Here is a 142,329-nt window from a genome sequence, read left to right as displayed (position 1 = left end):
TGAGATATAGACTGGTCCTCCTGCAGAAACAATCTGTGAATTATTTGTGTATCTTATTGATGTCAAACAGAGCAAACAGAAGATTTAGTTTTGAAACGATAACTGTTAAGTGATTTTAATTAAACTTTATTCATATTTTTCAAGAAAACAATATGTAGAGATGGCCTAGATAAAAATGTATCTAAGTATTTTTTGCGTAAATAATGATTCAAGCACCAACACTATGTGTGTTTAACATATATTGTAGATAATAAATAACTACAAAATAGATATATTTATGTTAGATTTTTAACACAAAATTTTAATTTAATATCCCAACTATACTTGTCTTGGTATTTGACTGTGGCTACTAACTGCAAGGTTTCTGCAGAAGATTTAAAGCTATGGCTGCCTCATGTTTTCATAAGCCCCCCATCTGATGCCCTGATATCATTATGTCTTAGTGTTAAACCCTTTATGTGCCTGTAAGACATTTGTAGAAGTGAGATTAGGCAAATTAACATACATATGTATCACTGGTTCAACCATGTTGACCTTATAGGGACGCACAATGGTTTCCTCATCCCTAATTCGCCCAGGGCTGCCCTGCAAGCATGTGGATTATCACCCGACTTCAATGGCTTGAGATGGATCATTTTAGTATTTTTCTGACATGAATAATACATCAATATCATCTCTTTGAGGATATTTTCTCATATTTGTTTGCAGAAGCCTGCTCATTGCTCACCTGGTTGTCATAGCATGTGTGTGCTGCGTGCAAACGCTGGGAGATATACAGCCAGTGCTGGCTTCTCAGTGAGGAACCTCAAAGAGTCTTGATCACTGACTTCTCCATCTCATTTTAGGCAAATCAAAGTGTGAAAAGTCTCTCCTGAAGCAATATCTCCATCATCAGGTTGGGTCAAGAATGTTTATGAAGGCTGTGTGCCATATTACCTGTAATCTCCAGAGTGTGAAGTGCTGTAGTTCTTATTTCTCTATGCTCCCAGGAGGGGGAAAAATACCAAAATTATCTTGCATTGCACCTTTTCCGCACCCGCTCAACTTGGCAAATCAAAGCCTCAAAACCGTGCATGTCACTGTGCCCAAGGTCACCAAGAGAAATGAGAAATCTCTGTGTACTGTACAGTCCATCCTCCCCTATAAACATGCCACACAGCCTCTGAAGTCTGACTCTGCTCTTAAGAAGTCCAAGTTTGTTTAATAGTACATAATGCAATAAGTCGAAGGACCCCTGCTGGAGTTCAGAGAGGGAATGCTTGAATTAGGTTCGGGGGCAGGTGGGTGGAGGCAGGTGGGTGGTTGATAGGTTGGGGGGTAGTTGAGCTAATCGTGAGTTTGCAGGTGAGACGAGTGAACTGCCCCCTCGTAGTTGTCTACCAGATTGTCTGTCTGGCATTAACGCATCCAAGAACCTTGGCAGCAATATCTTAATCCTGCTCATCTTTATAACTGTGTTTTAAATGCCTTTAAGGATACTTCTTATATCAGTAGAAATATTTTCTTTAATTTTTACAACCTGATCTTAGCTGATGAAATCATCCTCCTTGTGTGGAAACATACCGGCCTCATTGCTGACTATTTAGCGAGCATTGCAGATGATTTTACCCCTATTGTTCTGTTTGGGCTGTCGGAGAACCCTGGCCATTCATAACAGATCAACAAAACATACATAACATTGCTTTATCAGGTCAATTAATCATATATTTTTTTCCTAATTTATTGAGAATTGCTTTTTGAGGTGACATGTTCCAGGAGTCTGCTTCAGAAAATGACATGTTAGGTCTCTCTGGGGTCTCAGCTGTAAAACATGGTTAAGTAAAATCCTTTCACACGCTCTCCCCCTTCCAAATCCAATATAAGTGTGTTCACAAACACACTTGTCAGCGGTCTATTTGTATTTCTGTTTCTGTTAAGTTTCATGAAGAGGTCTCACAGGGAGTTAAACCTCTCTGGCATCTTTAACCTCCAATATAAGTAACGTTAACGGATAAGTTAGTGCTAATTTCTGTCTTTAATTTCTGTCTTTTAAATACAAAAGGAATATGTACTTGCTCATACATTACCCACATAACATATAAAACATGAATATTGCATTGTTTTGTTTAAGGTATTTTCTTTTAATTGAAAATTTGAATAAGCTCAGAAGACAAAAAACTAACAAATTGAATTTAACACAAAAAAATGTTCATTGCAATCTTTAACATTTTTGTTGCACATGAGATTTGTGGAACCCAAAACAACAATGAAGTTAAGTCAGTGTCAAAACACAAGAGTGAGAATTAACAATGTATGTCGATTCCCCCAAAATCAGAGGAATTTCTGATAGAGATTTTAATTTATTTCTTCTGGATAGTCTGTAGTCTTTCAGCACACATAAGAGGGAAACGATTTAGAGTTGTGCTATAAAGACAGATATGAGGTTGTTTATCCCAGTCAGATAAAACGGAAGGAAATGTGATAAGTGAGAAACAGACTCTAAAGCTCCCACTGCTGTCTAAAGGAACTCACTGCACTAATAACTTTATATTCATATTTAGTATTGTAAGAAGGAGCAATATTTTACAAGCCATGTTTAGATATTACAAAGGCTGGTTTGGAAATATACTATTTAGGGTGAGCATGATATATACAAGCACATGTAAAACAAGTACAGATGATGTTGGTGACACAATTGAATTTTTGACACGATTAGACTTTTTCAAAAGATCTTATAGCTGCTAGGTAACCACTGAAATCCTTAAGTTAATAACCCAAAACATGAGGCATAAGATAATTCTATGAATCCATCAATAAATTAGAATAATGTCATTGAGCAGCCTTAAAAAATGTTCTTTAAACTGACATGACATTTTTTGTTCCATTTCCAAATGACCGCTGGCAGAGATTGCTGGCTCTCGTATTAATTCTCAGGTTTTTCAAGGGAAAATATATCTCTCATAAGTAGAAATAATGAAGTTGAAGAGCTGATGCCCCGAGGAGCAGTCACAAAGAATTATATCTTTCTATAACACAGGACACAGGCAAGAGATAAGTACCTGTCAGTTGGCATACTTTCTGCTACATGTGCCTATCAATAAAAGAGATTATTTTCTCCAGTTATTACAACAAAGATCTGGGGGGCTCGAAGATTGCACCTTTAATGAGAAGAAATGATTTCCTCCTGCACACTCACAACCACACTTGAAGTAAGTGAGCTGAAATGCCATCAGTTTCTTCCCTCTCTCTCAACGTCAAGAACTTATTAAAATGAAATATTGCCAACATTAATTCACAGGGATTATTTATTACATTTTTAACAGGATTATGGTGTGCAAAGCTTGATTTGGGATTCACACCCTGTATTGTGATATCGTGGTTTAGCAGTCAAATTGTGCAGTCTTCTTGTAATTAACGGCGGCAAAATAGATCATTGCCAAATGATATGTCGCTCCATAGCTAATCTTTGTGTGGTGAAACGTTGAAATGCTGAAGACTGCTTCCAGTGGATGGAAACTTGGATTTTATCTCCATCAGTAGAGGGCGGCTCTCCATTCTGTGTGCATTACTTTTCTGTTAAGGAGACTCCGGTTTAAATCGCAGGTGATTTTGTCGTGGCTGTGTTTGTTATTGAATTATAAAACCTCAGGTGTTGTGATGTCTAATAGAGCTGACATTGATCTCATGTTTTTTTCTGCTCTTCCTCACACACATATTCTTGCAGTCATGGTGTGTAATGCACTGAAACAACCATATAGATTCCTCAGTAATGACGACATAAAGAATGCAAGTGCATGTATACCTCAATGACAGCGGAGCAATAACTCGTACAGGCACCTTATCACATTCAGCAGAAAATCCAACACTTGAAGGAACCATCTTTAATCTCAAAACATGGCTGGTTCATGAAATGTGCCATTAGCTATACTGATGAAGGAGCATGACTTCATACCTTAATTGTGAAGTAATGTGAAGGTCTTCAGAACAAATCTATTATGAATGGTTCTTCCAGACATCACATGCAGGGGTCCCTCAGACATCCCATACTCTTTAGCCACATCATCACACTGTGCCTGGTCATATTATGTTGTGGAAATGTTCCATGTTCTTTGTTACAACAGAATGGGTTACTTTGAAGGTAATGGCTTTTGAACATTGTATTTATACTTGCTTTGTTTGCTCGTGTGTGGGGATAAAATGGATCTATAAAAGGATGTGAAACAGGGAAAGCAATCAACAGTCTGGCCTTCACTCTCACTGTGCTGCTAAGAAAAATGTTACAAGGCTAGGAGCTGCTGAAGCTGCATCTCTGTCTCTCTTTTTCTTGCCACTGAGAGGTTTAACTCTCTAAATGTTTTCTTCATTATTCCACAGATTCATGGTTGTATTTAGCCTCTTCTCCTGCAAAGTAAATAGATGTCCACGTAACCAACAACAATTAAAAGTATGGTATAGATAATAAGAGCAGGAGCACATAACATTGAAATATTGCTCCCGATCAATAGAAAATACTAGAACTTTCAGCATTTTAATTCAAGCACGCTGAAGTTGTTTGTATGAAAAACAAAAATGGGTCAAGTGGAACAGTGCCCCTTGACAGTCCTTTTAAAAAATGGAAAAGAGATGGCTCACATACAAACTCTTACAGGAGACACAAATGAACATGAATATCTAAAAGCAGACCTCTACACTTTGATATTAGTGCAGACAGGTGTAAAAATATACATAGCTAACACAGAGCAATAATAAGAGATTTATGTATGTAGGGCGCAAAGGAAATGCCGATCTGTTGCCTGGTGCTGTCAGGTTCATTTTCCTGTTGCGTCATTCACTATGCCAGCGCACAGTGAAGCCAAATATGGCAGAATCCTCTATTTCTCCTACCACGTGCATCTCTTGTCAGGCAAACAGATGTCTGTGCTCCATGGCTTGTTGGATGTTTGTAAAAGAAATGAGTAAACAAGTTGAAATATTTCCCTCTTTAATTTGATGTACAATGCATCCTGACAGCTAATTCAATTCATGCAGATTTAAGATCCAGTGGCACATGTCGGGCCCTTTCTGCTTAGATAAATAAGTTAGCTTAGTGGCTGTCGGCTAATAACCCCGTATCACTATTCAACATTGGGAATCAGGCGTTTCTATTTGTCCTGTAATATTATCACCTCATTCCGACCCTGTCTAACCTTTTACCTGTACAGTCAATACACTCAGAGGTGGTAAAAGACCACGAGTGAATGGGGTGTGTGTAATGTTGCAGCCGGCAGCGATTACAGAGGTAACACGAACACTTGGAAGCGATACTGAGACAGGGCTTTTTGTGCCTCCTAAATTGCTGGACAGCTCCAGGGCTGACATTTAAAACATAACATCACCAAACAAAAACACATTAAAAGAGAAAAGCTGAGCAGGGGGCTTTAAGCAAAACCTGAAATTCAAGTTTTGGCGAAGGCAACTGACCCAAATTCCTGCCCCTTCTTCTCCTTAACATGCTTCTGCAAGCCTGGGCCCTGGGGTGACGTATCCCTTACACAGGGATTGCCAGTGCATTTACATAGCATGGTTAATGAGAGATCAACACCAGGAAAGCGCCTTGAATATAAAGCTTTCTTGTAAAAATAATGAGCGAGCGATTGATCCATACTCAAACAAGTCGGTTTGCTGAGTTAATACCAAAGGCAGATTATAGCCAGTGCCAAAAGTGCCCTGGCGTGCGACGCCTTTTGCTTAGAGGGTCCCCAAACTTGTCATCACATTAGCACATGGTCAAGGAGTACATCCTACCACTCTCATAATCTGCTTTCCTGCACAATTAGCCTTCTATAATAAGGCAGCTGTCTGACAGCCTGCAGGGAGAAAAGAGGAAAATCAGTGAGTTTCACATAGGATGGATAGATCGTCAACCGTCACTGAAATATAGCCTCTGAGGTGATTCTCTCTCCAGCTCCTACTGGCCACGTTAGGTCTGAACGTTATGACAACATGGAGGCTTGCTCTTCTTTATTGTACCAAGCATCTATTGCACTTTGATGAAGCCAGACAAAGGAGGGTAAGGGGGTGTGAGGGTGGAGAAGAGGGGGAGAGAGAGAGAGAAAGATAGAGAGAGCACCCGTGGCCAAGCTAGATGTGTTTTTTAGCTCACGAAATCTGAGAGAATCAGATGCTGGAGAGGGTAGAATGGCAGGGGATGGCAAGTTTTTCTGAATAAAATAATAGATAATTTCATTCCGACAAAGGCGAGGAAACTATGGACAAGAGAACAAAATAGCAGGAAGGGATGGAGAAGGGAAGGGGTTTGAAAAGAATAAGAAGAATTCAGTGCTGCTTCTTGCAGGGAAAAGAAAAAAAAACATTGATGACACCCGGTTCCATTCTTCCGCTCTCCCCTTTCTCTGCTCCTCGCCTCGCAGCACGGCGGGCTAAGCTGGGAGCTGTAATGTCATTAAATTGCAAATGCTTTTTTTTCATTTCCGACACACACTGTTTACTTATCTGGCAAAAACATATGTTGGAAGGAATCCGTTAAATTCTGCCCATTGCCTTGGGTGAAAGTGCAATAGAAACGGGCCCACTGAGCTCCTTCTGTCGTCTCCTTTTAGCACTTTGCCTTATCTACAAGGCTGCTTAGCAGCAAACTGGCGAGTTCAATGAAAAATGAAGATACAGTGCAAGATTAGGGAAGAACAGTGAGGGGAGAAATGCTTGGAGAGAGGGTCATCCCATTGCAAATGATTTCACTCCTCTCCATCTGCATAAATGACTATTTTTAAGGCATCTCCAGCGTCTGTATATTTTTCTCACTCTGCCACACATTTAATTTCACGCCCCGTGTTCTGAATATGCTTAAATGCATATCTCTGATGCACCTTTAAGCCAGAGGAAAGAGGATGGGGGGAGTGGGGAGGGTACGAAAGCAAAATTAAAGATAAAATGGTGTGATTTGCACTACAAGTCTATTACTTTATGGCATTTACATATAGTTTACCTCTGCAATTCCAAGATTTTTTTTCTACCACCTTCCTATCAGTATTTGGGCTTGTATAAATATGTATAAATCTTTGTTGAGAAAAAATAGAATTCCTAGCACTGCACTGGAAAGTTTGAAGGGTGCACTTTCTTGCTTCAACTTCTTCTCTTACTCCCATGAGATTGTCAGCATATCTGCTGGGGGTGTTCTCTCCCTGCTTGCCCCAACAAAGACACAGGCTTCAAGCACTTTGTGGCCCATGATCCCCAGATACTCCTCCCCTCAGTGGAACGAGCGGGGAGAGGGGACCCGGGTCAAGGCTTGGCCATGGCTTTAGAAGGAAGGGCCTGGCAAAGCCTGATGCAAGCAAGAAGCAGCAGCATCCTTGTCAAACAAGTGTGTGAACAGCTTTGTGAAAGCACAACATGGACTCAGAATATGTCATGACGATTGTCATAGACCGTGTTTACAGTGGACCCCAGACTCCTGCACGTCTTAACAGTGACATGATGAATAGGGACTACATGTGTGCTGCTACTGCTATCAGGTGAATGTGTTGTTCTACAGAGGAAGTTTGAGTTGCGAGGGGAAAGCCCGCCCTTAACAGCAGAGAAGAGGAAGGCTGTGAATTGGCCTGGGAATGAAAAGGAGAGAGAGGGAGAGAGGCTATTCAGAGCACGATTCCTTTCCTTCATTGTCTGCCCGCTAAGATTTGAATACGCTCACTCAAAGCAGACGAGAAAACTGCTTCAGACCCGCGCATTGTTGGCTTTCTCTCTCTTCTTTTCTACTTGCAATTAAATGCATTTCAAATGGAACAACTGTACAGAAAGCATTTGTGATAAGAAGGAATTCCATTGCCTTTAACCTCCTTTGTAATGGCTTTGCAATTTTTGAGCACTCTTATTATGAGAATTGCACAATCAAAACATATCTTTGAATAGAAAATGCCATACAACTTAAGTATTGCTTCATTGAAAATTAAATTGCATTTAAAATCATTTCTAGTTCTCTGTGTTCCTCATTTCTTAAGCCAATCTCTGTGTTTCTGTTTTTTTGGGGGCTTTGTGTGCAACATTGTGCCTTGACAAGACCCTTGTGTCCTGAGTAGTATCATACACACTGGTCCTAAGCATGGGATGAGATCAGTCAATTAGAATTAATGTCATCTGGTCATTTACAGCTAAACACCCTCCATATGTATTGTGTTTGCTTTGTGTGCAAAGCATCAACTGCAAAACCAATCTCATCCTCCAGACATGAATTTTTGAAGGATTTGAACGCTGTAAATAACTCCAAACCCTCTCTTACGAGGTTTACCCCTGGAGCACTTTGTAACTTATCAGGGCTGCCTTGTGCCTCCTCTAATGCTTGCATTATGCTCAAATGTAAATCGGTAAGCTGCCAGAGAGGTGGGCGGGAATCACTGAAGAAAGAATCACTGAAGGGTCTAGCCAATATTCTGATTGGGGCAAAGCAAAATAAACAGTATAGTTTTGTTTTTTTTATGAAGCAAAATGTTTAATTTTTGTTGTTTTTTTATGAACAAAAATGTATCACACTACTATGTTTTATTCACAAACAATAGTTCTTTAGTGTGACACACTTCCAGAGATTTAAGCTTAAGTAATAATATGCGAGACTCCCGCTTTCAAAATATTACAATATTTGAAAAAGTTTTAGAGGGTTGTGGATTTTCATTTTCAAAATGCCAACACTAATTTAAAGGAAACTCTAATAAACTCTTAGTGAATGACGCCCAGGGGTCTGTTTTGTATTTCTAATATCCATCTCTAATGGTACAAGAGACTGATTAGTAATTGGGACAGACTCATTTAAATGCATGTAATGAGCATTATAGGTTTTCCATATACTGTGCACTTCATACTGATGAAAATGGATAGCATCTTCATCAATTTAAACGCGTGTTGACCTTTATGGGCAATTAATCTACAACACAGTTCTTCATGCTGCTCGTCCTTGAATTGGCTTTATAGCGTAATGAGTATATCATTGGAATCTCCCAAATAATTGACCTCAAGCATGTTTCGAAGCATAACTATTAATCTTATTTTCCAGTGAATCATTTTATCAGTTTGCAAGAGAAGTGGGTTATACGAGTACAAACTAGTGCAGAGGAATATGTGGCCCCTAGATATTAATTTGGCAATGGATAGGAGTCTTAAAGAGGATTAAAACTCTATGCAGGCTAGTCATTTCATTTGACTGCATACCACCCAGCCCACTGTATATACTGTCAGTCACTGCTTGGCATGCTTTATATTTGAAATGGTGACAGTTAAAGTACAAAGATGTCCAATCCTAGACTATTTCATGGCATATTTCTTGGAGCATCCTGAAGGAAATGCAAACTGTTAGTGCCAGTCATTCCAGTGACCCAGGGCCACCAGAAACAGCAACACTGCCCCCCTGCTATTGTCTTTAGTCACTGCATCCTCCTCTCTGCCTGCACAGTATCACTCAGTCTCACCAGAATATATCATCATAGTGAATATAAAGGCAATACTATAAAACAGCTATGACAAGTACTGGTAATATTTGCATGGCACATTTTCTAAATATCTTCTTTTTGACATTTGTTTTTTCTTCATGCACAAAAAGGAAAAAATCTACAATTATAAATGTCCACATAATATCAGAAAAAAAACCCCACAGAGAGGAGACTTTTGCAGGAGAATTACTCAATGCTGTTTCGGAATATAAGCAGAGGAAATGTAAGAAAGTTATAAAGCAGACCAATTGGATTTTATGTTTTCTAGTAGGAAATAATAATTTCAGTAGAGGAGAGAAATGTTGAGTTCCTAAAAATAAGGCAGGCCAGGATGTGTGAAAGTTTTATCAGAATGCTGGAATAATTACAACTATTGGTTAGTTAGAGGTTATTATGAATATACAATGACCTACATGCAGCTGTTATTTTGAAAATTACTATGTTGTTTCATCATATCTGTTAGTTTTATAATAATTGTATTTTTAAATCATGGCCGAACCACAACAACATTTTCTCGACCCGCTGTCAATTCTTCTTCGTTTTTTAAACACTTTGTTTAAAAAAGGCATTCGATTAAATGCTCATTTAAAAAAAGATAATTCAAATAAATATAAAAAAAATTCATATGAATATGCAAAAGAAATCTAAAAGCCCAGTAGCGGTTGCCAAGTGGCTCTTCAAATTACACAGCATTAATGAAATAAGAATAAAACAAGCAACAAAATGTGAATGCGTTTTAACCAGTTTCTAGGACACTGAGCTCTGTTGTTCACAAATGTAACTGAAGTGGTCTCAATTAAAAATTCAAAAGGACTCCTCTTATTTACCTAGCAAATATTCCTACAAAACATATGCAGAGTGGGGGTGTTAAGTGCAATATTCACAAAGCTGTCAAGAAAATGGAGGCATTTCTTCATCCACATGGTAACGAGTAGATAATTTCACAAATGAATAATCACTTCCCTCTGTGATTCTCTTTGAAAGACTATTAACAGATGGTTTTATTTTCACCTGCTTCAAAGATTCACTATGTACTATTATGCATTAACTGTGAAGAACTCTATATGAAAAGACAGTGAATAGGTGCAATGGATTTTATAACCAAGTGATATGCAAATTAAAATCTGCTCTTGCCACCATTCCTTTGTTTGTTGTTGTAAATATAGTTCTTCATGTTGTCACCTCAAAATATTTGTAGATAATATCATATGCTGACAGTTATTAATTTGCTATCCTGGACTGATCCGCCGAAGTTTCCAGATATAAAAAATTGTTTTCAAATCAGATCCATTTTCCCTTTATTAAAAATATTTGTCATTCACACAAGCATGCTATTATACGTGGAAGCTTGTTTCTTCATGGCTCTCTGGCACCATCCTGTGTTTCAGTAGGAATAATGGATTCTGTTTATTTACACATTTCTGAAGAAGTCAGTTTTGTGTAGAAAAAAATTCCAACAGTCAGGTAAAATAATGGAGATTAAGTATCTGAAAGAATAATGATTATTTTGTCACATAATTTAATATAGTATTGATGTTCAAACAACTGCTGTTCAGCAGATCATGCTACAGTTGCATTAAGGGTCGATCAGATGACTGGTTCAAATCAGTTTTATTGGACTTCTTTCCTTTTTATATAAATTACTATAATGCAAAACTTGGTACATAATCTCAAAATTAGAAAAAGAAAATTAGGAAAACATTTTGAAGATGCTACACCTTTAAATCTTACTAATCCAGTATTTATTAGTGTGCTTATTACTTTAAGTAAATTATGGTCATTTACAATAATGTTTCTGTTCTCAGCCTTATTTTTTTAAACACGGACAAGAATGATAAATAATAATAATCTTTGTAAAGTGTAAAAATGCTCAAATATAAGAAATCAATTACTATATATATATATATAATATCAATTACTTTTGGGCCTGAAAAACCTCAAACTCTAAAACGTGATTGCAGTATGTGGTTTGTGTTTATATCGTTAACCTTTAAGCAGGTATGTTTTCTTTTCAATTTATAGCATTTGATTTTATCTTGTCTTTAATTTATTTATGGATTATGCTTTTTGCATGCAAAACATCCAATTTTCCAAAACATGACAAGCCATGACTGTGATGAATAACAATCAAGTCACTGGTAAATTCGTTAGAATCTCATACATCGTAAGTCAGTTTTTTTCTTTTTTTTCTTTCACTTACACACTTGCAGACTTTTTTGGACATTAATATTAAATCATTTCTATAGAAGCATTCCATCTGACTTCTTCCAGGAATTCTGCTCACTAATCCTGTTGAGTGCAGTGAACCTCACACGGCCTGTTGAGTAAAAGACTCAGTGGTCACACATGAGTTTTCTCATGAGTCTGTCTACGAGTAGACCGTCATTTTTATCTGAGAATTTAAAGGCATTTTAGACTTGGACACTACATTTTATATGATATTCTTTCAGTAAGATATTGACCCAAAAAGAAGATTGAAGGTGATTTTCTGTCAAAGTTGGATTTACAGATTCAGAATTTTTGTTTATCACGAAAAAGCTCAACTGTTATTTCCATGCATTTACAGTGAAATAATATGCTGATATATAGGATGAAAGCAGGCAAACTGACTAAATGTTACGACATGTTATGACACAAATGATGGAAGTATTAAGAACAGATTTAGCAGTTGTAAAAATACTCCAGACTAAATATGATTACAGGGGAGGGATCAGCATGGGACACATTTCCAAATGTTTATGTATCACTTAATCTTGCCACAGTTACGATGCATATCCCTTATCAATTTATAGCTTTCATTAATTGGAAAGCACTTCACTACTTTCCTCTTTGTTTCTGGTTGATTACAGACTCCCCTTAACTGTACTTAAGCTATCAGCAGTCACATGCCAGGCCATGGGAATGGATCAGGAGTGTGAAGTCAAAGAGAAAAAACATCAGGAGTTTCTTCCATTATAAAGCTAAACAAAGGGTGCTTAAAGAAACCTTGAGCTGAATCCTATTCATTTATATAGGGCAGTTAACAACAAGTCATGTTAGCACACCACAATCCTCCCCTACAACCATGACTTGTGAAGAAAAAATATGTAGCGGTTTTAATAAGAGTAAGTGATTATCTTCTTTTTAGTCACAAGTACAACCTCATGGGTGCTTAAGTATGAATGTGTGTGAAGTGATAGATTTGACCTTTCAAAAAAAACACAAAAAGAGAAGAATCAGAAAATAATACAACAGAGACAATCTATCAAAACTGCATCCACCTCCCTAAATTAAGTTATATTATATTACTTATATACAGCCTATGGTTTTAAACCTGTATTGATGCTGTGAAGGAGACACTTGTTCATGAAACCCATTCATGTATTCTCAGCATCATCCACTAAATTTTTGAAAGACCTCTATGACACAGTTAGAGTCAGTTAGCCTAGAATTCATTAATGGAGGAGGACTATTCTGCCTTTGGGGTGTTTTAGTGGCTTAGACTCTCTCAAGGAAACTAAACTTTGAGCTCTCTGTTCTTAAAGGACCACACCCGTATTTTGATCTGTTTTATTCCATTAACTACAAATTGACAAATCTTTCAGATGTCAGTGCAATACTTAAATAAAACACTATTATTTGCCACAATGACAAACACATTTTCAATATTTCTTAACTCTGTTTTTATAGACTTTATAGATTTTGTAGTTATTTATTGTTTAATTCTGTGAACAATACAGACAGTATGAAACATTCTCAAGATTGATTTATTCCTGCAGACAAAGTCAGACACTCAGTGGGGGAAGAATTAATCAAGTACTGTGTTTCAGTAAGAATGTACAGCAATTTAAAAATACTCCTTTACTAGTTACAAACCTGAATTAAAATCCTACTTCAAAAAAGTACATTATTATTGGATACTTTTAACTTTTTGGTCCTCAAACTGTTATTTAAATATTATCATTTAAGAATTTCAGAGGGGAAACTTCTCTTAAGGCCAAAATAGACACCTGCTTTTTTCCTTAAGGGGTCACAAGGGGAAAAGGGTGGAGTCAGTGGTTTCATTGTGTGTTTTGTAAACTAATATGTTTTTGATGTAATATCTCAATCTGAAAAGAAACTAGTTGTCAGATAAATGTGATGGAGTAAAACGCACAATATTTCACTCTGAAATGTAGTTAAGCAGAAGTACATCACCTCACATGCATAGCTCATGGTAACGGCTGACTCCTGGGTGAAAAGCTTGATAAATGGAACAAAAAGATGATAATAGACCCACTAAAATAACAAGCTCCAAAGAAAATACTGAAAATTGTACCTTCTGGCTGGATTAAACTGATTAATCCTCCACCAAAATTTACATAACAGATTTTAGGTAGCTGCTCCGGCTTGAAAGCAGATTTTTCCAGAAAGTTATTTCATCACAATTAGCTGAGAATGAATCAACAAATCAGTTCATTTGTTTTACTACAAAGCTTCTATTTCAAATGCTTCATCAGAAGTATCCCTAAATTGTGTTTGTTCACACAAAATACATAGCTTAGTTTGTATTTGACTACACACGTGGCTGTACAGTCTCAGTTCGAGGCAACTTTTTCGCCTGCTTCTTTTTCAAAGTAATACATCACACACAATTTAGTCTTTGGCTACAAAGTGGCCATACAACATTGTATGTTGTCCCTTCAGGCATTTCCTTGCTATTCATCCAGATCTTAGCTCAGAGCTCTGCTGTCAGCTGATGATCACAAGACCGAAGGCTTAATCCTCCTCTGCTCTACAAAAGCAAGAACAGAAATGATAGGGCTTTCTTAATGTGCTTGTAATCTACTGGAACACAACATGATTTGGCTTTAAGTGTTGTTTCCACAGATGTTAAAACTATCACTGAATCTAATTTGAAGATACACAACTGGGGACCATAGCAGACTGAGATTCCACACTCTTCTGGGGGAACTAATCAACCGTATTCTTGCCTAAAGTTGATGTACGGACCGATTTGTCACCACTAACTGGAGGAAACAAACAGGTGAAATATGATGAATGCTCTGGGTTTTGGTCTCCTTTGTTTGCTCCTCTGGCCTGAATCTTCAGAGGCTCAGTTCCCTCGAGTGTGCTGCACAGTCGAGGGGATCGTGTCCAAGCAGTGCTGCCCCGCTCTTGGCTCAGATCCTGCCAATGTATGCGGCTCTCTGGCGGGGAGAGGAAGCTGCTCGGCTGTCAGAGTCGACAGCAAACCCTGGGGAGGACCATACAGACTGAGAAATGTTGATGACAGAGAGAGGTGGCCGACCAAATTCTTCAATCAGACTTGTAGATGTACTGGTGAGTGCACTTTTACTACCAATTCGACTGTTCCATGCTAAACCTGGAAAAGCATCAACAACATGATATGATACAATAAGTTTAGTCTCTCTGTTTCAGGTAACTTTGCAGGTTATGACTGTGGTCAGTGCAAATTTGGCTGGACCGGACCAAACTGTGACCAGAGGAAAGCCCCTGTTGTGCGGAAAGACATCCACACCTTGACCCCCGAAGAGCTCCAGGAGTTCCTCAATGTCCTGGAACTGTCTAAGACCACCACCCACCCAGACTACGTCATTGGCACCCAGCATTGGCTCAGACTACTGGGACCAAATGGAACTGAGCCCCAGTTTGCCAACATCTCCATCTACGACTTCTTTGTCTGGCAACATTACTACTCTGTCCGAGACACTCTTCTGGGTAAGTTAGCATGGTCACCTTTCTTGTCTGAAATGAATGTAACTGGGTGATTCGTGTGGTTGAATCTATTAGGAACACAATATCATGTTAACAAAAATATTAAGAATGTTAATAAGAATATTTAAATTGTATTAAAACTAGTCTACTATGTAGACTAAATCCATAATAATTTGGACCACATACATTTGAGGTATATTTAGATTTTTTATTTTTTTCTCTGTGATCTTAAATGAAAAAAACATGCATGTGTAGCTGTGTATCTCACCATTATCAAAGCAAAACAACTTTAAAATCTGAAAAAATGAACAACATGGATTGTTACAGTTTTGGGATTTCATAAAACAATTAATTAATTAAATAAAACAATTAAAATTGTGTTTTTTTTACTGTTACTTTAACAATGTAAATTATTTGCAAGCAAATCAAAAGTTATTTGTTTACTCATACATGGATAATAGTATTGATATTTATTTTACATATATGATATATATATATATATATATATATATTGCCTTGTGATCACATTGCCTTGTGATCACATAGAGCTCACCAACTGTCTTCTTCTGTAGGTCCCAGTCGTCCGTTAAAAGCCATGGATTTCTCACACAAAGGACCAGCATTCATCACCTGGCACAGGTATCATCTTCTCAGTTTGGAAAGAGAGTTACAGGTATGTGTAATCTTCTGAAAACATTTAATTAATATAATTGATTTTTGGCACGACGACCCGAATTGGATCAGAAAAACTACAAGGGTTTATATTTTTTTAATTAAAGAAGCATTTTGGAATATACAAACTTCTCAATTGGGGTGGTCAGATTTTCATTATTTCATAATAATTGTTTATCTGCAATTGTTGGTACATAAGTATACCTTGGAAGTTATTTCCAGACTACAGCTACATAAAAACTTGTTATTTTTCCTACACTATTTAACCATCCCGTTTATCAGTCGATTAGATCTTGGTGAATACATTTTGAAAAGCAAAAAGCTCTTGCATTCAATGGTTGAAGGTAATCACTCTAAAAAAAAAGAAATAATTTTTGTATCACATGCAAGAGTTTTTTTAATGTCACATATTGTCCTTCCATGAAGATTTATTCTTGAATGAATGTGGAAGATTTTTAAGACGCAGAGAATTGGTCCAAAATGAAAAAAAATGCAGCAAGAGACAGGAAAGCTCCAAGAAGAGAAGTAGAGGATATATAGATCTTCGACTGGATCCACACTGAGGAAGTCACAGTTTCAGTGTAGCCATCAGGGCTAATATATTGGCCGTCTAAAGTCCATGTTGATGACCAAAATAAACATTTTTAATAATAATGTAAACTAATATCAATAAAATTTGTATATCCCCTGCAGAGATTGACCGGCAATGAGAATTTTGGGATCCCATACTGGAACTTTGCCACGGGGCAAAGCGAGTGTGATGTTTGTACCGACTCTCTGTTGGGGGGAAGAAACCTGGACAACCCGTCCCTCATCAGCAACCAGTCCAGATTCTCCAGATGGGGGGTGGTATGTGACAGGTCAGCACAAAACACAAAAATGGGAGGGGAAACAAATATAACTATTGGTTGGATTGTGAATTAATGCATATTCTTATTGGTGGGAATTACAATATTTCTGTTATTTTATTAATTTCCAGTTTGGATGAGTACAATCGCCTGGTGACTCTTTGCAATGGCACCAGTGAGGGTTCCATTCAGAGAGGGATCATGGGGGGTGGTAACATGACTCTGCCCACCATGACCGATGTCAGAAGCTGCCTTGGAATCAGAGACTTCGACAGCCCTCCATACTTCACCAACTCCTCCTTTAGTTTTAGGTACATCTCCACTGTTATAGAATGAAATGCATACCTGCTTTTTCTTTGCAAAACTGTTGTTTAACATATTTTGTAACCAACAGAAATGCTCTTGAGGGGTATGAAAGACCAGATGGAGAACTGGACGAATCAGTCAGTAACCTTCACAACCTGGTCCACTCCATGCTCAATGGAACCAGCGCTTTGTCTCACTCTGCAGCTAACGACCCCATATTTCTGGTCAGAGTCTGATTTCATATTTTACTCTCAGTTAACACGGTGGAGCTGCTGTTGGTGAAATGTACATGTTTTTTTACGGTTGTTTATCCTGCAGGTGCTCCACGCTTTCACTGATGCCATCTTTGACGAGTGGATGAAAAGGTTCATTCCATCCAACACAACCTTCCCAGATGAGATGGCCCCCATTGGTCACAACAGGGACTTCAACATGGTTCCCTTCTTCCCTCCAATCACCAATGAGGAGATATATGTTACATCTGAGCAGCTGGGATACTCTTATGCCATTGCCCTGGATGGTAAGCAAGTTCTAAAATAAATAGTTTAAAGTTATATTTAGACATTTTAGGAAATGCGCTTCCTCTTCTTAGAGCTAGATGAGGAGATCGACTCCACTGTCATATTTGTATGGTAAATGTGAGGCTATTTTAGCTTAGCTTGGCATAAAGACTATAAACAGTCTTAAACAGTTAGACTGGCTCTGCCAAAAGTAACAAAATCAACCTAACAGCACATCTAAAGTTCACTACTTAACATGTTTATCGCTCAGTTATCTTTGTTTAATCCGTGAAACTATTACTTTAAATTTATTGACTCCCACCTGACCTCAAATAGGACTACGATGGTATAAAGTCATCTCTGAATTTTGTTGAGCTCTTGAGTGACAAACAGAAAAGTCAATTTTGTTCACATATATAAGACAGCTGGCAAAGTAGAGCAGAAACCCATGTCTTGAGAATGAATTACATCATAGTCCGACTGTAATCATCCTGCTTTTTCATTATTGTTGTTTTAGCTTGAGGATACATACTTGCTAATGGCACGACCTCTACTGTTTGGTGGTTCAGCATTTTTAAATTGCAAAAGGAGGGCCGTTTTTGTTGCAAACCACAGTTAGGTCTTTACAATTTTATTTGAAGTCAGAAGTTTCAGTTAATCGCTGAGTAATGTTGAGTCGTTCTTGTCAATTTATAACCTTGTCAAACCTTTCAAATCCCCACTCTAAACATTGATTTTCAACTAAATGACTGATATTTTAATTTACTTTACATTTTCTGCTGGAAATAAGGTGTTAATGACTATCTCCACCTGTCCTTCATCTTTACAGATGCAGGGCCGGCTATGTTTGTGCTGGGATCCACTCTGGGGGGAGTCTTCATTGGTCTCCTGGTGCTTCTGCTTATCTTCGTGCTCTACCTGCGTCAGCGGAGAAACAGAGGCTTTGAACCCCTGATAAAAGCAGACTTCACAAATAGAAAGTACACAGAGGAGGCCTAGATTGTCTTTGTTGCTCTGGAAAGCGCTTCAATACTTATTATTCAATACATACCATAGAGAGATGAAGCAGCCAATCATCAATGTTCTGTAAGCCCTACTGTTATGCAAGAGGAAAATAACAACTTCTTAAATATTAAATCTTGTTTTCATATAAAAACACTTGTAATATGTAATATCCATTGAAACATATTAATAGAATCTTCCCAAGACCAATCAAAATGAATGTATACTTGAAATGGTTTAGTAACATTATTTTAGTTAGCTTAAAAAAAGCATGATCCCATTTACAATTTTATGAATATTTTCCTACACAAATATATCATACAAATATATTTGAATGTTTTAATAAATATTTATTCTCAATAACAGTAGCAAAACACGAATGCAATCATCTCAATTGCAGTGGAAAGCAATAAGGCATATTTTTCTTCGCCTCTCCTAATTTGAAATTAGATTCAAAAGGCAAACAAACCTCACCTCATTAGGATTTGACTTCTTACAGAAATGCATTGATTGTAAAATGATGTTGACCTATAGCCTTTCCTGCTCATTATAATTGCAGATCATTTTTCTCACCATACATCCATTTTCAATATTTTATTGCAAAAATATTACCATTAAAAGTTCAATGATACAAAACATAAAAAGGGCATTCTGCAAGATCAATATCCATAATAAAGAATCATTTTAAATGACACATTTGACATTTTTTCGCTATTTTTTTTCCCGTGCAATGTGGATGCAAACGCTGACTTTAAATGCAACAAAAGAAAAGTTCAAAAAATATTCACTGCTATAGTGCGAAGGTCATAACACAGGTTAATTCCTTGGATATGTAAGCTTAGCTGGCCTGTTGTTATGGAGCTGACAGGCTCTCAGAGAACAGTGGACGTATACAGGCTGGTTTTGTCCGCCCCCCTCAGCAGTGCCAGGCCTCTCACATTCTCTGTAAGTACGCTCTACTGAGGAGCTTCACTGAAGCATTCAGGCCTGTCCGGTCTCCACAGATTCTCATTTCACAGGTGACTGTGGTCGGCTTCCAGTCTGTCTGTGCTGCAGACACAACCATTCAAGCTTTACAGATAAATCTAGGTGCCCTTTCTTTGCATTTCCAGTAACCACTGTGTGCTGTTAGCAACTTCCTCTCTTAATAATTACCCTCACACTTTAAATACCTGTGGTAATACATTTGCAGAAATAGCAACACTTAACTCTTTATTCCTGACAGTATTTCACTTTTGTAGCTTTTTAAATACTACAATTAATTGTATTAGCTATATCATTCAAACTTCGATAGCAGGCATGCAAAAGTGGCACCTTTATTTTTGTTCCTGTATGCAAATCAAGAATTCCTGGAATTTCTAAAATGTGTAATATTTGTGGAAATACTTAGTTTATTCTGAGAATGCAGAAGAGAACATTTTAGTCTCCAATTACAGGAAATGAATATCAAAATTGCAGCAGCAGGCTTCTATCTGTGATGGTGGTCCTGTATTGAAAGGGTGTGCTTTTTATGCTGCAATGTCCATTTACACGTTTATAGACCAAGGTCATGATTTTCCATTACTGCGACTTTATTTAGCTAATTTATGTCAGCAGAAAAAAGAAAAAATATATATATATATATATATAAATACATTTAAAAATAATATATATATATATATATATTATTGAGGATTATATTTAGTTTAGCCTGGACATTAATTCATGAATTACACACCAGGACATGCACCCCACAACACTACAGAACCATCATCACTATGATGGCATTACTGTATAATGGTGGTACCTTCTCTGTTCGTCAGTAATTGCTCCACATTAATTCTGTCGAGGCTCTCCTGAAGCCAAACTTGAGAAACCAGCAAGATATGAGAATATTGTGCAGATAATAAATTTGTTGCAAGGCAAATGAGTATATAAAAAGTAAATCTTATCCCTTTTAACAAAATGTGAGTTTAAGCACAAGGCAGCTGTTGAACAGAGCAGACCCATGACCAACCCATGAGATACTTAACCTAAAATCCCATCAAACGACATGGTTGAAATGACTGAGAAATATGATATGAAGCAACATGATTTAGTGGCTACATCTGATCCAAAAACTAACATGGATTTGATCAAAAATCAATAATTGGCACATGATTTAATGGCAATGGAACAAGGATTCAATCAAAATAGATGGAGACCACATGTTCCAGAATCGTACGACATTATCCCTTGTATTTGTTTCAAAATATAATGTCAACCAAACATTTAACTTCTTCGGCCTCTTTTAGGTACATCAAATAACCACATTCTCAACATTTTTCAACACACAAACAATTTTAGCATAAGAAAAAAAAAATCAAAACAATCAAAGTGCGTGTTCTAATTTCCACATGGAGACCTACATTTATACCTGCCATATGTGCAATAAATCTCTGAAGCAGAGTTTGTTGGGGTGGCATCAGTGTTAGGTGGTGAAGTGATACCATAAAATGTGAAGTCTAAGGTGGCACTGCACGATCTTTGGGAAAGTGGGAAATCATGATGCATGACTGCTCTTTTTTAGAGCAGACTCCTCTAGCTTCCAGACTGGCAGCCTGAATAATGTCTGCTTGACTGTAGCTCCAATCTGCTTGAATACAAAAACTGCAAAAAAAAACAAAAAAACAAAACTCAGCATGTCCATGTTTAGCCAGTTCCTCCAACATTATCTCCATTGTCGGTGGACTGCCAGGGCTGAGAGGGCCAGAATGGTTGGCAGGGCTAGAGAGGGTGCACGGAGCGGGGCAGAGTCATCCACAGGCCCGCTCCGGTCGGCTTCCACCATCGGAGCTTCGGTGGCAGCACTGTCCATGTCTGTGGGGCAGACCTCTGTGCAGCCGCTGCCACTGCCTGAGCCGCTACCTTCATCACCTGCAACGCCAAACACAAGCCAAACTGAGCACATCACTGAAAATGAAACAACAATTCCACCAGATTTTAGAATCCTTTACTATTCTTTAAAGCTACAGTATACAACTTTTTCAATTTCAAGTTAAAATGCAATAATAAGAATTTGTTTATAATTCTAGAGTGAAAAATGGCTACGTGTATGTGAGAACGTGATTTGACAGTGATGAACCCACAGAAAAAAAGAATTTGCATTTGCAGAACCCTTCAGCTCTATGCAGCACTTGGTTCTCTACCACTGCTCTCATCAGGGTCGTTCGGATAAGACCTCTATACTATCCACCTGCAAAAAAAGTTAGCGACTAGCTCTCAGTCAGATATTTTTCTCAAGAGCTGGTGGTGGCCCAAAACAGAGCTAAAAGGACAGTAAATATTGATCTTAATCAAATTGACACACAAGTAGCAAAAAAATCAGTTCATGGAGGCACAACAAGAAAAAAAGGCGTATTTAATGGCACTTTGTATCTGTTTGGGACTTGGTGCTCTCTGTAAATCCCAATTTCACTGTTGAAAAAAAATAATTTTTCTGTGATAGATTTTTTTGGAGTGGATTTAAATGAAGGAGCATACTGCACACCAAATACGCTGCCTCCTGGTTTTCACATACCTTCATGAAGTCTGGACCTGGTGGCATTTTGTTTTATTACACACTTGTATTAGTTATTTGCTCCTTCAGTGGCTCCTGTGGCTTTACTGATGTTGATTACCTCAGCTTCAAGGTTAGGTAGTATTTCAAAGTAGACAGCTTTTCAAGATGAGTGACATGTTGCAGAATAAACTTGACCAAATAGGGCGGCAAGATCAAGACCAAAAATATGTGTGCATGGGAAATGGCAATTCTTACTTGAGTCTTGAAAGTAGATATCATTCCCGTTGTAGGCGTTTTTCAACTTGTTGGTCATCACCCTCAGAGCCATGATCTGCTGGCGGATGAGAGTATCTGGGCGGGTGATGTCAACGGCCACCTCTGGGTTATTCACCTGGTTGGTGAGTCCATCCTTTTGAACTTCAGGGAAGTACCTTTAGGTTAAAAATACAACAAAATAAATAAACTTAATGTCTTGTTTTTGACAAGAAGCTTGTTAAAAAGGACATCTAATCTAGTAGTTGCTCATTAGTCAATGATAAAGCATATTTGTAACAATAGACCAACTAGATGCAAATATTTTGTTGTTTTAAGCTATGAGTCTAATTCTTACAGTGCACTTGGAATAGCTCTTTGAGGTTATAACAGTCGTATCTAAATTTGACCCAATCACAGACCTAATTCTTAAGGGTAATATTCTGACTATTTGTGAGATCTTTCTCCAGGGAAAACAGGTCGGCTGCCTGCATTCCTTTCTGATAAATAAGCAGCAGGTCATCATGTGAGGCCATTACATAGATCGTCTCACACAACAGCATTTGTTTCCCATAAGCCCAGGTCACTCTGGGTACTATACCCCTCTGAAATCTCAGCGAGTTAGTTAACTTTTGATGTTTTCTTTTTGGTCACAGAAAACGGCAGCAGCTTCCACATGCAATACCAATACACAAGGTTAAATTATCAGCTTCAAGGGTTATTCAAAGAATTTAAAACATGAATGCTGATCATGCATCATACATGGTCTGAATAAAAGTAGCGATAATCAATTAACTGTGACTTCAGCCATGGCTGTGGGCATTTTGAGCATTCGTACATATATTTTCCTTGAAAATGGAATCAGATTATCAGGGACGCTGGCTGCACATGTTAAAGAAGCATGAAAACTCTATTACATAACATAACTAAGACAAAATGCAAAATTAATTAAAAAAACAAAACTTTACTATATAGTTTAATATATAGTAATCAGAATGATTATATATTTTATTTAAGAGACCACTTCCTTTTATTTAGCTGACAAATAAAAGTAAAAGTTTTAAATTTTAATCAGGGAAAGTAAGTAATCTGCTCCTTCATTCTAGGATTAGACTGATTAAGATTAGTCGAGTTGAACAGACTTTGGACATCTAAGTAAGCTTTTGTATTAGTCTGCGTTAGCCCCGGGCCCTGGTGCACTTACCTGCCCTTGGTGTGTCCATTCCAGCACTCCTCATCACTGGCATTTCCAGCGGTCACTCTGTCCTCCACACACATTGCCTCAGGCAGGTTGGACCAAAATTTCTTTGACAGCTTCAGTTTCTCTTTTATGTCAACCACCTAAGCAAAAGCAGAGGTTGTTACATGGGAGGAAACCCCCCCCTGTATAAACAAGTCTGTGTTCCAATATAGCAGTTGCAGCCTTAACAGTTAAAGCTGAAAATGACACACACATAAATTAGGAAATATAAGAAAAAGTCAGATTTAGTGAACAATTTATTTAATTAAATATTATTTTAGATAGCACAGTGTGACCAAGGCCTTTTCTCTCAAAAGTTGATGACACCCCCCCATTCCTTTAGTTATGCTGTATATATATATATAAATACAGAGAGAGAGAGAGAGAGAGAGAAAGAGAGAGAGAGAGACATATTGGTAACTGAGCTCAAGTCTTTAAGCTCTCCGGTACTCACGATACATCTCATTTGTAAACTCATTATAAAACTGCCCCAGCGTCACTTATTACCACATCTTATCAACGGGATTATAAATCTTTAACCCTGAGACAATTTAACACTCCCCAAAATATATTTGGATTTAATTTCCCTTCCAAGTTGACTATCGAATGTTTGCATCATGAAAAGTGAGACCATGCAGGCTCGCAGCAATAATTTCAGCCTGAATGTCAGACTTAAATGCTCCTTTGCATCCCGGCCATGTGACACAGACAGATATCGTTTCCTGACTTGAGCCTGTTGAACACCAATCTTTCATCAAACATAGAATTTGACATATTTCACTGAAGCTGAGGGAAAGCCTGATAGCAGCAGGTTGGCCCCATTATCTTTTTCCGTCTGACTTGCTGCTGGCTTACGTGAAATTGTGGTGAACCTGAGCAGAACATGAAAGGTGCTGTACTGACTGTGTGACGCTGCTGTAGGCCCCGACTCTGCTTTTGATGTGTTAATCCTGTCACACTGATGCCAAAGCACTTCAGCGGCTCTGATGCTGCCCAGAGGGTCAAGGCTGCACTCAATGCGAGAGATTGACTGGCAATGTTTGACTAAACCTCACACATTAAGTTTAGTTTAACAAGTGAGAGATTCACCGTTTTTTTCCCGGGATCTGCTGGCAAAACCTGGCCAGTAAAAAATGTGAATCAAACTGGGAATGAAAAACTCACCTTTGGGTAATACAAATATTTAATCAGCACCTCCACTAAACAGGGTGCTGCCATGTTTCATATGACTGAAAATAGAAGAGTTTACTTATTTAATGGGCTGAGATGACAATGTCTTCATGATTATTACATTTCAGAATGTGCAAAGTTGACACACAAAGCTGTACTTAAACATATATCAGTTAAACAAAGTCACTTGGCGATGAACATTTCCTATTTCAACCAACCACAACAAACCCTTCTCTCAAACACAACGCTCTATTGAGAAGGATAGCTGAAAGAAATTCCCAGGGAAGCAAATAAAAGTACTAGGTGAACATAAAATACATCAAATGTCTAATATTTAATGGGGAAAAGTTTAAAAAGCAGAGAAACAGTTGAGAAAAATAAATATTCCTCTGGGAAAAGCCCGCCTCTCATTTCATTGCGCATTGCCCATGAATAGATAATACAACTACTACAAGCAGCCCTGGCATGCAACCGTCTGCAATGCACACTAGATGGCACTATGTCTTTTAAAAATGGAGGTCCAGATGAAAGCAAACAAGACAGAAAATACAGAGAGGAAATGAAATGGGGAAAACACATTTCAAACTAAAACCAATTATGTTAACTGATGATGTTTCTTTCACATCCAACTTCAAATTCACACATATCTCCATGTGGTCTAACATAGAGAATGTAATTGCCATGGAAACCAATGAAGTTAGGAAGACCAATAAAAAACAATTGCTCACACAGAAATCTACAGTATTAACAGGAAAATCATGGCCACGTTATCATCCTAGTATGGTGATGGTACGTGACGAAGGAGAGATGAAGTGCGTGTGGAACGTGACAAACTGACAGGGTTGATACTCTCATTAAAGATCACAATGGAGATCATAAAAAAACACCTCCCTCTCACCTCAATATTCCACTGCATTAGCTTTCAGTGACATCCTAATAGATGACTATTATCATGAAGTGCGACAGTTATTTCAATCCATGAAGACATTCAAGATGTTATTAGTGTGTGATACCTGTGGTTCTGTTATAAGGGGCTGACAAGGCAGTTGATAGAAACATTTAATGACTCGAAGATCATGATCATTTATATTATATTTCTTTCCTTCAAAGGAACTCATGAGCTTGTTAATATAAGTAAAATATTAAAACATTGTCAACATATTCATTGTAAGATGTGACAAGTGCTGGGAAATGCATTTTATATGCATAACTGTAGACATGTCTTTCACTTAATGCACTCCTCCGCTGACACTGAATATTGTTTTTAATACGACAGATGAGGGATTTTGTTTGTTTCTCAAACATATTGCCACACACACTCCCAGTTCACTGAGCACATGAAGGTCCTTATCCTAATCAAATAAAAACATGTATCTCCAAATTTGGTGATTTTTTTTTATTTTAGATAAACTGAAGGATTTTGTGTCCCTTTACGGATTGAAAAATTCTAAAATGTCTCAAGCTACATTAACCCTTTCAAAGCCAATTAGACTAACTGAACAATGTAACACTTTACTCTCCATATTTAGCAAGAATGTGCAATATACAAACATTTAATGAATGGTATAACACAGTATCATGTAGTTGTTATATATTAATAATATATATTTATATATATATCAATATATTTTCCACTTTGCCAAGGTCTTTCTAAACAAGGCGCGTCCTATAAGGTTTAACATGGCCTTGCTCTCTTTCTGTTTTAAGCATCACATCATCCATATTCTATATTTCTTAAAGGCATGATACATAATGTTATCTGCAATTTTGTGAGAAAGTTTGCCAAGAGATGTCTAAATAAACAAACTGTAAAACAATATTCAGTTTTACATTAAAGACTATGAAGGTTCTCAGTCACCCGAGTACAGTAGTAGGATATTTAGAAAGTCTAGGGAAACTGGATTTACAATTTAATATTATCAATTTTATTTAATTTTCATCATTATGAAATAGAAAATCCAGTTGCTTTTGACTAACAAGAGTACTGCTTGCCTTTGGCTATATTTTCACATTAGGGATTAAAAACACACTCAGTTTCACACACATTGGTTCCTACTGAAGATGTCAATCTGTAAAAATGGTTTTGACTATATCTATAGTTTTATTGTTAAAAAAAGGCTAATCTTTTCAAACAGCAGGACACTGTAGTTTTAAACAAATGTTACTAAAACAGGAGTAAATTATGCTTTTGTTTGGGACTATTTTCGGTAGCGGATCAATACATATTTGGTGCCCTTGAGTATGCAGTAGGACGGTGTTTTGGGACTTTCTCAATATAAAGTACACTAGCTGTGTTTATTGAAGGAATGTGTTACCCAGTGCGGCTAATGGATGTGCTTTTTATAGTTATTGGACAACAATGCAGCTCTATGGCACAGATAAATCAGGCTTTTGCTAAAGAGATAAAGGATTAGGCCGTCGGTGTATGTCTTTTCTGATCACAAGGCCAAAAACACAGACTCACACCAGACTTATCCGTTAAAAGAACTTGTGTTTAGCTAAATCAAGGAGAGATTCATGATTAAGCATCAGTCTAAACTTGTAAGGTGAAAAGCTGCAGTTAGGTGTAGTTTTTCCCACCCTTCCTTTACTCAGACATATTGTTTCTCCTTCACCCTCTGTCTCCTTGCTTCCTGTCATGGAGCATATACTATTTCATGCTGTTTCTCTCTTATTTTCAGCCCCCTTGCTACTCTGGTCTCTTCTCTCTTTGGTCTTTCTCTCTGTTACCGCTGTCCTAAGTCAAAGTGATGGATTCATGGCTAGCTGGACCGTTATCTAAGACTTCACTCCTCTTCGAAAAAGCTTTGTGAAAAAAAGCCCTGGGTCTTTTTTCAACTGTAATATAACAGTCATTTCTGGATTGTATAGTATCTGTACTCTTCCATCTTTTCTACTCGAGTATCAAAATGGAAATGAGCTGTAGCGCATGATCATAATCGCTCTTAATTTTTCAGCAACTTAATATATAATTAATCTCTTAATTCAATCATAGATGTAATCAAATCAATCATTTACGTTTTTCTTCTCTTATTTGTGCTTTGTCAGTCTCATTAGGAGCAGGACAACAAGAAGTCTACCTACCTAGCAGCTAAACCTTGATAAGAAGATTAATTCAGCAATAAACAGCACTGAAACGTAGTCCATAATGTATTACAGCTCACAAAGCTTAGCGAGTGATGATCCAAACATAGCCTCACCTTAGCTTTTCTTTTAAGCCACGAATAAATCCACCCAAACATACTGAATATACAGTACAATGTTTACCAGCAGTATAAATGTAATTGGCTAGCTTGAACGGACAAACACGAGGAACAGAGAATTATTATTTCCAAAAACAACAGAATGAGTCAATAAGATAATGCCGTAAGGAGGCTTAAAGTCTGTGTTTACAGATACTCCAAGTATTTCTTGCAATATTTATCACCAGTCTCGTTTTGAGCACACACAGTAGGGCAAGACAATATCTCAATATCATATTGATATTGTGATATAAGACTAGACATTGTCTTAGATTTTGGATATCATAATATTGTTGTGATATCCTGGTTTTTAAGGCTGCATTAGAGTAAAGTGATGTCATTTTCTGAACTTACCAGCAGATTGTTCTAGCTGTTCTATTATTTTCTGTATCCCACTTAGTCAAAATCCACATTACTGATGATTATTTATCAGATATATCATGTTTAGAAATTTAGTGAAAGCGCCAATAATGAACACTACAATATCTTTGCGATATTGATATTGAGATACTTGATCAGAAATATTGTGATATTTGATTTCCTCCATATTGCCCAGGCGGTTTATGTTTTTTTTTCTGTTAACAGGTGGGAGCTGTGTGCCACCTTTCAGCTCAGCACAGACATGTGAGCGAACTGTACTTTGACCAGTGGTTTTCAGATGCCCTTGCCTATTCTCAGATCAAAAGCTGACATGTCACGGGCTTTGAAGCTGTAGTCACACTCCTGGCAACCGCACAATGTCAGCAACCTAAGTTCTTATCTGGCTGTGGGATGATGCCCGGATGTGCTATCTGACTTTAAAAAAAGGAATAAAAATGGTCAGACTATTTCTCAATTTTTTGGTCTCAAAACACATCACACTCATAGCGCTGCCACAGCTGACCTACAGTGTTCAGCCAGCTGTTCTGTTAGCTGGTAAATCTCCATTTCTCTCTCTCACAACCCTTCCCCAGCCTATCAGGCATTCTGACTCACCCTAGTCATAACACCTCTTTCCTGTTAAATTAACAATAAGTCCCATTTCAAGCAATTATCTGGGGATGTTGTCACTGCTTGACAAGGAGCACATCCCTCTGCTGTGAGTCTGAGCTAAATTAGTGCATGTTAAATCTAATCATAGACTTGGCAGCAGGTCTCACCACCAAACCACAAGGGGCAGACAACTCCTCGATCAACTTATTTTCCCTGGCAACTGCTCATCCTGTCTGCATTAAAATAGTTTTTCATTTGATACGAATGCAGTATTCTTCCTGCATCTCAATTACAGAGGTCAGCAAGTCGGTTCTACTCATACCAAGACCTTGGCCTTGCTAGAAGTCTCTCCCTGACCAGTGACCACTTTGAGGAAAGGCCGGAAAGTTTCTCACAAGGAGGAGTGCCACAGTAAGAATATCTCTGCCTCTTCATCACATTCTTGATCAGGTTATATTGTTCACTGAGCCAATCCTAAAAACATTATACCCCCCTCCTCGCTTAGTCTCGGTGCACTATGTGGTCATGTAGACACCATTTGGAGCATTTTCCTGGACCTGGATTTTTAATATAGTGTTTAACACTTCATAAAGTCCCTCTCAATGGTTCCGGTCTACTCATAAACAACAGGTTCTCTCAACCAAGACCTGCCATCTAAACTCCAAAGCACTCTTAGCACATTAACAAATCGGTAGAGTTGAAATAATATTGGCTAGCCCAAAGCATACCAAGTAAATGACCTCTGTGATAATGTTTTGAGTAGCAGTTGCTCCCCGATTCCCCCTTTTGTCAGGTCTGGTTTTGTCCTTGTCTGGAAACATTCACCTCAAAGGTGACTGGCAGTGTTGCTTAGAGCAAGTAACTACCAGAGTGCATATAGATGTGGGCTGTTATCATCCAATCAATATCCATCAACAGAGGGCAAGAGCAAATATGTTTCCCCTCAGTGACTTCGCAACAGATGAGACTAGAAAGACATGGCCCAGCTGTTTATTTAGCACAACTCACACAGATGGGAATAGTTCACCAAAGCAAATCATGGTTGGAAAACAGCACAAACACTTGCAAACTAAACCGTGGTTGATATGACAGTGCAGCTGTGGTTGCCATGCTAGACTCCATGTGTTCATGATAAATCCATTTCAGCTCCTTGTTTCCCATGATTACAACTGATCAAGTCCCAGCATAAATTTGACACAGCAGAATACTAGGACCTGATTTAACACAGACATCTTGACAAAGCCTCAGCCTCGGCAGTACACTTCTCTTATATCTCTTGGCGACAGCTCTATCAGTGACAGCAATGTGATGTCGTTATAAAGCTGCTTCCTGGCAGTGGATACTTGACAAAAAGTAAAATTCTATTGCTGGAAAACTGGACATTATTTTGCATTTGTCTTTATTTTGCAGCCTGGGCTTTGAACAGAAGCGGAAATGCTGTGAGATCCATTATAATAGTATATCTGACAGAAAATGAGGACAGGACACAGATACTATAGATGAAATAAACAAAACTAATGAATATTTATCACTTATCTGTCTTACATATACCTTAAGATTGCTGCCATAAACAGTGATCTACAGCGTGTTGATGTGCTTTTTTGAGTACAATATATTGGATTTGTTGTCATACTATCTCCCCATCTTGTCAAATTCAGTTTTGATTCCATACTTTAGTTGGATAAAGCTGAACAGTGAATTAAATAGCTCAGTTCTGTGACACCCTGGAGGCATAACTTTATTTTCAACTTTCAACAGTCTTCATAACTATTGTAGGAGAAATAATTCATCATGCCTTTAATTTAATGTGACGGCGATTCTCTGTGTACCTTGAAAAAAAAAGAAAAAAAGGAAAGAGAAAAGGATAATGCTGAATCCAAAAATAGCAGAAGCTGTTTTGTTACAAGACATGCATAATTACAAACCAACAAATTTTGTCTCTTTAGGCTAATTTGATCAGGTTTGATCACTGCACTGAGAAACAATCCCCAAAAATACATCAGATTTCAAAAAGGCATCCAAAAACAAATGATATCCTAAATTTAAGAGATTATGCAGCTGTCCTTTGTGGTTATAGTGACATGTGGTCACCCAGTTAAAATGATCAGTACACAGGTGTTTTAGAGCTGAACCTCAACTAGCCTTAACTGTATTGGTCTCCATATTTCACACAACAGAATCAGGTCTGACAAAAATGACAAAGTGCCACTTGTTATTGTAGTTCATGTGATATTTACATACTGTCACTGTACAATGGGAAATGCTCTGTGGCCGTTTTACATAACATTGCCTCAAACCATTTGCTCAGTCCCATGGTATCTACAAAGTTAGGCAATATGGTATATCATGGTGAACATCATTTATCACACAATGATCCCACAGTGAGGGAAAAAATGACACAATATTGATGAAACAGTGGTGAGTTTGCGCTTGTGATTTGCCCAAGGCCACGACAGGAGACGGTTGAGAAAGGGAGATGATTAAAGGGAAGCTAAGCTCTGTGGAGAACAGAGCAATCATCAGCAGGCCCGCTCTCTCCCTGCTGCCCTCGTTCCCCAGAGAGGCAGGCAGCCTAGAGTGTAATGAGGCCAATGTGTCTCATTAATGTATTGAATGATATGAAAAGTAGCAGAACCTTTATGGCACCAGCATAAGTCGCTGTGAAAGAGGGGACGATGAATGGAAAGATTTTAATAAAATCGCTGAGCTTCTTTTGTGAAAAAGTCAAGCGGTTACAAACACTATTTACAGTTGCCATTTTAAGTGTCTCACATCCCCCTGGATTAAAATCCAGAAGCAATTTAATACACTTTTTTTTTTACACACGTAAAGATAAATGTATCTGACTTCATTACTGAACTTTTTTTTCCAGGCCTGGTTGAGATTGCAGAAGCAGGCAGCGTTAGGTGACCTTTCAACTTGTTGGACATGTTTAAAATGAGGTACAAAAGAACATTGGGTAAAGGAAGCGGCTTAAATATTACAAAGGATGGTTGATGATGCCTGCTTGTGAATATCACATTGTAATTGCTTCTCAAATGCACCCAAAAATTGTCATAGAGGTATTTGCAGAATAACAGACCAGTAAGAGAACATAAGGATTATTTGAAAGAATGAACAGTAGTGCAGACAAAGGACCATTCCTCTTTGGGCATACAGACATTTGATCCATGACGTCATTGCTTGTGAATTATCCTTATAGTTTCTTCTACACTTTGCTGTAACCAGGACTGAGTTATTTGACAAACGTGTCTTATTTATCACTTCTGGTGTAGAACTTGTTTTCCCTCCTGAGCTGACTCCAAAGAGCTTTCTTAAATGTAATTTAGAGAACTATGATATTTATAAGCCAATGACTCACTTTGTGATACAGACATTTATTTTCAAACACCTGGACTAGGTTTTGGAAATGGTGAATGGTCTAAAGTGTGCGCATCAGAAATGGTTTTAGAAGCATTATTGTTGTTTCCACACTGCAGACACATGTGCATACATCAACTATGTCTGAATTTGTCTTATATATTTTGAGAATATAAACAATATAATGACGGTTTATTACTAGTGAGTTTTTTATTACTTCGATAAGTACTCTATTATAATACCTGAAATATTAAAGACGAATATGAGTTTTTTAGTTAGCACTTGTAAGGTCCCCGCTCACTAATGCTGCCTGTTTACTAGACAACGTTACTTGTGTTTCCTTGTGAATGACAACAGTGAATTGTGGATAATAAATATTCTATGATTGTTGCTTAACACAGCATGTGTGATTTCTTTATCTCACTACAGGACAAAGTTCCTAAAGCCTGTATGGAGTACTGTATGGCTGTAACCCAGAGAGTCTGATTGAGATGCGTCCCTAACCAATACGTTTCCTTGCTTGTTTGTCAGACTCATTATTTAATAATGCCCTTCCACCTGCCACAGTCATGGCTGTGTAATGAGGGAGGGCTCTGATTTCTGTTCATCTCCATGCACAGCTCATTTCTCTCTCTCAGAAGATGAGACTTTTCACTCATGCAAGGAGAGAACTAGGTTCCAGCCACAACCGTGTCTGCTTTTTAGTATGATGTGTAATACATCTATGAACAGAACCATGAAGAGCTTATCCTGAAATTCATCTGCTATGGTGGACATGGTGATTTGTGGTTGCTGGTCACCTTGACTGTAGAAACTTACGCCCTTTAGTGTGCAGAACGGGAGACATATCTTGAAGGGTTACACACCCACACAAACTGGCCTTTTTCATAACCTTTACCTAGATTCAATCAGGTTTAATGCTCTTTTCAATAAATGTCCTGCTCTACACTTACACAATTACAAACATTGACAACTGGAAGCTGTCCAGTTCAATGACAAGTTGAGAAGTCAACAGTGGTACTGGCCAATTTAACAGATTATTTTTAAATAAATCTCTAATGGGGCTGTTGTAGAGAGCCATTAATAGCCAGCAGTTTTCCACATCTTGTCAATTTCATCTACATTTCTGTGCACTACAGGTCCAAATTTAAAAAGGCAGTAAGAAAAATAACAAATTATTTTACGTTTTTGTAAAATAAAGCAATGTTAATGTTCAGTGGTAGACAAAGTATTCAGATCCTTTACTTTTATAAAGTAAAGTAGCAATACCACAATATATATAAATATGACATTCTAAGTAGTTTATTTGGTAGTAGAATGAAGTAGAACAGCAATTTGAGTAGAGTCTTTGAGTTTAAAAACCCCCCACTGATAAATGATTTTCTTTACGGTAAATACTCAAATCCAGGGTCCCTGAAGGTATTTTCCTCAGGAAACGGGAGCAGATTTTAGCAAGAAATGCCGGGAAATCACACAATCTCAATTCTTGGCATTTAACTCATCCCACATCAGCTCCACCAAGCGCCCTTGCTTCCATAACTAATGACGGTCAGAAAACCTAACATAAAGTTTTAACTGTCCCTTTAAACCATGTGGGTGATGGACACTGAGTCTGTACACTTGAATTTCCCCCATGGGGATCAATAAAGGAATATAATAATACATATATATTGCTTCCACATGTCGGCTGTTCTGAGACACTTATGTGAACGCTTAAAAAAGACAGAAATACAGTACTATCATTGCTGTGTGGGAACAGCACAGATGCACTTACAGTTTTTTTCTTTACAAATCTGCCTACTGTGATATGAAGAGTGTCTTCATGTGGAGAAATGCCACAGCTTTATACCACAAGCAGAACAATCAGACAACAGTATCATTCTTAGAAATAGACGTTATTGACCTGTCACTATTGTCATCGTTCATTTTCACGTCTCCAGTAATGATTGATTACGCGGTCAGACCAGACCCGTTTCTGCTGAAGGGAAGATTTACATTTAAAGGTATAAATGGAATATATGTGGTATATGTGGAGTTTGCTACACTTGAGTGAGTTACAGTCAAACAATGCCTGACCCCATGCCACATATGCACTTTGAGACTATTTATTTTTGTGTGGTGAAAAAGTACCAGTTATGTTAGAATCTGTGGAATCTACATAATTGCATGGCTTGGGCAAGAGTCCGTAGCTACAACAACTCAGAGAAAGGAGCTGTGGACAAGCCCACTTTGCTTCCATTAAGCTGTATCCAAAACAATAATTTTTCAGTGGCTTGACGTGTTCTTGGATTGCAAAAATATGTCAGGGTCAAGATTTTGGGAAAGGAGTGGTCGTTCTTTTTTCCTGACGACCGACATCACAAACCACACACTGATGTTTTACTCAGTGTTTCCTATGGGACATGGCAAAGAATGAGAGAGAAAAAAGATTGTGTGCATGAGTATTAAGTTTTACTTATTATTATACTATTACAGGTTACCCGTATACTAAGTTTAGAAGTTAATAATGTATCCTAACATGAAGGGAACAGAGAAAGAAAATGTTCTACCCCATGCACAGTTATTACATTATGAGATGCTACACAGCTTGATAGACTGTTCTGAGCAATCCAGTCACTGCTTTTATCACTCACAGCTGAAAATTGACCTTTTTTTTTGCACCTTTTATTCTATACTCTTAACACTCTTACTCATAACCATCCAGTCATGGAAGGCTGCAGCCAAAGTAAGGGAAAGCCCTGGGCAGTTCACTGGTCTCTCACAACGTTCCCAAACATAGTCAGACGATGACACAGTCACACCTAACAGCAGTTTATTGACCTGCATGGTATGGTTGGAGGAAACTGGAGTGCCCCGGGAGAAAAAAAGCAACAACAAAACTTCAAAACTATGCCACTTTTCTCACTGAGAGGGCTAGCTAAGTCCACAGTAGGGATTGTCTTTTTTTGAGTTGAACTGATTAGGCGATTAGGCGTATAGCAGACCTGAGGATATATCACACAACAAACTGACACAGTAAGTGGTGGCTTTTAGTTATATTCTATACAGTCCAACTCCGGCCAAAAATACATTACGTTCACTTGGATGTTTGAACTTCACGGTGCAGAATCACGTATGTGCAGAGTCGGACACTAGGGGCTGTTTTCACATTAAACTTGAGTTTGAGTTTCTCTGCTCACCTTAAATCTGAGTTGTCATGTACATGAGGGCATGATTTGTGACATTGCATCTAGTTTGGCTGATCAGATTCAAGCAGGTGCCAGTTTCAAAAAGGATAACTTCAACCAAGTCTCACTGTTTCATTTGAATAGTTATCAGAGGCCTGTAGTGGTGTAACGGACCACTGTTGATCCCTGATCGGTACAGATCCCCCCTCGCGATTCGGCACTTATATGAACCATGGATTAATCACACAGTTTAATGTCAACCATTACAGTTGGGAAATAAAGTTTTTACTGACAATCGGTGTCCGCCAATATTCAGTAAAATATGCGATCAGGACATCGCATTTATGCTTTTCTAGTTGCCGATCTCTGATAATGTTACATTGTAAACAACCAATCCGTGTTTAAATTGAAAGGAGAAGAACAATGGTTCCCTTCAGTTATATTATGATTATATCAGGCTCTGTTCAGTGCAAATGTGTGTTGGGCGAAGGTAAATTATAACCATATCATGATGTGTTCACATGCAATCTCGTAAAATGTAGTGTTGGTGAGAAACTGGATTATATACAGTTGTGTGAACAAGATGATTTCACAGAAACATCAATAGATATTAGAGATGGATTATGACATTTTTACACTACCTCTAAGAAGCTTATAATACATCATTAAAACTACGAATGACAAGATTTGTTTTACCCCATAAAAATACAATCTTTTATTTTCTCATCATTTGAATTATGTGTTTTTATGTGAAAAAAACCCACTTTAGGTGACTATAACAAAGTAAAAGGATAACACCGGGCCGTGAGTTTTATGATCCGTTGCACTACTAAAGATGTGGTATTTCAGAGAATAAAAGCAGAGGTTAGAAACACATGACAAAAAACTAAACATTTGTGACCCTTCTTATTTATTTTGTGACCCTCAGTATCTAGCAGTTTTCATGAAGACTATTTCCTACAACATTATGTGAGGTGTTTTAATGTTTCAAGCAGCAGTCAGGAATTGCTTTAGCAGGTTTAGACTAACCTTGGGGCGTATGCCTGAATGCGTGCTGGATAGCCATCGTCAATTGTTGACTTTGGTTTCCAAAAAACATTTACTAACGGCAGCAGTACAAAACATTTTTGACAGGCGAGGAGATGAAAAAAAGAGACGGCAGTAGTAAATCATATCTCTACAGAAGTGGAGCTATAATTTGAAAATAATTATAGTTTGGTAGTCACAATCATCAAGCCTAAAAGAAAATATTTTAATATTGAGGAGCAGGTGAACATTGGATGTAAAGCTAGGGTTGGTAATCTTGATAAACTAGCAAGAATAAAATAGATTATAGAAAAGGACACAACAGGAAAACCCTGCCATCTGTTGGCAACTCCTTAATAGCTAGAAGCTAGCAGCACTAGCTCCAAAAGATGGGCGCTTGTGGGAGACTCTGTAACGTGCATGAGTGCACAGGCAGAATATAAATATAAAATATATTACAAAAAGGTTTTTTGAACATTCCTAACACCAGCTTTAAAAATATGCAAACATGTTGATGAAATCTGATTTGGAACATTTATAATACAAAAAAAGGACAATAAAGACTTAATAAATAATCCAAAATTCAATTGTATTCTATCACATTTTGTCTTATTTTCCGAAAAGTACTAGTTGCACAGGGCCATGTTTAACTTGAACTGAGAACAGTTTTTGTCTTGAACCAGTGAGAAAAAAAATGTTAGAAAAAGTGGTGAAAAGCAGTCTAATTTCAATCTTGTTCTTTAAAAATTTCAAAGAATTCCAGTTATTTTTCAATGAAATTCTGCAAAACTCAACTAGTAATAGCCTTCGTTATAAATTGACTGACCTAGCGTTAATGAAGGGAGCTTTTCGAATCAATCTAGGATGTTGGAGCTGGTAAATGATGACCTGGGTTTCATCTATTCATAATCAGTATTGAGCGTGTCAATTAATAACCTTGTAGTCACAGTTGAGGTCTCAATCATAAAAATCTGATCATCTGATTGAGTTTCAAGAAGTATCCTCTGAAAGCTATGTAAAAAGAAAGTCCAAAGCTATTAAAAAACATAAAATGATGGCAAATGTTGTTCCCTACTGGCTCTTTCTACAGTCTAGTCTTGTCTTTCTCTTATTGTTTATGGTGCCAGACTGATAAAATGCAAACCGTGTATAACACAAGGGAGACAAAAAGGACCAATAAAACTACACTAAATTGAACTGCACCAAACTTGTTACAAATGTCAAATTAAAAGCTCCACCTCTTATCTATAATCCGCCTCGGAGCCTGACAGTCTGTTGTGCCTTTATCCCCTCTTTGGACTTTCAAATCTCCATTTCTCTCAGAGCTTTGAGGGCGTGTGCTCTGACAGAATGTCAGGCAATTAAACAGTCATGGCTCATTGAGCTGGAGGTGGGCCCGCTCCTCCAGGCTTCTCTATAGGCAACAGAAGAAATGAATGCAGGCTCTTCCTGCCATCGCTCGCACATTCTAGACTCAAAAACTTAACGGTAAATCGGGACAAGAAGTTCTTATCAAAGGACACCTTAAACAACTGTCAAGTTTCACAAGGCTGAGTAGTGACACTGTCACAGGTAATTTATCTAGTGCATGAATGTAAACGAAGACAGTATGTGGGACAACAAAGATGTGCTCTCACAGGGAATCCATTCATGTCTCTGCTGCAAGGTAAACACATAAATGCTGCCACGTTAATGATGGCACGAGGCAGCAGCTACATGAGGTTTACACCTTCACACCTACTCTGAATGAACACCATAGAGGTGTGAAACAATAACAGGCAGCAGCTTCAATTAAGACACACACTGACAGGAAGCTCCAGGTGAAAACAAGTTGCTTCTCTCTATCGTATTTTAGTGATTTTCATTTGTACCAGGCCTACAAGAGCTGGTCAAAACCTGCATTTGAACTTCTGTATTTTGTTCATGCTGGAAATGTAAAGGGAATTGATAAGCGTGGCAAAACCGAACCCCTGCAGTTACAGACTGACACATTGGTCAATATCCCAAACTTTCAAAATTATTACTCACAACCTATTGGTGTACTGTAGCAGACATGTTGAAGGTAGGAAGCAAGAACTGGGTTCGTAAATTACAATGGCTAATCAATTGCTTTTAATAGAAGGAACCCAATGACCACCTGTATCACCTTAACTTAACAACCAGAGAGACACAATGGTAAGTGATGTGAAAAGATGTCTACTGCCACTACTCAGTTGTTTAGAACGAGTGTGTCTTGACCTGCTCTATATGAAAAGTCTCACAAGATAACTCCTATTGTGATTTGGCCCAATACAAATTAATTTGACTTGGTTTTATATGAAGAATAAACAAATAATAGCATTCATCCTTTCGAGTAAGCAACTTAAACCAAATCAACAGGGACTATTTACAAACTGCCACCAGGTCAACATTCCTCCTGTCACTGCCAAGCTAAGAGAATAAATAAATGTTAAATTATAAATATAACGAATGGCCACTGAGGATTCCAAATATTATTTTAATAAGTGAAGATCACATCTTGCTGCAGGCTTCATTTGACCGTAGCATGGCTTAAGTAACTAAGAATTATAACAAAATGATGTGGAAAAATGATTTTGGCACAGTTGCACTTATTCGAGGATAAGTGATGGTGCAGACCATGTTGTGTTCAATAAACTGATTATTTTTAGTTCTATGTTGCCTGACACATTTCTATAACAAATCCAAAACATGTTTTTTTTCTCTTAAAGAATGCCTTCCCTTTTATTTATAAATGATTACTGCAAAGGAATACTTATTCCATTCGTATAATAACGAATAATAATATTATCTCATGTGAATAAGCTTACTCAGCAGTCAGTATTGATGCATTTATTTGTGGCAAGGCAGAGAGAAGCACATTTCTTCCTGCCAGTATGATGGCAGTTAGAGGCAGTGATGTCATCTGCAGGTCCTAAATAGAAATACATTTACACAACTTTTAACAAGTTAGAAATGTGAACTTGTAAGACTATATCGAGGCTATTTATGCATTTTAAGCATATTCTTCTGTGTGTTGTTGCCATGCCTTTGCTTGCAAGCTATATGCTTAACAACCAATGTTATACTGTTTGACAGTTTGAGTTAAGCTGCAGGAGTGACTTCACTGCAGACCTCAACCAATGTAATTTAATGTTAGCCGAGCAAATCACTGCTGCCAATTAAGTAATTCAATATTACCATGACTCATCACAATGGTAAAGGTTACGTTTCACTGTCTGAATATAACTTTTACCATCTTTAGCTAAACACTCTACTGCTGACTAATAACCACTTTGGCTATTTCGATTAAATGTAATCAAAAACTATGTGACATAAGCACTTAGAATACCAGTTTGCATATATATTATATTAAACAGTTAACATTTTACTGTTGTAGTATACTTATAAAACATCCAACAGTTACTTAACAGTGCAGTGTAACTGTCTCAATTAAACCTTTAAGTTGTATCAAACACGCACGACAATTTCAGCAGGTGTTAAAGACATTTAAAACAGATATACTGTAAGTGTGCTATTATTAGTAGAAACAGGTTCATGTCATACAGTAGCTTGGCCTGTAAAGCCTGTACTTGTTTTCGCAGCTCATAATCTGAAACACAATCTAGAAGGACTATGAACTTGTCACTTAAAGAAACACAGCTGCACAACTTTTTATGTTTCTTTTAACACTGCTGAAGTTATCATATATTCATAGTTATTGACATTGTATTTCAAAAAACAAGTTGGAGGTTTAGTCTTTGAATTCTTTGAGTCAACATCTAGTTGCAGTTAGAGGAGCGACACCTCAAATTGAATTGACTTGCAGTGAAAAAATATAATCAGTATTTTTTTATAATAACAATGGACCACATTGGTACTTGTATTTGAAAAGGTTGGTTTGCAGTGAAAAACTCACAGAAAATGATCATCTCGTTCTGCATTTTCCTCAGCTCTACTGAGGTTTAAAGTGTGTTTTAGCTTATTGTCATGGTTTCAAGGCCGGTAACTTTCGGTTCACTCTCTCATCAGCGCAGATTTTTGCGGACACAGCAGGCAGCTGTTTCAGAGAAGAAGCTGTAATAAACCCAATTTACACTATTTGCTCAGCACCAAACAGCAGGCAGACAGAGTTAACATCTAGCTGGTGAACATTGTGGAGCATTTAGAAGCTAAAGATCGAGATATTTTCTCAGGAATTAGCGGAGGCCAAAAGCAGAATGAATATCCGTCAATTTTCCTAAGCCATTACTACAAATTAATGCTAATGTTGTTCTGTTCTGATTGTATGAAATAATGGATGTGAACCGCACAGAGCAAAATGACAAACCAAGCATTTTCTTTTTCTTTTCATGAACCAAACAACCCCCATTACATTATGGTAATGTCATGATTTGCAGTTTCCTGTGGCCACTATGATCAGCATGGATTCCTCATGCACTGTCCTCATGATGTACATAATGGAATTTGCTGCTCAGGTACACTGGTCTAGTTATCGCATGTTAAAAATAAGCCCACTTTGCCCCGTCTTCTCTAGGCAGGCTAATCGACCAGCTCTCCGCTCTGCACTTTACCATTGCACCAACACTTCACAGCTCTCACCTCTTCCAGTTGTGACAGAGCAGTTGACCTGCTGATTGGTTGGCTTTCTGGAAGAGTTGACTCTATAAGCTATGAGCGTCTTGGACTGGGATGTGTCTAGAAAAGATGTGGTGGTTTACAAAACTTGGATCTCTAGAGAGGAATCCTCTCTTGCTGAGGACATCGTTGCATGTGGTCTCCCTGGGTGTTAGCAACTCATCTGTAAAATGGCAAGTTTAACAGCCAATACTTTGATGCTACAATAAACACCATATTTGCCAATATCGAGGACTGAATAGTTCCTGTAGTAGATACCATAATAAATTAAAGACTAAATGCTTCTTCATAGCTATTTCAATGAGACTAGGTGACACCGACTCCCATGTGAGATGGAAATGAGACTGACACTCAGCACACTAAGTGCAGAATACTATATGGATTTACAAGTCGCAATGCTTGTTCGCTGTAAATATCTAATGCTTAGAACACAGTGTAACCACGCAACATCAAAACATCATGTTTGTTCTGTCATAATGCATAAAACAGTCACAGACAATAGTCCCAACAAAAACAACTGAAATGGGTATAAAAACTTGAACCTTACACTGTGTTGCATTGCATTCCAAACAATCCTCTGGTTTGCAGCATAAAGGCAGGGAAAGAGAAAGTCTTAATTAATTCGGTCTAGGTGGAAGAAATCATCGACGGACATAAAAAACTAAAAAGGCAACTGCTATACATAAGACATCAAAACTGTGTGGAGAATGAATTAGTTCATGCAAAAACATAATTAGCATTGAATAAAACAAATTACAAATGTATTGTTGTGGCATTCCTCGAGCCAGATGGCAGAAAAACTGCTGCTTTTGAAATGATGTATTCATTAGCTACATAGCCTGTTATTAACCTGACAAAGAGCTCTGAGACATTTGATTTAACATGTTTTAAATAAATAAAAAAATCATACTTTTAAAAGGTCAATAACGCAAAAGATTCTTTGGAGTTTCTGGTGTCTTCAACATAACTAAGATACAATTTGAAAAGATTGACTCTGAAAGGGGCTAGAGGGGAGAAAGGAAGGGCACAGTGGCTGCAAAGGTAATCCATGATGAGAACTTTCTCTCAGCTGAATTGGTCTGTCAGCTCCATGTTAACCTTTACCCTGATGCAGCATTTTAGGTTTCAAGGTTGTTTGAAATCCATGTATCAAGATCCAGTCCAACAAACATCCAGCTAATCTGATAGAAAATAAAGGTGTGCTTTACTGCAAACAATTGATATGGTCAGCCTGGAAAAATCTATCCATCTCCTCTTTTATCCCTTTCTTTTCTGTTTGCCAAGTACACAGAGATGAGAAGGACACTGAAGGCAGCACACCACACCTTCCACTGCCCTCTTGGGGCAAAGCTGTTGATTCGTTAACAAACACAAATCGATAGAGGGGCCTGAATGGAGGACAAGTACAAAGAATTAATTTCCGGCTCTGGGGGCTTACGATGGCAAATCACCAGCTTTAATCAACAGTGTCAAGTCAGAAAGACAAATGATGTTTACACTGAAGCAGTGTCTCGTCTGAAAACAGCAGCATTGGCTCAGTGTCCTTACCAGTCTGTCTAGGCTTGTGCCAGCTGCAGTGGTAGGCCGTTCCTCTGGACTGTAGGGCCTGAAGCGAGCGTTGAACACATCCGAAACACCACGCGTAGACCTAGTCATTCCTGCGGGTTTTGGCTGGCCACAGCCTTGAAAAACCTGCAATTACAAAAACATAGGCACCCAACTGTCAAGGGTTTAAATTACTTGGGAAGCGGAAAATAGGGAAACATGGTGTTTTGTTAAGGTCTTGTGAAGCATTCACCCCACATTACCAGCGTGACAGTGCTCGTCGTCAGGCTGAGGTAACCACGTTGATAGGTGATTCAACTCTGGGCTGTGACCAATGCTATTTAAGATGATAGAGTTAAGTTTTTACAGGCTTTTGGGAAAATACCACATATACTTAAACCATAAACAAAACTGCATCTGTCGCATGTGAAAGCCAACAGAACATTTAGCTTTGAATTAGAACAGGCATTCGAAAGTGCGTAGGCAGAAAAAAATCTTCACAAACCGCCTCCAGTTTTTTCTTACTGACTACAATTTTGTGGGCAAAGAGAAACGCAGTAAAACACAGGAAACACATTAACTACTGTTAGTTGAACTAAGATTATCTGACCAGATCGAAACATATAATTCAAATACAAGGCCTAAACTTGGACATAATTAGAACGTGTTGTACTACACACCTTAGACACAGCCCAGTATGACTGAAAGAAAGTCATGCCCCCTAGTTTACCTTCAAGGTGGACTTAACAACCTGTCTGAGGTGTTATATTTGTTCTCTGGGGAAGACACATAATTGACATACCCTGTAGGAGACCTGGGCACTGTTATCTTGCATATTCATGATGGCCTCTGAAATCTTGACATCAATAGGCTCCATGACAGATTCGATGTTGAAAGGTCCCTCCAGCCTCTGTGCCACAAGCAGCATAGCATCTGTCATAACAGTAGTAAAAAAAGAAGATGGGGTGTGGCAGGGAGGAAGGGAGGGAGGGAGGAGTGCAGAGATTCAAACAGACAAATTCAGTTCAATTTACACTTTTCACAGGTATCCAAGTGGTCAAGCACTCACATACAAAATCACCTTCAATATTTGTTTTTATTCAAGTTTTTTAAAACAAAGTATTATGTGGTCTCATTCACTTGCTTTGTGACACATTCCTGTCACATGTGATTTGGCAGGGTCCAATATTAGTGGTGCACTTGAGAGGACCCAGTGCACTGCAACTTAAGTAAATACAAGCAAATAGAGGAAACAAATTCACTTGTTTGATTCAACATTTTGAATTTCACTGCAAATTTGGGAATACTCACATCCCTGATGCATTTCAACTGTGTTTCAGCTCTGTTCAGTTGTGTGCCTTTACAGTGTTCCTGTAATTGCATGTATCTCCCATCGCCTCTTGTATTTTCTTCGTGTTTTTCTTTTTGCTTTTGTGGTGCTTTTCAAAATACAATTCATACGTTTTCAAAACTGCTTTGAATGTGCTTTTTTTTATTTTTATGAAATCGCTCCTGTTTTCCTAAGTTGCAGTGTTTCAGGCACAGAAAATACAAAAAACAACCAATGAAATAGCTTTTAATTGCCACTTTAATTTATTGGTATTTTGTTAAATGCTATCCCAGCCTAATCAATAATATAAGTAGGAGCTGTTTCTGATAAAAGACATTTTTCATACAAAATTTGAACAATAGGTTCTGGATTCTCAAGGATTTGTTGGTTTCCTCTATCTAATATCACTGTGAACTAAATAGTTTTGCGTTTTGACTATAAATTGGATATAACAAACAACTTGAAGACATCACTTTGGGCTCTGGGGAAGTGTGTTGGGCATTTTTTTTTTACATTTAAAAGATTACATTATAAACACACTAAAAAATATTACAAAGGTCATAATCCTCAACAGCAAATGATTATGTCTTGCCTTCTGATTATAAACAAAGTATTGTCAATTACCTCAATATTCTTATTATACACACTTACTGAAAGAAGCAGCATGAATGCGTCTTTGGGCAAATTCAATTTTCATGTTGATCAACCCAATAAAATCAACCAAATCCTGTTAGGCTACATGCAAACAGCACTGATGAGACATTGATTTAATCAAACTTTTGAAAGCCAAGCATTTATTAACATCTGCTGCGGGGCAATGAATACTATAAGGTCAATGGCTCATTAATATACTCATGTGGTCACAAGCCAGAGGGCCTTTCACTTACCATTATCATCTCCACGGAGCCAATTTGTTTTCATTACTTTCATTTAACACTGATCGTGTAGAAATAAAATGTTGTCTTCAAAATATTTAATATTTTCAGTTGTGATGGTGCAGATTTCACAGTAGCAAAAACAAAAGCTGTTATTTGTTAGAGGTTAAGAGTGTTAATCGATGTTGCCATGAAACAGAAACATTGCTAAAGTCCTCTCAACCCCACCGGGTCTAAACATTAATGTGCAACCATCTCTGTAATGGCAGTTCTGCGTTTGTATGGTGGCCACAGGGAGTTGGACATCACCAAACCACTAACTCATAACTGAGCGAGTCCCAGATCTGGAGACAGTACTTAAGTAGAATGTCAGGAGAGGTTTCTGCATCCATAGACCTCCCAGGACAAGACCTCACCAGCAGGCTGTCGTAATGACTCTACAAATACGTCCTTACTAAATAAGGTCATTCTGTCATTTGGAGACAAAAATCAGTCCTGTAAGGACCTCTTACATGCTCATGACAGCCCTATCAGTTTATTCAATCTGCACTAAAATGCAGTAGTCAGAGTGTTGTTTTTAGAGGACCATATTCATTTTGTCTTGCTTCTCCCATCACCCGACCCATCATAAGATAATAGTATAATTTATACCCAAGCTGTGGAGGCAAGGATAATATTTCAGAGAACAGACCCAAAAGCAGTAACGGAAACTTAAAAAAAAACATATATATGAAAACAATGGACGTTAACTAAAAGAATAAAAACTATCACTTCTTGTCAAAGGTAACCATTGATGTAAATGGGTTATAAGGAGAGAAATACTGAAAAAAAATTAATAAAATATACTCCTGTTCTTTGAAAGCAGGCTGGTCCAGCTTGCCACTCTTGTGGGACCTGAGATCCCTAATGGTGGAGGAAAAGAGCTAAGAAACATTGGCGCAACTCTGGCTCAATTTCCTTTCCAATTATGTTGAAGTCTGAGCCTTTGAAGAACGCTTCTGTTTGTTAACAAAGAACAATCTAATAGCCTGTGAGGCTTGCTGAGATTTTATTATATAGGCTATGTGGGTGCCAAATGGTTTTCTGTAGTAGCACTTCAACCGCACCACTGTGCAACCATATGGTTTGGGAGTAGATGACACTTGAACTAGCAGAAATATCAACAAAAAAAAAGATTTTCTCCTACTTGTTTTTTGCATTGGTGCTGATCATCTGCTATAATGTGTTTCTTGATGCGTAACTGCAGTTTAGGCAGTTTTTATAGTTCTTGAAAATATTTTGAACTTGGCATTGCAATATAGCCTGCTGTTCAATCTGATTATGATGTAAATGCATTCAACCGCCTCAGGTATTTCTGCTTACTTGATAACAAACACATACAAAAATATCAATTCAAGCGTAAGCTTAACAACTTGCAAGTGCAAACACTGAAGATTTAGGTCAAGGGAGCCAACTGGGAACAACTGATAATAAGAGAAAAGAAGAGTGCCTTAAGCATCACAAATGATGGAAACCATGGTGACTTGTCTGCAACTTATCAGATGGGCTCGACAAACGAAGAGAGCCGAGAACTTTCACTTCATACATAACTGAGGGAGAGCAGACAGGAAAAGAGTAAGAGGGACAGCAGAGAGCGTAAAAGAACGAGAAGTGGTTCTGATTGGGTTAAGGCAGGTCGGGGTACGGCTTTGTCCCACAGGAAGGGCTCCTGCACCGCATGTGGAAAAAACTCTATCTACATGGAGAATTAATGACCATCATTTATGAGGAGTGCATGAAGTCCAGTCCTCTGCCACTATGAGCCAAAATGTTCCCTGCAACACTTTTGCAGCACTGAGATAGGCCACTGGCCAGCTGGAGGAAATCTTTTTTATCATCACGACACAGCCATGCAAATAGACGCATATTGTATTATTCTGAGCTGTGGGTGTTAAAAACATTGTCTGGATACAAACACGTAAAACTGAGAAGATACCATACCGTGAAACCACAGCGAGAACCAAATATTTTGTTTCATAACAGAGGTTAATGTTTCAATTTGTGGTGTGAGACATGCGTATTTGCGTTGCCTTGCTAAACAGCTAAAAAATCACGAGAAGGTAATATTACTCTGGGCTTTGCCTCTTTATCGAGATTGATGTCCACTTAAATTCAGGCTATGTCAGCCAGAGGCAACCTCCAGCAGACAAGGACAAATAAGGAAAGTGAACAGGCCCATCTATGGCTCTTTGCCTGTGAAGAGTGCCACAGAATGAAAAATGGCTCCAGTGTAATTTGGATTCTGTAAAGCATAGCTCATCTGTGGTTCAGTCAACCAACTAATGGTGCGATATGAAACTCTATAGAAATGGATACAATAAAAAATGCATGTTGTTCCTTGGATAGACCTTGTCCTGACCAAAAAGTCTTTGAACATAGCCTTCACATTTGTGTATACTAACAAACACACACAAAGACAAATTTCCACATAGTTAAATCAGTTTTCAATTTTAAGATATTAATAGTAATTAAACAGAGATGGAACATCAGTAGTTATTTTTTCTGACCAAACCGTAAAAGCTTTTTCAAGGTGATCATTTCTTATTTAATAGAAGTCCTATACAATGGAAGCTGAATAACTCCATGGCTACCGCAGACAAGTTGGTGGTGATGTTTGTCCTCCTTGTTAACATCCAGTGACTAGTTAAGAGCAGTCACAGAAAGGACTAATACTGTAAATCAAAATATCATCATCTGATACAAGAAATACAAAGAGAATTTAATGAATATATATTTCTATATACAAAGTATACAACAAAAGCTTTTCTGAAGGCTTAGATGGAGCCCACAGAATGGAGCTTAACTCTGAAAATACTAATATTCTATTAGAGGTCCAATACACAGGATTCAGAGCATCAGTATAGCAGCAAACAACTATTTGCTATATATAGATATTGTGGAGTGTAGTCTACCTGAGCAGAGAATAAAGTTGGTCTCCCTCTGTGTGCGTCATTATTCAAGCTCCTCCGACCTTGCTTTGTTAACAAAGCCGGGTCGACTGTGCATGCCTTTAGTGCATGTTAGTGCATGTGAGCGTGCCCCAGTGGCTAGCTCATGCCTGCTACTCTGTAGCCCTCTAATATGCTGATTACAGCTGATAACGCTATCCTAAATGAAAGCACGTTCACGGCCCAGGTAAACAAATTTAGCTCTGCCCTAGTTTGTTAGAGCTGTTAGCACTGTTAGGTACAACCTGCTGGCTCAGGCATCGCTATGTTGAGAGCTGTTGATAGGTATTCAAAATGCTCCCAATCTTGTATAATGCGTCAAGGTGAAGGCATTTCTAGTAGACAAAGACCAGTACATCTGAGCGGCTCAGAGATAGAGCGGGTCATCCACTTATCTCGAGATCTCTGGTTGGATTCTCGGTCTGCATGTCAAAGACCAAAGTCTGTTGATGCTGTGTCAACGGTGTGAAAATGTGTAATTAGATTAGATCCTGATGGGCAGGTGTCAGCTTCTGCCAGCAGTGTGTCAATGGGTGAATGATGATATATGAAGAAAGCGCATATAAAAATTTACTGGATGGATTGCCATGAGCTTAGGGTCAGAGACATGAGGATTTGTGGTTATTTTTGGTGACATGACTTTTCTTGTAGAGCCATCATCAGGTCTACTCTCTGTCCACTATGACCAAACACCTGCATATCTAATGATATTCCACCTCATTTGTACTTTGTGTTTACTGCTAACTATGAAAAGTTACCGTGCTAAAATGAGATGGTGAACATTGAAAACAAGTTAGCACTGAGCTCAAAGCATAGATGTGCCCTGGTACAGCCTGTGAGAGTCGCTAGCATGACTCGTAGTTGTGTTTAAAATGAAGCATAACACTCTCATCATTATTCTTTCTCCATCATTCAGAGTACAGATTTGGCGTGTAGTGATAACAGCCCACTAAATAGTATGAAAGGCTACTAATGTAAAAACCAGATACTGGAGAAGCATGGATACTGTACTGCACTGCTAATGAACCTAAGCAGCATAATTCAATAATGAGTCATTCCAAGGCAGATTGTGTTACTAATGGGGTTGGAGACGTCATGGAATTTCAGTCTATGGATGTTTACAGGAGTGTTTCAACTATTTTGCTCACAAATATGTTGAAGAAGTCCTTCTCCCCAGTCAGTTTCCTTGTTTTCACTTTGTATAAATCCACGTTAAGGGGCACATCACAACCACAAAACACACATGTGATCTGAACAGGCTCAACAGCAATGATAGAGGAGCAGCTTTGAGCAAAGACAATGTTAGGCCTCGCTGCTCATAAATACTCCAGAGAGAATAATTTATCTCCCTTCACTCTTTCCCGGAGATTTGTAATTGCATAGGTGGGAAGTGAGTCTGTAATTAGATCCACTCAACTACATCTTCATGTAACTGTGAGTGATTAGGCAAGCAAAGAACTTTAAAACAAAATATAAATCAAAGTTGTCGCTACAGATGCCTCTGCACATAAAACAGAACAAGAGGTCAATGTTCAGCAAAATATGTTCCACAGTATTTGTTTGATGAGGTTTAAACTCTGCCAGAAACAACTCCTGTGTGTGGAAGCAATACATATAATGTTATTTCCTCAGTCCTTAATTATCAAGTTTAAAGTCTCTAACAGCTGGAAGCCTTAATGGGAAAATTTAGGTTTTTATTTATGGTCTCTACATTCCAAAAACTGCAAAAAGGCAATGCTAATATAATTTTAATCTATGCAAGATCAATAATAATAAATAACAATATTCTAGTCAAGCACCACGTCCAACTTGTGTCAAGGTAAACAACTTGATTTTTCAGAAATGTATTTATTTTCAGTGAGAGATAAAAATCTGAAATATGGTTTGCATTAATTTCACACTAATATCTATAAATAAAACTAGATGGTTTTGTTTTTATAAGAACCAAACCAAAGTTAGTTGGTTTAGTTGGTTACCACTGCAGATTTGTTGTTGAACTGGCACTGTTTTGCAGACTGCAGAAACTAAATAACAAAGTAAGCAGGGTAATCTTTAAATTGAAAAATGTAATTGGACTTTAAGGATGTTGTGATTTCTTCAAGTGATCTTAATAAGTCAGCAGTCTTAGCTGTTCTGTCCCCACGTTCATGTCTACATACCAAAGTGTCCTTTGACAAAATTTTCTCTTTAGCTTATAAATGCCCCACTTTGGCCATCAGCTAACGGTTTTGTCTGCTGTTTGAAACTGAGCAGGAAGTGTGCTGTGGGCTTAAGAGCTTTTTCACTGAAAACAGCTCTCTCCTACAGCTGAAAAAACACTTCACAATTTGCTACCAATTTGTTACTAGAACCCAGATATTCTCACCCTAACCAATCTCACTCTTCATGTCTAAACCTAACCAATCCAACGAAGGAAGGCAACAAGTGCTAGACAAGCAGAGACTTAGTTGATCGGGTAATGCCTTTGCCTCAGCCCAGACAGGCAGCGAGGCGAGCGGAGCACTCCTTTTGCGCAATGGCGGCATCCTGTCGTCACTTAGCCACTTACTAAATAATCACAAAGAAACTGAATAAATGTTATATTCTACATATAAGCTTTTTACAGAAAGAAAACCATTCTGATGTAACCCCTTTGTAATCACCAACATTTGGAATAGAAACTGTAAGTTTACAACGTTTTTTTCTAAGTTACTGCAAAGGAATACAATTTAATTTACTTCATAATTTAATTATAACCCACTTACTGGAGGGTTTTGTTTTATACTAGCACAATTTAATAGTTTCAAGAGGGAGATTGTTTGCAGTGCAGCTTCGTATTTCCTCAACCCTTTGCCCATGGGTGGTGAAACAAGTCACAAAGATTAGACAGTGCAAACAACCATTATGAATCCATTTAACTCCACTAAGGTGTGGGTGAAATGGCTTTTAGGCACAGCTGTTATAATTCACTGCTTTTCAAAAGCATCTTTCCTCTGGATGGAAACTCAGACTTCGCACAGGAAGGAAAACACAAATAGAATAGAGGATGAAGCAAGTTTTCAGGTATACAGTACCTGATACAAATTTTCTTTTGACATCACATACGAGCCCTCAAACAGGGTGAAAGCAATGATGGCCAATCATAGGAGAAGTCTACATGATCAATAAAACTTCATTCCTTTAGCTGTGGGTGTTCCACGTTTAAGAAGCTGAAATGCCAACTAAATATAAAACCCTATGGCTGAATTTTTGCAGCTTGTGAGAATCGCATAATTCAAATCCCCTGTAGCTCTGATTGCACAATCAGATGTGTTATAAGGCACACATCAGATGCAAGGAAGCTGTCTGTCTCACTTTTTCCATCCTATAAATCCTTGATGATTCAGAATGCAGGGGGAGCAAAACAGAGAGGCTGAAATCTGTAGACAATCATATAAATCAGTGATTTAAAATAAGCTATTTCAAATAAATACAGAAATAACTGAAAATATTTTCAATAAAGTATAACTCATTACTTCCAGTGGTAGAATTTAACTGAGTAAGGTTATTCATACTTAAGTATTGTCTTTTCATGCCACTTTATACTTCTACTTCACTACATTTTAGAGGGAGAAATATTGAACTCCTTCCTCCACTACAATAATCTGACAGCTGGAGTTAAGGTTTCCTCACAAATTTATTTTTTTTTAATCATTTTTTTAAAATTGTTTTCAGGTTTACAGTATTGGAATAACATAAGCCGTATATTTACTGAAATAAAGAACCATAAAACTTCCTCCACCACTTATTATTCAAAGTTTTAGCATTTTAATGCACGTCGTCTCTCTTATTCCCACTCATGTGTGCTCTCTCTAAATGCCAGATCAGTTATAGTTGGTTAAAACTATTTTTAACATGAACACTGAATTTAACAGCTTTGCTAAATAGAGACGCCTCTTCACTGAAGCCGAGTGTTATCTGAGCCATACCCATTTTTGGTCGGTTACGTAGCTTTTTTATCACTTGCCTTTACTTTTGCACTTTTTAAAGAGTAAATATTTTACCTTTGCTGTATGTTTATTACCTTGTAAAGCACACTGAAGGGCCTTGGTGTAATGTGCTATACAAATTAAGTTGCCTTGCATTGCCTTCAGCATCCTTGTGAGAAGAAAACATGTTGGTCTTTATGTGTGGTTTGACTTTCAGCCATAGGCTGTCCACACACAGTGTGTTAGTGAAGGTTTTTCCACTCAATATTTTATTCATGAGGAATTTTTCACAAATATGTTGCTGGCTTGAATTTTCATAAACAGTGAGGTTGTGGCTGGCTCCAGTTACCAGGCGAAACAAATCACCTAATTAAAAAGAAATGAGCAGAAAGAATGGATGCAGATCACTTCCAATGTGTTGACATGTCTCCCAAGGGAGAACGGTAGCAGCCTGTACACACCAGTGGAACAAGATTGCAAATAGAGCTGTGGCAGAGTCAACTAGTTCACTTAAGAATGACTTTAAACCAATCACATGGCTCATTCTGTGGATATTGTGAAGGACAGGAATAAAAGTTCCATCACAGGTATCAACTACCCGTGGAGGACAAAAAAACCCCCATAATGACACAAAGGGTTTATACGGCAGTGGACAATATTCATCACCACAGCATGTGATTGGTATTCAAACAACCTGAGAGGTTGAAGACATTCGTGCAGACAGTCGGATAAATAACATCAAAATGTTTAAAAACAGCCTGCTTCAGAACATTGTTCAACAAAAAGAAAACCCAACCGGAGGAGTTTTTAAAAAATAGAAAGACGACTAAACACTGTCAAAGTGATCATCTTAAAACAGATACCCAGTGATTTATGCAGAAAGCGTAATGTTCTACATTTCCCAGAGGAGTTGGCGTTTGGGTCCTGATTATGTTCGGTGTAGAGTTCCCAGGTGCGATGAACAGACTGACAGCTGTTAATCAGACGCTCCATGCTTCAGTTAATTTATGTAATTAAAATCTAATCCCACTCTTAATCTCATCAAATTGCACATGTACTGCTTTTTTGAATGCATGTTTATAATGATAAGAAAATAAGTATTTATTTTTAAATTAATTTCTAAATCAAATTATTGCATTTGCCATTTAGAATACAGACAATATACAGCTTGAAGGATATTGTAATTAGCTAGTTCCATAATGAATGCCATGAGCAAGTCGTAGGAGCAGAATGGGTAGAGGTCAGCAAGGATTTGTCCAGTGGAAACAAATGGATTATAGATTGGCTACTCAGCAGAGCCCATTTAATCTACTGTATGATTTATTCAGATTTGATTAATTCAGTGGAACATTAAGGAAGGAAGATTCGTTATAGACTGACATTCCAGCTCTAATTATCTTATATTTCCTAAAACTACAGGTGTCATTTAGGGGGCTGCATGAACAAATAGGCAATTCAGTAACACAGCAGAGTTACAGTGTTTCATATCAATATTAATGAGATGACCCTATGGAACTAAAGCTATATTAGCTCCAGGAACAGCATCTTTCAAAATGAATCTCAAATGACAATATAGGACAAGTATATTTAAAATTGACATTGGCCTTTTGGAGCTTTCAGTCAGCTTGTGTTTTAAACTAAATTTGTTGGTCATATCTTATTTGTCGTCTATTTAATTTGTTGCTCAGAGGCAGTGGCATGACCTGGCCAGGGCATTGGGAAGATCTTTTTTTTTGCCCCAAATAATTCTCCACTTTGAGTCGTTAATTGTCACTAGGAAGACGGCAGTGTAATGTTGTATTTCGTGTATGTGTATACTGTCAACAGAAGATACAAATTACCAAGCAGGTATACTGCAACACATCAAGACAAGCTGACACAATGTTCTTTTTTAAAAAAAGAGAAAAGAATAACTAAATGTATAGCATTTGAGGAATTTACAACAGGGAACAAATTATATAACATTTGTCAAAGACAGCGTTTTAGAAAGTTCCCCTGTCGAAACTCAGTGTTATTTTTTAGGGAAGTCTGGTACTTTCTCCCTGGGTCACAAAGGAGTGTATTGCGGTCACTTTACTCTTTAGATCATTCTCAAAACACAATGAAAAAACTGCACAATTATACTGATTGACAGTCGTGTTCCAGGCAGAACAAGGACCACTAAAAAAACAATCCTAACCCTAATCCTGACCTCTGCCCCAGATGTCATGGTTTACCCCCGGACCTTGTGAAGTCCTAGAAATGCCAAGATGCAAGCTATACAAATATGCACATTTGATCCAAGGTTGTTAGAGGATACTGAAAAAAGATCTCCTCATCATTGCTCTCTGTAGGTACATCACTACAAGCAACCCCTTTGACATAGTTACATTTTCATTTGAGAAATTGTTATTATAAAAAATAGTGATTATTGCTACTTTAAGGAAAATTGCACTTACTTGTAGACTTTTTTTTAATTAAGCCATCATAAGCCTTGTCACAATAATGTGATCACGATTGGCAATCTTTCCATAATTTAATGTACACTGGCCTTAACAACTAATAATTCCTTTTCAAAGAAAGTGAAAAATCAAATCGAAACAATCACTTGAACCAACCAAGAATTTTTCTTTCACTGTCTTTAGGAATATATGAAGCATTGCAGGTGAAATGAAGGTGAGCCCTGGGTTAATGTAAACTTTTGCCACATTTTTTTTGATTCAAGTTCTGTCACAAGTTGGAATTTTCTCAATATGTGTTATGTGAATGAAAAGGTGTTGTAAGGAAAAATCATTGCAATCACGGGCACAGCCGGCAGGTTTAAAGGATTTCTCACTCTTCTGCTGGATTATTTTCGGCTCCCCAATATCTTGTCTTCCCTGGTCAGTGGAGCAGGTATATGATGTTAGTCTGGATGGAAGCCACAGGAATAAAGATGAATATCTTAGCTTCACGTCTGTGCCGGCTGTGTCAGAAATCTCAGGTGTTTTTTTCAGAATTTCTCTCTGAGCCCTCGAGCTCAGTGAGAGAAAGCCCCCTGATAAAAACTACTTTTGGTTGATAGCACTGTGTAAATAACGCCAGGATGACACATCATGTCGGAGTAATAATCATTGACTGTTATGTGAAAAAACAACACGTTTGTACATTACAAATCATATCAGCATCATTTGTGTCATATTATGTTGCTGTCGGTCCTTTACATGACAAAGTCCTCCTGAGGATTTTACACCTATAGCCAAGTCAATAGCTTTTTAGTGGTTAGACCTTAAGCTAATTAAAAATCTTTCATCCTATTACGAGCATGAAATGTCAGAGCCAAAAGATAGAATTGGCTTTTCATTTTACACTGAAGAACAATAATCCCTGATGGAGACAGATTGAAAGCATTCAAAGGGACAGTGTCATGACACTGAAGAGGATAAGTGTTTCTTAAATAGATGGATGGAGATTTAACAATACAGTACATACAGACTGACAGGTAAGTGAATATGCTATTTCGCCTGTTGAAAATGTCATTAATGGATGATGATGGAGCTTCCGATGGTGCCCCGATTACCCTGTTTATTGATTGCTTATTGAATGAAGGCTGTGATGGGTTTTTCTTAGCAATCAATGTTCTACATTACTGGATTTTAACAACAGAAGCAAAAGTCAAAGCAAATCTGCAGTGGATTATTTTGGTTCAGTTTTATAATACATGTTTATTTACCATTGGATCTTTTTTAATTATTCAAATATACACTTAAGGCATATCGTTTTCAGTATCAATTCATCTGTGCATTTTTTTCTTGATTAATCGCTGAATTGTCCAGTCAATGAATGCCAGAAAATTATGAAAAATGCACACAATATCCCAAGGTCCAAAGTGATGTCTTCAAATATCTTGTTTTGTCTGAACAACTGTTCAAAACCTAAACATATTATGTTTACCAGATTCAAAACAAAGAAAAGCAGCAGAAAACTCACTTTGAAGAAACTCAAAACACACAATTGATGACATATTTGACATATATAGATCTAGATATTGCTTTTGTGTTATTTAGCATAAATTTGACTGCATTGTTATCCCACTAACCCTGATACAACTGCTGAAATACATGGCTGAGTCAATGATGGGTCACAGCTTTGCAAAGCAGACACACCTCTCTGTAGGAACATCACTATGAGCAACCCCTTTGACAGTTACATTTTAATTTGATAAACTGTTATTATAAAAATATTTAGTGGAGCTGCTTTAAGAAAAAAATGCACCTATTTTTTAGAAGTAAGCCCTCATAAACCTTGTCATAATAATGTGATCAATATTGGCATTTTCCCATAATTTATTGTACACTTGCCTCAACAACAAATAATTCATTTCAAAGAAAGTGGAACATCAAATACAAACAATCACAAATCAGACACTTGAACCAACCAGTTCATTTTCTTTCACTCTCTTTCACTTCACCAAGTCAAAGGAATATATGAAGAAGACACACCATTATCTTCCTGTTACCACTACATGTTGACATTTAAGTACTGTAAACTTCTTTTTAATATAACAATTCCGAAGTGTGCACTGTGGAGAAATGAAATGTTATTTAAAAGTATGATGATTTCCCAATGGATTTCTTGCATGTTTATGATTGAACTTTGGTTCAATCGCTGGAACATTCATGAATTAAATTATGAAAGATCAAATGCTGCTGTCATCATAACACATCACAAGCCTGAAATCAATAATGCTCAGCTGATATGCAGTGTGAGCTATAAAGTAGAGAACTGACAAATTTCACTTAATTAAATTGAAACAATGTGTCTACATAAAATGTTTATTATATATCCTAAAGTATATAGCACACTATGTGTTAACAAATGAAATACAAGATAACAACTGATATCAAACAAATAGAACATGAAGTAATAACGATTGATTTGTGTGAACAAAGGTATGCACATACAGAATACATACTGAGTTTCTTGTGTCAAACGCAGATATCTCATCATGTTTGCTTTCATGAGAGGCCGTAAGGCAGCGGACCAAAACATACATTTAGCCACTCTTTTATGCAGTTTCATTAACTTCTGACTGAATTCTTTTAAACTGACATCAAATGTTAAATGATGTAGGTCAGCTCAGCAAATAACACAGCACAAACTTCCAACATGCCCCCCCTGTGTAAGGAAAGATTAAACATGGCACCCTGCGGTTCTTTTAATGACTTGAACAACAGAGAAAACTGTCTTGCAGTCTTTAATTAAACACGTTACGATGTCATTAACAGCCATTACTAAGGATCCCATGAAATATATTTCATTAATTGACTTAATTAGTCATGTAATGTATATTTGCACGGTGTCTCTATGCACAGCTTTTCACAAGCCCAAGTAAAGCTATTAAATTGTTTTCCTTTAACATATGTCAAGTATAATCTTCAAGTTAATTAAAACTTTGTACTGTCTGCGTTTTTACACCATATGGAGGATGCTCAATCAATGTGTTCTTTGGCAGGAAGTTGGAGTGAGAAAATAAAATCTGTAATTATGTTCTAGGTCATTTTCATAATGCTCACTTGGACATGCAGTGAAATATATCAGTAGTACAAAAGCTGCTGAGGTTTGTCAAGCTTGTTTGTTCAAATTACTCTATAATAAATTTGCAGAATATACCATCAATATATATCAAAATGATCATTGCATAAAGCATGGTCTGCTTTAAAGCTAAACTTGCTTTACTCAACTCAAGCTGTTCCGCCTATGTCAGTATTTGTCGACTTGGTTTAAACTGCAAGAACATCTATCTTTAGAATACTTTGGCAGCAATGAACTGAAGGCACTGAAATCTTCGTATTTGTATTTATATTTCAGGTTTTGAGTGGTTGGTAAACTTCATTAATGTGTGTTTACTCTCCACTACACCCCCGCCTTTAAGAAGAAAAGTTCCCTAACAACTCGCCCTTTTGTCCGACCACACTGCAGCTGCTCGTCCCTGTGCTTGCTGAACACAGAGACATTCAGGCCACCATGGATCATTCAAACAGATCTGCTTCCACATCGCTATTAGTTACTGCCTGCGTCTACAGCACCCAACACCCACATACTCCGCTGTCCATTCTGTCTGTCATGCAATGTATGGTTACAGAAAGTCAGACAACATGGATAGAGGTAGAGTATATTAAATTATATCATTGCAGTAATCTGTTAGAGGCTTGTTTTCAGGTGCTTTGCAAAACAAGCAAAACTATTCCTGACCTCTAAATAAACTTTAACAAGAAGTCTTATGCTTCACTAGATATTAAACAAAGAAATTATCCACTGAGAAAATAAAAAGATCTGCTTTTGTTTTCCTTTATGCCCTCTTACAGACATCTCTGTTGTGGTCATTTCAGATGAAACTGATTCCTCACCTTTGTCCTTAAAGTCTACATCAAATAAAACTTTAAAAGCTCCATTGAGAGATAGTTTTGATAATAACACTGAATTAAATGATGTTGTAAAGTAAAAATATTGGTAGCGCTGCTGACCAAATCTGAGACTCAACCCTCCACCTTGAGGCTCTTCACAGCTCACCCTCTTTGATCTGCTCATTGTCCTGGTTCGCTGCAGCATATTGTCTCAATGGCTCTCACATAGAGCGCCACAAATTTAGAGAAGCTGCTCCAGGATAAGGGAAAACTGACGTTCGAACTATTTTGGATATATGTGTACTATTTTTGTGCATTATGTTCATAACACTGTGTCCTAACTGGTCAGGAGTGACGCAGGACTGTGCAGCTTGACGCAAGTTTGAGCTGAACCTTTGTCGGATACCATGTTTCTATTATAAAAGCACCACAATGCATGAGGAACACCTGATTCTGGTAGTTAAAATTAGGAGATATTTGTACAACAAAATAGTAAAACCTAATTAAGGTGGCAGCCTACTGGAGGGAGATTGCCTGAGAGTTGAACGTTTCCCACTTGCTGTTGGCTACATTATATGTAATTTCAATTTAATATCACAATATAAAACGTGTTTCCAGTCTTAAAAGCACAAATGTCGGAAGAGGGCAAGTACTACTCCTCCATCTTGGCTACGTCTCCACTCTGATCTTGAAAGCACAGGTGATAGGTACGTTCTTGGTTTGTTACATGACGTAACGTAACACTTTCATTTAGGACACGGTGTCTCTGAGGCAGACTTTTCTGCCATCATTACGGTTGAATTATTAGTGTTCAGTTTGACAAAACTTTACATTTAATTTTCTAATTAATAAAAGTGATGTTGTTGTACTCCCGTTATATGGGGAAATCAGCCGCTTTAGTGCAAACGTTTTTTCACACAATGGAATTTTTAATTATCAATATATGTGTGTAGTCATAGTTTTATTTTTTTCCTACCCGCATTCTGAAAAGATCCGCCCCCTACTCTGTCTCTGATTGGCTCTGACCTTGATATACTTTTCCTCTGAATGAGGGTGGGGTGAAAAAAGGCTTGCGTGTATATGTGAAACTGCACCCTGAACTCCTCCAGAAACATCACAACCTCAAAACATACCAGAACTATTGTTTAGTTTTTTTTGTCAAGAAAAATGCTGATGTGGCCGTGATCAAATTGTTCAGGGATTTGATCACTCAAAAGTGAGCTTGCATCATTTTTGGGAGAATCCTTGTTAGATCATGAGATGGAGGAGGAGAGGAAATGAATAAATTAAATCTTAACCAAGTTCATCCGGAAACAAACACAAACGTTTTTGCCAACTGACATGTGAACACACACCGCTGACCCATGATAACGCTCTGCCAGCTATAACAACCAACTAGTTCCAAACTTGGTTTAATATGACTTCATTTTTTGTTTTATATGAAATGTTAGTTCTTAGAACCCGTTGACATGCAAATTCCACACAGAAGGTACGTCTAGCCTTCGAATCAAACCCGGGCTCCTCTTGCTGTGAGGCGACAGTGCTAGCCACCACACCACCCTGAAGCCCAAGAACAAGTTTTATTTCCTGCAACCTGGTAATGAACAACCAGAGCTCTTTCTCCTGTTTCTCACAGCAGCCTAGTCATGTTTTCACTGTCACCACTACAGTTACATCCTACAGGAAGTCTCCATCTAAATGACAGCAGGAGTCATCTGTGTTAGGCATTCTATGAAATATTAAATAAATATATAAATATTACATTCATGTTTGTACTCGTCTCTGAGCTGAACAAGTTCCCACTGAACTTCTCCACACAAAACTTGACATTCCCCGCTGTGCACTTCTGCCCTATTACAAGTCCCAATTTAGCCCAGCAGGAGAGAAGAATTCCATGAATAAAATCTTTTCATGCAAGAAAACGTTGATAGAAGAATGACAAATAAAGCAGCCTCTTATCTGAGGGCCCAATGTGTGTGGATGGAACTGATGCTTTCAAAACATGAGCACAAAACCAGCTGTAACCTCTCTTTTAATAGACTATACCACACTACACACCTATTTCTGTAGTCCTGCAGACTTACAAGTGAAACATTTTGACATGAGCCATAGTTTTACGTCACCATATCAGGTAATTTTGAACAAAACCATTGTAAAATGTTTTACTATAGTCACATGCGCTCAGCTTGCTTTGGCCAAAAATAACAACCAACATGATGGAGGTAAAAAAAAAAGAGAGAAAAAGTCAAAGAGAGGGAAACTCGAAAATCATAAATGCAGACAGATGTTAAAGTAAAACTCTCATAACATCAGATCAAATAATCTATGTTTAAACAGTAAGGTGTTTTCATGTTTTTCATGGGCAAAACAGGCAAAAGGTTTAGAACCAAATCAAGCAATATTTGTGATACAAATTACAAATCTAGTAAAGTCCTGTAGTGTGAAAGGGCTGCTTGCCTTTTCCCCATATCCACCACATCCATTGATCATTTAACCATATTGTAGCAGCCATACACCCAGGCATAATTACATTGGAAAAAAATGGTTTGTCTAATGGGAAATAACAGAAAAGCAGCACCCAAGTAAAAAAAACAGCAGGAGTGACACCTGAAAAGACTTACCAATGTATAGGTTCCACTCCGGATCAAGATCAGCTTGATTGGCCAGGCAGCCCTTCACAACATTCAGGCAGTAGTTCTTGCAGGGTTTAACTGCCGGCATGCCCTGACAAAATGGGCAGTACAGCATCTTGGTCTGTGCCCGAATACATGCTGGAGTGCTGCTTACCTGCAAGAACACAAGAATGTGACAGTAGACATGAGCACCTGCACAACTCCTTCAAAATCGGTGATATTTTGAACCACACTCTGTCATTTATTAATCGCATTAATTCCAGGAGGATATTAATAATTTTCAATTTCCATTTTCTTTTAACTTAATATTTGCACATACCACAAATGACAGAAATGCCAAAAGAGAGACAAGAGAGATGTTTTGCTGACCAAAGACTTTTGAACATTTGTGAGCGCTGTCAATCACAGCGTTTGTGATCATTAACAGATGATTTAACCTGCATTTGAATGTCAAATATTTAATAAAGACAACTCTGTATTTGCACACTCATCAGTTGAGATTTTATATATTAGTTATTCATTCTTCTCATCGTCACATACAACAATGAGATGATGTTAATATGTGACAGGTGGAGCTTAAATAGGGCGGTATGGAGTCACCACACACAGCAGGCATTACAAAGCCCCAGAAATAACACATGCTAGAGACAAGAGAGCATAAATATTACTACTGGGATTAGACAGAGTATAAAAAGAGATGCATCCAACTGTCTCATTGAGAAGGTATTGTGATAGTGTGGGAATATCCGCGGAACACACTACAGGAAATAGCTATCCGTTGGCTGAACCAGCTGTCCCCTGCCGTATTACAATAAGGTCATATTACAATAAGGTCACATGTGTCTGTGTGTGTGCAACATCTTATCAGTGTTTGTCTGTTTTGCAACGTATGAGCTTGTATTCTGACAATCCAAACAGCAAACACAAACTTGACTGCCTGACCTAATAAAGATGATGTTATTCAGTGATTTCTTATGAGGGTGCTGCACTCAACATTCTTATCCTAAAAACTCAAATGCTTGCACCCTGGAGTCCTGTCAAGATGTTTGAAATTAAAGCTCCTGGGTCTCTGCTAATGGACTTTTTTTCTGTGTTCCATGAGGCACCAATAAGCAATTTATTAAGCATCTTCCAGGCTGAAAACCAACTTTTTCAGGCTTCACACAGACATGCCTTTGCAAGCACATAATAATGTCTTGTTTTCATTAAAAAGATAAAAAAAATGTGACACTAAGCCTAATGTACTGCAGTGCTGGAGACACTCTTACTGTAGTTCTTTTTTTTTTTTTAAGGAATGCACTTCCAATTTTTGAAAATGTCTAGTACTTCAGACTATGAATGCACTCATTGTAAGTTGATTTGGGCAAAGGCTTCTGTTAAATGAAAGTATGTAAAGACCCTGAAGAGGAGAAATTCCTGTCACATTTCTGCACATGCACGAGGAGATGGACACAGGACATTTTGTTTCTTTACTTGATGACCTCATGCCACACAAACACAATGAATGAGTTTGGGATTCAAAATGAAAACTGAATGTATCTGCATTCTTGCAGCAGTATGAGGAATGTAATTTTTTCTGTCTCGGTGGAAACCCATGAACCGGATCACACAGGGATGCAAGGCTTCCATTCCTGTTAATACAGTTAAAGCAGAACATCCTATGTTCTCAGAGCATAGAACAATAGTAGCCATATGAAATGTAATGAAATAGGCTGTAGTTCTTGTGCGGGACTTTGTAATTATGGTATTTCGCTACTCTGTCGCAAATCTTGTCCTCTCTGCTGCGGTGATGAGCTATCTATGATTTACGTACAGCTAAATATATGGCTGCTGTGGTTAAACAAAAAGTAGCTGGTTAGAGACGTGTAGCCTTCAAAAATATTTTAATTTCTAATTAATTAAGTCAATCTACGAAAAGTAAGTTTATCAAGTCTTAACTATGGAAAGTTAAAGACAATTGCCCAAATAAAGTGAATTAAAAAAGGTACACTTTGCTGAAAGTTTCCCTGCGAATGGAATCTGAGTGTAATAACGTTTTCTATAATACGTTTCTCAATACAAGGTTACAAGTATTTTGCAGTAAAACAGGGGATTCAACAGCCAAAAGTGGTTTAAAAAAATCATAAAATGACAATGGCATGACAATAACATAAAAGAAAATAAATATTTTTATATTTTAAAGGACTGAGAGGCCCGGACAACAAGGGCCAAGCCACTTTTGGAATGCGCAAGAGATGCTGAACCCACTCAAATGCTTAAAGAGCCTGATCATGCAAAGCTTTAAAAAACAAGCAATACAGCCTTAAAAATCAATACTACAGCAGAAAGGTAAGTGAGGTGCAGCAAAGATTAAGGTCAATCCGCTAGGAATGTGAGAAAAGTCTGGAAGCAACATTTTGTCTCATGGATATTTCACCTGGTAAAACCAGAATAAAGTGAGTTACAGTAGTCAGGCCTGGAGGAGATAAAAACATGGATGACCTTATCCAGGTCTGACATAATCATGGTGATATTTGTTCATGTTTGATGTAGAAGCACCCATACTTTTTTCTCAGCCCAGTGCTACGTATCATAAAGAGAAGACTTGAGGTATTTTTGTAGCTCCAGAGTCAGACTACAAGAGAGGCTCAAACACATCTGTCCTGACCAAAATGCATCCTCGAACATCACCTCCCAGACAACTGGTGTGACTTGTCACATACTAACTTGGCACTGACTATTCTAACAATGCTCCTGAAATCATCCATCATACCTGACACAGGTGTAGGGCAGCCTTACAAAATAGACAGGGATCTGTTCTCATCTGATTTAGAGGTCATGAGGAGAAATAATCATTTTTATTATTATTAAAATTATTATTATTATAAGTAGTTGTAGTATATTATAACTATTATTACCACTATCATTAGTAGTGGAAATAGAAGTATATTATATTTATTAGAAGTAGTAGTAGTAGAAGCCAGCCATAACAGAAACTGTTCCGCACTCTTTCTTTAATTTCAAATTTGGTAACTTTAAAAAAATCCTTCATTATGAATCATTACGAGTGATTAAGAGCTATTTTTAGAATATGTACGGCTGACAAAAAATTCTAAGCTGACCAACACTCATACAATTTTGTCGACTAATCATTAGTTGATTTAATAAAACTGAGTTTTCCCCCCAAAGAATCACACAAAAGCACTTTAAATCCTGTATCTATCACAGATTGGAAATAAGTCATTCAGAAAAATCTCTCAGTCGACTAAAACCAAAAAGACAGATTAGTCGACTCAGAGGGTGAAGCCTTGAAAATATGAGTTCATATAAATTATATTTTATCAAAAATATTAAACATTATTAACTCCCCACTAATATATGGTGTAGTGTCTGTGTCAGCTTCCCTCACATATTCAGTTTTACATTTTTCAAATGAATAATTACCAACAGTAGTAACAATACAAGAATTTACAAATCAACAAGTTATTTCTGTTGTATTTTATGAAAACAGAAATGCAATTAGGTGACTGAAACACTTAAGGATTCCTTCAGTGGAAAGGCACATACTGTGAAATATATATAAGATTTTCCTATAACAAAGTTGATGCAGCCCATTAACAGTCACTGTGACTCTAATGAATGTGACTTTTTATGACAGCACAAAGTGTTTACTCATTTGTTTCTGTCAAATTCATTGTCGTCTTACTGCAGAGAGTGCATTCACGTTATAAAGTTGTTAGTTAAAATATCCTCATCATCAATAATCAGGCGGACGACTACACGATTTTAATCACTGCAGATAAACAGAAGCAGATGTACTGTTTGGGTAATGATCTGGGATAAGTATGAGCTCTGTTTGTGAGATGCAACACCAAACACAAGCTTTCTGCTTCATCAGAGCTCCGCCGCATTTTGTGTTTTGTCTCCTAAGCTGTGAAAAGCAATAAAGAACTACATCGTCTACTTTAATTCAATACATATATCCCAGCAGCAATAAGCATGGATGTCACATCTTGGAGACGCTGTGCAACAGATACCTCTAGCAGGGTGTCTTATTCCATTTTGCTCACACCCAATTCCTCATGATAAGTTTATACCCTGGGGATCAAAGGGCTGCAGTCCCAGACACATGACCTGGATCTCAGGTCCCACTGAAATGTCAAGAGGCGAAGCTGGGACATGCCGGCTTGTGAAAAACGCAAAGTGTAACTCAGTAAACGCATACTAACAACACATCCTCTGTGGCTGCTTCTAAATGAGCCTCACCACTACTACTGGTGAGGAGGGAACTGATACCCACACCCTGAAGGGAACATGTTCAAAGTTGAACGAGTTCACCATAGTGGGGCTACAAGAAAATCACATTTTGGATTTCTTAGATAAGAGTAAGGTCTTCATCATAACTCTGATGATTGACAGACACTATTTTCATAGTCTTCTGTTTATGTACTGTAAAGCAGGTATATAAATATTACATATAGAGTTGTTATTGCAATCAAAGTAATATCAATACAGTAGTGAGAAGAAACCGGGGTGGTTGGGGATTTGCAGCATAGCGCTTATCAGGGCTTCTCTCACCCCATAAGAAGTCGAGTAGAAACAGCACTGTTGTTGTTCAGTGTGACTAAATCCAAGCCTTAGCCTCTTGCCTTTCCTTTAATCTTACTTGGTACATGATCAAAACTACGCAAGCTCCCAGAGCAGTATGATATACTGCAGATGCAGCATTAAGATTTCATCGCATCAAACAGAATACTAAGGCTAGATCATGATTTATGGCTTCTGTATACTGGGTGAACAAATATTAGGAAAAACGAGCAATAAACAGTGATAGCACAACATTTCTTCTCTCTCCTTTTTCATTGTCTGGGCATTTCTACTGAGAAATCCACAAACACTTCAACATTGTTTTTTAGAGAGAACCTGAAAACAAGCCGCCCAGAGCCTCAAGCTTCCTGAAGACAAGCACCATGAGAGCACATATTATTCAGAAAAGTGTCTGGAAGGAACTTGTTTGCACAGGAAAACCAGGGGGGAAATGTGTCCTTGCTGCAGAAACACCAAACAAGACTTTGTGAAAATCTGTGTAGGATTTACAGCATGTCTTAATTTTAGAAAATTTTATTTATTTTCCAACAGAATCAGCGGGTGCAATCAAATTAAATATAGTTTATGTTTAAGGTTTAAAAATGACAGAAGCAAGCAGTTGATTAGGTGTTTTATAATCACCTATAAAGTGGTGAGCAATGTTACCTTAGACACTCTCTGGGCCACCTCCCGGCCAACAGAGAGCCCTTGGACAAATGTGCGTGCAGCAATGAATGCCCGAGTAACCTGAGCCTTGAGCTTCCTGGGCACGTCTCCAAAGGGCTTGAGCTGGTCCGTGTACTTGCTGATACACTCCAGATAGTCCTCTGTGATGACGTACTGGGAGTTGAGGAGCGTGAACATACGCTCCAGTAGCCGCGACCAAAAGTCATTAAGCATTTCCTCCAGGTTAACATTTCCTCCTGTGTAATAGCGCTTCAGCTCTGCGAACAGGTTCTCAAAGACCTCTGAGTTCTGCATGTAAGGCTTGCCGTAAGTCCTCACAAACATCTCATTCAGGGACCTCTCTGTGTTCTCCAGTAGCTCCAGGAAGAATTCTGGGTAAAGAAGAAAAGAAAAAGTGTTACTTATGTTCTTCTGTGTGACTGTGTTGGTAAAGATTATACTGTACATGGCATACATTGATAAGATACACAGGGAACTCAATTTGTGATTAACATAAAAATGCAGCAAAATTATATTAACTGTGTCTGATTGCAAGATAGAACACAGCTTAAAAAGGATGTCTGCTTGATTGCGATGCCGACACCAAATACACAGACAACCAGAAAATACCAAAATAGCAAATCAATTAAGGCTTCTGATGTTGATTTTTATCTCCAGTAAACTTCTTTTTTATCAATCCCGAGCCTTCCTCATATATATTTCTGGAAAGCAATATATTTTGTGTTTGTAGTGCAAGAGGTCTGTATTGTCCCTATAGCACCTGCAAACCCCAAATAAATGTCTGTACGTTGATATAAAGGATGTATATTGCAGAAGATTTCCTGTACACTGACCATACGGAGCAATGTTGCTCAGATGAAACACAATAAATGATCCTTATTATGGATATGATTACAATTGCACAATACCGTTTGTCTGTAAGGTTTGCAGCGGTTCTGCATTCACCTTTATTGGCACCACTTGTTGTTTGCCACATGACCTCTATGACTCACCGCAAACTGGAAAGAGATGATAATATTCCTGACCATCTGGTATCCATAATGAAAGTCCTCCCTTTCAAGGACCAGGATTAAAATTTAAATAGGCTTCAAAACTCTGCACATTTAACTGCAAAGTGAAAAATATATCAGGACTAGAGAGAGGCGACTCCGTTCTCATAAAGGGTGGTGGAGGTTACAGAAAGTGTATTATATTACTTTTTTTTGTTATTGTCTATTATAAGAAAATATGTCCCATCCAAAGTTTCAAAGCAGGATTAATTGTTTATTTTTAGTCACTTGGAGACAGTGGAAAGCTGTAAACGTAATATAGACAAATTATCGCCTCATAAAGTTGATATGGGGAACTTGTAAGCAAGCAGTCGCCTCTTTACCCCTCATCTACCAGACGGATCAGTTTTTATTAGGGGCCGTGTTTCTGGACAAAAATTTAAGTCCAATATTGACCCTCATTTCTGTTCTGTGTTGGTGTCTGACAAGTCCTGACAGAAACATAGTGCTGAATGCTGACCAGCCAGTTGGACATTTTTCTATCTGCATTACAGTTGGTTTTTATGAAAAGGATATAAATAAGTGACTTTTTATTTTTATTTTGTAAATCTACTATTGCTCCTTAATTAATTGATGGAATAATTGGCAGAATACTCGATTATCAAAATAATTGATAGCTGCAGTCATAGCAGTATATTTATTATCCTTACACAGAATATTTAGCATGACAGCACTTCTACATTCTTCATCATATCATCAACTGTATAATTCAAACAAAGTGATTCTCATTTTAAAGCAATTCACAGTAGCTAGGTCACATGAACACATATCCACTTAAAGATCAATTCTGCCCTCTGAGCCATTCACATTATAGTTACTTATCAGACTGGCCCAGACAAAACTGTAATGGACTTGAAGTGGTCATTAGTGCTCAGCAATGCAGGTAAAATGACAAATTTCAGCAGCAGAGAAACGAAATGGCATGACTCTCCATGATACCACTCCAAATCACATCTGGTTAGCTATATCAAAAGCTGCTTTTGCACACCAAGAGAAAGTAAAATGTGAAAAATATGCCTCATTTGCAAGGCAGTAGAACACGCACAAAGTTGTTTCATAATGTATACCTGATTGAGACAAATGTATTTTTAGCTGCAGCCAGCAGCTACTATAACTCACTTGATGTTAGCTGGAGTGTAAAGGTCACATTTGCCACAAGAGAAATGCTATATTTCAATCCTTTATTCAGTCTAAAACTGCTTCTGATTGATTACATGCAACACACTTGTTTAAGACTTGATTTCTCTATTCTTATCACAATTCAGTATTTTTCATTAGTACGTCTTAATAGCAGGTACCAGTGAGTGTTAACTGTTAGATGTCCTCTGGGGATCTGATTAAATTAGCTTTACCCTCACACATATTGTCTTGCTATCTTAAGAGGGTATCATATTACCTTATATTTCAGCACCACAGACAGTATGAAAGACTTGTGATGTTGGATAAGTAATTCTAAATACTAAAGTAAATGAAAGACTACAGTGAGCAGTTCTTTAAATAGGCAAAGCTCCAAGCATGATTTGTGCTTGTTGTAGGTAATGAATATAGTCATTGGTGCTGAGCGATGTGTATGCTGATTTAATGACAACTTCAAAACTAATTTCATTTAAAAATGTTCACCTTAGAAAAAACTAAATGAACAAAAAAATATCTTAAAGCAGTCAGGTTATTTTCCCAATGTGTCTGCTGTAATATTAAATTGATAAAACCAATGTAATTATGGCTGTGTTGGGTAAGCTGTTGGGTAGGATATTTGATATAATTCTAAGCTCTGTTTTCAAGTGATAAGATGTATAATTACATTATGGATGAGTTCAGTATAAATGAGTGACTAATATATTTAGTTAAAAAAAAGACAGCTTAATCTAATTATGAAAAAAGCATGAGAGGGATCGTATTTTACAAGAACAAATTAGGTGAAATGTCATGACTAAAATGATCATGAAAGCACACAAATCCTTAACACGTCTTAGTAATTAAGAGGTCTGTCCAGATGAATGGCTGCAAGAGCTGCAAACAGAGGATAATGATGCATAAATGCTGGACAGGGGAGGTTCTAATACTCCCAACATGCAGAGCGTTCATTACTTTTTGCTGATAAAGCTCATACAGCGCTGTGCAGAGGTTACACAGAGCCATTCTCTCTGTGATAAAGAGAATCTCTGTTTCAGCGCGTCCACTGCTGTTTGCTCTCACAGAAAATTGATGGATGCTCTCCTAGATGTCAGTGATGTCAGTGGTAGTCTCAATTTCAGCAATCTTGAAACAGAGTGCTACGGTTTCATATCTTCGAGCAAAATGATGGGAAAAGGAGTGCATTTAAAAGCAAACCAAGTTTTTTTGGAGACAATAGAGACTATGGAACATATAACTAACAGAGGAAGCTGTGGATGAGATGATATCAACTGTGAGGACCCTCGTGGGAAGTGGCCTGCAGAATTAATTACTACAAAGTCTCCTTAACTGTGACCAGCCATAACTTAGGAGGATAAAAAGGTTAGTTTTCCACCACAACTCACTTTTCTTCAGATGAATATCTGCATTCTATGATAAAACTAGAATGACTGCCTCACAGTTGCCTCCATCAACCAGTCAAGTTGCAATTTACATCCAAAAAGTAATCACTTCATAATTTGGTCCTATTGTTTTTGTGAAATTGTCATAATTAGCATATTAATTTCTCAGGACCAAAATGTTTGTGCCACATTTAATGAAATTTCTTCCAGGAGTGTTGTGTTTATCAATATCATAGTCTGTGGGTAGATACACAGTGTTTACAGGAAATTCAGGAAATGCACATCTAGCAGCACAGTTATGTTTCAGTTTAACAGAAAGATCAAAACTGGCTAGATGCTTTTTGAGATGATATCTCAAAACTAGTGTTAACCTGTCTGAGACAAAATCCATATATACAGTATTTTAGAATCAATAAAATATAGCTATGTAATTACTGCAAAATATCTGGAACATAGTGTATAATTTGTTCACCTTCATACATCAAAGCTGGGTCCTCAGTATAATGCATTTGTGGACATTCTTCCAATTAAAACACTTTTTGCAGAAGTGCTCAGAAATGAAAGAAATGTTGAAAATGCATTAATTCTTAAGAAAATTAAATATGTCTACTGTTGTAAGTACTGTCTTTGATAGCTCCTGTAAAAATACATTTATGTGTGGTGACAGTTTTACAATACATTATTTTTTGAGTGCAGCATTGTATTTCATGGCCATACACCCATTAAAGTTATGAATTCAGTACAAGATGTTTTTATAAATCTTGTGCTGGATTCATTCTCTAATGCTTTTACATGAAACTAGTAATTTTGCTGCCAAAAGAAGCACTTCGAATTCTACATGTCAATCGGTTGTGGAACCTTGATTTGGTCTTACAGGAGGCCCCGTCGCTATGCTTCTGGACATAACACAACAGGCTTTTTATGTCTCCATTTGCATGGTGTATTTCTAGCAGCCTGCCTATTGTGAGTCACACAGTGCAGAGTTTTTCAATGTTAAATCACTCACTGATAAAATATTGATATATAAGAATAGCTTGATTTATATTTTCTAATATTTGAAAGTTAACATATCCAATGCTTTAAAGTGAGGAAGGAATCTGGAATTCATTTGACAGAGTGCAGCTTGTTTAATGCAAACTGGAATTTGGCATACTGTCCTTAAATGAAGGTGAAAATGTATGTATTTCAATAAAATGTTGCAGCTTGTCCATCAGAAATCCTACAGAGAATGATTACTAAAAATACTGTAGTGTACAGAGATACCCTGGCATTTCTACTTGAATCCTACCTGCTCTTCCAGTCTCCCACCGGATAGTCCAGTAGGACCTCCTAACTAAAGGATTGGTTTTGCTGGGTCAGCATGCCCGTTTAAGCACTGCCAAGCTCCACCTTCATCTAGTCTAACACATCCACACCTGGTAGCTGGCCAGCACAGTGCGGCCTTCTATGGTTGGCAGCCTTTGAGGAGTAATTTAGGGTTAAGTGTTTAGCTCAAGAGCACATCAACAATGGCTGCTCAGGGAGGAAAGAGAGGATACAAATAGTTGCTTCCACACACTTAGAAATTTACTCATCAGTATAGCATCACTGTAATTCTGGGTTAACTTTACTGGGACATGTGACTTTTAAACAGTTAGAGTAGATTATAAAGGCTCACAACCATACTATGTTTCTTTTTGGGTAAATAACCCAACAGTAACTCAAAAATAATAGCAACACTGAGTCAAAACACTACATTATCTTCTGTGGTTTTCACCGTTGTCAATTTTCCTGCAGTTTTTATGTGCAACAATAAAACTGATGCCATTTTGAGCCAGTTGCTTAATATTGTCTTACTGCCCTTCATTTTTTGATGAGCAATAACAACGTGAGTCGGTAACTTTCAAGAAGATCAATTGAGGTAGGTGGACCACATTAATATTCTATTTGGTTACCCAGCACCATGGTGTTCATGGTCAAAGGAGGGCCAACAATTGATTAGCAATTAAGACCCCTGAAGTGTAAATGGAAAAGAATGCTCTGAGACAGCCATTTATCTAATTTCTCCGAGCAGTTGTTTCCTGGGGCCTTGGGTATAGAAGTCAGCTATGCATTACGGTGAGAAACAATGAGAATATTCAGACTGTTTTTTGATACATTAATTAGAAAAGAGGCAAAATGTATTAATACATTGCTGTGGCTGCATGTTTTGCACTGATATTTCAGATGGTGCTTTTTCTTTCTAAGTTTCACACAGTTGAACAGTGCAACATGGGTTGTTATTGTATATTTCTGTATATGTGCTAGGATGGTCTTGGCATTGCGAGACTATGCCCTCATACTGTGACACATAGCCTGTGGTGTCAGGTATGCGTGGGCTGGCCAGCTACTGTCAGCTACAGTAACACATATCACAAACTCGGCATAAAGAGAAGAGATTACATACACAGACTCTGTGTAGTTGGGACTCTACAGCCAGGTGCTAAGTAGATGGTAAATAACTTAAAAATGATCTTACAGCTCCATGCTTTTTGTATCTTTAACTATTTGTTTGGAACTAGAATCAAGGCGACAACAATTATTTGGGAAACATAGCTTTATGAAGAGAAAGTGTTGTTTAAAGAACAAAGTCAGAGAAATGCAGAATCTCATAATACACATAATCTGCTTGAAAAGAAATAAAGATGCATGTTTTTCTAATATGTATTGGCTGGTTAAATCTCAAATGATTTCTCCTGCTCAAAACCACACAACTTCCAACACTCAGATTCAATTAATGACGCGTTAAGTAAAGGGTGGAATTCAAATCCAGCAATTAATATGTCAGAATTGTCCAGCGGGTGGTCAGTCGAGAACCTCAGTAGACATAAAGTCTCCAGACAGCAGAGGGCTAAAGAGCTGAACTCTGCTTATGGCTTCTGCTTTGAAGCTGGTGAAATTATTGAGAATGGCAGCAAACCCCAAGAGGAACAGGGTTGCCTGGAGTCATGCATCTAAGTGCAGCTGGACAAACCCCATTTCCTCCTTCACTGGAGTCCTCCTCATGACATTCCCTATCCTGACAGTTGCTGATCAAAATAACTCTTATTTATTCATGCACACTTCCAGGAATCAAACATGAGCTACAGAAATGTATATTCCTGGAGAGAAAAAAAACGGACAGATATCATCCAGGCCATGGGACATTGAGTTTCTGGGCAATGTGCAGTCATCTGAGAGTTGCATGCTGTAACTGAATAGTATTTGTTTCATATAACATGTTGGGTAGTTTGAAAAGAACGAGCATAGAAATACAAGACATTGACTGGTGAGTATTGAATTGCCCTATTAATCACTCAAACCATATTCAGTTGTTGACATTGGTTATATTTAGATAGCCTGAGATGAAAATCTATGCTTTGACTTCTTACTTACTTAAGATAATAACTACTTTGGATTAACTGAATCTTTGGGAGTGTTGCTATTCAATCCAGAGATCTAAGAAGAGGTAATATTCATGTTGACATAAAATTTCTTATGTCAGTTATGATAAACAGCATATTAACAGATCATCCAACAAGATATGAATAGTAAAAAGGTGTAAGATGACACAATGAAGTGCTGAAACATAGTGTGAATTATGTAACAGTGGTATATTGTGGACCAAAAGAAGCCTTAAATAAAAAAAAAACAGTATTGTATATGAGTTGGAATCATAGGAGATATACTGTATTGGAATACATGCCTTAAGACAAAAAAGGGAAATTACTTGAAATCAAAGATGTTGAGGTTTGCTAATACTGCTAGACCACAACGATTAAGAAAATAACAATGAATAAAAGCTAGTGTGACTTTTATTGTAGTTAAATATCTGATAAAAGATGGGAACATATTGGGAGTACAATACCCTTTTATTCCATTGACTCTGCTTTTTCTGTTGCTGCTCCTTGACTACAGAATAGCCTGCCGCTAAAATCTCAGCACGGATCAAAAGCCTCTTTAAACTCTACTGTTTTCTTTGGCTTTTCTAGCTGTTGGATTTTGTGGGCTCTACATTTCACTTTTCTTTCGCCTGTAAAGCACTTTGTATCCACTACTTTAGAGAGTGCATGCTTATAAAATGATTTAGTTTAAAGAGTCTCTGTAGCCATCATCAAGACGACGGTGCAGAAAGTTTAAAAGCACTTTCACCAAAGACAATTGGTTCGAGGAATGACGTATTCCATTTGTCAACATGACCGCAGGTTGCAGCTACTGATTACAGACCATACACATCCATTATATTGTTGTATAAAGAAGACAAACCAACTTTGTCATTCAAACTGAAATGATGTGGGGGGGAAACCGCAACTGATTATTATTATTTTCTTCCTTCCACCAAAAGGAAATCAGTAGTTGAGTGTGTCAATCTCAACAATTGGATATACATACACCATCAGCAGTCCTCGTTGAAAAGCATTTAAGTTTTTTCTACATTTAGTACAAGTCTTAATTCAAAGAGATTCTTCTGAACAACATTAAAAGCAGATTGCAGTTCCTCCATTGCACTCGAAAACGTTGAGGCAGAATTATACAAAGTCTGATTCGGGGTTTATTACATATACACCATATGCCAAGGATTTAGCACTAATAATAAATATTGGATTGTGTCTTGTGTGTCTCATCACTTTAAATATATATTTAGAAAGCATTATAATCCAATATTCTCACATTTTTTTGAAAAAGTAACCACTGGGGCATTTTCCAATCGCAGTTTTTCCTGTCATTCACTTGGAGAAAGAAAGGAAATTCTGACACAGTCATCTTTAAAATGTTTCTGAGTAATAACTCATTAAAAGGCTTTTATGCTGCATTCGTTGCCGACAATGCTGACAGGTGGCTTTGCTTGACAAGTTTCATATCCACCAGCCTTCATCATTGTCCACAGCGATAAGCTACTGCTTCCCACACAGTATAATGTTGGGAGCTGGAGGGATTATTGTTTCTCATTAAACTGTACTACTTGCCAACTTCATAGAGGGATACCAACGGGGAGAGGTGGAGAGATACGGTGAGTCTTGGTTCAGTAATGAGTACATCACCTCCCATGTGCGGTGGTCAAGACAGTCACCATAGAGCTAGGACAAGATTGCACAGAGCATAGGTACGCCATACAACCGTAATAATGCAGAGTTTGGCTCTGTACTGCTGTTCGAGCTGTCATTCTGCTGTGCAAGAGGCAATGTTTGTCTAATCCAACAAGAGAGTACTCCACTCCAAGGCATATTAACAAGATTTTCACAGCTCGTCTCCAATTGAGGGAGGACAGCTATACAGCTACAAACAGTGAAAATTTCCAAATTAACACATACAGACTAAATCCTATAATTTTCCTTTTTGCAGCATTTTGTTCTGCCATGACTGGCAATTTGAATAGTTGAAAAACGAGATTTATAAGGAAAATGAATAATAAAGTATTAAGCAAAAATAGACTTACCATCAAATCTTTTATGTCTTGAAACAAAGGTGCTTCTCAATTCGTGACTTATTTCATCAACTAGATTCTCAAAGTCCAGTTTGCTTTGTTGGCCAAATTTGTCCTCCATTTCCTGGGTGCAACATGTGCTTCCCTGAGGACATACCCGAAGATGTTCACCTGCAAAATTGACAAAAAAACAGTTAATTTGTATCCATACTATTAGTGAGAATGACTTTACACGGTCTCTTTTATTCTTCTCTAAAATTTGTGTTTTGGCATCAATATAAAATTTGCGATTTTTTAATCTAAAAAGTAGTTATTTAAAAATATACAGGAAATTCAATTACACTTAAATCCTGAGCCTCACTTCAGCAATTTCAGTGCTTAAAATTACTCAATAAAACTTTTACAGCAACAGCTCTCATTTTGGACACATAATCATTTGAGCTGAAAACAGTATTTAACTTTTATGTGCTCCCATTAAGGCTTTCTATGTTAAGGGAAAGGTTTGCAGGATTGTGGTTTCCAAAATCCTACCACCACGTCTTAATTAGCAGCATGTGCATGCAAATTGATGCTTTGCAATGCCTCATCCACACCTAGTTACTCAGTCATTCTAGTCTCTAGATCTTCTCTATTCTTGAGGCGTCAGTTCAACAGTCTATACAAAAACCTATGTTTTGAAATTAGAGGTCAGCTAGAATTAGATGCATATTGATGAGATGGCAACATGTAAAATAATTATAGCTAATGATAAAGCTAGTTAGAGTTACTTAAGTTTATTATAACATATACATATTTTTAATAATAGTTATGTAATGCCATCACAGATATACAAATTAGTATGATGTAATCTAGCTACTTTTTGCTGGCTTTAGCCACTTTTCATGCATAAGACACTATTCATACTTTGTGTTTTTGGTATTGGTTTTGTTAAAATAGACAACCAGACTTCTCAAATGCAAAATCAAACATGGTGTCGGCGACATTTTGTGGCTCTTGAAACACCGCAAAAGAGCCGGTAATGAAATACAGCAACAAATGTGTGATTTATTATAACCATTCTGTGATGTCAAAGGTTACTGTGTAGATGATTAGGAAGTTCAGTCTGTCAGATAACTAGACAAAACAAATGATGGGGTGAGAGAAGATGTGCATAAAACACATGCCAATGAATTATAGTCACTTCTTATCCACATAGCCCTTGGTTTACTTCTCAGAACTGTAGCTCACAAACCGACTGACATTTAAAATGTCACCATCATGAAACCCTTGACGGTGATCATTTACCGCCACATGAAATGTGCATTTTCAATGTAATTTTGTACAGTAATTTTGTACAAAAAATTAGATGCCATTTTCAGAAATGGACAGGGTAAAAAAATAACTTGTGCCTTGTAGGATTTAACATGATTCTCTGTAGTAGTACATAGCATTTCTGATTTGGTTTGACAATAAGAAGGTATCACTGGCAAGGGCTTATCAAAGTTAAATTCAGTGGGGAGAACAGTACAACAATACATTTCTTTAAAATATTCTCTAGCATTACATAATTGATGACATTGGGAAAATACTGAAGTGAATCAAAAGTTAATGATCTAACCTCATCTCATTTTCCCTAGCAGCCATTTTAAAAGAGCCACAGATCAAACAGACTCAGTCTGAAACAGCATTTATTTCTCATATTTCACAGTCTAAAACCTGTCAAAGTATATTGATGACAAAAGCTTTGAGACTGCACAAAACAAACCTTAGTGCTAATCAATCTTCATTCAACTTTAGGGAATTGTGTAACTAGAGCTGTGTTCCTAATCTCATACTTTTTCTTTTTACTTTTAGTACATACTGCCCTTACATACTGTTCCATGAAGTATGCATTCAATTGGGACACACTGCTCATACATCTGCTGCACAAAGAAATTTGAGTCATATTAGGCACAAAAGCATTCTGCTAAATGAGACCAGATTCAGCAGAACATCCTGGTATTTTTAGCATACTGCATTTGACATACTATGTATTGGGACATACTAAATACTTTCCCGGCACACCTAATAGTATGGTAGTATAGGTATTGGAACAAACTCCACATTTGACAAAGCTCCTTCTGTTCCTTGTACTTTCAAAATAAAAGCTGAGATAATGGCATTTTAACCACCAAGTAGAGACAAAGAGCACTGTTTGGTGTCCGTCTAATCTTAAAAATCAAAATGTGTTGACACTGAACGACGAAATCACATCACATTTATGAATGAGGCCTAATTGTCACTTCTGAGTGGAAGGCTGCCACAATAATTGTAATGATGTTGTTATGAGTTTGTTTGGTTGACTGTGATCCCACTTAACGTTGGATTTTAAAACCTAATGGTAAAAAAATAAATAAAAAAATCACATTTCTCTTCCCCACACAAAGTACAATGAAATCAGATTTCCCCCCAAAAAATGCAGATGCATTCTACATCGTCTACAATCAGCATGAGCTACAAATCAGGGAAACGGCTGTGAGCAGATGGCAGCTGTAAAATCCTCACTGCATGCAGCGATAGATTGCACAGCAGCAGAACAAGAAAATGGATTTTACTTAGTGAACACCATACTGAGTGAGCAACAGTATGATATGAGCATGAGATCGTTTTGAACATTGGTGTCTTCAAATGGTGACACGAAGTAACATCTTAAAGATTTAGACTGCAACATTCAGAATTTTTAAAATAAATGTCTATAAGCATGCTACTGCACCCAGCACTGCCATAATCACGTCAACAAGCAACTTTTCTACATAAAAATTTCAGAGGAAGAGATCAGCATGTTCAAACATATAGGGCTAACACCAGCTTTTTGATAGATGAGCAAAATGATTCAATTTAATTCCATTTCCTACACAGTAACACAGTACAGACTAACATGGTTGTCTATGAATGCTGCAACCTTGTGAATGCAGATATTCAGCATTTACAACTGCAGTCTTTTGCGCTTTTGATGACTTTGTGCTGCCGGGGTCCTGCAGATCAAGAAACACATGCGAAAGCTCAATATAACATGGAAAACATTGTACTTATAATTTCTATTCAAAAAGAAAAAAGAAAAGAAAAAACTAAAAGAAAAAAACAGAACCATCCATTACACCATGGAGCAGAACAGGCAATCTAAAAAGGTCTTAGATTAAGCTTTATATTTGAAAACTCGTAGAAGAACACTGGTTGAATTGTATATTTTAAGTAAGTATTGTAAGAGTATTTTGGAATGAAAAATAATGCATAGAGACCAAAAAGAGCGCTGTAAAGACAAATAACTCGTCTTTTATCGGCTACTCACTATATGGTACACAAGTTGACATTTAAATCTAATATTTTCACCATTAGTGTTTGTTTTCCATAAAAAAAATGACTTTTTATTTGCATGGAATTCAAATGTGTGATTAAAAGTGTCTCATCATATTCATGCGAGTTTGTTTATAGAAATGTTCCATCAATGTTCTATTTCATGTCAGAGCAGGGAGTGGGTGTTGTCAAGTAAGTCAGTAGGGAATGTTACATATTCAAATTCCCCATGAACGGTTCTGATAAAGATGATGTGGGGAAATTAGATACTGTCAAAATAGGAAGACATTTATACACAGTATAATCTTAGGTATGCATCTAAACAAAAATGCTTTGATCTTAGAAAAAAGGGAGATTCCAGTGCAAAGTAGTAGACCTCCCATTGCAGATGTTTGGTTGAATAAGGCTCAGAACTCCACGAAGCTCACAATCAATACATATGTATTTAACAATAAATAGTGATTTAGTAAAGTATTAAGTTACGGATGGTTTTAAGACCTTCGTTAATACCACACAGTCTACTGGCAAGTCCCTCGGGCTACACATTTCGAGGGCAGCCTTTTCATCAGATATGTCAAGAGGAGGAAAAATAAAATCCATCTTGACGCAACAAACCTACTGTGTGCTCCAGCAGTCTCAACAGAGCAAAGACATCACTTAAAAATAAGACTGTACATGAAAATATGGGGGAGCCGGAGCTTTCAAGGGACTTGACCACTCAGCAAAGTGCCACAACCTTTCTTGCCAAGGTTAAAACAGCACTGTGGCTTCCCAGATAATCTATCTAGTGGAGCAGACCACACATTAGCAACTGACAGGATGGGGTGTGGGCCCGACAGCTCAAAGAAAAAATGCTGAATCTTAAAGTTTGATGTAGTGTCCGATAAAGACTTTACAGCAAATAAATGTATTTTATTATTTCTTATAGTGTCAACATGAAAAGAGTAAACTGGCAACGAATTGATCCCACTAACAAATATGCCCTGCAGCACAAGCCTGATAGACCTTCCTTGTCGTCCAAAAAATAGTCAAACACAAGTTGGCCAGATATTTGCACTGGTGACATGTGATGAACACGGTACAGAACATTATTTTTGGTCAATCCCAAAAGTTAATTCAGGAGGCTTGACATTTGAGATGCATGAACACTCATGAAGGCAACCAACTGGAACACCCCAGCAAACTCAGAACTCAGAATGCATTAAGAAATGACTTAACGTTAAACCATAACAACCAACTGAAAAATCTTGGCAACCAGCTAGGGGCAGCTTAAAGTACCACAAACAATAATCTAATAGTCCAACTGAAATCAAATTGAATTGAATTATTCCCCCCTATTTTTACATCACTGTATCAGAATACCTTCAGTTCTCCATCTATGTGGTTGGAGAATTTCCATACAGCCAATCAAGTATTTGCATGAAGTAACGCTACTAACCTCAGCGTTCCGTCTTAAGTCCCTAAAGACAGTGACCTGCTTGACAAGACCATGGTCACCACTACATCCAGAACCCACATTAGCTTGCGTAAAGTCTTCTTCTTACCGTTGGCTTACAAACATGAAAAACCTACGTCTTGCTTCTACGGTAGCTTGTTGAAAGAGCAACCAAGAATTCAGCCATATGTTCATACCTAAGGAGCCCTTAGGGTCACGCTTTACATTCCTTTCTTTCTTTCTTTCTTTTCCAATAACGTTAATTTGACTGTTCTTTACTGATTTTAAACATTCAATACTGTATTCAGTAGGGCAAGATTTAACATCATGCTATTGGCTATGCATCTCTACTCTGGTGGCATTGTGGAGTTCTAACAGCGTTGGTTGTCTGGTACCTCTTGAATCTTATTTGCGGTAGTGACATCCGCTAATCTGAGCGTTAGGGATGGCACTGCTGAATTTATTCATTGTTACTATGGTCAAATGGTTTACAGTGAGGATGGAATTTTTGTTGCTTGCACATTTTCATTTTCTGCTCATTTCTTTAATCCCTTCACACATTATCTCAAAGTCCACATAATCATATTCTTCCTACAGTCAATGGTCTTACAGCTGCTTCTTCACTTTTCCAGGAGTTGATCTTCCATTGTTTAGGTGCAACATTTCTTGGTGGACTGGATTAGGGATTTAATTAGCTGCTCACTACATTCATATTAGTTTAACCCCCAAATAATCAATTGTATATAATGGAACTGAAAGAAGCTAGTCCTTTGGTTTAATCCATTTATCTGTCATTGGTTTGTATGCCGAGTATATGTCTCAGTACAGAAGTAAGTTAAAGTCACACTTGTGAACACTAGCTTTGGTCTGCTATTGAGGACAATGTACACATGTTGCCGGTTAAAGGCTTTAGGAAAATGAAAAAAAAAAAATGTAGCTGTGCCTTTGAGTAGCTGGAGATGAGAATTTGCAATGCCCTTAAGTCAGCGGCCAGACATTATTGGCTGAACACAGTTCCCATTGTTAGCATTTCTATGGTACTCAGCAAGTGTCCCTAAATAAACTGTACATTTGGAACTGATACAGTTCTGTATTTTCTAGCATTTAAGTAGCCTGTACAAGTATAACACAAAAGCACATAACATACTGTTATAGCTGCAGATTTAGGCAGAGGTGAATCATTAAACAGCTTGTTGGTAAAATGAATGCTTCTCTCTATCTGTCTGTCTCTACATCACACCGATATGTAGAGACCCACCATGAAATGCAGGGCCAGTTTTTTTTTTATAACATCACAGAACTTTGGATACTTCTATACATTTTAAAACATGTTTTCTATGAGAAGTTTACCATAGCTGTAAGATTGTATCAGCTTTTCTATCAGCCCAGGTCCCATTTTTCAAACCGAAAAAGAGAACGATCTGAGGTTGACCCATGAGAGTTGCAAAGGGTTTGTGGAAACAGTTGTGAAAACAAAAGTGTTCTTCAATAAATGTCCGAGCACAGCTTTGGGACAGCTTGTTTTTTGCTCACTGATTGGATCTGCACTGAGCAAAGCCTTACGCAGATACATTTTTTGTTTGTTTATTGCTGGTATGGTACAAAGTCTGATGTCCACCTGAAGCTGTCTGTGATCCGGAGCAAGCCATACTTTAGTAGCTCAGAGGAAATTGTATCAAAGCTGGCCTTTGGCAAGCCATTCAGAATGAAGAGGGCCGTATGGGTGAAACAAAGAGACTTGTCCCAGCCTAACCTCACTGTACTAACCCATTCCCTGTCCTTCATTTGTCCGGAGCCAACAGCAGGATGCATAACTTCACTTTGCATCGACTCACGGCACCAGATGTTGCATACAGAGAAGTGGATCCTGCTCACATTAAAATATTAACAAAACAAGAGTCACTAAAACTAATGTCATGTCACTCATGTTTACCATGCACCAAAACTGTGAAAAAATCTGAAGCTGAGTTTTAATGAGAGTGGTTTATGCATGCACTCAGTGATTATTAACGCCTATACAAGCTGTCATCATAAATCGCAATTACTTAATGCCACTCTCATGTCTGTAATAAAATGTGTCAGTCAAATGAGTTTGCTTATTATCACTGCTAATGAAGCACAAAAATATGTGTGCTCACATTTCACAATGCATACATAATAATAGTGGGCTTTTAGCAATGATTTTATGGACTGCAAATACGATATGAATAGGATTTCCTTTGTTGAAAGCATTGGTAATCTTTTCCTCATCCTTCACCAGGGTTAAGTAGTTTTCACATGGGAAGGGTCTCGACAGGAATTTATTCATGCAATAATATAGTTGAAATATGTAAATTCTTTGTCAATGAGAGATATCGCTCTGATTCAGTGTTAATAACCAAATGCAAAGGTTTTCCCTTTTTCCCCATCCTCAATACTATGTTATTTTAAATACATCAATGCAATTTAGTTGCGATTGTTCTTGTAGACACACACAGGTTCAACTTAAATGTGACAAATTTAGGAGGCAGGACGACTATAAATAACACTTTCCTGTCCCTTTAAGCAAAATAATAACACGTGTTATGCACAGCTCGTTTAGGAACATAAGAAGGAGGGTCCACACAGGAACAGTTAAAGTAAACAAGTACATTTATTAAAGATAACTCAACTGAAGCAAATTAGTGTGTAAAGTCATAGTGATGTGTGGGTGTTGTGTGCTGTGAAACTGTATAGCTAATTTACCTGTATCATAAAAGAAAATTAAACATAATCAAAAATATTGAATGAAATGTATGAAAGTTACCAGCCCTCCAGGAGGGAGAGAGAGTGTCATTTTGCTAACAACTAGCTTATAAAGGCTCCCAGCAGGTGAAGCCAATCTCTCACTCAGTAGGAGTGAAAGTGGGAAAACAGGCAGGCCGGAACAGGTAATCATATACAGCCAAGGGCCACCACACCCCCCCATAAAACGAAGACCCCCACCTACCGGGTCTTCATGACATCAAAATGGTGAACATGAAATCGTACGCCATTACAATCCCCCGACCTTTAATATGACGCACGGCAACTGTAGGGCTGAAGAAACAGCAGCCAACACATTTGTCTCTTGTTACCATTCTGCATACTGGTCTAGAACTTCAAGGAGTTATGATCTGTATAAATAGTAACAAGCAATGATGGTCCAACATTCACTTCAAAGAACTGCGGTGCTTAAATCAAACGCCAGTGCCTCCTTCTCAGCAACTAAGTAATTTAGCCGGTGACGATAAAACTTATGTGAGAAGAAGCAGATAGGATGTTTAATTCCCCATTCCTCTTATGGGAGGACAGCCCCAGCATCAATTTCAATTGCATCCTACTCTATCTTAAAATGTCTCTCATAAACACAAGCTGCAAGGACAGGAGCAGAACAGATCAGCTTTTTTTAAACAAGTGAAAGCAGTCTGAATGTGGGGAAACCAGAAAAATGGTGCATTTTTACTGAAAAGGTTTGTCAGCGGAACCACAACAGTGGAAAAGTTGCAAAAACTACGGTAATACCCCACTGACTCTAGGAACCACATCAACTCTTTTTGGAATAAAGGATATTTATCAATGGCCTCCATCTTAGCCTGCACAGGACAAACATCACCCTGGCCTACAACCCTGCCAAGGCAGGTCACTGTCACTTTAGCGAATTCACACTTAGCCAAGTTAAATTTGCTTCAGCAAACCAGTCAAACACTGCCTTCAGATGTTGAACAAGAGCTTTCCATGTGTCACTATACACTACAACATCATCTAAATCAGCTGCACAACCATTCAGGCCAGCAAATACCTTGTTCATGAGACACTGAAATATTGCAGGAGCATTTCTCAGCCCAAAAGGCATGACAGAATAGGAAAACAGCCCCCATGATGTGATGAAAGATGAAATCTCTTTAGCCCTGGCCGTTAGTGGCACCTGCCAATAACCTTTGAAAAGGTCAGGTTTGGTAACAAATTTAGCACTCCCCAACAGGGCAATGCAGTCCTCCATACGAGGCCTTGGATAACAGGCAGGTTTGGTGACAGTATTAACCTCTCTGAAGTCTGTGAAAAAGCTATCAGGCCCATCAGCCTTATCTGTCAACATACATGGAGAGACCCAGCTAAAGCATCCTAGTTCTGCAATCCCATGTTTTAACATTTACCTTTTTCCCTGTGTCTTGCAGACACTACGCAGGTATCTTCTACTTTCCATCCAAAGATGGAAGGTGCGTGCATTTCATCAATACATTTAGATTGCTCGACTTTTGGAAAGTGTTACTGATTAGAAAGTCCCCTTTCCGATATCCCTTGTTTTTACATGATATCTTGGTACATCAAACCTTCAATTTTACACTGGAACATGGCCGACATTTAACAACTTTCTAGGCCTCAACCTGAAAATCTTCCTCTGCTGTCCATATCTTTGGATTTGACAATGTCCTACGTCACTAGCATGTGTAAAAACATATTCATCTGCCACATCTGGAGTCGCAGATTCTGTCTTCACCTTTTTCTCATTAATATAAGTAGCAAGGCGGATCACCAATAAAGTCTTGAACTGCATTTAAAACAGAGCACCAATGTGTGAAATATTAAACTTAAACTTCCAGTTCCTAAGTCTCTGCCTGTATGGTTCAGGGACTAGTGTATATGGTTTTAGAACTGCAGCATTAACTTTAAGCATAATCACCACTTTTAGGAGAATTAGTGGCATGAAATGCTCTCTGGGACTTGCCTGTGAAAAAACCCTGTAACATTTGAGCTGTATGACTGTTAGGCCATCTCCCACTCATTCAAACAACGCAGGGTGTTTTTCATTGAATTTATGCAAAATAAGAAGTTTCTTGAGACCAAAGTATTACTATGCACATGGTTTTAGAAATACTTAGGTTATATGCTCCTTTTTCAGTCTTTATAAAGACATTATGAGTAGTACATCTTTTATAAACTTATGATTCAGCCTGAAGAATCAAGTGTCCAAGTTCCTGCACATACCAGCAAAGGTAGGCCAACTCTCAGAAGTATTCATCAGTGTACCTGGCCAAAGAGACCCACAGCATATGTGCTCTGCCATCTGCTGTGTCCCATGGTTCCCCCAACCACATTTTTATGGGTTCACACTTGAAGCCACACACAAATCTAATGAGATCAACATTCCTACTGTCAGTGCAGTTTCTTCTTCCGCTAAAAAGCAACAAAATCTGAATTTTTGCAGCATTTTAAAGATATAGTCCTGCACTAACTTCTTAGATCAAAAGTAAACTAAAACACTGGACTTCTTCATTTTAGAAATCAATTAAATTAGTCCAGACATTTTTGCTTTTTCATTAAGCGTCTTGATTATTTGGGATTTATCCACCTTATTTCAACAAATACATTCATTTGTTTAAAGAAAAACAGTTCGACCTACATGAAAGCAAGTGGTATAAAGAAATATTATTTCGATTTCACTAAATTCTGCTTTGCTCACTGTGTTTTGAAATGGCTCAGTTGATGTTTGCTTAGGTAAGTCTAAGCAAGAAAAGGCTGTCCAAGGCTAATTCAATTTCCCACTTTTCCAGATGGGCAACAGAAATCGGCCTTCAACCAGTCAGAGCTTCATAAAAGAAAAAAAAGTGCACTCATTTCAACTCCAGAAGTACAGGGCTGCTAATTTCTGTTATCATACAGGCAGTGCTTCCATACAATTCATTTAGAGTTTCTAGCTGATGGGCTCTGGCAATGTTTGTCCTAATAAATATCTTGTTGCAAAGTCTGACATACAGAGATTTAGGCAGACCTCTGTGAGATTAGGATTTTTTTAGCCACATGATTGAATCAATAGCACTGACACAAACAGCATGCACTTTCAAACACTATTTCAGAGAGAATGCTGGCTAACTGCAACTGTCAACACATATGCATGGTGAGGCTAACTATGAGTGAATTAACAAATGCATGACCAAATGAACTAACTAATCAGTCTAACTGCAAGGAAATAAGTGGTTGGATAAAATGGTATGAATAGATTAGGATAAAAGTGATTTTATGGCTACATGAGCCTCACATCTAGAAATGATACCCTGTAAGCATCTTATTATATCTGACCGAAAGCAGACTAAGATCGCTCAATCGCGTCACCTCCATGTTAAAAATAAATTAAGAGGTTAGCTAGAGGTTGCTGTAAATCACTGTTCATCTAACACTCGTCACATTCACTCAATGTCATGTGCTTTCAGATGACGAAGGCACATAGATAGTTTCTGTTTCACCCCTCACTCTATAGCACACTGAAACATGTCCTCTTATGTATAATCAGACTTTGGCACATGAGGATGGAATTCCATGCATATGAACATCAGCATGGATCTATATCTGTGTATTCCACACAGACTTTCCTTTACACTTTTAATAATGTCTCGAGAGGGTTTTGTGTACAGAATACCCAAGTTTCTCGTTCAAGTTAGAACTTGCATCAATCAAAATGGAATGGCATTATTCCTATCACATTTTGGGTCATGTCAGAAGTCATAATGAAAGGCATGCTCGCGTTTTAAATAACTGGGGGATGCCGATACAGAGGAGCATATGTCCTTGGGTGAATGAGGACAGGTTCAAGAGGAAATTAATTCTCACTGTTATAAAACAGTCTACAATAAAAGCAGCAGAGTACAATGGCATGATGGTATTCTTCATCCTCAGGAGAGTCAGCGTGAAGGGAAAAAGGACAGGAATAAAGATGCTGGAACGGTTTCATACTCCTAGCAAATGTGTCAGTATCTTCTTTTTTGAATATGTCAAGATACTCCACTGCAACATGCCATGTGCAAGGCTGCGTGCATGATAAAACAGTGTTGACTCGACGGTCTGGTGTTCATATTGAAATGTTTTTAAATGCACGATAAATAAATCTCTTTGAGGAGAGAAATATAAATGCATAGCTGGCCTCTGTCACTGCAGAAGAAACATTTTAAGAGGATTTGAAGAAGTTGTTGTGGGGATATGGGTTTTCGCAACTAAAATCTGGGCTTTACTGTGACATTTGAACATAGAAGCTGCAATTAATACCTACGCCTTTGGGTTTAAAGATAAAAAAGGCTTAGTATTATAGCACAGAGAACAGGATCATACAAGTCAAAAGGTGACTGAACACATTTTTAGATTAACGATTAGATTAGAAAATTAATAGGTAACTTTTTTGATACCTGATTAATTATATTTCATATGTGATAGTCTGATTTATTTTCAGTTAGGACTGTTGGACAAATGAAACAAACAGCTGAATATGTCACCTTGCGCTCTGGGAAATTATGATGGTCTTCTGACAATTTGCAGACCAATTGATAAATTGATCAGTGGATTAATTAAATATTAGCTTCAGTATTGCATTCCATCGTACAGTGAGGCAATCCCTAACATGTAAAACAACACACAAAGACTAGATTTCTCATCGCATAAATCTTTGCCAAGAAGATAAATACACAACCAAAACGCACAATATGTTTGACCCCGAGCGTAATAGCTATGGAATATTCATGGGCCATACACTTCTGCAAAGTGCACCAATATCATTACAGCGAAGATTAATGTATGGAATTCCCTAACACCATGTGCAGCACAGTTAGGAATGGCAAGCACCACATAATCAGCATATGTAGCACTATGTTTGGCTTTGATATTTATTGAGGAGTATGTAATAAAAAGCCTAGTGGAGGCATGAGAAGGCTGGTGTGGATATTCGATCCGCATGGGCAGCACGCCTAGAAGCCCCTGAGCATGAGAGGTGAGCAGGCAAGCCACTCTCTCCTGCGTCAACTTGCTAAGTGGAGCATGGCAGAGGACCGCACTACAGGTAGCAGCTGGTGGCTGTTTGAAGACCTGGAGGGCCTTGAGACCTGCACTGATCATTACCTTTCACTCAGCATTTACAGCTTGGTTTACAGACTCCAGCCGTTATTAGCCCTGCTACCTCGCTACAGTGCGAGTGTCCTCTAGTCAGCAAACTGCTTAAATGAGAGGGAGAGGACACAACTGCACCACACACAGCTCCCCATGGCGGCTTGCTGAAAATCACCACACCAAAGCGTTCTCAGGAGCAGTGTAAAGATAAGCACCCTCTCCAGATGCACATCATGTCTAGCCAAACGTTGTCAACAAGACAGGAGTGGCAGACGTTGGTCTAAAGATAGATCCAACCACAGCGATGAGGCATTCGAGGGAGCTTTGTTTCATGACGGCTAGGTTTTGACAGGCAGATGCGGTGTCGGGGAAAAGTACCAACTATACGTCACAGCCAAAAGTCGAAATTTGATACTCTTGTCAATGAAGTGATGCACATTGATCCTCAGGATTTATTTCTAAAAGTCAGGGATGGCTTGAAAAGAGACAGTGGAATTTTGACAACTTCTGGAAAATGTGTAAACAAACCTTCAAAAATAAATAAATAAACAGACAAGACAAGGCAGTCAGATATCAAGTAAGAGATATGTGCCAAATATGTCTGAATGATAACGTCAGTCAATTGATAAGCTTACACATACAGAACATTACTTTGGTGTTATTTTATGATTTGCAGGCGAGAAAGAATATGACAGTCAATTACACGAATCATCCAAGGTAACACCTTTCAAATACCTTTCAGAATTGAATACAAATAATGTCCACTATATCAATTGAATGGTTGCAAGAGGTTATAATAAGATTTAACCTACCAAAAAGGAATTGAATGCTTCTATTTTGTTCAGATTAGGCATGTAGTATGCACGGATGGTCTATACTGGTCAAAAGTTTCAAAAAGGAAGAGAGAAAAAAAAAATAGGATCAGTGACTAGAAGAAATGTGTTTATGCCAGCTTGCTAATGAGGAATGAAAAAGCTATTTCTCAGTGGCTCCAGGTTATAATTTAATTGGACAGTTGTTGACAGGAACTAATAGATCAAAATAACGTCTATTCAACCTCTGGTCGACAACAAAACATTCTTTCACATTTCAAATGATTCCTAATCCATGAAACAGCTATTGCAAAGCTGTCTCAGGAGAATCATGTTTTAATTTTCCTTGTTTTTTGATTTATCTCAAATGAGTTCGAAAAACTCTAATTCTTTATGGCTGTGTTCGATCTTTCCTTTAGTAAAATATATTATAGCATCTGCTTATCAATGGTATAAACAAGGCACATCAGGCTTACAGTATTTGGTCATGACTCAATAACCCCGTGACTCTTTCATGTTTTTTTCCCCCATTGTTAATGTTTTTTGAAATGACAGCGAAGCAAGCTTTGTCGCCAAAAAAAAAAAAGTCTAAATAATGATTTCCTTCCTCACATAACATGCACAGTTAATTAGCAAAACAAAAGCACTAGTAATAATTACCATCTGAAATCCCTTTCGGTTTTAAGATGTGTAGGCTGTATTAACGTTTCAGTAAACAGGGTTATGAGCAACACAAAGTTGGACATATACCCTGCTGAAGGCCATATACAGAGTAAACAGAAAGTTTGGGACAGACAGGATTAGGGCTTAGAAATATTATCCAGAAACTACTTTTAGTGTTTAGAAAATAGCAACCTTGAAGGCATGAGTTTCCCACCTTCTCTACAGAAACCCAGACACATCAGAATTCACAGACATCTTCCTTTTGGGAGCTGGAACAGAGCAGTGGTGCATAGAATGAATTAACTTGGGTTTTGCACTCTTTATGAAGGTGGTCGTGCAAGTGGTTCACTTCTTTATTTCATTTGAAGAAACCAAATGGCCCATATACAACTGACAGTGACACTGTGAATATCTGATGATGATGAATGATGAAGCCAACACATAACAAAGGAATAGATTATGGACCTACATTGAAACATGCAGTACCCACAGTGGGTAAAATACACCTGTTCCCACAGAAATGTCAATATAATGAGGTCCAGCAAAGCCTAATCCAAGATCACGATATATGACATACATTAGCTGATATCTTTTGAAAAACCCTTACTTTTCTCATTAAAAAAGAATACAAAAGCTTTATTAGTTGTTGATTATTTATATAACACTCTAAACCCCTATTTGTTAATGTGCTGCATCAGGACTGTGTAGGTGTGGTTGGGTAAGATTTGATTGACAGAGCTGGCAACTTAAGCAAACCACAAGAATAGTAAGGGAAAATCCAAGAAAACAGAAGTCTTGCATGTAAAGTTAAGAAAACTAATCAAACTTTGGTAGAAGTCTTTGTGTTCATGTTGGACCCCACGGCTCATAATAAGACACTGACTGAGAAAATAAGGTTTCCGGGCTTTTAACGCAGAAGTATTAATAGCATTAAACAAAAATAAATTGTACTGGTACCTAATACAATGCTGCACTCCATACGATATCATACAAAAGGCAAATTGTAAAAAAATTATTTGAAGTGAACCATAAAAGTGGGTAATATGCATTGACTGAACACTCAAAGCATTGATATGCTTTGAGTGTCGTGTTTTTCTGCTTCGAATGCTGCAACCCTAAAATACTTGCGGGACACAATGTTTCCTACAGCTCTCAGAGGGAACACCCGCTGAGAAAGCCCATCATGAGGCCATTTTGGCATTCATGAGCATGATTGATGACACAGAGATGCAGCGCTTGAGAAATCCCCTCTTCAACAGGAAAAATTATGATTGTTTGGGTTCCTCCTCCCTGATAGTGCCCCCCTCTGCTTCTCAGTAGGAGACATTCACATTACATTGTCTAACAGAATGCAGCCTCCCATTCTGGTGCTACCATATCTAAACTCAAACAATAACTGCCAATCCAAAAAAAATAAAAAATTATCTGCAATTTTATCACAGACATTTTGGTGTTTTTTAGAATGAAACGTAAAAGTGTAAACACACCACAAACCCATCAAAAGTTCTGATTCCTCTCTGAACTTCACTCCCAGATCAATCTCCACATGTGTGAGGGACAGGAAGGTCACAATACTCTGACGATACATCACAGGGACACTGGCGTATGCTGCCGGGGCTACCAAAGTCACCTGGCCATCCTCTTTGCAAGCACTCCCATTTAGCACTCGTTATTCCTCTCCATCCCATTACATGACAATAGAGAACCTGTGCACATTACACGCTTCAGCAGTGATCATTTGCCTTGTTGTGCAGGCACATAAAATATCAGCACCGTTATGTCTGTCCCATCTCAAGTAAATAGAGCTGGCCGTCAAACGATAGCACAGAATGTGACATGCTAAGAAGTTCCATAGAATCCAGCAGTCTGCTGTGTGACTCACTTTCCATATCTTCCCATCTTGTCTCAGACGTTGGGTAATCCACTGAGGGAAACTGAGACAGCAGGGGCAGGACTGAGTGCAGTTCTGATCTTAAACTAGAGCAATGACAAAGTTGGTTTAAGAGGCTGATATTTAACAAATTGGTAATTAAAGCTAGGGTTGGTAGTCTTGAGAAACTGGCAAGAGTAAGTTAGATTTTTAAAATTCTCCAACCAAAAAAAACAGCCCGGTATGTGTTCTACTGAAAGTAGCCAGGAGCACTAGCTCCAAAAGACTCTAATGGTAAGCAAGAAAGTCACCAATTTGGCAACACTGACAGCTCGTCACTTCACGCCTCCCTTCAAAGCCACTACCCCAAAATTATCTATCATAATGAATATAAACAACTAACATAGCTATTGTTAGTATTCTCAGCTGTCAACCTAGCAGCTTGTGATAGACTTCCGTGACGCACAAAGAGTGCATTGGGCCAGATTAAATGATTAGATGGGGCTTATTACAGTCCTTTTTTTGTCAGAGCATTACATTTATTGATTGCTGTCAGGATGTAATGAGAATGTCAACAAAAACATGTAATTTAAAGATTCCCAATCCTAGATGTAAATAGATTAAACTAAAATCTGTTCTGGAGAGGGAGATTTAGACAGAGGGACACTTAAAGACTATTAGAGTGATCCACACGTTCATGCTCCCGAGGTTTCAAATGCCTTCACCATGTAGCTGTTGACAGCCTCAAGCCTGGCCTAGTCAGCTAGCAAAAGTATCGCCTTAGTCCTTTGGAATTACTGTACCAACTGAGCCTTTAGGCTTTGGATCATAACAACATTTCTGTCAATAACACCAACTCCACTGCTGTCATTCCACCTGACCTGGTTGCTTCTGTATGACCAAACACTACAGCAAAAATATGGGATTGTAAAGTTTTTAGTTTTAGTTTTATGAATTACATAGTGTTGCAGTGGTTGAGCAGTCTAAGTGATGCTAAGCACAATATTCATACAACTATAACCTGCTATTTTTTCTATTTTTATTCTATTTATTTAGTTATTCTTATTTGCAATAGCTGTAATGAGTGCTTTAGATTGGCCAAAAACCATGCAATATGATCATAAAGAGAAGGGCAACAACTAATTTGAATAAAAAAGCTGTAGAATCAATTAAAAATCATTCATTAACATAATGTGATTAAGAATTGAACAGTAGTCTAATAGGGTGAACTTTTAACAGGTAATTTCATTTAAAAAAGTGGCATATACGTCTACCTTCATAAGAGAAAGTTAGTGATTTTTGTCTAATTTGATGTCTAACATGGTCTCCAATGGCATCTGTTTTCGTCATCTTTTCAACCGGCTAAAATGTGGTTACAACATCAACGTGTTACAAAACACCAATTTGTTTGAAAATGTTGATGTTTTCTTCAGTTGTAGGTTGAACAAGTCATATTACAATGGTTGGCGAAATGTGGTCTACAGAAAGACGTAATTTGAACGCATGTAATTTTCATATAAAATGTTATAAATAAGTAACTATATAGACTGTGTGCTGCCAACAAGCTGCTCCCAGGACACTCTAATGGGAGCAGTGTACATTCTCTCTGTTGTTTGGCATAGAACAACTTACAAATAGTGCAAAGTATTATACGGTGTAATATTCCAGTAAGCATTTTCTGTTGAAAAGACTATGGTCACCAGTGAAAAGACAGTCCAAATTGGTTCAAAAGTGTATATATGTTTTAAGTACTTGTTTTATTTACAGATGTCTACCTGAAATATGGCAGACCGTCTGAAACCGGCTCCTGCATGGCTTTGACAACAACATTTAAAGATGGAAAGGAAGATTTTGTTGTTGTGTGCACTGTCAACAATCATGTTTTTCTATTTCATTGTCTGTATTTAAAGAAAATTGTTCATGTTAAATTTAAACTGTCGCTAAATAAATACAAATTAATTGTTGCCTGTGTCACATGGTTTTCTGTGTCCATTAAGTGGAAACTGTTAATACTGTTGATACTTATTTTAATGTGAGCATTTTTAAGTTCAATGGGCATTAAAAATATGTCTATGGTTAAAAGACTTTCAAAAGTGGTTCAAATTGTTTTCAACAACTATTCAAAAACGTTTATTAAATGTTTAGACCATATTTCCACAGGATTTCGCAATATAGGCTTTCAACTAAGAAATGTGGATGTGGTTTCTTGGTTTACCTCTAAAATGCTGATATACTATTATTAGCACAATGTAGAGGATGAAAAAATTCACTAGTGCAAATCCCAGTGAAATATGGTCTAAACGTAAACGTTCAACCAACGTCTTCAAATAGTCGGAGAAAAAACTTTAACTTTTGAACTAATTTCAAAAGGCTTTTCAACACAAATTTATTTTCACTAGGCCGATTTCTCCTGACTTTTGCCTACAGTGTGTGAATGGGTGTGAATGATTACTTAGTGCAAGGTGCCACTTAGGCAGCTGACACCTTGCATTGTAGCCACTGCCATCAGTTTATAAATGGGTGAATGGCATGTGTCGCTAAAGCATTTTGAGTGGTCGGAAGACTAGAAAGGTGCTATACAAGTATAAATCCATTAACCATATTCTTTTGCCTAATCATAAGAGAGTTAACAGACTGTGATGGCAGCTGTAAGGCTGACAGAAACAATAAGCTATATGAGAAACTTTAAGAGACACTCTACACCAAATCCCACAAGACCAACTAATCTACAAGTACTAAAATATTAAGTCCCAAGTACCGCCTGCTCTTAACCCCTTCAGTTACACCCAAAGAGCTAACATTACAAACATGAAAAGTGAATAACGGCTATGTAAATTTGTGTGTAGTGTCTATGTTACAATCTATCAGTAAAACCTCAAAATAGGAACATGTTTAACACAATGGAGTATACTTCATAACAGTTCTTACTATACAGTAGTCCCACCTGGATGTTGTACTTAAATGTAAGCCTTTAAATAAGTACTCAGTGCACTAAAGTACATATTCAAATGATAATTCCGAGCAGCCAATGCCTGATTTATCCAAAAAAAGGAAGTAACTATTAAGATAAGATAAGATAAGATAAGATAATCCTTTATTAGTCCCGCAGCGGGGAAATTTGCATATTCTATTCTTACTAGACTCAATGGAAATGGAAATAAAATGTAAAATCATATCACCAATATATTAGTCTCCTGTTTAAACAGTAAAGATATATTTCTGCTTCTGATATTTTTTCCATCAAAAGATGTTGTGCTTTTAAATTAACTTTCAAATAAAAGGTATTTCCACCTCTACTTTGGCTCAGCTCGGTTATTGTTTGCATGAGTGAGAGGCAATAAGTCGCAAGCCTGAAGGGCATGCCAATCACTGTGCGAATTTGCTGAGGAGTTGATAATGCGTTGTCTCTCCGGCAGACACGTAAGGTTATGACTCATTCAAAGACCACGTCAAAAGACGTTTATTCAGGGTGACAACGCTCAGAGATGAGAGAGATTGAATTTTTCACTCATTTGGCAGAGTAGTTGTGATGTCAGGGACATGGATCCAAAGGATTTAATCAGATAGTTATTCAACCCATCTCCGAACAGGTGTGCCTCTTATCAAATATGCAGCCTTTTGCTTGTGCCAGATTCCCTGCTTTATAGAGAGAATGATTGGCCCTGAAGCACAACAATGACGACCTGGAGAGACAACTCAGATGGGATAATGGAGAAAAAAAACCCACCTTTCATTACTAATTACTTTTCTTCAGATGCCGACATAACAACATGCTGAGTATACTACTTTCACTGATGTATTTGCCGATATAGAAAAAAACACGAGTAATTATGAACTGCTAAAACAGAAAGCATTTATATCCTCTGACACAAAAATACGTGTTTAGAATTTTTTATTTAATGTTACTGGTTTCCAAATACTGACAGCCACTAAACATTATTAAACTAAGTATCTTTTACATGTACTATCCCTGTCCATTTAATGAATGACATTCATTATGTAAAAGTACCCAAATGTCCACTCCAAAGAGTAGCAGTGGCTGACATTATGTAGGCCCAGTTGACTCATATTTATGGTCTGCTACTGAAGTACTGCAAGAGCCGGCAGTTCCACCTCACCTTATCACTTAATTATCGCAGGACAGGAGTTAGTCTGCACAGTTGGTCATTCATTATCTCTGCTTGGTTAGCACAGGCGCATACCTCTACTGGACACAGATCTTGGCCATCACAGCTGCCTGGGGGAAATCTTTACACATCGAGTATTGATGCCGGCTGATAGCACAGCATGAATACATAATCAGTGAGCCAGCTCACATTAACAGAAAGCGGGGAGCTGTCGTTTTTAAAAGAGGGGTGTCCCTTCAATGATGTAAGCTGGGTGCATGGGGTGCAGGAGGCTGAGCCTTGCTGTTGACCATCCAGTCGGCTCAATTAGGACTATTTTGGTAATTGAGTAGCCTATATATAAAGTTTAGGCCTAAAACTTAGTCTAGCAGCAACTTGGTGAGTGACAGGTGGTTGAGACAGGATACCCCTCTGCAGCATTCAACCAAAGACCTGACACTGTAGGAATGACTGCATCATAAATGAGTTGCTATGGGATATTTGAACTTTCCCATCCAGAGTTTAACATTAAATACTGAACACAAAAGCCTGTGTTTATTCCAGAGGCAGTTTATAAGGCTTTATTTGGCAGGTCGTGAGCCTAATCCAAGGGTGGCACTAACTCAGTCCAGCCTTACCTGGGATCTCCTGGAGAGGAACATGTGCGAAGCTGAAGCCTTTCCCGATACAAGCCTCCCTCACCTCGCTGCAGTTCCGTACCTTAAAATCTGCTCTTGCTGCAACAGACAGCACAGAAAAAGTGCAAATGATGGTCTCTAGTCTGAGCATTTTTCCCCACTTCTGTTAAGATCCTTGTGGTTTAAGGTGCTCTGCAGTATCCTTTGCTGTTTATAAAAAAATAAATAAAAAAAATAAAAAATAAATCTCCCCTGCAGTATATCTGCAGGTACTTAATGATTTGGCGTTTAATGGTTGCAACTCAACTATTTAGTGTCTACCAACACATTTCTCAAAGTAAAACGTGTTTCTTTCGCAACCGAGAATGAAAAAAAAGTCCACCGGCGCCGCAGGAGAAGAGGATTGGGAGCGTGGAGGCGCAACATGAATCCGGCATCCAGGCGATGCGTTCCCAGGCGTGCTGTCTCAACTTCGCCGAGCAGCCGAAGCCCCTGCTTGTTGTGTTGAAGTGGGGAAACGCTGTGTGCCGGGGAGCGCTCTGTGTTCACACCAGATGCACCGGAGAGGCGAAGCAGCACACAAAATATGGACTGGACTCCAACCTCATTCATTCATTCATTCATTCATTTTTTTTTATTTTTTTTTAGCGGGGGCTGCATGTCGGCACCTACAAATTAGAGATGTAGTTAAAATAAATAATGAAGAAAAACACGCATTGAACTGAATTGGGATGCTAATAAAAAAAAAAATCAGTTCGGTTCGGTTTTTCAGAGACGGGATAAAACACGGGATGTATAAATGTGTATGCACAACATGAGCCTATACAGCCTTACATGGACTTCTTACTATTGCAGGAAATCTGTAAAACCCTGTAGGATTTTTGGGGGGAATTTTAGTGAATGACAATAACTACTTGCCACTACTGTTAATCTTTATTGATGAATTTTATTTTGTATAATATTTAAGGTTTTTTTTAACAACATTTTTTTGTGCAATGTCAAATGTAGATTGTTCATTGTTTCTAAATAAGATTTGAAACCCTTAAACATCATTTATTTGGCCTATTTGATGGTGATAATACTGACTTAAGAAAATTCAAACGCTGAATTTTTTTTTTCACATTAATTTAAAAGCACCAGTTGCACGGTATCAAACTGTATAAACTGGAGGATGTAAAATATGTGATGAAGACAAGAGGGCAAGCCTTCATGGCTTCATTGATTTTGGAACAGCTTGATCTGAGGGTAGATCAACAGTGGATTAACATGGCGTCCATCACTGTGCACAGCAGTGTGGCTATTGGTATGATAAGCCACAATTTGAAAGGTGCTTTAAAGTGACATGTCTCTAGTAGGGAACCCAGAGATTTTTGATCAAATATCCAAATCTCCTGCTTTTATGAGGTAATTTATTTTAGTCATGCATGTCCATGTTGATACAATATATTAATTGACCACAGGAGCAGGGTTCTATCTTCTCTTGAGCACAAAACAACATTGTTGACATTGTAAACTTTGGTAGAATTAAACCAAATGTACACTCCCATGTTTCTCTTTCGATGATTGGAGTGTGTGTGGTATCGTGCGCGTGGTATCATTGCAAATGTATACAAAAAGAGACAATGAATACTATTATTGACATAGTATAAGGTACAAGTCTAATATGCTGACAGTGGTTAGTCCAAGCCATCCTACAGCTCCTTTCAAGAAATCTGTGCATTTCTTTTAGTGAGACTTTTTGACTTGGACATGTCACGGATAATTGAGGTATCTAACTTTGAAACTCATGGGATGGCTTCATCCTAATTAATATTTTTAATACAAAGGAAATTTAATTTCATGGGAAAGTCTTAGATAAGTTAGCTGTCGAGTTTCATAACTAGACTTAAAAGTGCCGCAGGATGGGTTTCTCTCTGTATGTATGTGTGTGTGATGCACATGGTCTGCCTTAAATGCTGCCTGAGCTCATCAATTGTAATTCAATGTATGCATATTCTATTTTCACATGCATTGCGTTACCAAGATATGGGACTATACTCGTTGTCGTTGTCAATCACTTGTCAGTGAAGGAAGCATCGAACAGGTTAGAATTCTACTAAAAAACCCTCACATTTATTAGTTGCTTTGAAGAACATATTATCAGTGAAAGGCACGCTCAAAACTTACCAACCCAGAAAACAAACTCTTATGATACAATAGTTAAATTGATTCATTTCACTGATTTAACATCTTTACCATCTATCTGAAACACCTCATTTTAACTATGGGACTAAAAGGTAATTGTGTCTCAACATATTTGATGTCTCAAATATATTGAGACATGAAATATGTCTCAATATATTTTGAGACATATTTTATGTATTTTATTGAGTTTTATATTAAAGTATGCTCAATGAAGTTATACAAAGATGAAGTCCCCCTATTCTATTTTTGATGGTAACTTATATAACCCTAACGTCACCAGTTTGTCATCAAATTTAAAGTGACACACACTTTATCATTAGCTGTTCTATTTACATCGATGAGTGATTGTATGGGAGTTGAGTTATGTGAGTGAGAAAGATTGAGCCAAGTAAAATCACAGTAGGATAGGACAGTTCCGTTAATCTTTGCTCTTTGGGTTACCTTTTTATAGAGCTAGCCTGGGTGCCTTCATCTTCATTTTCCAGAGTAAAATTAATTCAGTTGGTGTCAATTTGAAAATGTATCGTAATTTCACCATGCTTAAATGTAATGTGTAATGTGTTACAGAAAATGAGCCGAACAAAGTACTACTACTGATCTGTTGATAGCAATGTGCTTTCCTACGCTGTGATAATAGTGCATAGATGAAGCATTACTTCTTTAAATATTACTAATTTACTCCGGCTCTCTCTTAATTGTAATGTTGCTACTCCACTGCTTGTTTAAGTTGTTAGGCCTACTGCATAATCCTCACATTAGTGAGTGTGCGATTTGCAGAAAATCGGTTTAGTTTATGTGGAATTCAGCCCCCTACCATAGTCACAATGTCAATGTAAGGCTACATATAAAAATAGCGGCCTCTCTGACCATCCTTAAAACTTGATTTGAATGGGAACGTCCGTTCTACTCCTATTATATATCCACAACACTATTCCACCCAATCAACAAAAGAGAGCGTTGATGCTTGTGAATAGCACAGGTGGAAGCCCATAGCTGTATAAAGAGAAAGGTTGTGGGAGTGAGAGGGGTCAGTGAATCTGTTTGCATGAGTGCCTGAAACTATACTTATGTGACATTTTTTATTCTTTAGTGGTTCTCAGTCTGTAGTCAAAAAAGCACAACATTAAGTATATTTGTGATTGGTCAGTAAGCCTTGAGCCATTGTAATGTTAACAAAAATGTGGGTATATTTTAATATATATAGACTTGTGGTATCATACATCACTTAGCTTTGTTCCCTCCTTATCCTTGCCATCGCTGAAATAAGAGACATTCTTCGCTCAATTAGAAGTATTGTATTGTTGATCCCAGCACTAATAGAGAGGATCCATAGGTGATAAAATATAGCCTGAGATAAGACAGAGCTGATCAATAAACAAATGTAGTCATAAACAATTTTATGTATTGATAATCTCCAACTAAAGTTTTTGTACGTTGCTATGAACCTTACAAACCTCCTAAACACTGTTTCTGAAAAACAATTATAAGGACATTTTAAATAAAAATACTTCTTAGAAATCTTTTATTCTTGCTGTGAAGCACTTCAAGTGAAAGAAACTCATCACAAACCAACTCACTTCAAGCTGAGAATCTCTGAGCAGTCAGTTTCAAATCATTTAGTTTCAACAATTTTATTCAATGAACTTCTCAACCTGCTAAACCAACCAACAGCACCCACTGGGGGACTCTGAACATTTATAACCTGGAAAATAAGGAGAAGTTTTAGTTTTAGTGTTTGTTTTTTTTCCTTACAATTTCTCATTTGATGTCTGTTTTTAGTTGTATTTTTGGGGCATTTAAAACTGTTAATGCTTCTTGGGAGAAATAAGCTTTATCAGGATACACCTTCTGCATCTGCGTCCCCATTTGAATATCTCTGAGATGTGAAAAACAGGCATTTGCATGATTTGTCTGAAGCTGTGGGGAGACATAACAACTCCTGCTGCACTGAACAGATGCTCACAGGACAGGAACTCTTAATCCACTCCCAGTGAAACAAGATGCTGTGTTTCAGCAGAGGACCCACAAGAGAGGAAATTACAAACACTGACTTCAACAAAGCTAAATTAGTAATTAAGTAATTAGACAGTTCTCAGGTGCACAGGGTAGCATCACATATTTGACAGCTTGCACTGGGAGTGGGCATATCTTTTTTTTTACTCCAGGTGAATTTTTATCACATGGCTTTTAGAGCTCCTCTTGAAATGCTATTGCCTAGACGGCCACCTGAGACTACTTCACCCTGGGTGCCCTTACAAGAAGCACGAGGCTCAAAACAATGTGATGGCTACCAAGGCTCACAAACCCTTCTTCCATAATAAATCAGCAATTTCAAGTGTAATATGCTACACAATTTAAATATTTTTTAACACACTGATTAGCTTTATTGTAACCCACCAATGTGTCTTAAATGTAATGCAATTAAACATGTTATCAGTGAAGTATTGAACATTGTCATTACTCATAGCAACTGATGGTAAATGATGTTGTTTTATTTTTAAGAGGGAAATTGATACCATATAAGCAGAACTTGAAAAGACTGCATTGAAGAACATTTTGATGTGCTTAGAGAAACAGTTAAAGTGGCAGACAAATACGAAAATAAGCTTTTATGGAAGCTGCAAGGAAGATTTTAGTTTCAGTGTTAGCTCTGAATGAAGTTGAACTGTCAATTTAAGTTTAAGTGCTGAGTTAAGCCCCGAAAGGAAAACTCCTCCTTGTACAAACATCTTTTTAATTGCAGATCGTGATCATATTTTTTATAGAACTAATCACATTCAACAACAGGCGCAGAGCTAATTGATGTCACCTGAAATCAAGTCAAGTGATCCTCATTAAATCATTTCATTGAGGGTTTCCTCATTGCATATTTTACCGTGCAGACTCAAGCCAAAGTAATAATATGCTTTTGTCATGCATTAATATTTTTAATTATTGTATAGGATTTTATTCCCCAAAAATTCAGATTAGGACAAATAGATTTAAATAATGTCAAGACTTTAATTATTAAACTCTGTGCAAGTGAGAAAAAAACATTATGTTGATTCATTTTCGAGGTCTAAGTTGTTTTGTCTCCTGTGTTTATGACTTAAGAACAGATGGAAAAAAGGCTTTGTCTGGACAATGTTCTATGTTCCTTATTTTTTTACATCTGTGAGACAACAGCTGGAACTTTTTCAATGCACTATAAACAGAAGGTACATATATTGTGAGTTATCCCGTTATATGAAAGAAAACATGAAAACATTAACTCTTATTTAAAACAACAAATAATAAAAAAAGATTATCCTCACAATCCTTTTTACCTTGTCATAAACACAGGAGAGAAAACAATTTAGGTCAGAGAAAAAAGATGATCAGGATTTTTGTTCTCACTTGCCTCTCAGGGCTTATATATGGATTGCAGTACAAGAATGATTAAATGTACCTGCAAACCTTACAATTAAACTGCTGATTGGGGTAGAATCAGGCCAGTTCATGTATATTCTCCACTTTTTGGGCTTTGTGGTAATGTGAACTTTTAATCTTGAGATAACAAACTAAGATGATGGTCTTCTAAAATCTTCTTTAAAAAAAAACATCAGAACCAGCAGAGCCCAACACATATAGAGGTCTGTAAGTACTGTAAAACATGATGGTACTGTACAGTGGGGCTGTTTCTCCTCACTGATGGGATGAAACTGCTGTACAATAGGTACAAAAGAGTCTGAAGATGTTTTCGTTACCCATTCTTCCTCACCTCAGGAGCTGCTCATTGCTTTAGAAACGAAAACATGTCTTTGGAGCATGTCTTGGGCCGAGTTTGAGAAATGAATCCATTAATATAATGAAGAACAATCAACAGTTACAGAATGCAAATACAGCAAACAAAAAAACACATGTTCCTCCATGATAAATCCTTTTTGTCTGCTACAATCGACCGCTGCATCGTCTTATTCAGGTAATACCATCCAAACCAAAATGTACTGTGGCTTGTAAGCCTCAAAAGCAAAAACTGAAATTAGCTCGCTTTCAAAATTCACAGCTTTAAATCCTTTCCAATATTGTACAAAGTAAAGCCCAAAGTCCTTCCCCCCGGGACCCGCTGACTTGAAAATGAATTAGCCTTCTCCTAACATTGGATTGCAGTCTATTCTGAACGTGGACCACCGTGAGGAGAGGAATTCTACCTGACAGACCCTGCACACACTAGCAAACAGCCAAGGTAAAGCAATAAAGTTGGGTAGATTAGCACATAAAGGTAAGAGTGCTGTCATTAGACCTGACCATTTCAGTGATTTGTCTTCAATCTGACGGCCCTGGCTGCCCCAGTCTATTCGTGGCTCATTAATGGTATTATTGTTCGAAGACAATGGTTTGTATCATGTACAGACACTCAGCGGGCCATAATTAAGAACTTTTCACTATATAGCTGTAGAGTTTTCAAATAAATCAAGATTGATTACTTTAACATGTGTTCATAATTTCATTTAATGATGATTAAATTAATTTACTCTCTGCAATTACTCTCTAATTAGTTTTGCATGCAAGACACTGACGGCAGAGGAACAGTTTTAAAACATTGCCGGTCACAAAACTACACAAATCCATCAATACAATCAACCACTACAGTAGTAAGTGACATTACATTAACCTGATTTAAGAATACTTGTTTTATGGTATCACTGTCTGCAATTATAATCTTATATGCAAGTTAAAAATCATTCATTTTCAACCAGCGACTTGTTACTTTATATATGCATTTGGATCTTCATGGGATTTCTCCATTCTACTGATGTTCAGCAAGACAGATTTAATATGCTGTGCAATCCTTCAAGCTCTGCCCCTTCCCTCCTCCCAGGGCATCTAATGCAGCATAATGAATCAGTGGCAGATACTCTTAGATGAGACCTATGTCAACGTCAATGGTATGGATCTCTGAAAATCTGAATTGATGCAAAACATGTGCGCATTTGTTTACTATTGCAGTGCTTGTTATGAATATCAGATGAATTTTCAAAGACGTGCACTGAGTGACTAATTACTTAATGTCAATTGCTCAGAGCAACTAACGTGAATGCTGCACAGGTCTAAAATGCTACTTGTGTAACCCTATAGCCATTCACGAATATCAATAGCAAATGTAACATAAAATCAATAGGCTTCAGGGCGAGGCTAGGTTTATTCTTTTTTTTCTATTTCACACTTATTAATCTGCTCAGAATTGCTTTTTATTGTACTTTAGGTGTCTATTTAAGCAAAAATACACTCAAACTAGACTTGAAAGTAATATTTTTGCTGATGCCATTGTTTTTTAAGACAGACTTGTTTTTCTTGGGCATTATGGCCTTTCTTAAATATATATAATTTCACAGTTAATAGAAAAACTGTTGGACAATAAAACAACAAATATTTTCAACAAACTGTGCCATAAAACAGTTGTGAGAATTTGATACAGAATTCTTTAATTCAATTTAATTAAATACATTTTCTTATATTTTTTGATGATTGGAAACTTATTTTTTTTTGTTTCTCATTTGGGTAATAAGGTAAAAAACATACTGATACAGAACTCTTAACTGTTTTAAAATCTTCCAACAACAGGGATCCAAAACTTAAAAGCAGAATGGTAATTATGTCTTTTCTGCTGCTTAAGTTTAATTATTGTCTTAATGCCTCAAACCTGGCATCGCACATCCCCGACAACCTAGCTGAACTTGAGGCAACGATTGGCTGGTTACTTCAGTTTTACATTCAGCACGGCAGACTGTCATTCATCAAGACTGTGCCGTCATGAACAGGAGCAGGATGGATCAATACAACCCAATTAGAAACACTGTATCTCTTGGATCAAAGGCCTACTCCGCCCTTAGGAATCTGACTACTAGACAATACGTTAATATAGAACCTAGTTGTTCTTGTGACAGCGCCTTCCCATCCTTTGACACTCCTCCTGCTACTCCCAGAATACCAACAGTTTTTCATTGTTATAGCCCTTATGCAATCAATTTCAATCTAAGGCTAGTGGTCAATCACTCTCCAATGGCGGACACACAGAGCCTGCAAAGAGCAGAGATAGGCTTAACAAAGCTCTCCTTGATGCACGCCTCTTGATGTCCAGGGTCTGTTTTCCTGGGCTGAGCAGACTATAGCACAGGGGGTTGTAAACTACACAGCTGGGACAAATAAACCAAATCCTGACACACCATGGCTCCTCTCTTGTTTAATCCTTCGCTGGCACTGTGCTATATCTGCCAGATACCATAATGATTTGGACTATTCTGTGTGCCTGGAAGATTTTCTGGAGATACATTGAAAGTCAAATTACCTGTGGGAATCGGTAAGACGCAACATACCTGATGGCTTATAAACACAGATAAGACAAGATGGATGGGAACAAGGAAGAAGCACCGAGATCCAAACTGAGCGGCATGTTTTTGAAATAGCGGACGGAGGAAAAAAGTGGGAAACAGTATAACTGCATGTTAATATGTGAGGTGAAGGTGTGTCTTGGTGTCTGTTTAGGTGGTTCGGGTTCATTTCCATCAAAAAGATCCACGAGGGAGATTCCAAAACAAAAATCCCTTCACCGCACTTTGGGTTCATGCATCTCACCCAAAAGCAGCCCAACAATCGAGGTCAGTCTTTTGCTTACTTCTGGTATTGGCATTATTACTGATTACCTGGACAATCCCTCTCACCCTCTCCATGAGGAACTGTGACAGCTGGGCAGCTCTTTCAGCCATCGGCTGATTCTACCAAAGAGCAGGACGGAGCGCTTCAGACGCTCATTTGTGCCCACTGCCATCAGACTGTACAACAACAGCGGAGACCACAGTCTGTCATCATGCTGACCAGCCCCCCCCCCCCCCCACCCCCCACCCCCCCACCCCCATGTGGATATACTTATTTTTTTATTTGTATTCTTATTTTTAATTTTAATTTTATTTTATTGTATAATATGTGTATTTATTATCTGTTCTGTGTAGTTGAGCTGCTGCAACGCCCGAATTTCCCCCATGGGGATCAATAAAGGAATATAATAATACCTGTAAACTAACTTAAGCTGGGCACTTGAATCTCTTGCTTCTTTCAGAAAAATCCATCAAAAATAATTTTAATTGCACCACACAGATGTAAAAAAACAACTTTCTACAGCTCCTTCTATTAATAAAATTACAGCATGCGCTTCAGTATTGAAATTCAGCTCCTACGATATATTTACATTTTCAAAGCCGTCTCACCAGGGATATCCTCGGTGTATTGTCTCAGACGACATCATCTCTATCTCCTTTGCAAGAAACGTCAACAAAAGAAAAAAAACATTGTCTGCCTTTCTGTGCCTCAACAAAGACCACCATAGAAAAGTTGATTGCATATTTGACAGATGCACCAGCAAGAGAATTTTCTATATGCTGCTCTTCCCCAGGCACTGCACCAAACTGTTTTGGGTTACTTCTTAACATGAACACAAAACGAATCAGTTTCAATGCTCAGTGAGTAGCCAACTAGACATTTTTTATTTAATAAAATGTGTGCAATGTTTCCAATTTATGTACTAAGAACTGTAAGAATTCCACCTATTTGTTTTCATGACGGATGGCACATATGCATTAACCTTCATTTTCCCGTATCTTTGACCTTGCTTTCATTTTTCTTTCATAATCTTGGGATATGTTGCAACATCAAAATCATGTGTTTTGGTGTCGTGTATCTCATTGGGTGTGATGGCTAAATGATGACCCGTTTTTTTCTTTGTAACTGGTCAAAAATGTCATACGATATTTAATTGATACACTTGAGCACATCTTAGTTTCAGGTGAAAGTGTTCTATCTGACACGCCCTGCAAACAAATCAAAAGCTGTGAACAAGTCCAGAGTGGCTGTGAATCTTATTCTGATTAAAGTGAATTTCCATCAAGGATGTGACACGCTCTGAGAATTCAACACTGCCAGTATGGAAGGGTCCAGGCACCTTGGGGACCCCAAGTCTAATTTGCTTCAAACCTAAAAGGCAGATAATAGTGCTGATCTGACAGCAAGCCAATTCCCAGATTCCCTCATCAAGAATACATTCAATTTCAAACATCCAACTGCTTGCAACAAAAATGAAAAACCCTTTGAATGAATGAGAGTTGGATGTGGGGGGAAAACCTCAAGGAATCCTTGATATACTTGACAAGTTTGAAACACTATTAGCCTCTAAGCTTATCTATGGTCCAAAATTTTAATTAGATGATGTTTCATTTGAAAGTCACAAACTTTTTCGAGCTTGAAGAAAGAGTAGGAGGTTAAGAACCACATTTCTTTGTCTACACAATGTTAATGTTCTGTATAGAACAAGAGTAAATTATATGCATCATGTTCCTGTCACCCTACGTTTCAGGAGAATTATGTACAATGAACAATGTATGTGTTTGCTATTGTTCATATACAACTATTTTGTGTTAGATACATACAATTTGGTGCTTTTAATGACACAAGGGTTATATTTTCTAATTGAAAATATACTCTCAAGCATTAATTCACATATGTATATGTAGACATGATTGGTAGATCAACCCTGACGTTGCCACTCACCACAATCCTATACAAAGAAACCAAGTGATTGTAAATTGCAATAATAAATCCCTTGCAAACCTTTGCCACAGTGTTATGGTGTTCAGACTTAACACTAGTACATTTTAAAAGTCACTCTTTGTTGCATTTAAAGTCAATTACCTTAGCTCAAAAGGTTTGCTTCATGGAGCTAGCAATGGTGTTGTGTTATGTTTAGGCAACTAAACCACTTGATTGAGATATTGCTGGCTTAAAAAAGTAATTTGCATGAAACTATGAACCACACTGCTATTGCAAATTAGTTGTAAATGAACATAACTGGCAGGAGAAAGGGCTTGGTTCATACTGTAGGTGAAATCAATGCTGGTGCAGTCAAAGACAAAAATGATTGTAATTCAAGGGCAAGAAGATAATGGAATTAAACAGTAAATGATACATTAATCGACTTCCATCTGTAGCCAAGTAATGGCGTCAGCAATCGACAGATTTCTGGCAGTTAACAGTGGTCTGTAATTGAAATAAATAAGCCAGCCAGTAAACCAGCTAATTAAAGAAGATAATCAATGAGTCAGAGCAGATATCTATTGAGGTAGCCTTGTACACCTTAATGGAAATTTCTAACATCATGCTTCACCATTTTACATCAGGTATCAGCACCTATAGGTAATTTTGTGCCATGCAGGAGGACTAACCTAACATATCTAACATATGTGTTAGTCCAAAAGGCTTTGCATTCAGTCTTGCCTCTTCCTTCCACCCTGTGGCCTTGGTACCTCAACTACAAACATTTATGAGAATAAGAGAACAAAGAGTGACATTCTCAGGAAGTTGTTGGTTTTTGGTAGGCAGACATTGGCCACTAATAGTTTATTTAAGTCTTGTAAATTTGTTAAGTTTATATATATACATATTTGTGATCTAATTTAACAAGTGATAAGCAGTTTTATTAATTTGGACATTACACTTGACTTATAAGAGAGATCTCTTCTGGCTTTTAAAATTGTTACAGATTTTGCCATTCATGTTCTGTTTATTTGTTTTTTTAATTGCCTTATATAACTCTGTTTGAGAGCAGTGAAGACAGTCCTGCAATCAAAATTACAATCATTATTTAATATATACAAGGAATCAATACAATCATTATTTGCTACCTATACCAAGACAAACATGTAAGTAATGTAATTATAGTGTAATCACCCTGTAAAATAAAACTTCACCCCCTTACCTAGAATTTTTATAATTGTAATTAAAGATCTTGTCATATAGCCTGGTGTACCTATACATTTGCCCATCCAAAACTAGAAACCACATCCGTCTTCATTTACAAACATACCCGGTTCCTCTTGGCTCTTTAGCTCAGTTACAGTGAGATAATGTGAACTTGCTAAGTTCACGCTCCATTACAGGGATGGCGCTACCACAGAGGTTACAGCTCATTAATTCAAAGCCTGTATGACTTGTACTGGGATGATGGAGGCTAAGACGGAGGATCTTCCTTTGCAGGTGAATAGATAGGCCTGGTAAGAGATGCTATACGCTTATGGTAGATTCCATTAATGTGTACAAAATTATTTTCGCTGAATGTTGGTGTTCACCTGTTTGATGAGCAGCTACATGCTTGTGGTGAGTAACTCCATTAATGTGATCAAATCGCTTTAGTTTCTAAGGAAAACACAGTCACCCTGAGAAAAAAAAAGGAACATTACTGATGAACTTATGCAGCTTTAGATATGCCTGGAATACAATCCACTCACTAATTCATCAATAAGCTCCTCAAGCCAGCAGTTTTCAGGTACTCCCACTCATTTATATAGTGATTTTTTTCCCTATAGGCATAAAACACTTCAAATCTCTTCATGGACATTTTGTTGTCAACTGTGTAAAGAGAGCAGTATATTTTCTGGTAGGTTGTGAAAAAAGTACAGGATTGTGCCAATGAGACTGGCCATGATAAACTTTACTGTAGTCTTAACAATGTTTTGCCCAATGCACTGTGATGGATGTCTCTATTGTGGGCACTTCAGTCCTTTCAGAATTTAGTCTGGCAGCATCGCCAAGTTTCTTGTCTAAACTGTCAACAAACAGTTAATCTCGACCAGACTCTACGAGCACTCTTTGGATCACATTAGCAGAAAGGCAGGTTTTTACATCTAGGACAAAGGGCATGCCAGTGTGATTGTACCACGGGAGATCTTTTCCATCTACACTCAGAACTGCCTTACAGCAATTATGAATTGTAGGGGAACAGAGAGCTGCTGCTGAAAGGAAATATTAGTTTATTTCCGACAAATGGTACATCTTTAGCAGCAGCCAGTGACGTGTGTCATCCAGAGTTAGCCCCAGCTGTCTCATTTGACATTGCCTGCAGGAGTACGAGTGTCAAGTGTGATGTTCAGACAAGTAGGGTCAAACCATCAATTCTCCAGACTGAAGATTGTGACGGATAATTGCTCGCAGCTTTACTTTGTAAACTTTCAGAGGATGCGGCTGAAATATTATGCTAATTCAGACAGAGTAATTAGGAGACATGGTAATCTAATAGTAGCTCAGAGGAGATTCACTCCTTGATGACAAATTATATGATTTGTCATTGGCCACAGTGGAACTGTAAACTTATCTTTTCACTGTGAGTGAGGTAAGAGGAATACTGCAAATGTTAATACCTGTCTTTAGCAATAACATTTGCATGTAGAGTTATTTAGAATAACATCAGTGACAATTTGTGGTTATTTTAAATACAGGCCAGCAGGAGACCATAAACTGCATCATGATGAGATATTTAATTTGACTAATTCAGGTCACAACATTGAAGACTAAATGTCCTGAGAAATTGTAAAAATGTTGCTTATTATAGCTGCTAAATGGAGAGTGGTTTTGTAAATGACACAGGTCTTCTTATTCTGACCCACAGAGCCCGCAACAGTATATAAGATTCAGACTTACACGACCACTTCTTTTCCCCTTTGAGACGATTTATTAATTAATGAGACACTGCTAAGAGTCTTGGTTCTTTCTCCTCTCAGTTGGTTTCCTCAGAGAAAATCAATGTGTCATTTGATCTGTCAGTAAATCTCTCCTGCCACATGGATTTATTTTCCCAAAGACCTTTGTATTTCATATAGTGTGCAGAAAGACAAGGGGAAATGTCAGACGATGAGATTGCATCCCAACACAGATTGTCCAAGATCATGGCACATGTGTCAAAAAGCTCTGAACCACTTCTTATGCTGGTTAAAGGAATAATGCACAATTTCAATATCAGTGAATGGTGCATGGTGCAAAATCTGTCAACACTCACCAAGGCAGCATATTAGGGGCACCACAGATTGTCTATGCAATGACAAAACTTACTGTCAGAACAATACAGTCATACACAGTATAGACTTGAATGGGTCATGTTGCCTCAGCTAACCTGGCTTCACAACTCTCCTCCACGACCTCGCCAGGCAGTGCTCAGCATAGATGAGCAAGAGAGGCAAAGACGGAGGCAAAAAAAAACAAAAACATAGCAGCTATAACCACTATGAGTGACGAAATGTTTCACAATCTACATCCAGTATGTGTCCTTTGAAAGAAAATGACTCATGTTAAGAACTAAAATGAAAGCTTTGCCTCTCTTTGATTGAACATAACTCTAGCAGTGAAATGCCTTAAGTGAGATAAGGCTAAGCCAATGTTGCATGTTGCCATTATAAAACATAAGAATGGGCTGAAAAGACTCAGCTGCAGCCTTCTCTCTTCATTGTGTGTTGGAAAATAAATATATATTTCTATAAAAAAAATATTTTTTGTCTTGCTGACCCATAATGCTACACATTGTTACGTCATTTATCTAACATTTAAGTGAGAAAAACAGAAACACTAAGGTGTGGATGGGTGAGGAGTAGGGATGCATCAGGCTATGTGCTATTCTTGCAGTGTGAAGATGCAGAAAACAGTACAGAACAATGTGATATACTGTGGTAATCCTGTGTTGGTTGTTAATAAAGCTGATGTGTCAACAGTATATAAATATGATACAGTAGTTAAGGTAGATGGTATCCTCCATCTCATCATAGCAATAGTCTATCAAAAGAAGGACCAATTCACTTTGAGGATCTTCACTTTAAAGTATTTTTTCTTTTTCTATTTTTTTTGGAAATACATTAAACGGATTACTGTATTGGCTTTCACCTGATCCCCCATCTGCCATTCAGAAATTCTCTGAAAACATTCGGCATGTTTGTTCTGGAAACAGCTTGCTTCCTGTTTTGTGTTATACAGTAATCCACCAGATTTCCCCCACAAAAACCAAGTTTGGAGGCAAAATACTGCGTGCAAAGCTATTTTGTTATTAATCAAATGCTGTGCCTTAAAAGCTGACCATTACTAAAGAGATATTTTACTGGTAAGTGTCTCAGAATTTTACAATAATGGTTGTAACTGTCGAACCACCAGCTGTGCTGCCCTTTGATGCTTAGGGAAAAATGTACTTATAGAAGTAGATAGGCCAGGAAACAGTCATATATGCTAAGTTTGTTATTGCCTTCCAAAACAGCATATATGACTGTTTCCTGGCCTGGCACAACAGATTGTTTATCAACTGCTACAAATGACTGATAAAAAACGATTCATAGGATACTTTTCTGATCCGTCACCATAGGATTGGCTCTGATTAGCCACTTGGTAAAAGTTATCACCTTTGTACTTTACAGTTTGCTACATATACGCCTATATATTAACTTGGTTTTAGCACACATTCAATTAGATATTCAATTGAAAAATAAAAAAAACACAACAATGGGAATAGTACAATGTAGTTTTGTAGTGCCACTGTTCATGAATGGGTCCAAAAGCCCAGATGGTTCATATTGGATAGGTCACACCATAAAATACTGATGGAATACACACAGATGTTCCAAAATCATTTGCCCTATGTGGTCTTTTGAGAACCTAAACCCAAGAGATAGCAACCAATTTCATTGCCATCCCAGCTTCTCTAAATCCATAAAAAGGACATTACGCTCTTCCAAACTGCAATTTGGACAGAAATCAGGAAAGACAGCTGCCGAACATCAGGTTTCCTGAACAGCAACATTTGATGTGGTTAATAAAAGACTGCTTTGGAAGAACACCATCACAAATACAGTAAAACACTGTAGTTGTACAGACTGTCCCCTGAAATTGTCTCTCAGACTGCAGGGCCAGAAAACTGTAGAGCAGTTGCTTCAACATCTGCAGTGCTGAGACCTCTGCCAGTTCTCTCTTACTGCCTGGCCTACTGGAAATTAGTTGAGCAGACGGAAACAGATTGGAGTGGTTTTCAAGCCAAGGGGAACTTTGACTCCCCAAGGACAGCAAGTGAGAGACAGGTGACAGTAGGGGTGAGTGAAAAATAGGACACAGATTGGTAGCTGTTAGATAGTGTGGTTAAAGACATTTCATGTGATTTAACAGCCCAGTATATAACCACTGCTCTTTCTTGCACATGATGTCTTTGGGGCACTATTTGAGATTTCTCATTCTCACAACCATACCCAGACAGGCTTATATTTTACAAGGACATTTTTTGTACACCCAGATCCACATATAACTTGCAACCATTGTTCATTTCCTAAATCATACATTCATGCTTTATTATATAGGAATATTTATAATTTCATTGTATTTCTTGTACATTTATAGCGCAGCCCAACACAAATGTGTGTAAAATATTATATTGATGGAATCATGTGACAACATTTGTCTAGTTTTGAAGTTTTATTGAGATATTAGGCCATAAATATTACACAAGCACAAAATTAGTGTCATATTTGGTACCACTGTCAATTGATCCCAAACTTGTGTATTTTAACTTTATTATGGAAAATGTGTGAGTCTGTGTTACTAGCAAGAATTGTCTACTTAGAATTACTAGTATAATTATTACACTACTACTACTAACTCCAAAAAATCACAAGGGTCCTGTTGACATCTCGACAGATCAGGTGTGTGTATAGTATATTAAGCAGGCAAGAGATTGTTTCCTAATCTCGATTGGACATTCTTTGAATTCTGTCCATGTCTCGCTGCACAAGCAACATAGTCAGCAAGTGTTCTGGCACAAAAGATTGTGATTAAGCTCCTTGTGAAAACTCCTAATCAACCTGCTGAAAATTAATTGTTTTTCATGGCTAATTCAAAAGAGCATTAGCATAAATTGACAGCTGTGGTGTGCCATATGCATATGTAAAATTGGAGTTCATTCTGCGGTCGGGCACGATCCTGGGGATTGAGTCACGGTTAACTCACAGAGGTCAACTGAAGGAACAGACCCCCTTTAGAGGGAATGCCAGCAGTGGATTGCGGCCTCAGCAGCACGGCTGACACAGGGTTTTTTGTGTCTGTTAGCAGAATTAAACAATCCCCTGAGACGTAACATCAACACACACACAAGGTCCCTTCTGAATATTCAATTAGCTCTACAAGTACTAAGAGGAGCTGACCAGGTTTCTGTAAAATCAGACGCACCCTGATAACCATGAAAGTAGGCTTGTATTGATCTCTCTAGGTTAAAAACTTCAGCTAAAAACAACAAATTGATAGCTACTAAATTGTGACAATCATGAGTGCCACTTGTTACTCGGTAGTTATAAGCGGACACATTTGGGGCTCGGTAATTACTATCAGGACAAGAGTCTGTGTTCGGGACTTGATTAAGTGTTTGAGGCCATCTGCAGACACTTGGGGGCTATTACATTTTGATGAAACAAACAACCATGAAGAATGACTTACAGATCCTCTTTCTCTGAAAGCCTTGACAGAGTCTCAACAATAAATTAAACAGGGAACCCAACAAATGTAAGCGTGCACGAACAGCCTTCCATCACTACACTCCTTGAGGAATCACAGCATATAGATTATCGTGTTAGATTCTGGTTGTTATTCAGAGGAAAGGAAAGCACATCGCACCCAGATAATGAATGAACAGTCTTGTAATTTGGCTGTTGTGTCCCATATCATCTTCTCTAATCGAGGGACAGGGAGAGCAATAACTGTTCAATATAAAAGGTCAGTTTTGCATAGACCTGAGCTGAAAAAGACCAGTCATGGGTTAAGGGGCTAGTAAAATGAATCATTTCTAGCCATGGATGAAGAGAGAGCAACATAGGGAGAGAGAGAGCGGGAAAGCAAGAGAGGGAGAGCAAGGCCGAACTCTGAATACAGATTAGGGAGGAATAGGTCCACGAGATGTGAACAACACAATCAAGCTGAAAGGCAGAAAGCCCAACACTTGAAGCAAGGAACATTAACTGTGTCCTAATTAGAGTCTGCCTTTGAATGACTTGAGACAACTGGCATCTGCAAAGAGACAGGCATTCATTTCCCATGGCTACACCAAATAACGTATGAGCAAATATTCCCTCATCACCATCTCATAGATAATGTAATACATGTCCCAAACAACAAAGCCTTTTAAACTATTCAATAACCTGAGAGTGCCATCGGATATTATTATTAGGCTACTTTAATATTAAATTATTGTTAACTAAATGTGATACTAAATTCACATTTAGCGAATATTTTTTTCAAAATAATAAAGTTACTTCTTTTCATCTTCCTTTTGGGTAAAAAATAACAGTATGGGTATAACGCGGAGAAGTTGGTTTTAAATCGGATATGCGACTGACGGTGTCTTCTTGTTCAGTTTTACTCGATGCTGGAAGAGGAAGGACGGTGGCTGACAATGCTGACTTGCCAACATTGGCTAAAAAACTTAAAACATATAGTAAATTGTTCTCATATAGCACAGAAGTTGTTGTTTTTTACTTAGGCTACTTGTAATTCATTTATTTTACATAGATATTTTAATGGAAAACTATGGCAGTTGTTTCAATAGTTTCCCTTAAATTTGACCCAGCAACTCAAATTTAAAATCAAAGTCAATTACTAAACTTGACAAAGATGACACATGTGGGATTTCTTTGCTTCTTCTATTTTGTTCAATAATACTATAAGAAGAGGTGTGTCCTGGGCGTCCTGTGTAATTATACTTTTTGGTATTCATTTTGAGTCGTTGGGTCATGTCACATTATGAAAGTTAGGAAAAAAACTGCAATCCTTTTCAATTAAAATACCTATTTTCAATAAATTAATCACACAGAAGTAATACAAATGTGTGTACTACATGATGGTAGCAATTTAGTATACTTTTTTCGACATGAAGGTATTGAAAAAAACATAGGTTTTATTTTATTTAACATATTGACGATGCCTTCAGCCCCCAGCTGAACCCCAGCTAAGGGAGGTGAGCATTCGCATCAACAAGTGGGGCACGCTCTCATGCACTAACATGCACTACCAAAAGGCATGCACGGCTGGCCCGGCTATGTAAACAAAGCACAGAGAAGCTCAGACTACAACACATAAAGAAAGAGTGACTTGGTAGACATCATTCCACTATACCTTTATACAGCAAATGGTTGTTTGCTGCATTGTTGGTGCTCTGAATGTCATATGACAGAATAAGGCTGTATTGAATGATCTCTGACACAGTTTGGTCACATTAACACAACTCAAACGACAGGTGCCACCTACCTGACAATCCACAATCAAGCAGCAATGAGGGATACGATTTTCTAGACATAAAAATAAATAGAGGTTTGGAGAGCAAGAAGCATGGGCTGACAAGCAGGAATGCATTATTTGAGTTCGTGTCCTTTCTGGATGGTTCCCATTTATATTGACTGTCAAGTAAAGAGGACATGATAATGAAAGGTGAACACTCCAGTGAATGTCTCTCTCTGCCAGCCTACCATGCAATGCACAATATTGAAACCTCTGCTCAGTGGCCTGAGGTTGGCTGGATGTGTGTGTGTATGTGTGTGTGCAATAAATGGAGCATTTGTCTTGTTTAAATCTATAATACATACCTGCTTCTGACAATTGTGACAATGGAATTTAGGGTAAAAAGCAACAGAAAACCAATTCCAATTTATTTTGCCAGTATTTATGACACATCAAATACAAAACTCAAGCTGCCATCATCTCTAACATACTTTACAAATTATTTTAAGGTGAAAAGTGTTAAATTTGCATTATGCTTTATTTAGTTTGTAGTGTCAGTTCATACAGATCATTTGCTAGTCACCCTTCCATAAGCTATTTAATAAGTTTACAAATACCTCCCTCTGCTGGGGAAAGATGTAACTGCACACTCAATTTAGAGGGACAATCAAAAGGAAAAAAAAACTATCCCATGTAACTAGATGTAATACAAGTCCGAAGCTTGACGGGCTTTATGGGTCAATAAGTAACACCTGCTATCAGCACATTTGTTTTTTTAGACATGATTTGTAAAATAGCTGCTGTAGAGCATGTAAAACTTCCCATTGTCCATGAAGATGAACCCATAATTACCAGCCGCTAAGCGTGTGTTTTGTTTTCAACTGTTATGAACTGCAGATCTGGAATTTCAAGAATATTCAAGGTGTGCTCTAAATGCATAATGACAACCTTAATGTATGTTAAGTTCAGCATTCATGCTTTATACGTCCATGCCTAAGTGACAACAGCGTTTAAAAAAAAAAAGTCCTCAGTCATTTGACATTTAAAACTACCATAATTTTAGCCAGTTACAAAGATACATAGATTACTGTTATAGTGTAGCATAACTTATAAAAAATTAGAACTTGTGAAACTGAACCTCCAGATAAGTATAAATCTCAAGTCAAACATTTTTCAGTAGCATGCAACAGACATCACATGTGCCAAGTATCAACTTAATTAAGCCATCATATGGTCATATAACATTTAAACATATATTTCTGCTTCGCTTGAGAGTGATATAGTTTGGCTCTACACAAATTGAATGAGGTATTGAAAAAATGTTTTTGTGAAAAAGTATCTTTTATTAGAAAATACATTGCAATGATTTAGACCTCCAAAGATATCTAATACACAGGGATATTTTAGCGAAGTTACTTCAAACACAACTTGGGAGCTGATGACAAGTGAGATGTGCATTGTTTCATCACAGCCCTGTCAATCACTCACCACAATAACAAGACATCCAACAGTCAAAGTTCAAGCTTCATATAAAAAACAAGTATCATGAACATAAAAAATTGCATAGAGAAAGAGAAAACATATTATTCATTTTTCAAGTATTAACAATAACAATACTTTTGAGAACTTTAAGATTGATGGAAAATTAACCAAACCATGGTAAAATAAAAAAAGAATCAATGTTCCAATCTACCTTCAGAACACCCCACTGATATTTTTCATATTAAAAAAAAATAAAAAAAGATATAAAGTAAAGTGGAATTATTTCATCAACAAATATATTCTTTGCAGTAATGCACATTATTTAAATCTGCTCAAGCATCCAACCAGGTTATCAATGTGGTTTAGATCTGGTGAAAAGCAACAAATATCTCCGATAGAATTATATTTTTTTGTGATTGTCAGTTTCATTACAGAGTTTACACAGTTTTAGTGACAAGAAGAAAAAAACAAAAACATTTCCATAAACACCTTATAAAACAGTTGTCAGAGAAAGAGGTGGTTTAACTCTGAAGCAAATAAACTAATCTACAATTTGCTGTTTGACTGTTACAGATAATAGAACAGCAGACAAGATGGAGAGTGTAACATAAGGATGATAATTCAAAACAAATGTATCAGACTTATTTGGGCCATAATCACAGGAGAACTTCGTGCAGAACAATTCCCCATGTCCTCAACAGGCCGGGACAAGTGCAATACCACACCAGTACAGAGCATTGCTCCCTCTCCCAACCTGCTCAGAAAGGGATCACTTCTGATTAGACTCATTTCAGTTCTATGATCAGTTTTGCATGGATTTGCACAGCAGTACAGTGAAAAGCTGAAAGCAAACCAGCAAAACTAACCAGAGACCCATGTACATAAGCTTCCTCTGCAGTTTTTCCAAGAAGAAAATCTAGCATCTAGAAGTATTTTAAGTGCTCACACTGCAGTAGAATTTCAAAAAACTACCTGCACTATAAGCACTTTAATACTACTGAAACATGTCTTTAACAGAGCTGTAGTGGTAACCTGGCTGACCACCATGGAGGAAGAATCAATAAACACAAAAGAGTATATAGATGGAAACACAGGCCACCATTAGTTTTGCATAGATTTGCACAACTTCTTTCTTCTTGGAGCGCAACTATGCAAAACTAACAGAGAACTGCCTCAATTAAACACGAGTCACTTATACACACACACACACACACACGAATAGACACAGGGGAGATGAGAGACCTAGCTCCTTATGCCAGAAGGAGCACTTAGGGCAGTAGGTGCTAGTCTATTTCACTATCTGCACTAGATGCACCTTAGCATAAGCACTAGCGGAAGGCATGATGGTGCAAGCAAAGTTATGCCAGATACCCATTGAACAATGATTTGTCACAACAATCGTTTATAAAAAAAAAGGAAAATTTACGTAAACAAAGTTCAAACGTACATTATTTGGTCTGTATCTCCCAGTAATTACCTACTTAATTATTGCTGAAAAGGCATAACATTGACATGATGCCTCACAAATGTCAAGCGCGTTGGAGAAGAGGGTCGTCGCCTCAGACAGTTGCCTCACTACGGAACAGCAGGTCCAAACATCAGAGCAGGATGGTGATGGGGTCCTGCCAGATGTGTATTCACGCGTGATTTGGATTCAGCCTATTCTGAACAAGCATAAACCAGTAATGTGTATGGATAAGCCTGCTCCTTTAGTTGCCATTATCAGAATAGCGCTGAAAGTGCCTTCACTGCAGTAGATTTTATAGAACTACCTGCACTGTAAGCACTTTGACACCACAATGACTTCCACGGGCAGCTTTCAAGTGAGACGATGAATTAGGGTGCCTTACAATCCACAATGAGGGGCTTCCCAGAGGAGATACAGGTGTGCACAGGGGTCTGCAAGCACAAATGAGAGATAATATCAGGAGGACGTTAGGAGCGTCAATTCAGGGCTAAAAACAATATCGTCATCACCTAAAATTCATGGTTTGATTGATAATGTATTGTGTCGAATACGAAGTGTTAAGGAATTACGGGAAAAAAATGTTGGGTCTTAAGTGATGTCTTGAAGGTGCTTGTTATCTCGGACCAACAACCGCAAACTCACAGATGATCAATTTACAGTGAAACAAAACAAGGGACAGGCATCACATCCTCGTATTTAAAAACTGGAACCACAAGAGTGTAAGCTATTTTGTCTGATAAAAGGATTGCGAATTTATTTTGGAGCTTGATCACCGGTTACTCAAACTGATCAGCAACTCTAGCGCTACTTCAAATTGCCAATAACTTCGCAATGAGTGCATTGTATAACTTATCAGTTCAGCCAGCTCAGACTGTTATCACCAAGCAGAATCACCCTAGTTATGACTGGTTTTGTAACCTCTGCCAAGTAGGTTATGTTTACAGTTCTGTTTGCCTGTTTTGGTAGTAAGACAATATGAAAACACCTAGTTATTGGTGCACACCGTGCCTGTGATCATGAGTGATCAATTTCCAAATTTTGCACAAAAGCCCTGAATATCCCAAGGACGGAAGTATCCTCCAACCCGCCTAATTGCCTTATCACTGTGCATTTTGATGCGCAAAACAATGGGGGGGAAACTTGGTAATTGAGGTGTGTTCATGGGGGGGGGGGGGGGCGCAACCACGTGTCGTAACATCTTCAATAACACATTTCAAAAAAAAAAAGAAAAAAAAAAGTGAAACCTGAGTGTTAACCAGGGCTGCAAAAAGACAGCAACACTCCGTCACGTCGCTGTACCCCTCCCCCACGCGCTAACATGGCGCCGAGGAGTCCGCATTTTTAATAAAACTACTTCCACCGACTAGGATAGCCCGGGACACAAGTCCACCTACAATGGTGACGCCTAAAACGCCCGTGCACTTAACACTGATACCAGGTGCATGTGAACTGTGCGCGCACCGTGCCCACGATAAGAGCAAACTTACGCACACAACCAGCTAGTGGTGTCCGACGCGCTCCATCAAAACAGTTCACCGCCAGCATGGGCTAGCCAAACATGCTAACGCGTGAAACATGCGAACCTGGCGAGCATAAAGACTCATCCGATAGAGATGTATAAAGACACATATTGGGTATATTTGGAAGGGGAAAAAATCGACATAATGGCAGCTCAATAAGTGAGCAGGCAGTGGTTTGCTAACACCCTCCGTCCACCACACAGCACTCTGTTAGCCAACCTAGCTGCTCTGACTAGCTCCCCCGTGCATGCTAACACACATTAAACATCAATGCATGCGCCCCAAGTGCTTGTGGACACTGACGCTTTCCACTTAAATCACGTAGCAAATAAAGCAAATGTCAAATATGCAACTTGGCCATATCCTCGGGGTTGTTCGCGTTAGCAGCGAGCTAACGGGGTAGCAAAGGCGCGCGCGGCCTGCTGCAGCCCCCATGTGCTGCTGCTGCTTTGTTCTGCAGGCACTTTTTTTAAGTGAACACCGAGAACTTAATACTCCGCCACCATGTGATCCCACAACCGGAGCACACGGGTCCGTAACTTGCAGCTACTACCGAAGTGTGTTAACGCAGTGTGCAATCACTTCGGGAGGTGCAGCAAAAGCAACACATTGCTTTTTCAAATCTCCCTCATTCTCCAGCCGTGGAGGAGAGGTTGCCATGCGATGCGCCCCTTTGCAACATTGTTTTCAAACGCGGAAATTGACAATTAAAACGGGGGTTTTTTCAACCCCTTCCAAGTACACGTGAAAAGTGTGGCTCCGGTCGTCGCATACAGAGCCGACTGTTTCACTTTCTGACAATTACCGTGTCTCCAGAAAAAAAAAAGAGGGGCTAACAACAGGTTTCTTGCCAATAACATGCGCGTAATAGAGAGCTTCTACAAAAAAAAAAAAAAAAAAAAAAAAAAAAATCCACCATCTTCACTCACTTGTACAGACTTACCGTTTACTCACACTGTTTCAGGGGATATCTGCAAAACTGAGAAAAGAAAAAAGACTTCGCAAAATTTGAGTAAACAGCTACGACGTATAATCCCCCCCCTCCTAAAAAAAAAAAGCACAACCATGTGCTACTATTATGATTTGCAAGGAGTTTGTGAATCGTAGTAAGATTGCGAAAGTGGCGCGAGTGGAGTCCAGGTTTAACCATGTGGTGAATGAAGGGCGGCTCCCAGCCAGCGTAGCTAAACCCCAACTCCTTCATTAGCATAAATCAACTACTTCCTCTCCAAGTGCGACTCTCAAGTTTCCCCACTGGATTTACACTGTTGATAAACATGCGATAAACGCAAACTGTTCTCCATGAGGAAAATACAAATGAAAAACAAGGAAACAATGAGGCTGTTTTGGTTTTAGGCGACAACAAAACAACCGACGGGTTAATTGTGTTGGTGTTTTCCCTGCGTAGTGTTATGAAACAATGTCTTAAGAAAACGAATAAACACAATAAATAATAACAGAAATAAGTCACAGCAGTTTGTTAACAATATGGCACTTACTGTAAACCATTTCAAACATTTAGCATTTTTCTTAAACGGCAATTTCCCGCTGTATTAACTACACAATATTTGAGTTTTGGGGGATTTAAGGGTGATTTCTAATAGCGGATCAATTTTAATTAATTAATTACATTTTCCGACTAAGGTCTGAATCATTTATTTATTTTTTTAAAGAGAGAATTGCACAGATTCCTCACACATAGAACAGAATTGTTGGCTTGATGTCCCTGAATAAAAACGATTAGCTAAATCATAATCATAGTATTTTAGGAAAACCTAAAAATGTAAAATAAATTGGTGTCTTTTGGTGTTTAATTTGCTCATACAACCTGCTGTTGAAAACCTTTTATTTTATTTTTGTTAACAATATGAGGTAATAACTAATTTATACATGACACACACACACACACACAGGCTCATGAACATTAATCCTTGATAAATAACTACTTAAAATTAAACTTTTCTGTTTCTGGGTACGGATACATGAAGCCTGTTGAAGATTTTGAAATTTTAGGCTATAGTAAGTAGTATATAAAGCAATTGTGATACAAACTTATTTGATAACTGAATAATGGCTAGACATTTTTCATTACAGGTTATCTGAATTGAATATCAAACAAATTTGTATAAAACCTAATAGTCCTACACACACACAAAAAGGGCATTCTCCTTAAAGTTGAAAAGCGGGGGATTGTCACCTTTCAACACTATATTCAGTCATGGGAAATCAAAAAATAGAGACTCTGAATTTAAAGTTGCCCTCCTGCTCACTGATGTAAAATACAAGAATATTGAAAAAATAACAAGATTTAAATGTATTAACTATTAGTTCTTAGTTTTGTTTAAATGTGACAAATGAAAGGGGCTTTACAATTGGAATAAACAATGAATAAATATTGATTTTATATTCAACACATTACTCAAAAACATAAAAATAAAATATTGAATCAACTGTGAAGCATTTCTGTGTCATTTAGTTACACTTTAGTCTACTTTCCTTATACTTTATGTTAAACAGTGAGATGAGGTGGTGGGGATGACATAACAGATATTGTTTTCTGATGCTATTAAAGTTTTGTTTACCTCTGCAATTCCATAGGGAACAGCAGTTAAATGCATATATTGTGAATCAGTTGAAAAACATACAAAATGTTGTTCATCTATATTTTAAATTAATCAATTATGAAGGGTACATCTCAATCCTACATTTTCAAAAATGACTTTTCACTTTAACACTAGAGGGTTGGATTTGTTCCACAGGGAAGGAAACCACTGAAAACTAGTTTCTGTTTGCATAGTTTTAAACACGGCATTTTAAAGTCTGACCTATCACTAAGATTAATTCCGTCTAAAAATGATAGCTATTAAACATAATGCAATATAAAGTATATTTGTAATGTTATAATTGCAAAGACTATTGTTTGGCAAAAGTTCTGATCCCATTCTCATTTCAAAGAATGAATTTTTGAGCCACTCAGACCACAAAGGATTAATAAAACATATGCATTAGTTTAAAGCAGTTCAGGGCTTCCTTAGCCGTTGCTTCCTAGTTGTGGTTTTTGTGGAAAGGATTAAAATATGTATGTGCTCATAATGTTAACTGATTTATGTGCATTGCCAAAGTGAATAGTCATGGGGTCTATGTCAGCAGTGATTCCCTAAAGTGCAAAAAACCACATCTATTAGTGCTGAGTTAAAAACAAAAATGAACAGTCGGCTACAATATATATATATTGTTTTAACTGAGGTTGATTATGCTGAAACTGACCTCACGTCATGTAACAAAACAGAACTCTTAATGGCGTATTGATCCTGACATGTATTCAACATACTGAAAATATTTGAAAATGTACTTTTCTTTTTTTATACACATTATGTATACACAAAGAATAAACAGTTTTTCAAACATCTAAAAGCTTTGCTGAAATTGATAAATGAATGGCATGTGTTTGCAAGGAAACATAAATCTGAAATCAATAGATGTGCTATTAATATGCTTGGTAAATGTCATATGTTTGGGAAAGGACTTTCTTCAAATGAAATGTTCCAATATAATGTTTCAATTGTATTCAGCATCAGAAAACACTCAAGGAACATAGAACAATAAAGCAACATTCAATAACAAAAAAAAGCTCTGAAAGGCTTATTCTCTTTCTTTTTCTTTTTTTTTTTACAGATCCCCTGTTACAGAATGAATATAACAATTATTACATAATTATGCTGGTTACGAAACCGAGTGTAAAATTACTGGTTTGCTAATATAATGATAGTATTTTATGATATACTTAAGTTCTTTAAGATTTTCTTTTTAAAATTTGGTTTGACAAAAATAAAAATAAAAGATATATATTAAGCAAAGGTTTGTCGTAATTACCACAAATATTGCTTTAACTCATAACTGCAGGCGCCTGCTGACTATTTTTTGAAATATATATTTTTTCAATTTGAGTTTTGTCGCCCTGACGTTTGAATCTACCCGGTTGCCGTAGGTCAAGCTCTGTTCACTCCGTAAAGTCATGGCTGCTCTTCACGGAAGCCACATCAACCTGCCAAAATAAAGTAACACCACAAGTCCGACACGATATGTTCAGCCATTCATGATGGAATATAATATGGACACTAATTATTCCCATACTACAATATACAATGTACACCACAGCATGATATCTTAACTATTTGTAGCACTTGGAAGGTTAAATCGCCTAGCTACTGTTTCGGTTTCGTTTTGTTTTGAAGGTTAAAGTACTTGAGTTCCGGTCGTAGTTGTAGCACGTTGGTTTCCCTTCCGTCTTAACTTCAAGAGGTTTTTCACGTTTCAGACTGTTAAAAACAGTTCTCTGTTGATGCTGGAGAGTTAAAGGTGAGTTTAATGTTCCGTTACATGATATGCATATATATGAGGGATGTGACTTTAAGGATGCACTACGCCTGCTGACAGCACAGTCCCATGCTATAATGTGGCTGCTTTACTTTGGCCAAAACATGCATGTCAGAGCACAACACTGAATAAAACAAAATGAAGGTATCTTCTGGTTAAAAAGATGTCGAGTCACCCTCTACCGTAGATTCATGGTTTAGTTCAAAGAGGCAATCTGACAAACGTTAACGGTGACATGTCCTTTAACCTGGATGTTTGTAATACAACTTTTGAAATGTAATTAGTAGGAAATATTTTGCCTGTGAGTGAGTGTGTCTTACAGTTGTTTATAAACAGTGTTGTCCATAGAAATGAATACTTCCTTTAGAGTATTTTAATCATGGTACTCATAAGGGGACGTAATCATGACTTGTATCATGACTATACTGGACGTTTTCTATTAAACAATATATTTATGACAGTTATGTTTGGTACAGGTCTATAAGATATATTCACCCTCTTTGAAAAGACATGAAAGATAAATGATAAAATATAATAATAATAATACTAAAATGCAGTGTTTGGCCGACTTGGCACCTTTATTTTCTCATTGCTTTCTTTCTTTTGAAATCAGGCCTATGTCATTTTAGTCGGGCCGAGTGATGGCTGCCTATGTGCTGAGTCGCCGGGTGCCCAGGCTACGCTACCTCACAGCCGTGAGAAAGGACTTTACCCAGGCTCAGCATGTGCCTGTCAAACAAGAGGATGAGATGGATGATCATGGGGGGAAGAAAGAAGTATTGCAACACCAGGAAGCCTCTCCCCTAGGAGGATACAGGCTGTATTACAACCCCTCCTCATATCATCCCTCTGTGTGGAACCCTGCAACCTCCCGGGGCCAAACAGATACTGATGAGGACGAACAGTGTCTCTCCACTTTTGCACCTTCCTTCTGGCAACAGAGCAATCACTACAGCGTGAGTTGTTCGCGGCATCTCTCCAGCTCAAAAAACACACTTCTTGACTTAGCTTTCAACAAAGGCCCTGAAGCTGAGAGGCCATCATTTTCACCATACTACAGAAAACATACACCTCCAGATGTTAAAGTAGATACACGTGCCTTCCACAAATGTCGGACAGGGTATGCCTCCATGACCCTTGACCTCACCCAGCGTCCTCGTCCAATGGAATGGGAAGAGGCCATTCCACTGTTCCAAAAAGTGACTGTTTTAAAAGGCAGCATGAAACCGTCTGATGTGTGTCAGTTTCTTGCCGAGCTCAGCCGCTTGCACCCGGACAAGATGACATTGGTGAAGAGTGACATGCGCTTTATCATGCTCCTACGCTACTCTGTGGAACACCTTCGCCTCTTCACTCAACTGCAGCTGCTGGAGGTGCTGCAGTCGTTTGTGTGGCTGGACATGCCCTCTGCCCACTCTGTACTCGGGCTGTATGAGGACGAGCTGAGCCGCCGGGCCAACCAGATGAGCTTACACCAGTTGCTGTTAGCTGCTGACTTGTGGCGCTGTATTGGGCGGAAGGTCCCCCAGTTCTTAAAGCACCTCTATGAATCGGTCCGCCTGCATCAGGGACAGATGGGTGTCCCTGAGCTGGTGCATTTGTTGTATATAATGGGAGAGGGTAGGCAGTGCCCGAAAGACTTGATCCACCCTGTAGAGCAGCTTCTCATGCGTCACTTACAGCAACTTTACCCTGAGGAAGTTGGTGCTGTGTGCTTGGGGCTGTTTAAATCCCAGACTTCCATATCTGAGGGGGCAGTGACTCGTATTATTGATAAGGCACACTCTTTTGTGGAGGAGATGAGCGACTTTGCCATGGTGAATGTGCTGAAATTCCTGCGTTTCAGCTACCTGTATCACAGGGCGTGGCTGCAGGCCATGTCACGGGAAGTTCCTCGACGGGCCCACGGGATGGGTGTCAAGGGGCTAATGCATGTGGCACTGGCCTGTTCAGCGCTGCATTACCACAATGATGACATCCTCGTGGCAATTGCTGAGAGAGTTCCCTCGCTGGTGCCACACTGCAGGAGCAAAGACTCATGCAAACTGCTGTGGGCCTTTGGCACGTTAGGGTTCCTCCCAGCCCAGAGCCCAAGCTTCTATCCGAGCCTTACAGAGGCCCTGAGAAGGAGGAAAGCTGAATTCCAACGATACCCAGAGCATCTGCTTACCGGTCTTCTAGGCCTGGCCTTTGTCTCTCAGTTTCCAGAGGACTTAATTGCATTAGCTTTGAGTCCTGATTTTGTCAACTTGGCACTGAAATCCGCGCAGCTGGAGCTGAAAAAAGACTTGTTCACTCTAGATGAAGCCGTGGCTCTGGAGTTACCTCAGTGGAGTGGCCCGCGGCTAAGCTGTGAACTAAGAGAGGAGGTGGTAGAAATGCTGTGGAAGTTTGCTCAATCAGACGTGTGCCTGAAACCAGAGGTTCGGGAGGCAGAATCTGCTCTGCAGGATCTGCTGGGAGGAGAGAAGTTTGTATCTAAGAGAATGATTCTCCCCCACACTCGCTCCATTGACTTGGAAGTACATCTAGACTCCACTGGACAGCCAATACCTCTGAACCCAGCATCCCACACAGCCGAGCTATCTCAAGATAACGGTTCATCCAAATATCCTTCTCATCAGGGTTGGGAAAGAATCAATGTAGGAGTAACAATAACTGAGGAACTTTTAACACAGCTAACCAGTACAAAAAAACCCACAGAACCTTTAACCCCTTCTCCTGCAGTCAGGCCCACATCTCTTCACAGAGTAGTGCCTGATGAAAATAGAAGACTGTTTGACAAAGAGCTAGACCTGACCAGTGACATTATAGAAACTCTTGCCAAACCCTCTAGCCAAGGCTCAGGACTCAAGGCTCAGGACTCCAAAGGCACAGTCAAACTCGCAATCCAAGTTTCCAGCAGAAACCACTATTGCTACAATTCACAGCACTTGTTGGGCCTTCATGCCATGAAGAGGAGGCAGTTGAAGTTAGCAGGCTACAGGGTTGTAGAGCTTAGCCATCAGGAGTGGTTCCCCATGCTGAGGAAAAGCAGGACTGAGAAGCTGGCATATCTGCACTGCAAAATCTACAGCAGTCTGCAATGATTCTCTGTTTGTTAGTGCAAAGCACAGAAAACTGCATCTTAATTAGATGAACAGCTTGTTTACCCCCCCCCCCCCCATTCTCCACTATATATGTTAAGTTAAAGAAACATTTCTTCAGGATTTTTGTCAAAATGTGCTACCTTTCAAGACTTTTTTTGTAAAAATAATGCTAATAAAAAAAACAAAACACATTCAACTTCTCATTGTCCTAGTCAAGGTTTGGGAATCATATCATTACATACGATTGATAGGTTTTATTTATTTTCAAAATTTCAATTTTAGTTTAGATTTGTTCATGCCTTCCAGGACTGTTGAAAAGTAAAGACAAAACAATGATTTTCATTATACTTAATCAAACTCACTCAATCATGATCGTATTCTCAGAGGTCGGGGCATCTTTATCAAATCTGTTTTCATGTTGCTGCTCGCGTTGCACGTCAAAGATCCATCTTGATTGTTTCAACTAATGTGAACTTTAAATACTTTTATGTTGTTTTTCTTTGTATTGTGGCTGCTCATGAACTGTGGGATTTGTTATGCAATTTGATTAAGTCTGGATTAAAATTGCAGTTTAATTCTGAGGGGGAGCCAAAATAATTCCTAGCAGAGTGAATGATCACAATGTCAGTAAAGCATCTGTGCCTAATGCCTCGTTCTAGACAAAGCTCAGACAGACTTCCTGCTCCAGTTGAGGTGAATAAGATTTGTTCCACACCGCACTTTTTGTTCATTTGTTTGTCTTCTAACAATGTGTCTGGCACAGGGTACTGGGGTGTTTTAATCATGTTCTATGTAGAATTGGCACCTATACTACTGAACTTAGTCATACATTTTGAACAGCTTTTCATTTAAGACTGATCTAACAATAGCTTCAATATAAAAAAAAATTGAGGGGGGGGTTCCGGCGGGCCTGTTTCAAAGCCTATTGGGAGCAGTAATTGATGACTTTGTCTGGCCTTCCTGCCTCACTAAAAGGCTCAAAATGTATTGCATGTTAAAGGCTTCCCACGAACAGAATGTGTTATTGACATGAAGTACACTCCACATTTCATTTTTGGGTGAAAAACATCATTTTTAATATGGCAGATCATACGAGACTTTAAACACTACCTTTGAAACCTTGCAACCGTCTGAGCATTTAAGTGACAGACTAGTTGCAGCCGCTGACTCTGGGAAATGAGTTCTTTCACACTGGGATACAATTAATGTTTCCATGTTTGTCTCCTCCAAGCCAAAATAAGATGACTTTGCTCTGGAGGTCATCCTTCCATCTCCAATTCCGCCACTGCGGCAGGATTAGGGAGTGTTTGTATTTTTATCTGTTGAGGAAAATGTCCTTTTTTCTTTGACACATTTCATATTGTTCTAACACCTTGTATAAACATTAAGCAGTGTAAAAAGATTAGAACAACAAAAGGGGGTGGTTGAACTGATCCATTCATAATCATTTTAAGAGCAGGCAGATTCATGGTTTTTTTTTTATAGATAATTTGTAATTTATCGTTTTTATATAGAGTTTTTATTTATTTATTATAACTTGTGGATGCAATGCAGTTCAACAGTTCAAGAACTGAGATGCATCCTATCAAAATTCATAAATCACAGGTAGAAAAACATAAAAATCATACTAATGAGCAATGTAAATATGTTTGTAGAACAAAGACATGCAAAAATAACCACTTTGGTCTCTGTCAGAAAAGCAAGACAAAATTACATTTTGTAGTTAATGGACATTGTTTTATTCCAAATGTATAACAATGAAGACAATTTTGAAAATAATTTGGTATGAGAAAGCTTTGTGTATGTCTTGCTGACTGTCATATCCTGGGTTGGAAACATCGCTAAGCAGGATATCCTTGTTACTCCCTCAAGGACAAGCTGGGATGAGACCTTGGTGTAAGGAAACACTGGAGAGAGCACACACAGGTGTGTTGTGTTCCCCTTAAAATGTTTCTCCTTTCCATCCCCTCCCCCCCTTTCCCTTTGTGACCCAGAAACCGATGTTAGTGCTTCCATCTTGCCAGCTGTCCCAGTGTAGGAGACGAACACAGCTTCAAGGTCTCTGACTAGGAGACATTGTCTTAAGGAAAGGCAAGAACATCCTGCAGGGAGTTTTTTTTTCTTAATGGCATGCCTAATGCCCAGACACAACTAGCATTCCTAAAAGCTGGATATCCAAACTGATCATCTGAATGTTCTGTCTCAGAGAAGTAACAATAGTGTAAAGGCTATTGAGTGGCCCATATCAGCCCCATGCACTTCATATCTCCATATTGATCCAGTAGAGTGGAGAGTAAAAGCCCAGGATTTGGAGCACTTTGTTTTATAACTGGCTATTGGACATACAATTTAAGTTAGGACCACTTCAGTAATGGACACAGACTTTTGATAATATCAGCAATTCCTAATTCTCTTCTGTCTCCTTCCCTCACTTCCTTGAAGTTACTTGCTGATGAGAGACAAGTGGCATAAAGGGAGGAAAAGGAAGAGAGCAGTGGGAAAGACAAATTTAATCAACACTAAATCTGCCAGCATGAGTGGGAGTGCTTGATGATCCCCTCAGGAGGAGCTGGAGGAGGCTGCTGGGAAAAAAGACTTTGTGGTTGCTCTGGTGCTCCTTGATCATGATGAGTGAGAGGAGAATGAATGGATAGAGAGATGTTACAATTTTTCCAGCAGAGGGCACTCTTAACTAAGGAAACAGCACATTATGTCTGACTGACGGTGATAAAATAGTCCCATGACTCCTTTATACTTTTTGTAGAATATTTGAATGCAACTCACATTGAAATACATGCAAGATGTGCATCGCTGTGTTCAGAAAACAGTCTTAACAAGCTTTGAATAAGCTATTAAAGGAACATTCAATATGCATTTTGTCAATATTAAATAATGTTGTCAACAGAGTAATTGATTTGCACACCAAGCAAATGAGACAGAAACGCATTCAAGCACAGTAAGTACTCTTTAACAAGTGAACAAGAGAAAAGTCAATAAATACCTCTGCTTTTCTTTTTGCGGATCTGCAAAAACTGTAAAAAGAGAATTCTCATTTGGGCCCTTTCAAGTCAGTGGCATCCCTGCAGCTACAAATTTCACACTTCTGAGTGTGCAGGAAGCATGCTTTTGAAGTTCAGATCATTCCGTTTCTCATTTAACACCATTCTCTTTGGATTCAAATGCAGCTCATTGGATAGCCAAATAAATCCCTTATCTATGGGATAAAAAAAAACCGTTACCTCTCACTGATGTTGTGTCAGCTCTGTTGTGTTTTCAGGTTGACGCTAACAAGGACAAACATGTTTAGGGAATAAGGACTGCACTAGTTCTATGAGAGTGTGGAGTAATGGGAATGATAATCGGCTTAGATTGGATCATTATTCTGTTGTTATATTCTATTCAGAGGAATCTACAAAGCAAGGTTCTAAACGCTCTCTTATTTGTTCATTACCCACTGATGAGAAGAAATTTAATGAGTTTTTAACTTGCTACAAACAAAAGTAACTAGAGAGTAATCATCAGGCTAAGACACGACCAGTATTTCACCCGTTAATGGAGGAAGCTCTGGTAGAGTGAATGCTCTCTCAGTAATCCCCCTCTTATTTGCATTTCAATTCTTTTGCTTTTCTCAGCCTGGAAACTAATCCGGCACAGTCTGCATGTAGCCTGAATTTGCATCAACAATTTGTAAGTTATCTCAACATAGAGACACTACTGTCTGTCTACTATAAACCCTTAACTTAGCTTATTGTATGAGACAGACAAATCCTCACATATTCTTTAAGCATTTATGCAACACCCCTACTCCTACTTGTCACAAGAAATCCACTTCACAGACTTAATCGAGTTCAAGAGCAAATGATTTTCCCTGGAGAGTGACAACAAATGAACCTCATTACAATTCTGAACGATGATGGCCCTAACTACTCCTGAATGTCTTTGTATCACCTTTCTTTCTGACCCTTTCTGTGGCATTCAATAATGTGTCTGGATCCTTGCCTTTAAGATTCCAAACACACACACACTCTGCTGAACCAACTGCTGCAGGGACGCGACTGATAGGGAGCGTTTGCATTCAGCGCTTGTCTTTGCTGCTATTGATAGACCTTTATTAACTTAACCAAGTTCAAGATGTGCTGCTTTGTTCCTCGATTATTAAGGGCTAAAACTTTTCACCTCAAGAACACAGTGGATTTGGCTGGATTTGGATGATTAGTGTTGTATTTTTGGCACCTTGAAAATAAGGAATGTCAAAGTCATGCACTATTTCACAAGCTGTTAGTCGCACATAGGAATTTATGATGTGACCATCTAACCAGGGGCACTGACATTCTATGAAAGCATTTGACTTGACATAGCAGTGGGATGCTGAAGATTTTCATGTGCAAAGGCATTTCTAGTGTTGGATTTGGTTAACTCATGCTATCCATATAAACATTTGGCCCTTGAAAGTTTGCACAAATGCCTGCAGCTGATGGAAACAAGGTTGAAGAGAGCAGTAACAATTGCAGACTAAGACCAAAATAATCAGCGGAAAGACACTGAAACACTCCATATAGCTGACGGGAGTGAGGTGATAATTATTTGTTGGTTTGCCACAAAGTTTCATTACATTTGAATAAAACTGGAAGCATTTATCCATATAATATATGGATAAATGCAGCTTTAAAGTATAACCGGTTAGAATCAAACATTAAGTCAGGTAAGTTGGGACAAATGATTAAATTCATATTGCTATTTATATGATTAATGCAACAAAAAATGACATAAAGCCTATAAGCAAAACACTCCATTAAGCACTTCCAGGTGTGGCTTTGAACACTTACCTGTAAAACAAAAGACACTCCCAAAGGATACAAATGCGAGAGCTTCAGATGAATAGACGGAGGAATTTATTCTTTACATGGGTTCACATATTCTCTTTCAATTATAAGCGCTTAAAAATTGCATGAGTCACTGCTTTGAAACTTGAGTCTGACACATATTAGGATTTGGGATACTTACTCTGCAGGATTGGTGACGTATGAAGAAGCTGCAAACGGACCGACGAGGATAAGCAATTTCTTGGCAAGGATCGATAACATGAGGACCTATTTAAACAGTATACTGTTTGACAATTTATAAATACTGTTGTATGCCCTGAGAAGGACCTGTTAGAGAGCTTGGTAAAATGATGTGAAGGTAATACAAAATTATGCAAGATGTCTAATCATAGATCAGTATCAACAAGATTCAATTTATATATAATTAAATTTACAGTTAATAAACTTTTCTGCCAGTTAGATGCCATGTTAACCATCATACTGTACGTTTCATTTCCATTTGAACTCTTGAGTTTTGTTGATTATTAAATACGATAGCACTACAATATCATTTTTTATTTTATTTTATTTAACCGGTTATTTAAAACATTCAAAGATTTACAAAAGTGCCTTGTGCTAGCACTCCATGATACTGACATTATTCAGATTGTTGAATAATCTTCAAATTTCAAATCAAATGTCAAGTCAATTTTATTTATTTAGCCCAATATCACAAAATGTTCACTTAAGTGGCTTTAAAATCTGTGCAACATATGACACCGTCTCTCCTTGCCTATGTCCATTTCTTGGTATATTCATAATAAATCTCCATTGATGACCATGTCCTGTGCTGAAATACTAAAGGCATATCTCAAAATACTCACAGCAGAAAATGGAATACTGAAAGACTTTTCTCATCATGTTCACATTTATCCTCCCCTTTTCCTGTCTTTGACAATAGAAGCTCATCAAGCAAACAAACATTTAGCTTCATGGTTAATAGCAATATGTTATGCTTTATTTTATGTTGGCAGTTGAAGTGGGACTTCAGGACATGGACTTCAGGACATTCTGTTAACAAATGTTGAAGTGTATTTATGTTATGTATGAGTGTAATTTTCAGTGCCATCATAAATAGAAGCAGACCAACCACAAAGAGGTGATGCAGGAATTGCAACATCAGAAACTGGAACAAGCATTCAACCATAATATCCTACAGGCTCTGACGTAAAACCAGTTTCTCTTTTCTAAGTAATCAGCTTCAGATTGTAGATCTCATATTTGTCTTTACTGTAAGATAGAATTGCAAAATACTGAATTAGCATTAGCAGAATGAGTCTCATGATATGAAGAGGTGCATTATCCTTTAATGGTGTTCCACAGAGTAATGCACAGCCTATCCCTGAGTCTGAATTAAATGTGTCCACATCCCTTGCTTTTAAGCGCACGGAAACCATCTTCTGCCTAATGGGAGTGCATATTTTAGTCTGTAATTAGACCCTAGTGACCCTGGCAGACATATTTAAAGTAATGTGTTAACTATTGCGTGACGATTAATTACATAATCTTGAAACACCCAGAGTTCAGGTAAACACAGCAACAGAGATGGCCTCACAGGCAGCACAGTGACAAATACACACACACACACACACACACACACACACATACGCATACACACACACACACACACACACTTCTGTCCTTAATACATTATGTCAACAAGAGGCATGCTGGGGACGACAGTTCATGAAAGAGCTGGAGACATTTAAAATCTTTCCAATGTTACAACATCCGTTTATAAATTATTGATGAATTTTACAGTACATTCACATTGCCTTGACATTGCATCAACACTGTGCTCTGCCACACATTATTGTACAACATTTCCATTTCATTTTCATGCAATAGGGGGAAAAAATAAGATTTTTTATTTCTGTGCTACAGTAGGTGACAAAGTGCTACTATCGGACTGAGAGGAACATTTTAAATGGGTGCTCAGCTACCAAAAGGTCAAAGTCCAAAGTAAATATAGACGGTCTACCAAAAGTCAAAGGACAGATGTCAGAGCACACAACAGAAACATAGTAAGCAAGCTTCACATACAAACGAGAGGTTGAAAGATTGGAGCTATTTTAAATTACCCAGTAAATTCCGGGAAGGAAACGGCAGTTCCAAAGCGGTTTTGTGTTACACAGACATATTATTTTACATTCCCATAAATAACAAACTAAAATCAATGTCATTCTGTGTCTTCCTCCCTTACTGTACTGCTTATGCACCGCTCTACGTCAGCACAGATTTCTACAGCTGTCAAAACCAACCACATATTTAATGGATTTGACTGTATGGCACCCCAAAGTGGTTGACCTCATTCCTGAGGATTGATGCATTATGGGACCTTCTGATCAGAAAGAGCTTTTAATAATTTCTGTCTTCATGGCTTATTGCTTATCAACGTATCCTGCTGCTGATTAGGCTTCGTTCCTGCTTTAATCCGGACAACTTAATTATACAGGAGATGTCAGACTCCCAAGGACGCTCTTATTCCGAGTGTGGTAAATCCAAGTGTGAATATTTGATGTTGCCATCCTCCTTTGCCATAGGAATTTAGTCTCCTGGGAGGAAGAGAAGGACATGTATGCAAGGTAAATGAGATTTAAATATACATGCATGATAAAATCTCATGTTCAAAGATTCATAATCTGAATTTAACCATACTGTATATACAGTCTAATGAAAAATGTATAAATGCATCTTACAGATAATGCACAGTGCATTTATGTTTTATTACACTGTCTGTGATATCTGTAAATAAACATGACTCCATAAACTAAATCTGCAGTCATCTCAGCAGGTGTTGCTGTACTAACAAGGGCTTAGGTTGATTAATGTAGTTAATATGCTTCTGTCCTGATAATACAATTGTATGAGACCGACAAGTAAAAGACAGTATAAGTTGCTATAGCAACAAACCTTTTCCCTGCTTAACTGTTTTCCTCTGAGTGGCTGTAGCTTTGATCTGGTTGCCTGTGGCTAGGTGAGGAGTTTAACTGTTATAACCAGTGGAAGAATCCTCCCGGTGGGTAAAAGAACCCATCAAGATCACAATCAACACTTTGATTAAAGAGGAGGAAATCTGGCGTAATCCGTTTGTACAAGTTTGTCATCTTCCAAGAATCCATTGCTGTTTTGGAAAGGTCTGGAGTGTTTAATTACAAGACATATAAGACACAAAAGGACATCCAAGTCTATTCTTTTAAACATGTTTTTTTCTTTTTTCTTGAAGGATGCTTAAATTTATAATTTTTTAATTAAAAAATACCATAAATATGCATTTAAACCTCCAAACAAACTCAGTATTTTCAAATATGCAGGATATGTGATGAATTATTAACAGACATTGTGAAATCTAAAATAGTGGCTCTGAATAATTCATCTTACATTCTTACGAACCAGTGGGGAGATTGAATTTTATCACATATTGTTAAGAATTATTGATTTCAATGTCACTCTTAATCCTTATCTCCTTCGTCCTTAGCTTTCTCTTTAGTTTGCTATGCAGAGGAGCCCCATTTAGGATCAACCCAAAAACAGCTCTGAGGAAGTTTTTCACACAAGCAGAGCTCAGCTGCAGCAGGTGGCTGTGCTGTTACAAAATAGATGCAAATATATTTTTTCAAGCTTTCCACTTACAATTTAGGCCATCACAATGTTTCAACTAGCCTACATGTAAAGGGGATTTTCTGTTATCTTCTATTTTACCATGGCTTATTGTTTTGTAGAGTGATGGAATGTGTTAGGCCTGAAATCACCTGAGTTGCTGTAGCTGATGCTGCAGACTGCAGTAGCAGATACAGCTGTGTTCAAGATTCATCAGGGATTGTCAGTGCTCTCTTTGGATGTGTTCTGAACAACTTGAGTGCTAACCTCAGCTATATGACATTAGTTTTGTGTTTAGTAAAAGCACAGCACTTTTTTGGTTAGTTAACTTGGATTTGTGCCAGTATTTCATATTCATTCTTTAATTTAGATATATTATTAAATATTTAATATAGATACATTTGCGGTACCATGCTCTAGCATGACAGTGACACTATATATTTTTTTGATTGCAGGTAACAAAATCATTAAGCATTTATATTGTTTAAATAATGCATGACAGAACAAGACTCAGTCATGCTTGTACCTATGTGAGGCTGTTCTTGGGCACAGCAGCGTGTGAGCTAAATAACGCTAGCATAGCAACACAATAACAAAGCCAACATGCTGATGTTTAGCAGGTATAATGTTTAGCATCTTCACAATCTTAGTGTTATGTATAAGCACATGAACATTTGCTAGTTTGCGAAGCTTAATAGATCACACATTTTACTCTAAACCACAAATTTGAATCTCATGATGCCCCGAAAGGAAAATGTCTGGAGATCATTAAAATCATTCAGATTTATATTCAAGACACCATGAAGGTCTGTATAAATTGTTGTGCCAATCAATCAAGTAGATGCTGATATATGTTGGTTGCATTGCAAGAACAGTCAGGGAATCACCAAAGTAATTGATTTTATTGTATAAAATGTATGCTCCACACATGCAGTAGTTGTTGAGATATGTGGTGGACCGGACGACCATCAGAAAGAAATTGCTGCCACAAGCATAGCAGAGAATGGGGGTTTGTTAACAGTTTTACATTTAATAGATGTCTTAAAATATATTTGCTCGGACACATAAAAGATTTGATCCCAAAGCACATTTAGACAGCCAGAGTCAAGTTCTCGTTTACTGAATTCCAAAAGCAGGAAAGGGACATAACCAAATATACCAATGAATTGATATAGAAGTCCACTGTCAAATGTATAGGGTACCTGTAGACATTCAGGTGTATTACCTGGTAGAATATTTTTAAAAGGTTATCTGCTAGATATTTCGAATTGACTATTATCAAATGTTCAACGTGTGCTTAATGGCCGTATGTTCATTGATTTTTCAAGTACTCCTGCATAATTGACAATCACAGGGCTGTTGGTAGATTACTAATATAAGGTTTAGCTTAGGCACGTACTGTAAGAGAGTGTGGAGTTTGATTTTTAAAAGCTCCTTTTTTTTAACTTTATTTTCTTCACCATGACATGTTTTATATTATTCAAAGGCATATGTTTTTGTTTGTAGAAAAATAAACAATCCTTGTCAAAATTGTTGAAGTCTTTAAGTGGTTGGCTGGACAAATTTGACATGTCTTTATGGAAATCTGGGAAATCTTGGCAGTCAACAAACAATAGCCTGTCAATTATCCAGTCAACAGTGAACAACTGAAGTAGTGTCTTACATAAATTGCTATGAGCTTCCTAAGTATTACCAGAGCTGACACATGCAAGCACGTCTTCTCAGTCTTTTGACTTGTTGGGGATTGTATACTTGCACAATACTTAGCAAGAGGAAGAACTTGAAAGAACTGTTTTGATGCACTTGCAACCAGCCCGCAGTGCACAGCCTTCAGCAAATAATGCTTTCCAGTGTAGTTAATGAGCAGAGATATGGTTGGTCAAATGCTGAGGCATGGAGTTACCACTCTTTGAAGTGCTGCTTTCTGAATATTAATGATATTCATGACCTATTTGCTACTTCACTTTATGTAAATTCCTGATGGCCTTGTTGCCCAAATGCATTCATAGAGAATATGAAGATGCTGTTGGAACAACAGTAATATAATTAATAAAGGAATGTATGCATAAACTTTGTAACGAGAGCCAAGCATGTGGTTCTTTCGGACATCTGAACAATTGTGGAAATGAAAGTCAAAGTCGGGATCTCATTATAATATAACAACAAAAAAACATGGGTGAAGACATTTGTTTGACAGCTTGTATGTGGCAGCGCTCCCTGGGGTTCAGAAGATGGTTACCCAACACCCCCCACCTTGCCATCTGTCTGGATCCATTGTAGCTTGTTGTAAATCCCACAAGGATACTCACAGTGTAGAGAGACAGAAACACGGAAAAGTGCTTTCAGGAACCACAGTGCACCCTCAGCTTGTCACGAGAGCTGAGTATAACATATGAGTCTCGCAATGCCTTAAACCATATACTGCTTAAAAAGTTATCTTCAAGTTTAAATATAATAGTGTCTGAGTTGCCACCAACTTAGCTGAGAGGAAAGTTTTTCTACTAGTGTTTGTAGACAATGCTGTGTACATAAATATTTCTCTCTGGGTGTTCTGAGATGCACTGAAACTTGTGGTTATACATGAATAGGATAATCAAATAAACTGTAGTCACTTCAATTTACAGTGCTGCTATTATAGACAAGTAAGACAAATAAAAAAACAGAAGAATAACTAGAAGATATTAACATGTTTCTTTGAGAGAGCTTTAAGAGTACGATGATTTAAGTGGACATTAGCCTGTGTCTGACATGTCAGGGTTTATGTTGCAGTTCTATAAGCCATGTCCTGTTACAGAACAAAATGCCAAAAGCATGTGTGTTGATGAGGGTCACTGTAGGTTCCCCTTTCACCCTAAGTGTCTATTCTGCTGCGGTGTCCTTGAGCAAGATACCAAATCCTTATAAGCTCAGTGTCTTGTGGGGCTTGTGCCAGGGCGAAAATAATGCACTTTCCAAAGGTGTAGAGCTTTCACTCCTATTGCCTAAGTGTGGTTAAGTTATATTCAGACACGACAAGACAATTAAGAAATTATGCATTTTCTCCAAAACTTTAAAAGAAAAAAAAGTGTTGTTGACTTGATATTAAAAGAGAAGATTGACACATATGAAGAGTGAATTTATGAAAATAAATTCTGTTTTATACAGCAAAGGTGCACCGCACTTACAAAACATTTAACTTTAAATACAGCTACAGCACCTCTGGTTATGATCAACACAGCACGGCAGATCAAGTCTTTCAGTTATATACAATAAGCAAGAAACCTTTATTTAGAAATCCAATGATAATCTTGACAATTATGAAGTAATATGAAATGGCTCAGAAATTCTCAAATAACACATTTTCTTAAAATTCTGCAGTAGTGCACCCTTACACTTCACCTTTTTCTATGCCTAGCTGGCATCACTTCCACTGACTATTAATCTTATATAAACCACAACTAGTCCAATTATGGATTTAATATCAACCTGTTAAGAGAGAATGTGGGACTGATGTTAGATTAACTCATATAGGCCATTTGGACATTATGTAATTGATCTTTCTTTCTAAGTGTGCACTTCACATTCTCAAATGGAAATACGTTACAGGAGAATGTACCGTAACAAGTCTTTCCCACCATAGAAACTTTTGATCAGATTAAATGCTAGCTGTCAAAGCAAGCTGAACATTTGAACATTTGCGGTTAGTTGGTATGCTCCAGCTGTCGGTTCGATTTTATGAAATGGCCAGGAAAGAGAAGAAGGAAATGTGCAACAGTGCAGCAATAGCTGCATTCAAATTCAGGCTGCCACAGTACATGAGCAATCTGTAATAGTCCACTCACACTTCATAGCACTTGATTCAAAAGCTTCACGGCCAAGTAAAATTTATGTTGGTGTGTGGAAATTTTTCACTTCTAACAATTTTTATGAAATAAAGCAGCAAATGACCATAAATTGTTTTAGCAGTGAAGCTCTGTGTTTAAGACACAGTGTGATTGTATTTACATTAATACTACATGTTTAACTTAAATGTAAAAACTCTCCCTACAGTTTTGTTCAAATGGTCAGTTGCCATTGCTTCTGAAGAAAAGCATATCCCTCTTACTGTCTCTGATATTGAGTATACCATTATTGTTCTTGCAGGCCCTCTTTTTTATTGTGAGATTTGTGTCTCTCCTTCTTTCAACTGAATGAGGAAACACAAACAGGACCCTTTCAGGTCACATCTTTTTCAAATCAGGAGGAGACACTGCTATAGTGGATCACCCTGTTCTGCCGCTTTTATAAATAAACTTGCCGTGAGACAAGAAACAGATTTAGTGTTGCGATGTTAAGTCACACATAATCACAAATGTGGTGGGTCCATCGAGGACTGTTTGTTGGCACTATAAATTACAGGCTAAAGCGAACCAGTCTGTTATAGCAGTTATATTGACACTTTAGGCCAAGCTACAGAGAGGGACATGCCCTTGATGGGCTGAAGAGCCATGAGGAAAATGGGCTGATGAAAAGTGGGTGGATATCAGGCTTGGACAGAGGTTAATGCAAGATGAGCGACTCTGCAGGGCAGCATACGAGCTGCACAGCGTGCTGGTAGCTGCAGGACAGACAACATTTTATTCAGAGTGGATCATTTTGAATAGGGGGGGAAATTAATAATTGTCTGAATGCTGGCAGGATATCTCGAAGAATGGTATCATGCATACAGCCTATAGTCTGACACTGTAATACAAAGCACTCAAGAGCTTTGAAAGCCTCTTATAAACATCAATTCACTGTACTCACAACACAGCATTTAATTTCACCTTGTGCCAAATATTTTCTTTTTCTCTTGGTGTGAAATATCATTCTCATGTTTAGTGTGTAGTACCATAAATGGGAGGATGAAGAGGGATTTTGTCACTTTTCTCACGTTGGCAGCCATAAGCCTGGATAAGCCCTCATAAATATTAGTGTGTCTCACACATACTGTTTCCAGTTGTTGCAAATATACTTGTAAAATTTCGTGCATCCGAATCCAAATCCCCCTCCCTGGGTTTTGCATATACCGCTCTACCCCAGCAGCATGAAATTTCTCTTCAAATCAGTCTAACATGATGGACCTTACCCTGGCATACAAGCACACTGGACACTGATAAATGTTTTGTTCAAACTGTAACTCATCAATTATTACTGAAGCCCTTTACTTTGCTGTAAAGGTGAGTTGTATGAGGTATTTTGAAACAAAAAGATGAAAAAAGAGGATAAAGGTATTGCCACATTAGCTGGCTGAAGTCCTTGAGGCAAGCATGAATACACTCTGAGTCAATAATTTATGCACCCACACACACACATACAGAGTGAGAAAGAGAGAGACGGAGCATCGCCGAACAGAGGAACAGAAGACTGAAAAAGCTTGAGGGACAGAAACAGTCTGAGACTAACAACTGGAAGACATACATATGTTGCCAGATGTGAGATTCCGCTATTCCCTAAAAAATAAATAGAGACATATGAAGGAGGTGTGAGTCAGTGGTATTTTTTACTGTGTTTGCTCGGCTGATTTAAGCTATAGTAAAGGTTTTTCCCTTTGGTTAATGCTTACAGTCATATGCTGTCTTCACACTGCCTGACACATCTCTTCAAGCTTACATAATGTAGATCTGCCCTCATTTCCCTCTCCCTAGCTCAATTGGGGTCTTAAAGCAGCTAAGCAACATAACACCATCAATCTGACAAACATTGAGTCAAAGGGTGATCCTCTGTTTGTTGTCTTATTGAAATGGAGTTTTTTTTTTCATTCACATGTAAATGCAATGCAAGGTAATGTATGCTTTGCCAGCTTTAGTCTTTCAATGTATACAATTCACATGCAGCATAGAGTAATTGCATAAATATCAGGGCTGAGTTACACATTAGTTCACAGTTGTCAGTGTAGTACATCAAATTGTTTTTTTGTGTCAGGTAATTGGATGTTTCCATGGTTACTGCTATGTCTGCTAAGAATATAGTTTCTGTGTGCATGTGCATGCAAATGTGTTCATGATGCACAGTTACAGTAAGGTCACTTATTTACCGTATTCCAGCTTTATGCGCATCACAGTTGACACAACAAATAATTCCTCTGTTGCCATGAGTGCTCAAGAACAAACACTTTGAAATCAATAGTGTACAAGAAACTAACACTTGGTAAAAGTAAATGTTGTTATACAGCTCTAGGCCTGTTTTGCTGCTTTTGTGCAGCTGTTGTGATGCCTTAGGCATCCCATAATCATTTCATTTATACATGAGAGAATTGATCATTTGAGTTGTGAGTCATAATGTCTTTGGGTAGGGCTGAAGCACCGCACAGAACTAACTATGCCATCTCAATGTTGATTATTCAACACAGCCCTTTTCTTTATTTCCCATTTGCCTAGTTGAAACTTTGACAATGGCTTGATCTGAGAATTTGAATTGAATATTGTAATTTTAGTAATGTTTTGAAAAATGCCAATGGGGTTTTGTGTAGCATTTTCAAAGCAGTCCTTCCTGTGCACTATGACATTTGCTTCACACACCATGGTTCAGAGGGTGAAGGGAATACAGAAACAAGGGTATACCAAATTAATGCATATCTTTTATTCATCAGCTAACAACTAAAGACACAGCACATTGTAGATATATTTACCCCACATATTCCTAGTTGTACTGTGTTTCTGCAATAAGAGACCAGGCTTTTGCTTTTCAGAGCCGATGCATGTTTGCATGAAAATGCTGATGAAGGGTTCTATTTACAAAGCAGAGGTTGACATAGAAAACCACAACTTCATATGAAAACCAAACGAAACAAAGAGAAGCAAACATAATATTTCTGAATAAGAATAAGACACTAACCGGATATCTTCTTCTTTGCAAATATAACATTTGCATACATACACAGGACAGTCACATTTCAATTTAACATATTTTTGGATTATCACTATTTGTAGTTTCACATGTGACAAATATCGGCATTTGGTCATTGATAACAAAAAGCAGAAAGAGCAAAA

General features: G+C 37.9%; 3 protein-coding genes across 3 annotated transcripts; 2 read left to right on the top strand and 1 right to left on the bottom strand.

Annotated features, from left to right (window-relative positions):
• The first annotated feature begins 14,470 nt into the window (after nt 1-14,470).
• dct (dopachrome tautomerase) lies at nt 14,471-18,480 on the top strand. The gene is made up of 8 exons (XM_054615500.1): nt 14,471-14,759; nt 14,859-15,158; nt 15,728-15,828; nt 16,521-16,687; nt 16,807-16,986; nt 17,070-17,205; nt 17,300-17,501; nt 18,311-18,480. Exons 1-8 carry the CDS (start codon nt 14,471-14,473, stop codon nt 18,478-18,480), a joined length of 1,545 nt encoding a protein of 514 aa, XP_054471475.1.
• Nucleotides 18,481-21,172: 2,692 nt separating this feature from the next.
• On the bottom strand, nt 21,173-95,893 carry LOC129104747 (glypican-6-like). The gene is made up of 10 exons (XM_054615574.1): nt 95,695-95,893; nt 75,002-75,160; nt 65,982-66,373; nt 60,738-60,903; nt 43,415-43,545; nt 42,616-42,759; nt 41,615-41,644; nt 23,460-23,596; nt 22,259-22,434; nt 21,173-21,378 (listed from the first exon to the last, which is right to left on the bottom strand). Exons 1-10 carry the CDS (start codon nt 95,843-95,845, stop codon nt 21,173-21,175), a joined length of 1,692 nt encoding a protein of 563 aa, XP_054471549.1. The 5' UTR covers nt 95,846-95,893.
• Nucleotides 95,894-123,681: 27,788 nt separating this feature from the next.
• On the top strand, nt 123,682-127,459 carry LOC129104701 (FAST kinase domain-containing protein 5, mitochondrial). Its single transcript, XM_054615507.1, has 2 exons — nt 123,682-123,771; nt 124,403-127,459. Exon 2 carries the CDS (start codon nt 124,431-124,433, stop codon nt 126,876-126,878), a length of 2,448 nt encoding a protein of 815 aa, XP_054471482.1. The 5' UTR covers nt 123,682-123,771; nt 124,403-124,430; the 3' UTR covers nt 126,879-127,459.
• Nucleotides 127,460-142,329: the final 14,870 nt, after the last annotated feature.

This window comes from Anoplopoma fimbria, chromosome 16 (assembly GCF_027596085.1).
Source record: "Anoplopoma fimbria isolate UVic2021 breed Golden Eagle Sablefish chromosome 16, Afim_UVic_2022, whole genome shotgun sequence".
Taxonomy (NCBI): domain Eukaryota; kingdom Metazoa; phylum Chordata; class Actinopteri; order Perciformes; family Anoplopomatidae; genus Anoplopoma; species Anoplopoma fimbria.
The sequence above is the reverse complement of the archived record's forward strand: the minus strand, read 5'-3'. Positions and strand labels throughout refer to the sequence as shown.

Coding starts and splice junctions, on each gene's coding strand:
- LOC129104701 (XM_054615507.1), top strand. CDS start 124,431: ATGGCTGCCTATGTGCTGAGTCGCCGGGTGCCCAGGCTACGCTACCTC.
- LOC129104747 (XM_054615574.1), bottom strand. CDS start 95,845: ATGCTCAGACTAGAGACCATCATTTGCACTTTTTCTGTGCTGTCTGTT. Junction 75,161..95,694: donor TCCTCTCCAGGAGATCCCAG/GTAAGGCTGGAC, acceptor TCAATTTTGCAG/GTGAACATCTTCGGGTATGT. Junction 41,645..42,615: donor GCACAAGCCTAGACAGACTG/GTAAGGACACTG, acceptor GCTGCAAACCAG/AGGATTGTTTGGAATGCAAT.
- dct (XM_054615500.1), top strand. CDS start 14,471: ATGATGAATGCTCTGGGTTTTGGTCTCCTTTGTTTGCTCCTCTGGCCT. Junction 15,829..16,520: donor GTTTGGAAAGAGAGTTACAG/GTATGTGTAATC, acceptor TATCCCCTGCAG/AGATTGACCGGCAATGAGAA. Junction 17,206..17,299: donor CTAACGACCCCATATTTCTG/GTCAGAGTCTGA, acceptor TTTATCCTGCAG/GTGCTCCACGCTTTCACTGA.